This window comes from Conger conger, chromosome 1 (genome assembly GCF_963514075.1).
Source record: "Conger conger chromosome 1, fConCon1.1, whole genome shotgun sequence".
NCBI classification, from domain to species: Eukaryota; Metazoa; Chordata; class Actinopteri; order Anguilliformes; family Congridae; genus Conger; species Conger conger.
Window position 1 is genome coordinate 35414771 of NC_083760.1, and position 144179 is coordinate 35558949.

Genomic DNA, 144179 nt, shown 5'->3' on the forward strand with positions numbered 1-144179 from the left:
GATATCAAGGGTAATCCAAACGAAGTTGTGGTCACAGGTGAAGGGTCAATGACAAGCGGGCAGAACAAACAAAAACAGAATCTAGAGACAGAAGTCGGAGAGACAAAACGAGTCAATATACTGCAGTTCAAAACAAAACAGGAGGATAACGCGGCCTGTAGCGTAGTGGTTAAGCTAAATGACTGGGACATGCAAGGTTGGTGGTTCTAATCCCAGTGCAGTCACAATAAGATCCGCACAGCCGTTGGGCCCTTGAGCAAGGCCCTTAACCCTGTATTGCTCCAGGGGAGGATTGTCTCCTGCTTAGTCTAATCAACTGTACGTCGCTCTGGATAAGAGCATCTGCCAAATGCCAATAATGTAATGTAATGTAATAACGTGAGCGATGGAAGTTGAAAACAAAACCGGTCGTAGCAGGTATCAATCAGAAATAACCGCTCAAGAGAATGGTCAAGACACATAACAATTTTGCAACAAACTTGACAAACAAAGGGGTTTTTATAACACTAGTAAGAAGAGGGAAATGGCAATCAGGTGTGGGGAAACAATCAGGAAGTGAAACACAGGTGAAACAACTGAACTGAACTGACAGACTACGGTGTGCACAGAGGGTAACAAAACACAGAAACCCTAAGCACTTAGACAAAACCTAGACAACAAAAAACAGAACCTGTCAATTGCTGCTGGGGGAATTAGATTCCATTCTAGAGCTCCTAAACTTTTTAATGATCCAAGATATTTTAAATTATTTTAAAAAAGGTTTATTCTTAAACTCACACCAAAGCTTATTCTTAAACTCAAGAATCATATAATTAAGGGAAGTAGGTATTGATGCTCAGATCAAACTTAAATTAGCTAAAATATACTTAATTAAAATAAACTGTGGGTCCCCCTTGAAATTGTAATTTGGGCATACATTCACTTAGGTGATTACTCACTGAGAATGTATGCTTGCTTGCTTTATTTATTTATTTATTTATTTATTTATTTAAGGAGGGTACTTTCCATATGAAGAGATGTTACTAACTTTAAAACATAAGTTGATGAGTAAATAATAGCAGTCAACTCTGGTCTTGAACATTACATCTGCATGTTACCTCTACCATTTCATAGGCATTGGACAGGTCAAAAGCTACTATAGCCAATTAGCTAGCTAGAGCGGTATATGTACATAGTGTTTTGATAAAATATCAGAAATACGATTAAAAACACTAGACCTCATTTATCAATATTTTATAAATATTTTAAATGTATGTGTAAATGTATGTGTCATCAGAAATGAACAAATTCCGCCGGATTTATCAAATGCGTGTCAACACAGTTTTTTTTTTGTATCCAGGTGTGTATTGTAGTGACCCGCTGGTTTCTGGCACAGTTCTGCCACGGCCTTCTGCAGGGTGCCTTGGAAGCGCAATAGGGCGTTTATCACTTCCTCCATGGTCAAGAGGGGCTGAATTTCCTTTCGTGTCGGGTCTCTCTCTCATGGTAGCTCGGATCACAGTGCCCGCATCCTCCACCATATGTAGTGACCCGCTGGTTGAGAGAGAGAGAGAGAGAGAGTGGCCGCTATCACGTGGCCACGTTCGTCCATCTTTAATTCGCCTTTGGGTCGTTCAGTCCCGGCGGTGCCCCGGCCTCTGAAGTTGTCCTTCCTCCCCTAGTTGTCCGTCTGAGGTGATCCTGTCTAGGTTTAGGGAGAGAGACGTTAGTGAGCTTATTGCGGGAATGATCTGCTCACGTGAATCTGGGACTTTGATGGTTCATCCGCGGGGGTTTCCTCTGTGCGCATGGGCTCTCTCGCAGTCCTCTCCAGAATCGCTCCCTGTCTTCCTGGGGTGGATTCGGCTCGTTTGTTGAGTAAACGCGTTCATGTACGCTGGTCTCTCCTCCTCCATCATGAGCCCCGTGCTGTGTTTGTGTTCTCCTTTTGAAGATGCCGCTCTTTTTCCCAAACTCGGTTCAGCTGTGCTTGTTCAATTAAAATGATTATTCACATGCGGAATGCGGCCGCACCCGTCTCGCCCCGGGGTTGCTGGCCTTGGTGCTGATTCTCCTCCCGGTCTCTCTCCAAGGTGCCGTTCTCTTAAATAAGACATAGGAAAATTAAGCTTTCCCAGCTCTTGGCGCCGGCGCAGGGGCCGTTCCACCCCAGTGGTGTACCGATCCCTGGTCAGGCCACCACATTTCCTCCCCCTCAGTTCCAGCCCTCGGTGGGAGCGTTACAATATAGGCCCTCGTTCATCCTAGACAGCGCATCAGCGTTTCCCTGGAGCCTCCCTGCCCTGTGTTCCACCTTAAACTTTGAAGTTCGAGGAACCATCGGGTCACCCTGGCGTTAGTGTCTTTGCACCGATATATCCAGGTCAGGGGGGCATGATCAGTTATTAGGATGAATTCCTGGCCTAGGAGGTAATACTTCAGCTTACCATCCGCCCATCTGATGGCCAGGCACTCCTTCTCCACAGTGCTGTAGTTCTTTTCGTGTTTCAAGAGCGTCCGGCTGATGTACGTTATGGGGTGCTCCGTTGCGTCTTGTATCTGCGACAGGACGGCTCCCAGTCCTGTCTCCGAGGTGTCGGTCTGCAAGACAAATTTCTGGGCAAAGTTAGGGGTGGCTAACACAGGTTCCTGTCTCAGGGCGGCCCTCAGGTCCAGGAAGGCCCGGTCCGCCTCCTCAGACCATTTCACGGTGCGGCCTTGATCTTTTTTGGTCAGTTCGTGTAGTGGGCTGCTCTAGTCGTGAAGTCCGGGATGAATTGCCTATAATATCCTACTAGCCCCAAGAATGTGCGGACTTGGTGGTGGGTCGTTGCCAGTGTGCAATTCCGTCCACCTTCCGGCTCTGGGGTCGGACGCACCCTCGTCCCACAGTGTGGCCTAGGTAATCGGCCTCCTCCAGGCCCAGGCAGCATTTAGCGGGGTTAGCGGTTAGCCCAGCCTCCCGGAGCATCCCCAGCACGGCCTCCAGCCTCCTCAGGTGGCTCTCCCAGTCGGCACTGTGGATTACGATATCATCAAGATAGGCGGCGGCATACTCCCTGTGGGGCCTCAGGATCTTGTCCATCAGGCATTGGAAGGTGGCGGGGGCTCCATGGACTCCAAACGGCAGCACCCAATACTGGAACAGGCCGCTCCCGGACCTGTGCTCCCGGACCATCGGCCAGATACGCGCCATCCGTTGGTCCATGTCGACGACATGCTCCACGAGGGAGCGCTGTCTGGACGGCTGCTGTTCCCAGGCCTCCTTTGCGAGGTCCAGCAGCCCTCGTGGCTGCCTCCCATAGAGTAGCTCAAAGGGGGCGTACCCTGTGGATGCCTGGGGGACCTCACATATGGCAAACATTAAATACGGCAGTAGGTGATCCCAGTCCTTACCGTCGGTGGCTATCATCTTCCTCATCATCGTCTTCAAGGTCTTGTTGAAGCATTCCACCAGCCCGTCTGTCTGGGGGTGGTAGACCGACGTCCTCATCTGTTTAATTTTGAGCAGTCTGCACATCTCCTTCATTACCCCCGACATAAAACAGGACCCCTGGTCAGTCAGCACCTCCTCGGCTATCCCCACCTGGCTAAACAGCAGGAAAAGTTCCGTCGTGACACATTTTCCTGTCGCGGCCCGTAGCGGCACGGCCTCAGGGTATCGGGTGGCGTAGTCTAGGATTATCAAGATGTAGCGGTGGCCCCGGCTAGACTTGGGTAGGGGTCCCACTATGTCCATGGCAATCCTGCAAAATGGCACGTCTATGATGGGGAGGGGTATCAGGGGGTTGCGATATGTTACCTTCGGGCTGTGCAGTTGGCACGTCGCACACTGCCGGCAATAGTCCTCCACGACCCTCTTGACGCCCGGCCAGTAGAAACGGGCTAAAATCCTCTCCTGCGTCTTCTTGCGCCCCAGGTGCGCCCCCAACAGGTGAGTGTGGGGCGAGATACAGGACCTTGGAGGTGTGAGTCTGGGGTATCAGTAGCTGCTCCACTTTCTCATTGCTGATCCTGCAGACACGATACAGGAAGCCATTCTGTACATGGAAATATGGCAAGTCCGGCCTACTCACCCCGTCTTGTGGGACGCCCTCAATATAGGCTGCGGTCTACCAGGCCTGGGCAAGGTTGGGGTCTTGTAGTTCGGCGGCACCGAAATCGGCGGGATGGGGGGTGGCGGCTGGCCTCCCCGGTGTCGGCCTCTCATCCCAGTAGCTCAGGAACAACAGGCAATCTCGCCCCAACAGCACCGCCACCGGCAAGTTTTCAACCACGCCCACCTTCCCCGTGAATTGCCCCCTAGGGGTGGTTATGGTTACCTCGGTGGTGGGCTAGTGTCGCACATCGCCATGAATACAGGTGACTACGATTGTTTTGCTTCGTCTCTTTCCGGCTAGGGCAGGTCTCACCAGTGTAATGGCGCTCCCGGAGTCCAGCAGGGCCTCAGCGTCTTGGCGTCAGATCCTGATGGGTAGTCTTGGGGCGGCCATGCCCTGGTGGGCCCAGCATGTGGTGAGGTAGTGGGAGGGTCTGCCACTCCCTGGAGCGGTGGCCATGGACTCCTCCCTGTCGGGGCAGTCCCGGCTCAGATGGCCCTCCTGGCCGCAGGTGAGGCACCGCCTCATCTCCCTCCTTCGGGCCGCCTCCGTCCGGTCGTCCTCTTTCCACCGGGGTCTGGTCCGAGGCTCAGGTCGGACCGCCGCTGGAGGTCTTCTGGGGCTGTCCGTTCTCGTTTTTCGGATCATCTCCTGTGCCACCTGGTGGTTCTCGAGGAGGTTGACGAGGCCATCAATGGTCCGGGGCCCCTGTTGGACCACGTACTTTTTCATTTCTGGGGCCAGGGCCCGGACACAGTGGTCCAACACCACCCGGTCGAGCAGGGCCATCACCTGGGCCCTCGCCGGGAGGGCGGGGTCATAGGTCCACTGGTGGAACCTCTGTGCCCGGGCTGGCAGGCTGTACCCATACTGGGCGAGTATAGTAGCCTTCAGGGTGGGGTAGTCATGGGCCTCGGCGGGGGGTAGGCCTCGGTAAGCTTTCTGGGCCTCCCTGCTAAGGAATGGTGCCAGGATGGAGCCCCAGGCGTCGTGGAGCCATTTTTCCAGGTGGGCCGTCCGCTCAAAGGTCTCCAGGTACTTTGCTTTAGCAGCACATCCTTTGGAGCTCTGGCGGGTGTCACCGACCCCGTCTTCTGGCACAGTTCGCAGCACATCCTTTGGAGCTCTGGCGGGTGTCACCGACCCCGTCTTCTGGCACAGTTCTGCCACGGCCTTCTGCAGGGCGCCTTGGAAGCGCAATAGGGCGTTTATCACTTCCTCCATGGTCAAGAGGGGCTGAATTTCCTTTCGTGTCGGGTCTCTCTCTCATGGTAGCTCGGATCACAGTGCCCGCATCCTCCACCATATGTAGTGACCCGCTGGTTGAGAGAGAGAGAGAGAGAGAGAGTAAAATTGGTGAAAATAACTTAGTTTTATTTTCCCCACGTGCCTGCAGGGCACTTCAATCGTCCAGCACAGACAAGTGCTTTCTTTTTCGAAAGAAACCCACAAAAGGAAAAACGGAAAAAATATAAGTGGCCAAAAAATTAGGAACTCTGCTATTGGAGACAAACACAAAAAATCCGGCATTCACGTGGCCACGTTCGTTCGTCTTTAATCCGCCTTTGGGTCGTTCAGTCCTGGCGGTGTCCCGGTCTCTGAAGTCGTCCTTCTCGCCTAGTCGTCCATCTGAGGTGATCCCTTCTAGGTTTAGAGAGAGAGACGTTAGTGAGCTTATTGCGGGAATGATCTGCTCACGTGAATCTAGGGCTTTGATGGTTCGTCCGCAGGGGTTTTCCTCCGTGCGCATGGGCTCACAGTCCTCTCCAAAATTGCTCCCTGTCTTCCTGGGGTGGATTCGGCTCGTTTGTTGAGTAAACGCGTTCGTGTACACTGGCTCCGGGTCTCTCCTCCTCCATCATGAGCCCCGTGCTGCGTTTGTGTTCTCCTTTTGAAGACGCCGCTCTCTTTCCCGAACTTGGTTCAGCTGTGCCTGTTCAATTAAAATGGTTATTCACGTGGGGAATGCGGCCACACCCGTCTCACTCCAGGGTTGCTGGCCTTGGGACTGATTCTCCTCCCGGTCTCTCTCCAAGGTGCCGTTCTCTTAAATAAGACATAGGAAAATTAAGCTTCCCCAGCTCTTGGCGCCGGCGCACGGGCCCTTCCACAAAACACATAATTTATTTGGGGGTGGAGGATATGTTGATCCGTGGAGCTAAGACACATGCCCAGGCTCTCGGGCAGTCTATGGCCTCCTTGGTCCAGGCACAGGCCCGATTTGGCTGGCCCAATCTAATCTGGCTGTGCAGGACTGTAATGCAGTCCTTGCGGCTCCAGTGGTCCCAGGGGAGGTCTTTGGGTCCCCATCGGAGGCAGCTTTGGAGCAGTCTCACAGGACCAGGGAGCTGATGTGTTCGGTGCAGCCTATGGCCCGGCTTTCAGGGATGTGTGGCTGGGGCCATGATGGGCCAACATGGAAGTCGGGGGTGACACAGGTCGTAACAGGTATCAATCAGAAAATGCTGGAGTGTATGAGTAAGATACATAACAATCTGGCGCCTAACTAAACAAACAGAGGGGTTTATATAAGACAGATAACAAGAGGGAATGGAAATCAGGTGTGGGAAACAATCAGAAAGTGAAAACGCAGGTGAAACAAAGAACAATGAATGAATGGGGAGACAGACAAACGACGGAAAGCCAAAGGGTAACAATACACGGACGCACTAACTGTCACGTTTCAGGTCTATCTCGCCATGTTTTATGTTGATTTATGTTTATTTATGTTGTCTTAGTCACGTAGTGTCTTATCATGTATTATGTTGTCTAGGTTCGTCATGTTGTTTAGTTATGTTTCGTTACGATTTATTTTCTTGTCATGTTTAGTTATGTCTCGTTACGATTTATTTTCTTGTCATGTCTAGTTATGTTTTCGTACGATTATATTCCTGGTTATGTTTAGTGGTTATCGTCTTAGTTTCGCGTTGTGTCATGTTTTGATTTATGTTTATTGTTACGTTAACTGGTCACGGTTTATGCATACACTTTTACATGTTTTTCCGCAAACCTTGCGTTCCGCCTTTTCTCTCTCTCCTTCTGTCATTCACTTCCTAATTGTTCCTATTTGTCTATTTACTAAAACTACTAACGCTAGATCAGGATTGGGTAGAGACTAACAAACTAATCATGTGTTCATGTTACCTTACGTTTCTCGTGCATGTCATTTACTAATTTACTAATGCTAGGGCAGGATAGGTTTATTACTAACGATTACTAATCTCCTTGTTAAACTTGTCATCCATCGCACCTGTTTTCCATTTCCTTGCTACTCTCTAACTAATTGTCTACACCTGTCTACACCTGCATTAATAGCCCAGTCGCGCAACTGTTCACTGCGAAATTGTCTGCCTCTGTTTACCACGCAACTCTTGAGCATTATTTACTGTTTGATTACACGTTACGATCCACGCCTGTTTACCGACCATTGATTATTGATTTCTGTTTTGTGACCATTGTTTGTTTTTTGACTTCGTCCTTGCCTACCGTTTTTGTACTTTTGCTTCGCTGATTGTTTCATGGTTTCCCTGCACGTCTACCGACTACGAGTTTGCCTCTTCCCTCGGCACCGTGCTTTTTGTTTGTTTACTTTTTGTTTGGCTGGATCTACGTGTATGGACTTTGCTTGTGTTGACTACTCTCCTGGGATTCGTCCCGAATAAAGCCCTGAGGGGTCTTTATATTACTATTGTTTCTGAGTCGTGCATTTTGGGTCCAACCCCCACGCACCCGTCTCAGAACAATTTCGCCACAATGGACCCTGCTGACTCTACTGCCATGTTCCACGCCCTCCAGGAACAAGGAGCCATCGTCCAGCAGCATTCACAAGGAATCTCCGAGCTTCACCTGGAGATTCGTGAACTGTGTGCGGAGATGAAGAAGCTCGCTGTCGCGGTCCTGCTACAACCACGGGAGGAGCCTACCCACCCACCCACATCCCCAGCGTTCAACCCCATGCAAACCTGGCAATTCCGGGAGCCCCAACAACCCCCCCCCTGGAGAGGTTCGGTGGAGAACCTGAGAGGTGCAAGGCTTTCCTACTCCAATGTGACTTCGTATTCAGGCAACAGCCCCAGACCTACAACAGCGACGACCGTCGGATAGGCTATGTGATGGGACTGCTGAAGGGGAAGGCATTGGACTGGGCTACTGCAGTGTGGACCGGGGGTTCATCTCCTCCTCGTTACCCGGCCTTCGTCGAGGAGATTCGGAAGGTTTTCCAACACGCATCCAGCGACCAGGAGCCATCCCAGAGACTGATTGCTCTGCGCCAGGGACGGAAGACCGCGGCAGACCACTCCATCGACTTCCGCACCCTCGCGGCTGCCACTAGTTGGAACGATGCGGCGTTGGCGAATCTCTTCCTGGCCAGCCTGAGTGAGACGCTCCAGGACGAGTTGGCGCGACTGGACCCCATCACCCAGCTCGACCAACTCGTGCGCACCACGATCCGCCTGGACAACCGTGCCAGACTACGCCGGTCGGAGAGACCGATCCTTCCCGGCAACCCGTACCCCAGGCAGGGGCCAAATCCTCGACATGAGGAGCAGCAGTTGGAGGGACCCGAACCCATGGACCTGTCCCGGGCCAGTACCAAGATCTCTACCGAGGAACGAGCACGCCGCAGAACCACCGGCTCGTGCTTCTACTGTGGGAGGCCGGGTCACACCCAGGCTCGGTGCTCCTTCAGGACCAGGCGACCAGTAGAGGTGAGAGCAGTCGACAGGCATGAGGGTTCTGACAGAGACAACCATCGTCCCACGCTCACAACCCTGCTGATTCTTCCCGACGGAACTACCCGGGTTAACGCATTGGTGGATTCTGGAGCGGACGCCAACCTCATCGACGAAGTTCTGGTGTCTGAACTGAACATTCCCACCCTCCCTCTACCCCACCCTGAGAATGCGCGGTCGCTGGATGGAAGGACGTTCTGCCGCATGACGCACATCACTATTCCCGTACAACTGATCATTTCTGGGAACCATCGGGAGATGATCCAGTTCCGCGTCATCTAACCAAGTGCAAGCATGGGATCCTAAGTGCCATCTGTCCTGCTTGCGTTCCGCCCCACCACCAGCAGAGGGAGTGCCAGCTCTACCACAGACTCCCAAACCCTCCCTGGAGAGGGTCCCCTCTCCTTACCATGACCTGGGCACAGTGTTCTCCAAGACACAAGCTCAGTCTTTGCCGCCTCATCGGCCCTACGACTGCGCCATCGAGCTCCTTCCCGGTTCGTCACTCCCCTCTAGTCGCCTATACAACGTCTCCAGACCAGAAAGGGAGGCTATGGAGAAATACATCCGTGACTGCCTGGCTAACGGACTAATTCGCCCATCTTCCTCTCCCGTCGGTGCGGGATTCTTCTTCGTTCAGAAGAAAGATGGCTCCCTACGCCCGTGCATCGACTACAGGGAGTTGAACAACATCACGGTGAGGAACAAGTATCCTCTACCCCTGATGGACTCCGCATTCCACCCACTTCACGAGGCCACCATCTTCACCAAGTTGGATCTCCGCAACGCTTACCACCTGGTCCGTATCCGTGAGGGTGATGAATGGAAGACCGCCTTCAACACCTCTCTCTGATACTTTGAATACCTGGTCATGCCATTCGGCCTCACCAACGCTCCTGCTGTCTTCCAGGCCCTGGTTAATGACGTTCTTCGGGACTTGTTGGGCCGCCATGTGTTCGTCTACCTGGATGACATCTTAATTTACTCTAATAATGCCAAGGATCATGAGAACCACGTCAGGCAAGTGCTACAGAGACTTCTAGAGAACAGATTGTTCATCAAGGCGGAGAAGTGCGTCTTCCACTCTGACACAGTTGAGTTCCTTGGATTCATCCTTGAGAGGGGACGGATCAGGGCGGATCCCAAGAAGATTCTGGCGGTCACCGACTGGCCCACACCCACCTCACGTAAGCAACTCCAGCGCTTCTTGGGATTCGCCAACTTCTACCGAAGGTTCATCCGATCCTATAGCCAAGTGGTCGCCCCTCTAACCAAGCTCACGTCCCCTGCGGTGCCATTCCGGTGGAGCCCCGAAGCTGAGACGGCCTTCACCAAGGTCAAGAGACTGTTCTCTTCCGCTCCCATCCTGGTTCACCCCGGCCCCACCCGCCAGTTTGTGGTTGAGACGGATGCTTCCAACTCGGGGGTGGGAGCTGTGCTCTCTCAGGTGGCGGCCGCGGACAACCTGGCATACCTCCAGACAGCCAAGAGGCTGAACTCCCGACAGGCCAGATGGGCACTGTTCTTCGGGAGGTTCAACTTCTCACTCACCTACCGCCCGGGTTCTAAGAACGTTAAGCCTGATGCCCTTTCTCGCCAATTTAACACCTGAGGTTCCTGAGAACATCCTTCCGGCCTCCTGCACCGTGGGGTCCGTCACCTGGAAGATCGAGTCGGTGATCCAGAGGGCTCTACGGGAGGAACCCGATCCTAGGCCCAACCCCGGTTTACGCCTATACGTTCCCGCAGCCGCTCGGACACAGGTGCTGCAATGGGCCCATTCATCCCTCCTTTCCTGCCACCCTGGCTTTACCCGCACCTTGGCGGTGCTGAAGAGGAGATTCTGGTGGAGTTCCATGATCCCCGACACCAGACGCTTCATCAAGGCATGTACCACCTGTGCCAGAAGTAAGGCCTCCCACCAAGCCCCGGCTGGTCTACTCCAACCTCTGCCTGTGCCCAGCCGACCCTGGAGCCACATCGGCGTGGACTTCATTACCAGACTTCCCCCTTCCGAAGGTAACACCACCATCCTCACTGTGGTGGACCGATTCAGTAAGGCGGCCCACTTCATCCCCCTGCCAGGGTTACCCACTGCCCAAGAGACTGCAGAGGTACTTATCAAGGAAGTGTTCCCCATCCATGGAATCCCCTCAGACATTGTATCCGACCGGGGCCCACAATTCATTTCTCAAGTGTGGAAAGCTTTCTGCCTGGCCCTCGGTGCCACAGCCAGCCTCTCATCCGGCTACCACCCTCAATCCAATGGGCAGACCGAGAGGGCCAACCAGGATTTGGGAGCTGCGCTACGTTGTGTCTCTGCCCAGAATCCGGCCTCATGGAGCAAGATGCTCACCTGGGTTGAGTATGCGCACAACACCCTTCCATGCGCCGCCACCGGAAAGTCTCCGTTCGAGATCTCTCTAGGCTACCAACCTCCGTTGTTTCCCGACCAAGAAGCTGAGATCGCTGTTCCCTCCCTCGCCACCCACATGAAACGATGTCCCAAGATTTGGAGGGACGCCAAGGCCGCGCTCTTACGCACGGCAGATCGTAATCGGCGTTTTGCTGATCGCCACCGCACTCCAGCTCCGGCCTACAAACCAGGTGACTCCGTCTGGCTGTCCACTAAGGACATTCCCCTCCAAGCCACTTCCCACAAATTGCAACCCCGCTTTATTGGTCCCTTTAAGATCCACAGAATCATCAACCCTTCCTCTGTTAAACTGTCACTCCCTGCTTCCCTTAAGATTCACCCCACATTCCATGTCTCCTGTATTAAGCCTGTATCCTCTCACCCCATATGTCCCCCGGATCCCCCACCACCTCCCCCCCGCATTATTGACAACCACCCTGCTTTTACTGTTAACAAACTCTTGAACATTCGTAAGAGGGGCCGTGGGGTTCAATACTTGGTTGACTGGGAGGGCTATGGCCCTGAGGAGCGTTCCTGGGTCGCTCCCAGTCTCATTCTGGACAAATCGCTCATCAGAGACTTCCATCGTGACCACCCTGATAAATTCCAAGGACCGCCAGGAGTCGGTCGTTAAGGGGGGGGTCCTGTCACGTTTCAGGTCTGTCTCGCCATGTTTTATGTTGATTTATGTTTATTTATGTTGTCTTAGTCACGTAGTGTCTTATCATGTATTATGTTGTTTAGGCTCGTCATGTTGTTTAGTTATGTTTCGTTACGATTTATTTTCTTGTCATGTTTAGTTATGTCTCGTTACAATTTATTTTCTTGTCATGTCTAGTTATGTTTTCGTACGATTATATTCCTGGTTATGTTTAGTGGTTATCGTCTTAGTTTCACGTTGTGTCATGTTTTGATTTATGTTTATTGTTACGTTAACTGGTCACGGTTTATGCATACACTTTTACATGTTTTTCCGCAAACCTTGCGTTCCGCCTTTTCTCTCTCTCTCCTTCTGTCATTCACTTCCTAATTGTTCCTATTTGTCTATTTACTAAAACTACTAACGCTAGATCAGGATTGGGTAGAGACTAACAAACTAATCATGTGTTCATGTTACCTTACGTTTCTCGTGCATGTCATTTACTAATTTACTAATGCTAGGGCAGGATAGGTTTATTACTAACGATTACTAATCTCCTTGTTAAACTTGTCATCCATCGCACCTGTTTTCCATTTCCTTGCTACTCTCTAACTAATTGTCTACACCTGTCTACACCTGCATTTATAGCCCAGTCGCGCAACTGTTCACTGCGAAATTGTCTGCCTCTGTTTACCACGCAACTCTTGAGCATTATTTACTGTTTGATTACACGTTACGATCCACGCCTGTTTACCGACCATTGATTATTGATTTCTGTTTGGTGACCATCGTTTGTTTTTTGACTTCGTCCTTGCCTACCGTTTTTGTACTTTTGCTTCGCTGATTGTTTCATGGTTTCGACTCCCGCTTCGTCCATGACTACGCCTCTGCCTGCCGTCCGTCTGTTCATCTGCCCCGCTGACAGCTCTCCTGCTACCGGACCTCCCTGCACGTCTACCGACTACGAGTTTGCCTCTTCCCTCGGCACCGTGCTTTTTGTTTGTTTACTTTTTGTTTGGCTGGATCTACGTGTATGGACTTTGCTTGTGTTGACTACTCTCCTGGGATTCGTCCCGAATAAAGCCCTGAGGGGTCTTTATATTACTATTGTTTCTGAGTCGTGCATTTTGGGTCCAACCCCCACGCACCCGTCTCACTAACAACATAGACAAAACCCAGACAATGAAAAACACAGAACCTGACACATTGCCCTCCACTGACTGCCTATTGCAGCTTGCTTCCACTTCAAGGCACTAGTGTTAGCATTCCAGCTGGTAAGGGGACTGCCCCAATCTACATGCAAACGTTAATTGCTCCCTACACTCCAGCAAGACCACTCCGATCTGCCAGCTCTGGTCATTACGAGCACCAGGTGGTCGAGCTGAATGTTCATGCCTGTTTTCTGTTGTGGTTCCTCAGTAGTGGAATGACCTACTTGTCAGGACAGCAGAATCCCTCCCATGCAAACTAAAAAAAAAACCTTTTCAGACTATACCTTAGTCCTCCTGATTTACCCTCCCCCCTTCCAAAATCCCTCTTGTACACCCAATATTATTGAAAAATCAGTCCTCCCTCCTGATTTAACACCCCCCCCTCCCTTCTGATATTCTTCTTGTGCTCCTTATATTTAAAAAATTCAATAAAAATTGCACTTACGATGACTATTGCTTTTTGGTTAGATCAACTGTTTACGCATGTTTTGCTATTTATGGATGAGAGGGTTTTTTTCAATAAACTTTTCACATTTTTCCCTTTTTTGGTAGCCAATTATACCCTATCTAATCCAATTAGTAATAGCTGGGGATACACTGCCGTAGCCCTTCATTTTAATCACTAAGCAGTGTTGGAGACTTCCCCTGATTTTCCTTAAGTATCAATACAATGATTAATTCACAATACTCAGTATCATCAGATATAGCCATCTCTCTCCAATTAAGCAGTTTAGTAGCATGTGCCTTATGTATTTATTTTTATTTTCATTACAAAATTGTACACATTTTGTTAACATTTGCTGACAATGACTATGAGTTCTTTCTCTGCACTTATACTCAGAGCGCACTCTTATTGCTGATCATTCTGAAAGCGAATGTGGTAGATAATATAGTGGTGTATCTTTTTTGCTAAGTGTAGGCTAGGCTACTTATTGATTAAAACACAGTGAAAGCTTCTGTAACTTTGTTTCAGTAATATTTTTAGTAATTCTGACTCTTTACCTTTCAGAAAAGACCAGGATTATGCCTGTAGTCAAAAGGGTTCAAGAATAGTAACCATTTTATTTTTAAGCTTGTTCCAAGAAAGGGGGTGATACTTAAGGGGTTAAACTAATCATTGAACTAATCACTGACTTTCATTCATTTCTCTTGAAAACAAAAGTGTGCGAACGATAGAACTAATGAATTGTCAAGTAACACACAGCTTCTTCATATTAAATCATGAATTCAATTTATCAATTTATTCAATAAACATACAGTTTTAATCATTAAGTAGTCTATCCTACACTTGTCAAATAAGATACACCACTCTATTATCAACCGCATTCGTTTTCAGAATGACCAGCAATAAGAAAACCTGCCCTTCAACATGTTTTACAATCATTGCAGATCTTTTCCACTTGATTTTTTTCATGCCCTGGAAATCGGTTCACGTATACCGAATCCTGGATAAGCGCCACCCCACGATTACATTTTGAAATTGCAAGGAGAAATATAATAGATATAAAATGGATGTATTTAAACATAATCCGTGCGTGGCCACGGAGGTTAGTGTTAGGGTTAAGAGCTAACATTAATATTGATTGATCATAGAGACACAAAAACGTTTTGTTCGCACACATTCGAGTGCCTTTTGGTTGGGGAATTAGAACGTACTGTTCAACCGCTAGGGGCGGGTCTTCAGATTTCGGAACACAGAGGCCGATTTCAGTGGTCAGAACATTCGGTCACCGGTCGTCGAATTAGTGTGAGACTAGGCTGTTTTCAGTGCAGGAGAAATAAGTCTACATGTCAAATATTTATAAAATGTGCACATTTTTGTAATGCAAAAAATAATAATAATAATAATGCATGAGGCACATGTTACTAAACTGCCTACTTGTGGAGAGCTGGCTATATCTGATGGTACTAAGTGAATTAGTGAATTTAGTGAATTAATCGTCGTAAGGAAAACTGCTTAGTGTTACACGATGTGAAGAAGCCGCCGGTTAATTCCCGATTGATTAGTCCGACCGTCGGCACGCTTTTTAATAAATGAAGATGAAAGAAAACAGGTTGAGATCCATTTTTAGTTTAAATGAAATTGTTGTTCCCACCTATTTTCAGCTCACGAAACGCCACTGTTCTCCATACAGAGATTATAGCTATTGCTAGTTTACAATTCCCCTACCAAGCTTTTTTATGGAACATGAAGTGAAGAGGTACAAGAATAATGCACACGTGTTAAACCGAGAAATACATAAATGTTAAAACCGACACATATTCCAAAATGTTAGGATACATACAAACTATAAATGTATTCAATACATGTTAGGTGCATCGCCTACACATATGACATTAAATAAATTAAATAAAAATAAATTGTTCAGGGTTCATGTTCTTTTGACAGTGTAGTTTCGAAGACAGTGTCTGTGTAAACATATATAGGCCTAACATGGAATGGTGTGGAACTGCATCTATCCAAGGTTGCGCTTGACATTTGGTGCCTGAGGAGTTTTTCAGCACTGCGTTTTCAGGGTTCTTTAGCAACTTGAGTCAGAAGCAGCCTGTAGGGACGTCTGTCAGCATCATGAACAGCCACAGAAGAGTTGTCCGCAGAGGACTGTGGGCTATTTAAAACATTTAGGTTACAGTCATAAGGCGAATCCCATTAGCAATCCACTCTTACTCGGTTTGAATAACGTGGTTGCGTTACCAAAGGTGTACAATTGTACCCACCCATCCCACATAAAGAAACTAAGCCAAGTAAAATATGGATTTTAATAACTAACGAGCAACAAGAGTGGTTGCTTGTGAGGCTTGCCCACTGCCTACTTATCGGAAAAATAGACGTTGTGACAATCTAATGAAAAGCGATATATCTTGAACGCTATAATTTGTGACGCTTTATGTTCTCTCCGTTTATTGGGGACACACTGCAGCTAATGTGACCCGGTTTTCAGGTGTAGTGAGTAACTGAAAAAGAAGGGGGCACTCGCGTACACTTAAAAATTGGTCATTTGTGCGGTTGAAACTCCAGCAGCCGACGACTGAGCGGCTCAGAAGACGAAGAGGCACACGGTATTACAAGGATTCAGGTATGTCCAAATTCTTAGTCTTCTTAGAATCTAGTATATGTGTCGTTTCTATTGTTGTCATTGTTTTTCCATAGGCTATATTGGCGACAGGTTCCTTAAATTGAGAATCAGGAGGTGGAATAGTTATTATATGTTATTCGTTAACGCTATCAATTTGCCTCAATCGGTCCAATTTGTGTATAAAGGAGACTGTTCAATTCGCGGGAAATTTACACTATTTTATTTTATTTTACTACTGCGTACAGTCTGAGAAGTAAAGGTACGAAAAGTGCCTAGACATCCTCGTCGCTGGGGCGGTACCCTATAGCTAGGTGCACAAGATTGTACCCCTAGCCAGCAATATAGGCTATAATTAACTTGTACCTTTTTTATTGAAAAAAGTATGCTACTCATCTGTACCCAAAGAAAACATTACTGTTGCCTACTTTGGGGAAATTAGATCCTTAAAGAACAGAAATCTACCTCCACTGTCACTTTATTTTTGAGAGTGCAGTTTTTTCTTGCAAGTTGATTTTAAGTTTTTAACAGCCATTGATTTTTATGTTTGTCACAGAATACACCTCAGATGTAAATGGCCCAACATTTTTTTGCTAATCTTTCACTACATTGCAGTACGTTTTCCGCGATATTTTATGAATGGGTGGCTAGCAAATTAGGGGTTCGCAGTTAAACCCTTACAAAAAAATTAAACTTTGTGGGAAATGCTTACTACTCTCAATAAATGAACGAATAAATAAATTAATAAATCTGAGCAACGGCGGTATTCCCTTCGGACATAAAAGCTTCTCTCTGCCTTCAAACGAGGGCCTGCCTAAAACGAAGCAGTTTTGGAGCGCTGTCCAGCGTTCTGAATTTAGGTCGGCTGGAATTTATTAGCAAAATAGCAAAAATAATGTTGTTTTCTTGTTTTAGCTCATATAGTATCACATATACATATAGTATCAAAAGATTGGTATCAATATCTATCTACCTGCAACAGTCAGTCGACATTTACAATGAGGAAAGACAGGTACATTTGTCCGAGGTCAGGGTTATTCATTCATGAAGGATACAGTAATTTGTAAGGAGGGGTCCGTTGTGACGCATGTTGTCTTTTACCCAAGAGACTGCTTTGATAACAATAACAATATTTTTAACTGAGTATCTTCAAACTTTCTACCAACTAGTCAATTGATGATGTTTATAAAACTCGATCGGACAAGTGAAAGTTACAGTTTGGCTTTTTTTAAAAAAACGCTTTCCTTGTAAGAATGACCGCTTTCTGGGTCGTTTGTTACAATTGGTGAGGTCATAAATATAAAAGTTTAGGAAACAAATTAATAGCCTACATTTCAAACTGAATTGTATGTATTCAGGTTCCCGTTTCCTCATTATATTGGTAAATATTGGGTTAATACGAAATCCAACCGGTTGTTTTTATTCCATTTACTTTAGTTCAGTTCAAGGAAGCACCTCAGCTTGTCATCCAGTCCAGCTGGATCCCATGTCGTCTCACCTGCGCATCTCCGTCAGCTCTGAGTAAATTAAGACAAATAGGAAATGCTGCAACCCAATGTGCTTTTTCTAACTGGTAATGCACTACCAATATAATTTTAGTTTGTTTGTGTTTTTAGTTGATTACACCTGTATGTCAAGGAAATATAACACGTGTAACACCGTACCCACTGATTTGTAACAATCTACCCGGCCTCATGAGCCATGATTTGCAACGTCATGCTAGCTTGACACAGCAACTTTCCCAGTCAATTATAATATCTACTGATAGCCGACATATTGTGGTTTAAAATTATTTCGGCGATGCTACGATTTGTTCGTTTCATGGGAATTATAAAACAACTAAAAATGGAGGGGGGAGGGTATTTATATTTCTTGTTATAAATTACCCAAGCCACATGAATACAGTAACTGCCTGTGCTAAATGAGCATAAGGCTACTAATCCCATAAATACGAGATCTATAAACACAAAAAATAGGCTACACAAATTAAAGCAAGTGGCTTCTTCCGTTCAAACACGTTATGTTATGTTGCTATAAGTTGACGGTGTAGCCGTTTAGAATAACACCATGAACTATTTCTGCGAAAATATTTTTTCTAATGTAACATATTTGTGCATTGTCTTTACATTTCTTTCCAGATATTTTCTCAAAGTGGATCGATTTAGGGAAAGAGCCATGCAAATGATGGTTCCTGCTTCAAACCCGGATTTATGGAAAAACAACCAAATTCCCAAGTCAGGTGCCGAGCGGATACGACCCCATTGCTGAAACCAAAGCAATATCGTGGGATATGGAACGTTTCCAAATGAATTTTGTTCGTGTTTTATTCTTTCCAGTGATACTATTTAACAAATTTTGCCTCTTGGAAAAACTGTATGAGAGGTCAGTGGTGCCTCAAGCGGCGTCTCGCGCCGTGGCTAGAATGGACGGGGACATTATCATAGGAGCACTTTTCTCTGTTCACCACCAGCCTTCCGCTGAGAAAGTGGCCGAGCGAAAATGCGGAGAGGTCAGGGAACAGTACGGAATTCAGAGGGTGGAGGCGATGTTCCACGCGCTGGACCTGATCAATTCAGACCCTGAACTCTTACCAAACATCACATTGGGTTGCGAAATCCGGGACTCTTGCTGGCACTCTTCAGTCGCTTTGGAGCAAAGCATCGAGTTCATAAGGGACTCTCTCATATCCATTAGGGACGACAGGGACGGATCTAAGTGGTGCATCGACGGGCCGCCTTCGAATCAACCTCCTGCAACGAAGAAACCAATCGCCGGCGTTATTGGACCAGGTTCGAGTTCGGTGGCGATACAAGTTCAAAACCTACTACAACTCTTCAATATACCCCAGATTGCTTACTCTGCCACCAGTATTGACTTGAGTGACAAAACGCTCTTCAAATACTTCCTGAGAGTCGTGCCCTCTGACACGCTTCAAGCCAGGGCCCTTTTGGATATAGTCAAACGCTACAACTGGACGTACGTGTCTGCTGTGCACACAGAGGGTAAGTCGTGGAACAACGCTATACAATTAGATTGTCCATTTCATTCGTTTGACACTGGTGCTGTACACATACATCAGTAGCTTCCTTTCATGCACTTACAGTGGGCTCCATAATTATTGGCACCCTTGATAAATATGCACAAATAGTACTATAAATGAATGAAAAAACAATACAATTATTAGCATATGCTTTATTTTCTAACATTTTTTATTTTGTGGTACTTTGTTGAATTCATTGTGCCATTGATCTTAAATAGACCCGCTGAACCACTGGCAGCAAAACATCTCCAAAACATCAATGACCCACTTCCATATTTGACAGTAGGTATGAGGTACTTCATGATGTATGCATTCCTCTTTTGTCTCTAAACATGTTGATGGTGTGTATGCCCAAAATGTTCAGTCAAAATTCAAATGATGTTTGGCAAACTCCAGATATTTGGTTTTGTTTATTGCGCTCAGTAAGCGCTTTCTTCATCCCACCCATCCAAAGAGTTTGTTGGTATGTAGGTAAATGGTAAATGGTAAATGGCTGGCATTTATATAGCGCCTTTATCCAAAGCACTGTACAATTCATGCTTCTCATTCACCCATTCACAGACACACACACCAATGGTGATTGGCTGCCATGCAAGGCACCAACCAGCTCATCAGGAGCATTTTGGGGTTAGGTGTCTTGCTCAGGGACACTTCAACACAGCCTGGGTGGGGGATCGACCTGGCGGCCCTCTGATTGCCAGACAACTGCTCTTACTGCCTGAGCCAATGTCGCCCCGAGGTGCCATTTTATGGTCCTTTCTGAGATTTGGTGACCCCAAGATGCAACCAATCTCCGCCATTCTTAAACTGTAATGCTTTTGTTTCCTTCCTCAACATCTGCCGCTTGCATCCTCTCCCTGGCAAGTTTGGAACCATTCCATTTGTCTTACATTTTTTATTATTCCCCTTACAGTGCTAGGTGGTATGTTTAACCATTTATGTATTTTTGGACTTGTGATGGTCAATTACCATCTGTCTCTGCTGAATTGACAGTACTTTGGCTTTTCCCATGCTGATGGGTGACAAAGGGATTTTGCATGCTTGTTTCCTCATTTTTATACTTTTATACTTACTGTTTGATTTTATTGATATATTCTGATATATTCTTATAATAATAATTCCTCGGGGTGCCAATCATTTTGACAACTATGGTTTTCAGAAAAAAATAGATTTGCAACATGAGAATAAACACATTTATATATATATATATAGTTTTATCTTTGAACATAAAATACAGGGCTGCGTTTCCCGGAGCCTTCTTAACGCTATGTCATTCGTAAGTTATACCTTAAGCTGTACCTTAACGTTTCAGTGTGTTTCCCAAAACATTCTTAGCTAAACATACCTTCTGTACGTCGTAAGGTTGGTCTGGACCACACTTGATGGCATTTCCTGAAGCCTTCTTAACGCTAGGTCGTTCGTAAATTATACCTTAAGCTCTAATTCAATGTTTCAGCGTGTTTCCAGAAATGTTTTTAGCTAAGTATACTTTCTGTACGTCGTACTTTCATAAGGTTCTTACAACCGCAAGTTGTAGTTGGCTAATAATATTACTAAAATACCACATTAATGGGACTGTTTTCATGAAAATAATAAAATTGTACATTACGAAGGATGCATGTTGCACTTTATTGAACATGTTGCCTAATTGCCTTTTAAATTATATTTATAAATTGATGATTTTCCACTCTCTCTGTGGGCTGGAGCAATGTTTAACAATAGTTATTTTGTTTTGTTGGACATTGTAGTCCTAAAACAGGAAAATAATGTTTCTTTATTCAGCGTCACGTCCTCTAACAATATCTCTATTGCGTTTGTTGTGAAGCTGTGGGACCGCTTCTTTCTTTGTTTTTTTTCGCCATAGCTTATGTTGTTTTCATGCTCGTGCATTTCTCTTGTTGGTGCGCTTTTATTGAAAACGTCAGCTAATCAGAGGAAATAGTGAGACGGGTGCGTGGGGGTTGGACGAACCTAGACTAACATAATACATGATAAGACAATACGTGACTAAGACAAAATGAATAAACATAAAACATGGCAAGACAGACCTGTGGCCGGGCGACCAAAATTACCCCAAGAGCGCAGCGACGACTCATCCAAGAGGTCACAAAAGACCCCACAACAACATCCAAAGAACTGCAGGCCTCACTTGCCTCAGTTAAGGTCAGTGTTCATGACTCCACCATAAGAAAGAGACTGGGCAAAAATGGCCTGCATGGCAGAGTTCCAAGACAAAAACCACTGCTGAGCAAAAAGAACATTAAGGCTCGTCTCAATTTTGCCGGAAAACATCTTGTGATCCCCAAGACTTTTGGGAAAATACTCTGTGGTCTGACGAGACAAAAGTTGAACTTTTTGGAAAGTGTGTGTCCCATTACATCTGGCGTAAAAGTAACACCGCATTTCAGAAAAAGAACATCATACCAACAGTAAAATATGGTGGTGGTAGTGTGATGGTCTGGGGCTGTTTTGCTGCTTCAGGACCTGGAAGACTTGCTGTGATAAATGGAACCATGAATTCTGCTGTCTACCAAAAAATCCTGAAGGAGAATGTCCGGCCATCTGTTCGTGACCTCAAGCTGAAACGAACTTGGGTTCTGCAGCAGGACAATGATCCAAAACACACCAGCAAGTCCACCTCTGAATGGCTGAAGAAAAACAAAATGAAGACTTTGGAGTGGCCTAGTCAAAGTCCTGACCTGAATACTATTGAGATGCTGTGGCATGACCTTAAAAAGGCGGTTCTGCAAAGATGAGTGGGCCAAAATTCCTCCACAGCGCTGTAAGAGACTCATTGTAAGTTATCGCAAATGTTTGATTGCAGTTGGTGCTGCTAAGGGTGGCCCAACCAGTTATTAGGTTTAAGGGGCAATCACTTTTTCACACAGGGCCATGTAGGTTTGGATTTTTTTTCTCCCTTAATAATAAAAACCTTCATTTAAAAACTGTATTTTGTGTTTACTTGTGTTGTGTTGTGTTGTTACTTGTGTTGAATAATATAAAAATTTGTTTGATCTGAAACATTTTTTATTTTATTTTTTTTATCCGATTTTTTTCCTTTTTCTCCCAATTTGGTAGCCAATTGGACCCCGTCTGATTCAATTAGAGCTAGTATTAGATACACCGCCCACACCCCGTCCCTCGGCGGCCAACGGGAGAGTGACACGCCTTCTTCAAGCGTCTCGCCTCCCAAGCTGTAACCGTGATTCCGAGGCGCCCAAGGTGCTTGTTTTTGTGCGGCGATCTACTAACCCTGCCAAGTCCCTCCCTCTGGAGCAGCGAGCCAATTATTGCTGCTCCACGTGAGCCGGCCAAACTTGATGATCTGAAACATTTAAGTGTGGCAAACATGCAAAAAAATAAGAAATCAGGAAGGGGGCAAACACTTTTTCACACCACTGTATATACGGTTGGATAAATTTGTTTGTACGTTTTTTATTCTATTAATAAGTTCCCACCAGTTGAATACAATTTCCAATCAGCGTAACACTGCAGGAATTTTAAGTATTCCTGCAGTGTTATTCATAAAGAACACTACTTTCTCTCAAAGCGCAGTCAAGCATTCGCTGCAGAGTGAATAATCAATCTTAGAGTCATCGATGAGCCTAGTAATGTCGCACGTAGAAGCTATCCCTTAAGCAACCGCCTAGTTTGGGGAACACGCCTCAAAAAGTAAATAACTTTAGTAAGGTATACCTTTCGAGTCTTCGTAAAACACTAAAAGTGTTATCAGGAAATGCGGCCCAGATTATTATCTTTGTTGTTTACTAAATACACCCTCATTCTGGAGCCCCTGTATATCTTACCATTAAGACAACAAGATGTCTGGGAAAGTTAGCCATGTAATCAAAATGGATAGCCTGTATTAATATAAATATAATTGCACACACAGTATGTCAAATGTTGATTAAACTCTAACAAAGTACCTATGAGTCGATTGGTGCTCTGTTAGAGTTGATTTAACACTGAACATTTTACTGTGCACATTAGGCTCTATATGCTTTTATTTGAATAGTAGAACCAAGTTATATTATTATATTTTAGTGACACTGATTGTTTTGTGTCTTGGACAATTTTATGCCCACTGTTAGGTTTGCTCACTAATAGGCTATGTTCATAACAAATCATATCCTTGCGCAGTAGGGTACCTGTAAGTGAACACTATTAAGTTATAGACTACAAACATACAACAAATTATTAATTATTGCATTGGTTGCCACTTCATTGACTCCACATTCAGTCTTAACAAGCCTGAGTTTAGTTCGTTAGTTTTCATTTAATGTGGTTTATGTAGAATCAGCCCTGCAAAAAGATGTAGCTGTATGAATCACCTTGTCGGGTCATATGCTAAACGTGCGTAGCCTATGCTCTATCTATCACATTTAAGTAGGCCTATACACTTTAGATGTTAGTGATATATCTAGGCGGCACGGATGGTGCAGTGGGTAGCACTGCTGCCTCACAGCAAGGAGTTTGCATGTTCTCCCCGTGTTTGCATGGGTTTCCTCCGGGTACTCCGGTTTCCTCCCACAGTCCAAAGACATGCAGGTTACGCTGATTGGACAGCCTAAATTGCAAGTGGGTATGAATGTGCGAGTGAATGGTGTGTGTGCCCTGCGATGGACTGGCAATCTGTCCAGGGTGTATTCCTGCCTTTCGCCCAATGTATGCTGGGATAGGCTCCAGCCCCCCTGCGACCCTGTTTAGGATAAGCGGGTTAGGATAAGGAATGAATGAATGATATATCTATGAATAAAAACTACCACTAAATTTAGATCAAGAATATAGGGCATACACCCACAACTTTAAGTGTCATGTTAGTTTATAACCACATTAAGTGTTGTCTTGGGATCATATACTTTTTGTAATATACAATAGTTTCATATTCAAAGTCATTATGACTAGTTATTAACCATTTGTGTCCAGTAAATACAAAGTGTCATACTGTTTTATTGTTCCAAATAAATACATCCCATAAATGCTGAGAGGGAATAGCCTACATACAAATATAGTCTGTAATCATTTGGAAAGTAGTACAAATTCTGTTAGTTTGGCTGTTTTCCAGCAGATTGGATTTGAAATGAAACAATGAATATGAAAGTGCAGACTGTTAGCTTTAATCTGAGGATATTTACATCCATATTGGAATTACATCCCTTTTCATACAGTCCCCCCATTTTAGGTGACCAAAAGTAATTGGACAGTTGGCTTCTCTGATTAATCAGGTGTATTCAGTTCCTTCCTTAGTGTAGGTCACAGGTCAAACTCCAGTCCTGAAGGGCCGCAATGTCTGCTGGTTTTTGGGTTGGTCTCAGAACCTGTGGTTCATTTAAGTCATTGATTGGATAAAGAATCGACACACCTTGTTCTCAAGGCCTTAATTGACAGCTGATTGAAAGGAAACCAAAAGAACCAGCAGGGCTGCGGCGCCTTGGGAATTCAGTTTGACACCCCTGGTGTAGGTATAGGAAAGTTTTCAATATCTCGTCTTGATTTTTTGGTTTGGAGTCGGTTTTTGTCAACATGAGGGCAAGAGATGTGCCAATGAAAGTCAAGGAAGCCATTGAGGCTGATAAAAAGAAAAAAAGGCCAGATTTGGCTTCATTGCCTTGTTGTGGGATGAGGTTTGGAAGTTTGCTTTGGTTCTGAGACAGTTATTTTTAGCCTCCACACTTTGCTCATGCCATCACTCTAATACAAGTCAATCTTGGTGCTATCTGTCTACAATACTTTTTTTCAGGCTCTTTTAAATAGGTACTACTTAGCAAAGTGTAACCTTGCCTATATTCTTTTACAGCTAACTAGTGGTTTGCATCTTGCAGTGTAGCATCTGTAGATCTGTTTGTGAAGTCTTCTGTAGAGTAGTAACAGGCACATTGATGCCTGAAGAGTATTTCTGATCTGTTGGACAGGGGGGTTATCTTCATTTTGGTGAGAATTCTTTAGTCATTGACTGGAGAGGTCCTCTTTGGCCTACCAGCCCTTTTGCAATTACTGATGGAGTAGATACGTGTGTTAGCTACATCATTTTGCTTGCAGTGCTTGACTTTATCTTTATATTTAGGCTATAGCTTAATACGGCTTTATGCATGTTCAGTAACTTGGATAACTAGCTAGCTATCGTAGCTACCATTTGAATTCATTAGATAAGTGCCTATGCAGTTATATCATAAACACGCTGGTTTATATCAGCAACTGTGCACTGGCTAGATTTAACCGGTTATACATTTTTGTATCAGTTCCCGAATGATAGCTTAAATTTCAGCTTGCTTAAATTTAGATTCTAAATTTAGAACGTCTTTGTGTTAGCTATAGCTAACGTTATTACATGTAGCATTATCTTTGCTTAGAATATAGCCAAGACAATATAAAATGCTTTATTTCCACAATTCGTGAGCATTTCCTGGCAAAAGCCGAACAAGCATAATATTCATCAGCAGGTTCAAAACACCAAACCAGATTCCTTCAATTCAAACTAGTATCAATATACTGTATATTTGGAATGTAGTTATTTAGAATTTCTACTTTGGTTCTTGGTTACCATGATTTTAGTTAACTTGCAGTGGGGGATTGGCTATATTATGGAAACAGGATTACTGAGATAGCTGGATAAATTACCCGAGTTAAACCCGGAACCATTCCAAAACTGGAATTTCTACTGAAAAAAACCCATCTGGTCCTCTGTGAATTTATCCAGCAAAATCGGTAATCCTGCATCATGGTATAGGCTACCTCCCAGGTGTTTTAATCCCTGCTTACACTGGTCTGGGAATGGTGTTAAAACTGTATTTCTCATATTAATAAGGCAAAATTTCTAAATGCAGAATAATTTGGAGAAGCATAAGTCGCTCAGGGTAGGACCATCTGCTAAATGAAGGTAATGATGTTAGCTGTGAAGTAAACAACTGGGTAGGCAGATGTTCCTTTCTTAGCAGTTGACTTTTTTCAGAAAAGTGTATAGCTCACTATGTCAAGTCTACTATTTATCTATTAAAAGCTTAGCTTAACCTTCTTCATATTGGCAATGTCTGGTGTCAAATAATGTTTCGTATTTGCTTGTTCCTAATGTGCCAAGGTTGAGCATTTAAAAGATAAGCTAAGTCTCCTACAAAGATGCCACTTACAATTTAATACACAGCTTATGGTCAGCAATCTGTCAAGATCCTTCGAAAAGTCCTTCTAAAACAACTGTATTTAAGATATCATCTGAAACGAAAGTACTCTTCAAATGGGTCTCACTAGAAAAATGTTTAATGTAAAACTGACACTCTTCTTTTTATTGTTTGATGGATTGATTAGTCAATTATGTGTTTGTGTGGTTAAAAAAACAGCCCTGTAAAGATCTCTTCTGTCTATTTGATGAACACAAAAAACAACCGGAAATTCATATTATGATTCTAATTTAACATACACTCAGTGAGAACTTTATTAGCTATATATTAGTCATAGTTTCCCAGTCTCCGCTACTATCCTCGAAAAGTGTTAATTACTGAAACTTGTACCTTACACCTGGGTTGACCAGATGCATGGCAAAAGGATGAAATGCAGACCTGTCTGCTCACTCTTGACTGACACACCCCAAGCAGCGGCTGTCCTCTCACTTCGGTGTGCCGCGAGTCCTGAAATGACCAGAGGCATCTGAATCGTCCAGAAAATATGGCCCATAATGTTCCTAAAACTCATTTTCAGAATGTTGCACAAACAACATTCGCCTAACACAAAAATTGTTAGACAAACATTCTGATACAATGTTCATAGAACTAAAAACCAGGAATGTTCCTATAACATGTGTAGGGACTACAACTTCCACATTCCCACAGGAAAATTCTGCGACGTCCACCACGAATGACGTCTAACTCGGTTCAGCCAATCCCGTAATGGCGGGAGCAATAAACGGTCCCGTATAAGAGCAAAACACGTTCTTGGGATCTCTTTCTTCTGTCTCTTCTGCCTCTTCTGCTTCTTCTCTTCGACGCACCCTTTTTGGCCATTCGCTTCAGCTCATCTGCTCCGAGACTCGGACAGAGGCTGAATGCTGCGCAGCGCACTACCAGGCCTACGGACACACCCAGTTACCTCGCGGTAACTTTGTGGCCTATAGCGAGTGGAAACTGGTGTATGCGGAACGCTACATCAGTTTACCCCTGCAAAGCTCACCAAAGAACAACAGCAACAAACTTTTCCACCCGGAAAAGGGACCAACGAACATCCTTCCAGCAACCGAGCGAACCAGACAACAATGCGCGACTAAGACGCCCCAGCCTGCGCATCTCTCCAGGACACACATTCACAGCACCATCGCGGCTCCTACAAGGACAGCACGTCTTTTGGATCCAATGCGTATGGACTCAGTAAGAGAACAAACATTCAGGCATAGCCAGTGTTTAGTTTAGTCTTAACTGTTTTTGTGAATCTGTGTTTCCATATTTGCCGTCTTATCATTGGAATGTATTTTGTTAGCTATATATGTATGTGAATTGATTCGCCGTCTTTTGCGCATATATAGAGTAAACTACGCAAGTAGTCTTCTCACAGCTAACAATAACTAACACACCCAGAACTCTAGCTTACCCAAGCTAGCTACTCCCACTTTTACCTTTCCTTTGTTCAAGCGACACACACACGCACACACACATACCCACCTAAATTTCCTTACTAACTTCCCGTTAGTTTATCTGTTCTGTGTTTTACGTTTGTTTAATAAATATATTTTATTAAACCCCGGTGTCCGTTTTGGAATCACATAGACATGAGAGCCGAGTTAAAGCAGTCTTTCGAAGAACTTCCAACCTTCAGGTTATCGGTATGTTTAATCATTAATATTGGTTATTTTAATTATTAATTAAAATACTAAATTTGTGGTTAGATATTTCTGATAATAGTAATTTTATGAGACTGATTACCTTTTGCAGTTATACTGCTACACAACGTTTAACTGGCGCCCCGGTTTCGCAAAGAGTAAAATCCCTGCGTTATTTGGCGGCCCGTGCGAGGACCCTACATAATTTGGAGTCCCGTGCAAGGACCCCTACACATGATAGAGTTAACGTTTTTTAAATCTAAAAATAACACATTCAAGTAACATGAATAGTCTGTTGATTAAGTAAGATGTGTTTTTCCCCCAAAGGCACAATGGACAAGTTTGCTTTCACATAGTAGACTTAGATTCTACATATACCCACCCTATGTTCAATGCAATTGTCAAAACATTTCCCCGATATTTCAGATAGACATGTTAACGGGGACTGGGGAAATAATCTCTAGTAGCCTAAGTAAGTAAAGAAGGTAGTTTTGCACTTGCCTGAAATGATAAATGCAAAATAAGAGCAGGACTTGCTGGACTGAAGGAGAAGCCTAGCCTAGTCTAGAAAACGACAATATGAGGAAGGAGACAGAAGGAGAGACAGAAGGAGAGGATGTTGAAATTGTGGACACAAAAATGACTTATAAACAGCCAAATCAACCTGACCCTGAAGTTATACAAAATCAAGTGCTCGGTGAGCGGATATTAACATTCCAAAAAACTTATATTATAGGCACCCCTGGCTGCATATAAAACAGTGTATTGATGATGCTCTGTGCTTTCACTGCTCCAAGTACTTTAAGACAGAAACCAACACAAGCAAAGGGCCAGAAGGTACCTCTCACAACTGGAGCATACAAAAACAGATCAGGGGACACAGGACTTGTCAAGTGTTGAGCAGGAGGCCCTGTGCATACGCTATGTTGACCTTGATTTGGTGGTGGACGAAGAGTTCATTGGGTTATATGAGACAACATCGACAACAGGTGAAAATTTTGCTTGGATGTACTGTTGAGGCTGAATTTGCCCTTATCAGGCCTTAGAGGTCAGGCCTACGATGGTTCAGTGAATATGGCTGGGAAATAATCGGATGCACAGGCAGTCAGTGAATACACGAGCTTGCCACATTCTTTGCACAGTCTGGTAAATTAAAGAATACCTTCTATTTCTGCAACTGTTCGGGAAGATACACTCCTGTCAATCCGGTTTTTATGTCCCACCAGATTAACTGGATAACGGTCATCTTCCATTCGTGGTGTGCTGACCCAATATGAAATGGTGCTTAAATGCACTGGAGGAGATGTACTGGGCCTCATGCTTGCCCTAGATATTATAAGTGTACTAGAGATACTAAATGTATCTTTCCAGAAAAACAGCCAGACAGTGAAGGGCATGCTTTCTTCAGACTCCCTTGTCCGAGACAGCTTGGGGGCAAAGAGACACTGAACACTTTCAGACGATCTTTAGGGAGGCAGAAGACAGATGTGACAATCTGTCTCTACATCCTATTGTTTAACCACACACTAGTAGAAATTCTGGGTGTGCCACTGCTTACACACCTGGATCGGCCTTGGATTTCTACAGAAAATTGTTCTACCGTGTCTTAGACACAGTGGACATACAAATGAGTGACAGGTTTATGCAACAAGGTATAGAAATTAAAAGGAAAACACACTCCTGACTGACATTACAAATGATGCTGTTCGTAAATATTGCAAACTGAATGGAGAAAACTTGGAAGCTGTCTTTAAAAACAAGTACAAAACAACTGCAGATGCTGTGCAAGCTTTAAAAGAGATGGCCTCTGAAGGTTGTGGCCTATTCGATCAGGTAGAGACACTAGTTACATTAAATTAAATTATTGCCATTTGGTGGACGCTCTTATCCAGAGCAACGTAAAACAAAGTGCAAAGTGCATACCCATCACCAGGAAAAAGTGAGCTAGAGGGAAGTACAATTTCAAGTGCTAAGAGTACAACAAAGAACTAGGGCCTATTTGATTAATCTGAAAATTGATTATATCTAAAACTATTTTGTACTATTTAATTATATACACTTACGTACGAACAATAAACAGCTTACATAGCCAAACGAAACAAAAATATCCTAGCGAACACGTTATTACACAATTAATGACTCATTATTGAGAACTGAAAAACAACAACTACCGTTGTAACTACTGTTGTACCGTCAGTTAAAGATTACAGGGAGGGAGGGTGTCCAGCAGTGTTGGGAACTGGGTCTGAGGTGAAGCAGGAAGCAGGAAACTGGGCCTGGGACAGAGCTGGACACTGTGCCTGGAGCAGTGTTGGGAACTGGGTCTGAGGCAAATCAGGAAACTAGACTTGGGACGGTGCTTGAAGCTGGGACTGGCACAGTGCCGGGAACTGGATCTGAGGTGAAGCAGGTAACTGGGCCTGGGACGGAACTGAATACCGGGCCTGGGACGCTGAGAACTGGGCCAGGATGCTGGCAGTGAGGCGTAGTACTTACTGTCCAAGCCGGTGGAGTCCACTGGTTCCATGACTGGCTACTTAGTTCTGTCTTAGGTGCGGGACAGAGGAACCAAGCACAGATTCAGGTGTAACGAGAAAATGGCAGGTTTAATAAAGCAGGCAAAAGGGGGCAGACAGAAAAAGGGGCAGACAGAGTATAATCCAGAGAACAGGTCAAGATCCAAAACTGGGTCCAAAACAAAGCAAAGGTACAAAAATGTGCAAGCCAAGAAGGGTCGAAAACAGGAAATACAAAAACAAAAAAACAGAATTCTCACTTAAAGCATTATAAGGGGCTTTTTATATGCTTTTAATTGACAAAATTAATTTCATTTGGATAGGTTTTTGGACAGGTATCTAAGAAGCTATACTGATGAAAATATTTCCCACTTGAAAAAGATGGAGAAGTGACTTTCATTGGTGGAAACATGTGATATGTAATAAATTTAAAAAAAGATTATTTTATTTAGCAATGTACAATTTAGGCATTTTGGGTAGATTTGGAGACATGAAGGGACACCAGGGTATGCTGCTTACATTTAAGGGAGATTGTAGCCTATTTAACGATTAATGTGCTGTTTTTACTCTGTGTGGTAGCCTAATGTTTGACTGTAAAGCATACTTTAAAAATACTAAATACTACCATTCATCTGTTTTCATTGTCCATGTTTATTTCACCTTTTCCTCACTGCACAGTGAGTCAAAAACACTCTCTTGAATGGAGGTGTAGAAGTGTCAAAGTTTTCAAAGCCATATGTAGAAGAGTGGTTTATCTGCATACTGTTGATGTTTGGGTGCATATGAAAAATTGCAAACCAAATACTTTTGTGGAGAACCAAATTTGTCATTTGTGCAAGTTAACTAAAATGATGGTAACCAAGAACTAAAGTAGAAATTCTAAATAACTACATTCAAAATATACAGTATATTGATACTAGTTTGAATTGAAGGAATCTGGTTTGGTGTGTTGAACCTGCTGATGAATATTATGCTTGTTTGGCTTTTGCCAGGAAATGCTCACGAGTTGTGGAAATAAAGTATTTTATATTGTCTTGGCTATATTCTAAGCAAAGATAATGCTACATTTGTCATTAATTTGCATTCATTTGCGTAGACTAGGTTGTTCCACAAACATAGAAGAACATGGAGAACCGACAGTAAAAGTGACCGAATTCAGCTAGACTTTATCTTTTTCCATTTTTTACATATTTACACATTGTGATGTGTAATGGATTATAGCTGAATGACAGACACGTATTTCAAGATTCCAGATCTGCACTTATCTCATTATTGACCAAAATCGAATCTAAGTTTTTTCACAATTCTGTAAAGTTGAGAATTGTGCGATAGTATGCCCTTTTTGGCACTGAGACACATATGCAATAACAGAGGAAATCAGGAAATTGTCACAGATCTGAATTTCTATAGTTACAGACCACCAGTCTAAATAATGGATACACAAAATACTTCTGTATAATAAGCCCAACATCTTAATTTTTGGTGCTTTTGACCAGGAAACTATGGGGAGAGTGGGATGGAAGCGTTCAAGGAGCTGGTTGCTCAGGAGGGCCTGTGCATCGCTCACACGGACAAGATCTACAGCAACGCCGGAGAGAAGCACTTCGACCGGCTCCTTCGGAAACTGCGAGAACGGCTGCCCAAGGCCAGGGTGGTGGTGTGCTTCTGTGAGGGGATGACCGTGCGCGGTCTGCTCATGGCCATGCGCCGACTCGGGGTGTCCGGCGAGTTCCTGCTTATCGGCAGGTGAGGGACGCCGTCACGCTTGATCTCACACTCGCCCCCTTTGTAATTTTGGTAAAGAAACCTTGAGACAACGACATGCGTAAGCACACAGACACAGGTCAAAAAGCAAGTCACTTAGCCAGAGCACATTTTTGCATGAAAGTATTTAACAAAATGCGTCGGCAGTTGCCAAATGGGGATGCATAGATTTTACGTCAGACCCTTTTTTGGGTGGGAGAGGGAAAAGTTATGAAAAAAAAAATGTGTTGCATAAATTATCATCAGTATATAATTAATATAATTAATATCAATATATTTTTTATTTGATGTCAAGCATGAATGGAGCCCAATAGGGCAATAGGCTTTTTGAGCAAAAATATTGGTATAATCACTCGGGGGCGACTTCATATCATTGCCAATACTAATTGCTCAAAAGCTGGCCCCTTGCTTTATATGCTTATCTTCCAGTTAACAAATGACTATCCAAAATTCATACCCATGGGATCTTCTTCCAGTAGTCCTAACACAACTACAAATTTACAAACTGTAAATATAAACATGTAATCCCAATACAGGAATAGAATTATAGATAAAGCTGTGTATTATTCGACAACACTACATGTGATGTTTTCCGAAGAATGTGTGGTTAGTTGTTAAGGATGAAACGCCGTGTTGGGTAAGTATTGTCTTTGATTTGTCAGGGAATCAGGGGCCATATGTATAAAGGCACTCAAAATTACTCCAAAGAATGGCAACAAATTTAGGAGTTAAAAAATCCCATCCATCCATCCATTATCTTAACCCGCTTATCCTGAACAGGATTTTTTTGGAGCCTATCCCAGCATACATTCGGCGAAAGGCAGGAATACACCCTGGACAGGTCACCAATCCATCGCAGGGCACACACACCATTCACTCACACACTCATATCCATGGGCAATTTTGACTCTCCAATCAGCCTAACCTGCATGTTTTTGGACTGTGGGAGGAAACTGGAGTACCCAGAGGAAACTCACGCGAACACGGGGAGAACATGCAAACTCCACACTGAGAGGCTCTGGCCGACCGGGATTCGAACCCAGTAAACTAGTAAAGTTATATTTCGTAAAGTTATCCATAAAACGGAATAACGAGAATGCAACACGTTAAACTGTTGCCAACGTTACTAGTTAACTTTAATCTTGCTAACGCTGTCTGTCAAGGTAACTAAATCAACTAATTCGGTGTAAATTAATGGGCTAACATGCTTCAACCCATATTAACCAAAGGGTACAGCGAAATGCGCTGGAATCAAAGATTTCCATAATTGTCACTTGTTGCAATGAGATGTATGATGGCCCTTCAACAATGTTTGTCACATTCATTGACAAGAAGCTCTCCATCAAAGACCAAATCTACTAAATTACCAAAACAAACTTTAAAGAACTTTGTTTTAACAAATGTATTTTTGTTAAATTTATTTTTCTTGTTGGATTTTGTCCCAATAGCAGCACACTTACAGAACATGCGTGTTATTTCAATTTGTTCCCACTGGCACCAGATATGCTATATTAATTAATTTAATAAATAAAATGTATGGCACCGGTTAAACTGAACACTGCGACAAGTCTACTTCTTTGCTTTTTTATTTTTTTGCAGCACAAAATAAAATAAAGTGACTTTCAAATCGTTGCCATGAAGTTAAACAAATACTTTGTATGTGGAGCCGAGTTACTTATTCCTGATTGTTATGTACGGTACTGAAGACCCAAACGAAGACCAGGGGATATTCCAAAACATAGTTTCATTTCAGTCCAAGTCCAAAGCCAAGAGATCATGAGACAACAAAGCCAAAACAAGATGCAAAAGGAAAGTCAAAAAAACAAGCAGGGGTCAAAAATCCAGAAAATGAGAAGGCAGAGGTACATAAGGCAAAATCAACGTCGAAAAAAGGCAGAAGAATCTAAATCAAAAGCAAATAATCAGTAGGGTAAACAAAACAAAGGGACTAGGCAAACTTGGCATCAGGCAAAGGGTTAATGTCTTACGACAAGTAAGGAATCTCAATAAACAGGCGTACTGGTAACCTGGCTCTGAATAAAGATCAACGTTCTGACAAGGAACACTGCAGAGACTGAGGGTTAGGGGAAGGTGACAAACTAGGCGGGGCTCGAGAGTGAGGTGGCCTAAACAAATATACAACAGGTGGAAAACATAATAAGGTAATGATACAATAACGGGGGGGGCATTTGCATAGAATGAGAGATACAGTAAGTGATAGCGAGAAACAGGTGCGAATACTTCACTGAAACTAAGCAAGTACTCAGTGATAGCATATGAAGGCAGAGCTAAAAGAACAGAATAGAAGCTGGAGAGGACGTTAATTAGTTAGTTAGTTACACGCTTAAATCGAAATTACCCAAAATAAATGACTGTTAGTTAATTAGTTAGGCAGGCAGTAAGTGTGTATAATTAGTACTGTATAATGTCTATATTAGTAGTTGTTAGTAAGTATAGTGCTATTCAACATTAACTAGTGAGAGAAGCAGGAAGCAGGAAGTAAGGAATGCAGACTAGGAAGTAATGTTGAAACCCGGAAATCTCCGAAACCACCCAAATAGTGCAGCACGCAGACAGGGGAGTGACTCGGGCTCAGAAAACATTCAGGCACAGACATCACAGGGGATGACGAATGCAATGGACTGTAATAAACTGGCAAACAATAAACCAGCTATGAATGATAATAAATAACAAGAATAACACTAAACAAACAGACAAAACTCAGGAACATTGCACTGATGGCTTTTACTACAATACAATTTTCATAGAAAAACAACCAAAATCTCATCTGCCATGAGATGAGTCCCTGCCTGCCAAATTCTGCCTGCATTTGTTAATGTCAAGCAGTGTATGTAAACCTGGGTGCAACTACTTTTGTATATAACTCCACTTTTGTACATACGCCTATATGCCAGATGCTAGATGAACTGGCCTGAGAGGCAGACCAAGTCAATCCGCAGACAAAAATGTGACGCAGTGTTCTAGGGCTTGGTATGCAGGGACTTTGTCTTTAATGTTAAAAACATTATTTGTTTTCTGAGAAGACTTCTTTTTCTGTTTTTACAGGGTGTCTTCCTACAATTATATTAAGACATAATACAATATCATACACATTCAGTAACACATTTGTAAAACCTGATGTCTTTTATTAGAACAAATGTTGAACACAGTGTGTCTGAACAAGGATCAGTCACATTCAAGCTTTTTTTAGCTTGTGGCCTCTACTGAGGTCTCCATGGACAATGAATGGAACATCGGCGAGGGTGAGCTGTTTTCTGGGTCAAGGAGAAACTGTGTGAGTGGTGGAGGGGGATGGAGTCTTATGAAATTCTCTGGTACTTTGCCCTTCAATTTGAGGAAATTAATTAAGAAGGCTTAACATGTCTTCTTGTATTTATGCAAACAAATTAATGAAATGGATAAAACAAGGCCTACCTGCATGAATTTATAATTCAATGGATATGACAAACACCCAGGGCAGGTGGAATTAATGCAATGTTGAAGAGAGCCAGGTCTGGTCCCTTTGCGGCAGGTGGAAGAGACAATGGGCAGGTCCAGATAAAGTCTGTTTTGACAGCAAAGCTAGGCCTATTTTTATTTTCAGTTTGCTGAATTACCCATAGCAGCTACCCCACTTTCAAGTGATATCAGTTTGTTAGGTTTCTCCAGGTTGGGAATACATCAAAATTAATCCATCTGACTCATTCATGTTCACATACTTTGTGGTTGGACAATAGAAAGACGGATTATATATGGCTGCCTGTTAGTTCCTGTAGAACTGTTTACATTCTAGGTTAGTAATCGACTAGCTAGTCTGTCTAGGCCTATTGCAAGCTATTTGTGGCTATTCCTGGGGGTTAAAAATGCAAATACCACAGGAAATTGAATGCCACAGTACTGTAGAATGTCTTTGTTCTAAATGTGTAGCTGTGGTTCAATTATGGCTTGATAATTTGTAGGGTATGACATTTCTTAGAGTTCACTGAGGACTCAGTGTTTTGTTCCACCATGTTGGCAAGAGCGAACACGTTCACAACTTGGCCTCTCAAACTTGTGCTGCATCTAGAGTCCGGATTTTCCAAACTTTATAATCCGTCATAATAAGGTGTTCATGTGGGACTTTATAGCGGGAAACTCATTTAGACCGTAAATCCAACACCACTTGAAAGCAGAACAACAGTTTTCTTGTAAATTGGATTTTAAAAATTCTCCCAGTTACCAATTACCCTATGTTACCAGTTACCCTATTACCAATACAATAATAGGGTACAATAGTAGTGTGTAACCTGGACATTCAATGATAAGTAGAAACTGAGCAATGAAATACTTTTTCAAGCCGATTGTAACATTTCCATCAGTTAGATAATTTATGTTGGTATGTATTAACTAAAAATATATGTTGGAATTATTATTACTTAACACAAATGCAATTTTATTCTGAATGTTTGTTTTATGTTGATATTACATTTATTATGCCAAAAATACTTAATTAATATTTGATTAGTCATCGACGCATATTACTCTACCATTAATCACAATGCAGGAACTGCCATAAGCAATTAAAAACATTAATAAATACAGGAATTAAAAGAATAAAAAGAAAGGTTTATATCACAGTCAAATTGGACAGCATATGAGCCACAAAACCATTGCATGGATTTTGAAAGGCTATGAATATACACTCAGTGAGCACTTTATTAGGTATTTTTTAGACTTCTACTGCTGTAGCCTATCCACTTAGATGTGTTCAGAGATGTGACACAATTGGCTGATTAGATAATCGTATGACTAAGTAGGTGTAATAAAGTAAAAATAAAGTGCTCAGTGAGTGTACTGCATTGCATGGGAAAACCCCGAAACGAGAATCTTCCTTATGCTATTAACAGCAAAAAAGCTCATCCTGACCTTCTGGAAGAAAAAACAGGTCCCTTCCCTACAGTCATGGCTCAATGAGTTCACAAGCACCTTACACTTTGAAGAAATAAGATTTTCCTTAAGAGACAAAAAGCATCACTTTGATAGGATGAGCTACCTTGAAGTGAACAGTTAGGCCTTAACAGGCAACAGAAGTCCAGAATGATCCTTCCCTCTCTCAGACCCTTCTTTCCTTTTGATATGCAGGCAGACGCTCTCCTATTATTATTTATTTTATTTTATTTTATTTGGGTGGGTGTGATCGGTGGTGGGTGGGCTGGGTGAATTAAGATGTCCTATGTTGATGTCTTTGTTTAATATGCTCTTACTTCTACCTAATTCACTTGTTCTTGTTTTATGTATTACATTGTAAAAACATGGAGAACAATAATGAGATCCTGTCTAATGTAACTCTTGTCAAATTAATCTCCAATAAAAAAATCTGACAAAAAAAACACTAGGAATAGAAAATCACAGCAGTGACAAGAGCAACAGAACAATATTGGGAGCGTAGAACACCAGGATCCAGTAGCGAAGACCAGGAGTCATTTTTAGAGTCTTTATTATAAGTACGGCAGGTTAAACAAGCAGAGGTCAATAGCCAGCAAACAGGAATAACAGGGAATAGGCAGTTCATAATCAATAGTCCAGAAACAGGGCCAAATCTCCAGCAAACAGGTATAACACGCATAATCCAAATTGTAGAATCGGAATCCAGAGGCAGAAGTCGAAAAACGAAAACGGGTCAGTAATCTACGGATCAATACTATACAGGAGGAATGCGCTAAAGACGGAAGTCGAAAAACAAAACAGGTCGTACCGAGAATCAATCAAGAATAAACGCTGGAGAGTATGGTTTTGACACATAACAATCTGGCTAACAAAACAGACAGGCTTATATAGAGGGATAACGAGGGGAAATCAAAATCAGGTGTGCACGATAACAAGGAAGTGAAAACAGGTGAAACGAATGGGAACAAATAGGGAGACAAACAGACTACAGAAAGCACAGAGGGTAAAAATACACAGAAACGCTAACAACAGACAAAACCTAGACAATGAAAAACACAATAGGCAGGCCACAAAACATATGGGCGTACTCTACAATACATACAATGGTCATGTGAGGTATAGTCCTTTGATGAGGTAAAGGCCAATTGAAAGCTAGCTAAATGTGTTAAGCCCTTGAAGGCTTCAGTTGTCTGAGCAGCCTTGAGAAAGTCAGCCTAGTCATGCATTCATTAAAGTGAAACTGTGCTGATGAAAACAGAAGGTCAATTTCAGCCACCTGGGATGAGTGGCATATGGCAGTGACCAACTACTGTAGCCCAAAATGGAACTTGTGCACTGATAATAGGTTTATCATTGCCCAAAGGGGGATTTTAAATATAATGTATTACAATTCCAGCTTGCTAGGATTTAGGCCATGTTATTGAGCTCTCCTTGAACAGCTGAGAGTTGAAAGACATTTGCAAGCCTAAAAGCCATACAGAGGCTTTGGTCATAAAAAAAGTGTTGCAACTAATAGTACTGTAAGAAGGAGTAACGTTGCAATTTCTGTAATGTTGGGAGAGTGAGGATCTAGTAAAATGTGTTTCTCCAGGGGTATATACAAAATATTTATTTGATTTAATTTGGTTATCAAAGATGTCATTATTAATTCAATCTTATATTAAAGCACAAAAAAATATAAAATATTGATCAACGTGGGATCAATTACCTTCATCAAAGAATGTTACACACATGGACGGTCACAAAATAAATGAATGAAAAAAAAACACAGCTTGCTTCACCCAAGAAAACCAATATCAAAGTTAAAAAAAAAGACAGCCAAATCTTCCAAAAAAAAACAGGGATTAAAATGTAAAATGTCAGATCCTGAGCATACCAAACACCAAGAAAAACCAGGCCCAGACACAAAGTTTAGATTCCCCAGATGGCAACAGTAGATATCAACCCCTGAATGTCCGGCACAGCTGATGTTAACTGGCTCATATTATGCACCCAGAAATTCCTGTGTGTTTGTAAAAGTCATACTCCCTCCACTCCCTCTATCTTTTGCATACTTAAAATGATGAGAGGAGCATAGCTCGAAAATGTTTTGTTTCTTTTCAGTCATTCAGATATGGACTTGCCTTTGTTTTGAATAATTGGGCTGCATGCGAGAACCACTCAAATGAAAAGATTAATTGCGAGTGATTTAAGAGAACTCCGCACATTCACAAGTGTTCGTTGAATTTTGTCTTAGGTAGGAACAAAGAGTGGTCCCGACCTGTTGTACGAACCATGTGAACATCACCTTCCCACCACCACCCCCACCTCTTGGAAGGTTTTCCAAAAAATAAATACTGATAAAAAAGTAAAAATACAGCAGATTGGTGATGTTTTTTTTGCATAGTCCTGAGTTTTAGTCTAGGTTTCTTATTTAGGTAAGACGGTCGTTTTGATTTGTATGATTCTTCCAATGATGGAAAGAGGCAGATTGATCCAGCTGTTTAGGTTATTGTATATTGCTGAATGGGAAGGGTTTTTGAGATGCAGCATTCAAACCATCTGCACATATTGGCAGAATTGTTTATTTGTTCCAGTTTATGGAATAGTCGGATATATTGGAATATGAGCTGATGAACAAATACCGTAAGATTATATACCGAGATAAAAGCAACATTTTTACCATGTATAATTGTTTTAATACTGATAACCTGCCGCTTAATTTCCAGTATGATTCCAAAATAGTTAAGGCTGTGCCTTGGCTGTGTCTTAACACTGTCAGAGAACCTTTACTCTTACCCTTAGTTAATGGCTGTCATAGCTGCAACATCTGATGGTCTTGGATGTGATTCCTGAATAAATGTTACGTCCACATGTCTCCTATGTAAGAAATCCATACATATACAGTAGGTCTCTTGTTTGGAGAGCCTAGGCCTCATATGTTCCATAATACTAAAGTGATAGTTGTCATAATACGTCTAAAGAAATAGCATTTCACAGTATCAAGTGACTATATACAGATGAGCCAAAACATTATGACCACTCACAGATGAAGCAAAAAAACATTGATTATCCCATAAGAAAGCCGCATATCAAGGTCTTGGATATATTAGATGGTAAGTGAACTGTTGATTCTTGTAATCGATGTGTTGGGTACGGGAGAAATGGGCAGGCGTAAAAACCTGAGCGACTTTGACAAGGGCCAAATTGTTATGGCCAAACGACTGGGTCAGAGCATCTCTGAAACAGCAAGTCTTGTGGGGTGTTCCCGGTCAGTAGTGATGAGTACCTACCTACAGTGGTCCGTGGAGGGACAAACCAAGAATCAGCGACAGAGTGTTGGGAGCCCAAGGCTCATCGATGTACGAGGGCAATGAAGGCTATCCTGTCTGGTCTGAACCGACAGAAGGGTGACTCTGGCACAATTCATATACATTTTTAATAATGGCTATTGGAGGAATGTGTCGCAACACACAGTGCATCACACCCTGCTGCATCCAGTTAGAGTGCCCATGCAAACCCGTGTCCACCCTCAAAAGCTCCTACAATGGGCACGTATCAGAACTGGACCTCACCTGGTCCAATGAGTCCGGTTTTCATTTACATCATGTGAACAGCCAGATACATATTTTTTACGTATACGTTTACCTGGGAAAGATGGCACCAGGATGCACTGTGTGAAGAAGACAAGCCGGTGGAGTAGTATGATGTACTATGATGTAGTATGAATATTCAGGGTTCAGGCATTCATTTGAACATCAATTTGACACATGCCACCTACCTAAGCATTGTTGCGGTCCAGGTACACCCCTTCATGGCAACGGTATTCCCTGATGGCAGTAACCTCTTTCAGCAGGATAAGGTGCCCTGCCACACTGCACAATTGTTCAGGAATGGTTAGAGGAACATGATGAAGAGTTTAAAGCGTTGCCCAAGCCTAAAAATTCCCCAGATCTCAATCCAATTGAGCATCTCTGGAACAACAAGTCCGATCCATGGCAGCTCCTCCTCGCAACTTACATGACTTAATTATTGGTTAAAATAGCTGGATATTAACCATATTTCACCTTAACTTCTTCACTACATGTTAAGCATTTCTTTCCTGTAGAGAGGTGTATATCTGAACACAATTAAGCTTTTATAAAATATTCTGGAACAATGCCTAAGAAAACCTTTTTCTCTTCCTTCAACAAAATGTGACACACAATTCCAGACATTGTTACTCTATTCCACTCAAGATGGTCCAACACCCCACTAGTCTATATTGGTTTTTGCTATTTTTGGTTCACCTGTATATACTGTACGTAATTACAGGCCCCACACTAATTAGCTTTTTTATAATGGAAATGACACACACACACACACACTTAACTATAACTTGATAAAAATATTTGTAATTATGTTAAAATTATGAGGAACATATTTTTATGTATCAAAATAAAGCATGCATAATTAAAAATATATTAGTTTGATATTGTACTGTTTTCTATGTCTCATTTAGCATATGCTTACAGTAGTATGTACTGTAACAAACACATATGAACAGCAAAATTAAAATGTATTCATTTGAATGATTCTGGAAATGGTTGGTCTATTAGGAAACACCTAGAACATCTTTTGACCTTTATTCCTTTCTTGTACCAGATATCTATTATTGTGGTGACAAAGAACAAATATAATTAAAGGCTCTTAACATTTGTCACTGTTTTTGTGAATCCTCTGGTGTATGGCAGCATATGTGTCACACTCAAGCTAGTTGCACTTCCTGTGAGCTTTTACATGCTCTCCAAATGATACAGACAGCATAGTGGTTCCCCTGGGTTTGTGTACAATTAACGGTGCCCATTGGAATGGTTTGGAGCAGGCCATGGTTGACGTGGTGCCCTTATTGGGGAGGGGGCGGGGGGAGCATGAAGACAGATGGTCTGCCAGTGTGAAGGCAGCACGCAGAGGGACTGTTTGAAGGGTGGAGAAAATTACTTGTTATAACCTCCAGATAAGGAACACGGGCAATGAATATATCCACATGTAATGTCACTGCGCCCCGTCCCTCTCTCTCTGCCGGCATGATGCACAAACCGAGGCAACATTTACAATGACACAAATGCAGTTCAGACAACACCTTGAAAGTATCATTTGCATCATTTTTTATTTTTTTTTACTATACATTCTGTGCATAGTAAACTGCATAGTTTACTAAGCATATTGCATTTTGTATTATCAAGTTACTGAACCTGCTTCATCAGTCTGTAAATCCAATGCATGTTTGAACTGGTTGGTTAATTATTTCATGGCTCATATTTAAATTTATATATATATTGTATATTCATGAGTATCAAACATTTTTAATGTCTGAGGAGAACTAAAAGGTTTTAGCCATGGAAGTATATTAATAATGGCCATCTTAATAAGGGTTTTGAACTATCAAGGGGTGTAAAACAAGGGTGTCCCTTCTCACCATATTTATTCATAATTGCCAAGAAATGTTAGCGATTAAGATCAGAGACAATATTGAAATTAAGATAGGTCTAGATATCTGTGGCCGATGCGCCAAGATATCCATGTACGCAGATGACACAAGCTTCCTTCTCTCTCCGTAAAACTCCATAAAAAGACCTAGATCTCTTTGCCATCTTATTAGTTTTAAAACCAAATTATGATTTATTCAAAAGCAGGCTTATTTATAAGCATACTGAATAATAATAAAATATTTTGAGAATGTATTTACATGCTCACTGATATAATACTCAATGTTTACACATTTTTAGAATAAGAAACTATTATGCATTTGGTCCGCTGGACACTGACTGTATTTCTTGTAGTATGTCGATTTCCAAAATGCAGAGAAGGTGAGGTCCCAACACATTGTTTTACCTCCCACATGTCACAAAATAAGGAACTGTTGTCGCTAAAGCAATGGCATATTACAATAGGTTATACAGATATAAGCACACTTTCAAACAGTATATCCTGGTACCATAGTGAAAAATAAACCCTGAAAAAAATGAATGAATGCAAAAAGAAACCCTTTCAGGGGTTAATGTATGTCAATGTTTGACTATGCTTGTTAAATTCTGTATTAATGTAAAAAGTTGTCCCCCGAAGTGGGGGGGTGGTGGAGGGATAATACATAAATTAAATTAAATAAAAGGGCCAGGGAAGGAGCTGACAAAATTTCTGAAATCACTTGATAAATCAAAAAATATCTAAAATCCGTTCATCCATTATCTTAACCCGCTTATCCTGAACAGGGTCGCAGGGGGGCTGGAGCCTATCCCAGCATACATTGGGCGAAAGGCAGGAATACACCCTGGACAGGTCACCAGTCCATTGCAGGGCACACACACCATTCACTCACATACACAATCCTACCTACAGGCAATTTAGACTCTCCAATCACCCTAACCTGCATGTCTTTGGACTGTGGGAGGAAACAAAAGCAAACACGAGGAGAGCATGCAAATTCCACACTGAGAGGCCCCGGCCGACTGGGATTCGAACCCCAACCTCCTTGCAGTGAGGTGGCAGTGCTACCCACTGCACCATCCATCCATCATATAAAATGTCAAAGTATATAAAATGTGATACGTTTTGCACCAAAAACTACTGCACTATCCAACCAAATAAAGTTGTCATAGAATCACCCCTGGCACCCTTTGAAGAGAATAAAAGGACAGTTATTTGAACCATAGCTGTGAGTGCATTGACATGAGTTAATGAGAACAAAACAAAAACCCTTGTGACCTTAAAACATCGGCCTATATCCTCACCTACAATGAGACCTTGTATCTTGAGCCCTCAGTCTGTTATTTGGTACTTTGCTTTAGCAGTGACAATAATGCAAAAGTACAATTTAAAGGTAATTTTGCACAGAAAATGTTTCAGGGTAGAGGTGAAAAAAATTTACAAAAGGTAAGCCACACTTGAGATATCCCCACATGAATCTTCATCATCTATTTATTAATGCAGTACAAATAAAACACCTCTGCAGGCAAGCTCTCACCCTGCCCCCACCCCTGTAGTTCTGTCCTCCATATGCTACTTCCTGCCCTGTCCATCTAATGGCTAAAATGAATCTCATGGTTTAAGTGTGACTTAAACTGGAAGTGACCTTTGTCCGGTTTGGATAGTCATAACGTTTCGTATGATAATTTCTGAACTGTTTGACAAAGCAATAAATAAAGTGCACTGTGAAGCCAATACTTACACCTTTACAAAGTGTCATATCTGTAGGCCATTCAGGGGCTTTGCTATTCAGCATAAAATTCAGGTGAATTGGGAAGTTTTAAATAGCAAAAAAAGAAAAGAAATGCGGCAAAGTGGAAAGTCAGGCCCAAAGCCCAAAATCCCAGGACATCAGCAGTTTCTGAGATATTCACGCCACCAACAATAGCACCAACAATCATTCTACGATCAAAGTCCTATTTCCTCCCCATTCTGACATGTATTTTACCTAATAAAGTGCTCAGTGAGTGTATATCAGTTTTGTTAGGCTACCGTTTTATCACTGCAGTCAAGCTAAACCCGCGATTTGAAAAAGCTGTCAAACTATGCGCTTATCAAATTCTTGTGTGCCGCAACACATTGTACTCTGGTATTCTGTTAAGAAATGACAGAAAATGCTATTCCTCTTATAGAAAACAAAAAAATCTATTTATGGAGTAATCTTTTCACATGGCATTTCAAAAACTAGATAATGTAGTATGAATGTAAGTTAATATATTACCAGCCTACTCTACTCTTGCAATCTAAAAATGTGATTGCAAGATTAACCAAAAGTCCACATATACACTAACTTTGTATTAAACCAAGCTCAAACTGCACATCCAACTAACTAAGATGTTTTACCGTTGCAAATTGCAGATCTGGGGAAAAAATTGCCAATCAATGCCATCATTATTGTACATGGGATATATGACAGTGTTTGAGAGTGTATTGCATATGACTTGGTTTGGATTATCCTGTGGTCTGCGTCTGGGTTCTCTGCACCGTACATAACACATATAACATTAGCTGATCATTATCTTCTTTACTTTCATCGTTTGGATTCCATGTTCCAAACGATATAGGCTATAGCTAGCCTAAACAGGTAGGTAGGTTACCTTCTAGGTTATGCAGGAGGCACATAGCTACCTAGTTAGAACTGCTGCTAAAACAGTTTGTTTGTGCAGTCAAAAGAACATAAAACCTGTAACGTTCTGCCATAGAACTCAACTAGTAACACGCAAACAAGCGCAACTGAGAAATCACTTGCAGGTACAGAACAGCCTACAGTGTTTTTAGGTAAATTATTTTGTTGTAGCGATACTAAAAATGCTTTGTTGTAAATATTATGTGCATTTTATATGGAATGTTACAGCTGACTGGACACTCAAGATTTTACAATGCGGTGCAGGTCCTGATTTTTTCAAATCACTAGGTAACATGAGACTGCTAAAGAGCATAAAGATTTATTTATTTGTGCACGGTGCATTCTATAGGACAAATCAGCGTGACGTGACAACAGTAAAGTACTTACTTCCAGTTGGATAATGACTCTGACTCTGCTGCCTACTAACATTGAGGAATAGGAATAGGAGGCAGTGTTTTCTGTGTCATTGAACCAAGTCAATGTTGGAATAAAAAAATTATTTGTGAAAACTGTCAGGATTGTGGGCCAGGGGTAACAAGGAAATGGCGGGTTTAATAAAGTAGGCACATAAGGGGCAGACACAGCGTAATCCAATGATCAGGCAATGTTCAAAATCTGGGTAGTCAGTCCAAACAGGCGAAAGTACAAAAACCAAGTCCAAAAATAACAGGCAGAGTTCATTAGCAGAAAATCCAAGAAACTAAAACAGAATATAATATAATATAATATAATATAACATAAAATAAAATAATATAATATAATATAATATAATATAATATAATATAATATAATATAATATAATATAAACAGACAGAAAACAAAGGCTAGAACAGAACAGAGAACAACCTTACACAGGGGAACTGACAAACTAGCCACCAAAGAACAAAACAGGCAGGTTTAAATACAACGAGAAACAGCTGGGACGAGACAGGAAGGAAATGTATATAAGGAATGGGGGGCGGAGACGTAACGGGGACAGAGGTAAGACAAGGACTGAAGTGAAAGCAGAGAACATAGAAAAGGGAGAGAGGAAATAGAGGGCAAAAACGTGGAAGAACCCCCCCTACCGGATGGTCACCCACATTAACACCATGGGGAGGACGAGCAGGGAGGGTGGGCCTTCAGATGGACACGGCCTTCAGGACAGCACAGGCCTTGAGGTGAGCCCGAGGCTTCAGAACATCACAGGCCTTGAAGCGAGCCCAAGGCTTTAAGGACAGCACAGGCCTTGAGGCGAGCCCGAGGCTTTAAGGACAGCACAGGCCTTGAGGCGAGCCCGAGGCTTCAGTACAACACGGGCCTTCAGGCGAGCACAGGGTCTCTCTCTTTCTGGACCTGGAGGGACCTGGAGTCCAAGATGGCGCAAAAGCCAGGACCAGAGCCTGAGAAGGGGCTGGAGCCTGGAGTGTAGGCAGAGTGATGGGTAATCTTTGGGCAGAAGAGGTGCCCAGGAAACGTGTCGTATGTATCAAACTCCAGCGCACGGGCTGGAACCGCATCTAGGTCAGTCATTGCAAGATGCGCTTCTCTCCTTTATGCATATAAGGATGGATCGCCTCTCAAGAGCAGGCATGAACTAAGTCACAACCAAAAGAGACACAGGCTCTGAATCTTGAAATAACTTTGCACTGAAATAATATTAATAATAATATTAATAATAAAAATTACACTATTTCAATATATTATCAGCCATGGTGCCTTCAGCAACGGAATCTCAGACCAGAGCCAGGACAAACTGATTAACTGAACTGCCTGCCTCCCTCAACGCCCTTATTGACCTGGCCATACATGTAGACTGAGGGAACGATGTTCTGCAAGGCATTTCCCAAAAGAAGACCCCGAAAGTTAAAATGAGCTCAGCTAACGTTAACTATTGATAGTGAGCTAGCGTGTTAGCTACTAGTAGCTAGCGATACAACTGTACAAAGCTATAATTAAGCTGGTCAACTTAAATAAATATATATGTGTTCCCCATCTAACCTAACGTTACACTCTTGAATTCCGGAGTTTGTGGACAAGGCAAAGCACATAGCTAGAAATGTTAGCTAGATATGCAACAGGGTAGGACTAATACTGTGGCTAACTATTGACCAGCGAGACAGAATGTATAAGCTTATAGTTATTGTTCTAATACATTTCCCGCAGGTAGGTTAATTACCTTATGTTATGTCCGACCCTGGATCAATGGGTAACATACGTTACACCACAAAAAACAGCATTTCTGGTTAGTCTGTAGCATTCTAACCCTCAAAAGTCTCTATCATTGTGTCTTGTTTGGTAATTTAGGTATTGATAGCTAGCTCGCTCCATGCTTAGCTAGCTAGCCTACATTGGCTCAGTGGTGAAGTGACGTTAACATTACTAACTAATTCCATTAGCTAGCTAGATAGCTATGTAACGTTTCATATAACAATTTAGCTACAATGGCAACTTCTAGCTAGCTAGCTATGTTATTAAGTCCTGTAAAGCATAAGCATATACACTTCTACAAAGAGCTACTGTGGTTGCAAAACAGCTAAACTTCGGAGTATATCTCCAACAGCTGGCTTCCACAGCCTTTATTTTCACAGCTTACTATTCTGCTGACTCTATAGGAAAATTTAATTTAAGAGTGCTGCAGACCCACCACACCGGTCTAGCACTAACTAACTATTGTGAGGTAACGTGTGAATCGTGCAGTGCCCACACACCGGCATCGTTACACCTCATTCTACTGTGTGTGCTAGCGCCCAGTCCCCGGTGCAGCACAACACGATAAAACAAAACATTAATCGACGGCCACGACAGGTGAGTACCGCTTTATGCTGTAGACCCAGGGCACCGGTACAGCATTACAGTGAGCTTGCTGACACCCAGCCCCCGGTGCAGCATAGCGTGAAAACCGACGTCTCTCCACCGACGTGGCTAACCGGGGAATATTGTTTGAGTGTTACAGACCCAGTGCTACAGACCCACTCCACCGGTCTAGCTAGCACCAGCTTGCTAGCGCCCTTTCCCTGGTGCGGCATAACAATAAACCGACACCTAGCTCCGGCGCGGCCACACTGAACTGCCCCATTCCCCGGCGCAGCTTGGCGAATAAATAAAATTGAAAATAACTGAAATTAATTGATTAATTAATTAATAATAATAATATATATATATATATATATATATATATATATATATTTAAAGAAAAATTGTGAGCCCATACCCCGGTACCACATATCGTTGCAACAGTAACCAGAATGGCCTGGTGTGTTCTGTGCAGCGCACCCATGGACTTGGAGGATCCACACGACCGTTGCCCCAGCTGCCTGGGGACTAACCATCTCAGAGAGGCTATGTCCGACCCCTGCGTGCATTGTAGCCAGCTCACCATGCAACAGCGGCAGGCACGCCTAGCGGGGCTTGATGGGAAGGAGGATTGCCTCCTCTCCTCTCCACCCTCTCAGGAGCGTGTGATCAAGCACCCAGCAACAACACAGGCCCCCATTAAAACGAGAAAGCCCAAACGCTCACATGTTCTGATGCGTAGGGTGGACGAACTGACTGATAGTGTCACACAGATAAGGGAGCTACTTCTTAGTATGCACCCACAATACTCGTCACAATCTGGCTCTCAGACAGATGATGAGGCCTCTCTACCTGCCTCACAGCAAAATCCACCTACTTCTCCTTTGCGCAGAGGATACTCTTTCTCTGGCTGCCACTGATTCCGGGGGACAGCGACGATTTTTCCCTTCCTGGGGATCATACTACAGAGAGCGGCAGGGAATCGGAAGATGAAGTGGAGCCATCAATGGTCAACACCACTCTGACAGGTGCCATCCGAATGACTCTGGCGAAGCTTAACTTAGAGCCTCTCCCCCAGAGTATGATACAGACAAACCGTCTTTGCCGCTGAACCACACACAGCAATGACCTGTTTGTTGCCTACTGTGAGGCCTTCATAAAGATGTTTACTGAGGCCTTGAAAGAGGCAAACACCAGCAGGATGGACCGCCCCACAAGGCTGTTGGCATCCTTGGCGGACCCAGGTTCATGCCACCAGTGGAATCTGCAGCGGTGTCACTGGTCATCTCACCGGATGAGGCGTTGCGTGCTGATCCGCGGTGCCCTAGCCCAGAATGTAGACGCACTGACAACGTTGTGTGTAGAGCTTATAACACTCAGGCTACAATGGGATGGGTCCTTAATACCATGGCCTATGTCCTGCTTGCCTTGCAAACCGCACTACAGCCAGCCTCAGATGCAACAGCCTCTGAGTTGGTTGACACTGCACTTCAGGGCGTTGGAGCGCTGGCTAAACAATGTGGGAAATCCATGGGCAGGCAGCCCGCAGGCAGATCTGGGTGGCACAGTCCCCTCTCCCTGATGCAGCAAAGAATGTGTTACGCCAACTGCCCTTAGCCCCTAGCCAGTTGTTTGGACCAGCAACCGCCGCCAACTTGCTTCTGAAACACGCTCTCAACACGTTAAACCGCGTGTTGTTTTCAAACATCTCCAATCACTGCCACCTCCTACTTTTTGCGGTGCCCCTGCCTACTGCCGTCAAACAACAGCAGCCTTCCAACAACCTCAACGGAGGCAGGCAGAGCATGGCTTTTCTCAATGTGGAGCACGTGGAAAACCCTTTCCCTCCTTTTCCAGGGGTGCACGGCCCATTCACAGCCACCCCCCGAAAGCTACACACCGCACACAGACAAGAGACTGATGGTGCGCGGCCGGCGGCACAGCGTTTTACTCCCCAACAGCTGGAGTACTGGGGCTCCACAACATCAAACCAGTGGGTCCTGGACACCCTCTAAAATGGCTATCACCTTCAATTTCGCCGCCGGCCCCCTCTGAACTTTGGACTACGCGCCACACGCGCGCCAAGTCCAGAAATACGTTCTGCGCTAAAGTCGGAAATACAATCCCTTCTAGACAAGGATGCTATCGAAGAGATAGACCCCCTGACACAAAGGGGTGTGTTCTCCACTTATTTTGTCGTACCCAAGAAAGATGGTGGGCGACCGATATTGGACCTTCGCCGTCTAAACACCTACCTCAAACAACTGCCCTTCCGCACATCGGACATGCTCTATTCAGTGGAACCAGGAGACTGGTTCATTACAGTGGACTTGAGGGACGCATACTTTCACGTACCCATCGCCCCTCAGCATCGTCTCTTTCTCCGCTTCCATTTCGAAGGTCACTCGTTCCAGTTCAAAGTGTTGCCTTTCGGGCTATCACTGGCACCCCGGGTATTCACCAGGTGTATGTGGGAAGCCCTGGCTCCTTTACAACGCCAAGGCATCTGTGTTCTACCCTGTTTAGATGACTGGTTGATCTGCGCACCATCTCCAGATCAGGCCAGCCTAAGCGCTCGGACGCTACTCAACCACGTCTCAGCTCTCGGCCTAGCCGTGAACTTCAAGAAGAGCACACTGGAACCTGCCCAGGCTATCGACTTCATAGGTATCTGCCTAAATTCAATCACCCAACGAGCTTGCCTAACTCAGGCAAGAGTCTGCAACATACTGGGGCTAGTCGCACGTGTCAGATCGGGCCAGACGGTCCATTATGGCCTGCTGCGGCCTTTCTCCGGCCTTTCTAATCTTTCCAGCTGGTGGCCATCACCCCCAAGGGCACTGCCTCCTTGGATCAGTGGGCACTGAGGTCCTTTCTTCTCAGGGGAGTCCCGCTGGGACCACCCCCAGCAAGGAGGGAGGGCATCACCACAGATGCCAGCCAATATGGCTAGGGCAGGGTGTGGAATCACCAAGGGATACATGGTGTGTGGCAGGAAAGGTTCCGGTCCTGCCACATAAACTATCTGGAGCTACAGGCTGTCTGGCTGACACTACAGCATTTCACCGGACAGTTGGAACACAAACATGTCCTCATTCGGTCGGACAACACTTCTACAGTGTATCATGTCAACCACCAGGGGGGAACGAGATCTTCCACCCTGAACAACCTCACCCGGCAGATCTGGCTGTGGGCAGATGCACACCTGCTATCTCTGAGGGCAATACATGTGCCAGGAAGGAGGAACAGTGTGGCAGATGCCCTGTCCCGGGGTGGACCCCTTCTGGGGGAGTGGCGTCTGAACGAGGAGGTCGTTCGGATGATTTGGAAAACATATGGGCAAGCGGAAGTGGACCTATTTGCCACCAGGGACACGACCCACTGCCCGAAGTGGTTTTCGCTGCAAACCGAACCAGGGTCCCTAGGGCAGGATGCATTAGCCCATCAGTGGCCAGATCTGAGGCTATATGCATTCCCACTGTTCCCGTTGCTGTGGCAGACACTCCAGGGCATACGCATGACCAACCAGCCAGTGCTTCTGATTGCACCCCACCGCATGCACAGCCCCTGGTTTTACCTTTTGAAGGCACTCTTAACAGGCCCACCCAGTCCTCTACCACTCCGGACAGACCTGTTGACTCAATTGAACGGGTGTCTGTGGCACAGTCATCCTCAGAGACTGAAGCTCTGGGTCTGGCCCTTGGGAGCTCATGCAGCATACTGGACTGTTCGGAGGGGGTCAGGGACACTCTTCTAAATTCTCGTGCCCCTTCGACACGTTTGTTGTATAGTGGTAGATGGAAATATTTTTCATCATGGTGTTCTGAATGTGACATTGACCCGTTAGCATGCCCTCTAGGAAACATCTTAGAGTTCCTGCAATGTCTATTGGAGGCTGGACGCTTGGCGTCCACCCTGAGGGGGTATGTAGCAACAATGTCGGCCTACAGGGACCCGATTGACGGATTCCCTGTGGGAGCGCATAAAATGGTTGTGACCTTCTTGAAAGGTGCAAAACGACTTAACCCACCTCGCAAATGTGTCGTCCCTCAATGGGACCTCTAAAGGAGGCAGACGTTAAGTGGCTTTCGATGAAGACGGCTTTCCTGATTGCAGTTGCTTCTGCAAAAAGGGTAAGTGAGCGGCACGCTCTCTCCGTCAGCCCACAGTGTATGCAGTGGGGGCCGGAGCTCTCACGAGTAACATTGTGGCCAAACCCGACATTTTTACCAAAAGTGTTGGGTCCAGATTACATTAACAGGCCTTTTACAATTCCTGCCTTGAATTCTGCTGATAATGCACTGAACACGGACCTTTGTCCTGTCAGAGCACTTCAGCAATATGTGTCAACTACAGCAGGTTGGCGAACCACTGACCAACTGTTTGTGTGCTTCAGTGACAGATGTAAAGGACCAGCCTTATCAAAGGATAGGTTGGCTCATTGGATTACAGACACTATAACTTTTGCATACTCTTCTACAGGTCGTGATACACCGACATCAGTGAGATGCCACTCCACTCGTTCTGTTTCTACCTCCTGGGCAGCCCTGAGGGGTGTAAGTCTTGGACTTCGCCTTGCACATTTTCCAGGTTCTACAGGATAAATGTTGCTTCAAGTTATTCCTCTTGTGTGCAGGCAGTGTTTAGCACTGCCCCACCTGTTCATTCGGCTTCAGCTGCAGAAAACAGCAATTCTTGTTTATGAGGATGCGTGAGCCTAGCCTCCGCCTGTTTGTTGTTTACAATAAAATAAGCTGGACTGGAATGTTCAATAAAGTTGCATAAGTGAGAATACACTGGTCTTGTGTTAGCACTACCATGCATGTTTGGGCCCTTGTGACAGCTTGGACATAAGTCTTCCACACAGTCTAAAGGGCCATCTGGCGGTCTGGAGACAAGGAAGTAGAACACTGGTTACGTATGTAACCGTGGTTCTACGACTGGTGGACGACCGCCAGATAGACCGGTCACTCGGGTCTCTGGTTCTGGTGAGAAAGATTCCAGGCAAAGTCTGACGTGCGCACTACTGTTTTATCATCTGGGGCACGTCATACGTCACAAGGTGACAACTTGGGCATTAGTTCTCAGCATAGATGCGGCTAGCGCAAGGGGTTTCACACAGTCTAAAGCACCATCTGGCGGTCTTCCACCAGTGGTAGAACCACGGTTACATACGTAACCAGCGTTTTCAGAGGAACGCACGACTTAAAGAGTTCATTAATGTCTAGAAGTCAATTGGGTAAATGTTTGTTGCTATATGTACTTAAAATTATGTGTCTTGTTACTTGTAATAATGCACTGTAAAAGAAACCAAAAGAGGTAATCACTGCCAAATTAAAAAAGTACATCTGAACTAATGGTAGCAGCCATGAAAATCGCCAAGATGTTCAGAAAACTGTATACCAATTATTTTTTAAAGGGCTTACAATTATACAAATGAATGATTGTGTATCACTCATGCTAACCTCCGAATTCAAATGCCATTACTTTCAGGAAAATTTATGCTCTGAAAAAAAGAATTCCCACTGTCACATTCAATGTATGACACTGTAAAGAATAGATAGTCATAGAGGAATATCTACACAGATTTGTTTCAATCAGTATATATCTTCATATCTTAATTTGAAATATACACATGTATTTCTAAATGTTAAACTGTTTAATTTAATCTAGTCTTGAATAACACTTATGTAGGCGTTATTGATTAACGTCATTCCTTTATCATTATGGATACTGAAATTTGGAAAATGGGTACCTATTTCTTGTTTATGAGGCGCTGGCCATGGCCCTGCAGCTCTTCCAGGTCACCGAGACACCTGAGATGCCGAATGGGCAGTGCACCAGAAAGATGATGGTCCTTTAACACATTCTGGTGTCACACTGTTAAATATCACTGTGTGCTCGTATGGCTTACTTATCGAGGTCGCAGTAGCTTGATTGATCTATTTTTTTTTTAAAAAGCCTCTGCATTTTTTTCAATTCCTTTGTAAATCTGTAAATCCTCATTTATCAGAATATGCTAATCTAGACAGTCAAAAGTACAGCAACAACTTGGATAAAATACACACATCAGTTTTTGTTGTTTGCCACATCTCTGTATTTGATGAATGTATCTGTATGTGGGGCAGTGTAGAGTTTGTTAGTAGAACCCATCTAGTACTACACAATATACATGATCAAATGAGCACAACATAGGATATTGCCTGTACTATAATGTGCTTGTAGGCATCTGGGTATTCTTAATTTGTGTATTTTTCCATTGTACACACTTGATTGCATCACTGGGTGCCCAGCTAGGTACTGTATAAGTGGACACTAATAATAAACCTCACCCTCTTTTATGATATAAAAATAGTAAGAAACAAAAATAACACAAAAAACAAAAATACGACTAAAGATAGTCAGTGGCAGCAGGTCCGAGGAGGCAACACGTATTCAACTTAGAGAGAGAAGAGAGAAAAAATAAACCCAGTGTATTCATTGGTATAACCATTATTACCATCTTTTATATTTTAAGACGGTTTAAGAAGGTTTCTGGTGGTTTCTGTAGGTTCTGTAGGTTTCAAGCAGTAGCTGGTTGCTTGGATGTTTCTTTTTTAGAATTAATATATTTTCTAAGGGGCTGTCCATAAATTGCTTCTCTTAATGTAACCTTGGTGTCACGTTTCAGGTCTGTCTTGCCATGTTTTATGTTTATTCATTTTGTCTTAGTCACGTATTGTCTTATCATGTATTATGTTAGTCTAGGTTCGTCATGTTGTTTAGTTTGTTTCTTGTTACGATTTATTTTTTCGTCATGTCTAGTTATGTTTCGTTACGATTATTTTACCTTGTTATGTTGAGTGCTTATCGTCTTAGTTCGTTTAGTGTGATGTTTTGATTTATGTTTATTTTTACGCTGACTGGTCGTTGTTTAAACATACACTTTTACATGTCTTTCTGCAAACATTGCGTTCCGCCTTTTCTCTCTCTCTCTTTCTGTCATTCACGCCCTAATTGTTTCCATTTGTCTATTTACTAAAACTACTAACGTTAGATCAGGATTGGGTAGAACTAACAAACTAATCATGTGTTCATGTTACCTTACGTTTCTCGTGCATGTCATTTACTAATTTACTAATGCTAGGGTGGGATAGGTTTATTACTAACGATTACTAATTACCTTGTTAAACTTGTCATCCATCGCACCTGTTTTTCATTTCCTTGCTGCTCTCTAACTAATTGTCTACACCTGTCTACACCTGCATTTATAGCCCAGTCGCACTACTGTTCTTCTCAAAATTGTCTGCCTCTTGTACGTCAAAGCAACTTTTGAGCATTTACTGTCATTGATTACACGTTACGATCCAAGCCTATTACCGACCATTAATTATTGATTTCTGTTTCGTTGACCACCGTTTGTTTTTGACCACGTCCTCGCCTACCGTCTTTTGTACCTTTGCCTTGCTGTTTGTTTTATGGTTTCGACTTCTGCATCGCCCTCGACTATGACCCTGCCTGCCGTCCGCCTGTATTTCTGCCCCGCTGACGGTTCTCCTGCTACTGTTTTTCTGGCTTGATCTACGTGTATGGACTTTGCTTGTCTTGACTACGCTCCTGGGATTCGTCCCGAATAAAGCCCTGACGGGACTTTATCCGATTACTGTTTCTGAGTCGTGCATTTTGGGTCCAACCCCCAGGCACCGTCTCACTTGTTCCGCTTAGTTATATAAAGGTAAGACATAACTGTATATTCAAACAGAAATCTGGAGTGTGTGATTGGATTCATAACACATTAGACATAACTTTATTGAAATCTTGAAATTTAATTGTATCAGAATAGCAGACAGCTGGGTCATCAGAGGGAAGTTATGAGCCCACAGAGCTTGGCTTTTTCTTGGAAATCTTCTTCATGTACAGTACTTGGGGGATTTATTGTGCCTGACCTGTATAACAAGAATTGACTCAATAGCATATTTTCTTGAAATTCGAAACACTGCGTTCAGCCTATGGACAAGAAGGTATGAAAGACTGAACAGTGAAATAGATTGGGGGTGCCTCTTGGGATGTAATAGTGCCAGACATACTCACATCTTGGGAGCATTGTGGTTGTAGTGAATGCACTCCCCAATATCTATTTTCCACACTAAAGGCCATACGGGAACATAAGAGAGTTCACACCAATTAGTGAAGAGGTGTATCTCTCACTGAGAGAAAACGGTTGCCTTTTGGTGCCTAAAACATTATTTGGACAAATTAACATAGACACAAGGATGCCTGTGGGACATTAGCCGGATGAACTCACTTCGGGCTCCAAGTAATATTCAGCTGATGACACAGACGAGGCACAGATCTGCTCAAAACTGGCTTGAAAATTGTGATCAGTGTGGCTTCAGCAGGCATACATTCTATAGATTAAACATCATATTGGCAAGGATAAACATTTGGGAGAAATTCACATATGCAGCCAGCAATATGAAAGGAATCCTAGGATTTGCTCTAAAATAATTGACAAATAAATACAAATGCAAATAAAAAGTGCAGTTTTTATTCAAATAGAAAATGGACTTTCTTGTCACAGAATACACATGTATTTCCTGAAATATAATCTCTGAATGTAATTTATTCATTACAATCAATATTTTAAATTAGATATTCACAGCATATTGTCCCAGGCCAATAAATGTTTACATTTGGGATATTATCTATTCATATGGTTGGATATTTAGTGAAACAATATATACTGTTTCAGTCTAAATCTCGTTGCTACAGTAAGTTTCCCAGACTGTTGGAATTCTCCTAAAATGTAGCTCTCAATAAAAAAAAGGTCCACAGATGAAATGTATTCCAACAGTATAATTAGATATAATTTTTCACTTTTACTGCAAACATTGTTTCCCCTCTGTCTTTGATCTGACAGGTTTGAATTATATGCTACGATCAGAACAATAAAAGGGACTTATCTGTCAGTTTTGAAGTCCCACCCCATTTGGGGGAGGGTTTCTCTGGTTAATTTGGACATTATCATTAAAGCAGCATGTAAACCAACCAGTTATTGGTCTGGATATTACTGAACTTAAATCTATTTAAGAAGCAGCCAAGGACAGCCCAAATGATATGGACACAATCCTGAAAAATTCTCCTTGTCGTACTACTTCTACTTTGTTCTGACAATATTGCTTATGCCCCTCGGCCACTTTTATGCATATAAGAATATTACTTCAGGTGACATATTGGCCACTATGTCCCCCAGTTACCCAAACGAAAGTTGCTCCACTGACTACTCCATCTCTTCCCATCTCCAGTGATGGCTGGGCGGACAGAGATGAGGTGGTGGAGGGCTATGAGGAGGAGGCTGTGGGTGGCATCACCGTAAAGCTACAATCAGCCGAGGTCACCTCATTCAACGACTACTTCCTGAAGCTGCGTCTTGACACCAACACCAGGAACCCTTGGTTTGCAGAGTTCTGGCAACATCGTTTCCAGTGCAGACTTCCCGGACACCCACAGGAGAACACAAACTTCATAAAAAATTGCTCAGGTAAAAACTAGAAAAACTTGAGGTTCTCTATCCACCATGCAGATTACATGTGCTTTCATCAGTATTACATGAGAAGCTGTCACAGAATATGGAACCAGGGTCTGTAACCGTTCCTGAAGAGGGCTGCTGGTTTCATTTTCATCTCACAGTCAGCAACCAGTTCAAAACCAAGACATAATTTGAGGTGTGTCAACTGTGTAATCAACTGCTTTAATTTATATATTAAGCATTAACAAAACTAGCAGACTCCCGGGCCAAGGCTGGGTACCCATGGTTTGAACTGATCACAGTATTCCGATCCTGGGTATTCCGACCCTGGGTTCAAATCCCGGTTGGCCTCCTTGCTCCTCCTTGCTCCAGCCACCTTGCTCCTCCTGCTCCTCCCACAGCAGGACCTCCTTGTTGTGAGGCGGCAGTGCTACCCACTGCACCATCCGTGCCGCCGCAATTCGACAGTGAGGCTTTATTAATCCCAAAATATGTCCACCTGCTGTACTTGAATCAATCAAAAACCTTTGATACTTGCTGTGATTGATATTAATATTGAGTCTTAATAGGTCAATTAAAGCAGTTGATTACACAGTTGACACGCTGCAAATTATGTATTGGGTTTGAACTGGTTGCTCACTGTGAGATGAAAACAAAACCAGTGGCTAATTTGCTTGACTGAGACTCCAAAAGGTTGGTGGTTCAAACCCCAGTGTAACCACAATAAGATCTATGCAGCTGTGGGCCCTTGAGAAAGCCCCCTAACCCCACATTGCTCTAGGGGGGATTGGCCCCTGCTTAGTCAAATCAACTGTAAGTCGCTTCGGATAAAAGCGTCAGTAATGTCACCCTGTGGCTCTTCAAATAAAGGCGTACAGCTCTGAAGCAGTTTCTCTCATTGGAGCTCTGGGTGTAAAGACAATTGTTTTGGTGCCATTCTGATAATCAAAATAGTTAAAAATGTGTTTTCAGTTGTACTCCTTAATTTGAAAGCAAAAAACCTGATTTTGTCAGAAAGATGCTGTAAAGTATCATAGTTTGGGTTGTTTTAATACGCTAGTATGCACATCTGTTTAACAGCGAAATAACTTTATTTTATTTTATTTTTCTTTTCATGTTTTCTTCATCATTCTCTCTGCTGACAAAAAGGTGATCTAGGTAAACTAAAATCTCCTGACACTCTCACATTTAAAAGCAATGCTCCTTGATCTATAGCAAAAGAGGGCACAAACAAGCACTAGCAAAGAGTACCATCATATTCTCGGCACCTGGCTTTCAGTAATATAATACCTTCCATCTTTTACCATTTACAGCGTCTTATAATGCATATGCCCAAATTTGTTACATGTCACATACATTTACACATACATCACATACATCAAGCTAAATGGGACATTCTTCCCCTGTGAAAAATCCTGTTTTAAAATACAGTAACGTATAACTTCCAAAAAATGTTCAGTAATTTTCAAAATGTGTGGTATGTATTTTAAAATATATGAAACAATGTCACTTACATATATGCCGAATGCAACATATTTTGTATTAACACTTAATGTACAGTATGCATACCGTTACATGCAATAATGAGCCAATATATTTCAAAATATACATTTTGGTGCTTGTCTTCAATGTTTGCTGTGTTGTTTTCTAATTTTTTCGAGGATAAACGTAAATATAAATCTTAGCACATCACTGCTGGTTATTTAATCTTCATTCAAACATACATTTAACATGTATCTACCTGTTTGCATTTAACTCACCTCTTCAGCAACAGCTGTTCCGATTACACTTCGTTTTCACCATCACAATACAAGCAGAATTCGTTTTTTATCATTTCAATTAGAATGCTAATCCTTATGTGAGCTTTATTGGAAATAGTATACACCTTCATCTTCACCTGTCTAGTAATCAGTTGTATTTTTAATGTAGTAAATGTCATGATAAATGCAGTGTTCGAGCAACCTAACATTGGTATAGTCATAGTTTGCTGTTTGTTACTTCTATTGTTTCTTTATACAGAGCTCCAAGATGGTAAGTGTGTGTTTTATGATGTATGTACTGTGTGGTTGTGTGTAGCACTACCCAGTGGCAATGCAACTGGAGGTTGACTGATATAGAATGTTCCAGGCCAAGCACAAGTCAGAGCAACTGTCTGCAGTGACTCCGTAGTAATTGTTAATCACCTAGCTCATGTAATTTCACAAATTAACATATCATTCTCTAATGTTTCCTATTCCATAGGAATAAGCTCTAATGAAAACCTCATCTTCCCAATATTATTGAAGAACCTATTTTTTTCTTCTTTGTGCACATGGCATGGTTTTAAATATCTTTCATACAAGACCTTTAAATTGGCCAATTGTGGAATTGGTCAGCGAGCAGACTGAATTTCAGTTAAGAGTTTGATTTTCCATATTCCGCAGAGAAACACAGGCCTGAGAGGACCATATATCTGTTGACCTCTGATATAGAGAGAGCTACTGACCTGCTTTTAGGCTCCGCAACAACAAAAAAACATGAGGAGGCCTCACCCTCAAGTGCCATTAGGACACGTTCACTTATAGTTGGCCTCTGCAGTGTAAAATGAGACCACAGCAGCATGTATGATGCACAAGGTGTTTGCTCTGCTGCCTCTTTGCATGTTCCCAATGCGCTGGACACTAATGAAGCATCCACACAGTCAAATGGAAAAGTGATATATGTTTATATATGTTAAAATATGTATTCAAAAACATATACTGTATGTATGTGTATATAGGTGTGTGTGTGTGTGTGTGTGTGTGTGTGTGTGTGTTGTGAATACATGGTACATGTACAGAATACACTTACACTTATCACATAAATATGATTCCTACAGTGTCATTTGTTTTTGTTATATATCGAAGTCACATGTATTATAATATGGATTTTATCTTTCAAAATATATCACTTTTTCATAAGGGGAAAGAGCTTGTGGGTTCCTACAACACACACTGAAAATCTCTATGAGGTTGTGTTGCGGTTCAATCACACTTTAGTCATAAGACTTTGGTGTATCTTTACAATTGGAATTTAAATGATATATTATTATTAGTAGTGAGGGATCTTTTCATGACTCTTCATTTGTCTTCATATAAACATCAGTCTAATAATATTAATTAAATGCATATGCCAATTTAAAAACAAATCCATAATGTGTTTATTTCTTATGGCAACTACATCCATTCCCAAGGATTAACAAAACAGTAACATGCTATAGCAAGTGTCTCAGTAGTTATTGCTGTATGGAAAATATGTACATATGTATGTACTATGTACTATATCTAATGTATGTAAATCAGACAACCTTAATATATTCACCTCACGTTGGAGAATGAATAAATATTTAGGTCATCAAGACTTTCTTTGTATGGAAGCTATTCCGTGCCACATTTTCAAGTATCATGACTACGTATAATAATGAAAACCCAACACACAAATGAACAAAAGGCCACATTGTGAGACGGGTGCGTGGGGGTTGGACCCAAAATGCACGACTCAGAAACAATGGTTAGATAAAGTCCCGGCAGGGCTTTACTCAGGACGAATTCCAGGAGCGTCGTCAAAACAAGCAAAGTCCCTACACGTAGATCCAGCCAAACAAACACGAAACAAACAAAAAGCACGGTGCCGAGGGAAGAGGCAAACTCGGAGTCGGTAGACGTGCAGGAAGGTCCGGTAGCAGGAGAGCCGTCAGCAGGGCAGAAGTACAGGCGGACGGCAGGCAGAGTCGTAGTCGAGGGCGATGTGGAAGTCGAAACCATGAAACAATCAGCAAGGCAAAGGTACAAAAACGGTAGGTGAAGACGTGGTCAAAAAACAAACAATGGTCAACGAAACAGAAATCAATAAACGATGGTCAGTAAAACAGGCTTGGCTCTTAACGTGAATCAATCAGTAATCATGCTCAAGAGTTGCGTAGTAAACTAGAGGCAGACAATTTTGCAGTGAACAGTAGCGCGACTGGGATATAAATGTAGGTGTAGACAGGTGTAGACAATAGTTACAGCGCAGAAAGGAAATAGAAAACAGGTGCGATGGATGACAAGTTAAACAAGGTAATTAGTAATCGTTAGTAATAAACCTATCCTGCCCTAGCATTAGTAAATTAGTAAATGACATGTACGAGAAACGTAAGGTAACATGAACACATGATTGGTTTGTTAGTTCTACCCAATCCTGATCTAGCGTTAGTAGTTTTAGTAAATAGACAAATGGAAACAATTAGGGCGTGAATGACAGAAAGAGAGAGAGAGAAAAGGCGGAACGCAATGTTTGCGGAAAGACATGTAAAAGTGTATGTTGAAAACAGTAACCAGTCTCCGTAACAATGAACATAAATCAAAACATGACACAAAACGAAACTAAGACGATAACCACTCAACATAACAAGGTAATATAATCGTAACGAAACTAGACATGACGAAAAAATAAATCATAACAAGAAATAAACTAAACAACATGACGAACCTAGACAAACATAATACATGATAAGACAATACAAGACTAAGACAAAATGAATAAACATAAACAAGGCGAGACAGACCTGAAACGTGACACATTGTATATTATGAAACCTCAACACGTGAATTAACAAACCATCACATCGCACGCAAACTCAAGACATGAATTAACAAAATACTTTATGCAATTTGATTAAAGCAGTGTGTATTTTATTGAAAAAGACCACATTTGTTATTTATTGTTCCATTTATCATTCATCACAACGATAAACAAATGTCAAAAGCCACACCCATTGATAGGGGGCTCAATGTTTTCTTTATAGCTGGAAGAAAATACGGGCAGTTTCGTTCTGTGTGCGATATTGAAATTTGCGATAGGCATACGTTGGCTGAAGGTTGAGGTTGATTTTAAGTCAGCTATTTTGCTGCAGCAGGAAGAAAGCACCTAGGCTGCAGTTTGCTCAAGCAAAGTGATACTGAGACGTGCCAGGATAGGCCTAGCTATTTTCTCAAGTCAGTGGTTCAGTTTTAAATTGTTGACAAATGTATTTTCCTAATCTAGCTGCTAACTGCTAGAGCTATGTAGCTCTGCAAAGAGGCATATAAGCAATGCATTTACAAATATGGACAACCATTATTCAGTACAACCATTATTCAGTAGCCAAGTTCTCTAAACCTCTGTTGTGGAAATGATTTGGCCATGCAGATTTGAGGACATTTTTAATTCTGAAAAACTACAATACCTTATGCTATACGACATGTTTTCTGTTTAAAGGAAATGTTTGCCTCTCATCTTCCTCTTGACAATACCCCATAGATTCTCTCTAGAGTTCAGTTCAGACGAGTTGGCTGGCCAATCAAGCACAGTAATACCATGGTCAGCAAACCAACTACTAGTAGTTTTGGCACTGCTGGAAAAGGAAATCAGCTTCTCCATAAAGCTTGTCAGCAAACGGAAGCATGAAGTACTCTAGAATCTCCTGGTAGATGGCTGTAGATTGACTCTGGATTAATACAACTCAATGGACCAACAGCAGTGGATGACATGGCACCCCAAATCATCACTGACCATGGAAACTTCATACTGGACTTCAAGCAACTTCAAGCAAGATTCTGTGCCTCTCCACTCTTCCTCCAGACTCTGGGACCTTGATTTCCAAATTAAATGCAGAATTTACTTTCATCTGAAAAGAGGACTTTGGACCACTGAGCAATGGTCCAGTTCTTCTTCTCCACTCCTTGTGAAGCGCTCCCAAATTCTTGAATCGGCTTTGCTTGACAATCCTCTCAAGGCTGCGGGCATCCCTGTTGCATGTGTACCTTTTCCTACCACACTTTTCCCTTCCAGTCAACTTTCCATGAATATGCACTCTGCGAACCGTTAGCCCTTTCTGCAATGACCTTATGTGGTTACCCTCCTTGTGGAGGGTGTCACTGAGTGTCTTCTGGACAACTGTCAAGTCAGCAGTCTTCCCCATGATTGCCCGACCAAGTATTGAGTGCATAAATTAACATACTTTTCAGAAGGTTGACATTTCTGTATTATAAATCCTTTTTTTTTGATTGGTCTTATGTAATATAATCATCAAGATTAAAACAAAAAAAAGCCTTGAAATCTTTTACTTTTTGTGTAATGAATCTAGAATATATGAAAGTTTCACTTTTTTAATTAAATTACGGAAGAATTCCACAATATAATTTTTTTGAGATGCACTTGTATATGCAAACATATATCTTTTTTATTTTTATTTTCTGAGTGGCTCATCCTCTGAGCAAATGTAGGCCTATCGCAAATCTCAATATCGTTCTTTGTGAAACTGCAGAACTGTGTTTTCTTGCTGCAAAGGGAAGCAGATCAATAGTCGAAGCAGTTTCCATGGGTGTGGCTTTTGATTGACATTTTGTATGCCGTGGCGATGTATGATAAATTAAACGATAAATGGCAAATGAGGTGGTGTTGAATGATAAAAGTCAGCTCTGTTTTTAAATCAAATCATACAACATTTTGTTAATCCATGTGTTGAGTTTGTATGCAATGTGGTTGCTTATTAATTCACCTGTTGAGTTTTCATTATTAGACATGGTCGTTTGATAATTGTAAGTGTTGCACAGAATAGCTTCCATATCTTTGCAGCACAAGTCTTAAGGACTCATTTTGATTTGGATTTAGTATCAGGATATGTAAAATATAGACATTGGATCATTGTGCTTCCTGCAATATTGAAAATATACATTTCAAACAAAAAGTGTAGCTTATCTCTGTAATTTTAAAAGTGAAGAGTTTAACACATAACAGTTGATGTTTTCACCAATCCATTCATTGAAAAGGCAATTGATCAATATTGATTAATGTACGTGAATAATGCACTCTGGTCATTCAATTGTTAGTTGGGAGCACTGGACTAAGCACCCAAGCTAATAATTTGATCGATGAAACCATACTAAGACCAGATATAATGCTTTATAATGCTTCTAGCTGGCTTGTCATAGATTGAAGGTTAAATGATAGAGTGTCCAGTAAAATATCCTTAAATCCCATTCTGTTTGTTTTAATATATTTACTATACTCTGTATTGAAATATAACTACTTCATACGTAGCTCTAAATAAAAATACCTCCTGTGTGCCTCCCTTAAAATTGTCTGAAATGTGTAATGTGGTACACATTTTTAGTTTCAGATTTTTTAAAAGGTTTATTTTTCTTAATTGGGCTTTCACTTCTCTTTGGAATCATTTTGTTCAGTTATGGAATAACCAATTAAATCACCAGGGTTTTAATAGCTTAATGGATTGAAATGTGGTCGCTGTAATAAAAAAAAATGTGAAGAACTAAGAAATGTGCATTAAAATAGTGACATTTGAAATAATCTTGTTTTTTGAATGGTATCCAAATAAAATTACAAATCATGCACAGTCAATCCCTAGGACCACAGGCTATTTGAAAAACATTGTAATGCATACAGGTGATTCAAGTTTCCAAATGAAGGTACTATAGGCTTTGGACTTATTGTGACGTATCGCACTTTGATTGCTGTAAACTTTTGAATGACATATTCAGAACATAGCTGTTCCTGCCACTGCCTAATTAAAAGTAAAACTGCCGGAAAATATAATGTTTGGTCTGAGACGGGTGCGTGGGGGGTTGGACCCAAAATGCACGACTCAGAAATGGGTGTAATAAAGTCCCATCAGGGCTTTATTCAGGGAATGTCCAGTGAGCGTAGTCAAAAAAACAAACAATGTTCATACACCAGCCAAAACCAAAGTACAGTACCGAGGGAGAAGGCAGTCTCGTAATCGGTACACCATGCAAAAAGTCCAGTAGCCAGGGAAGCTGTCAGCGGGGCAGAAGTACAGGCGGACGGTAGGCAGGCTCAGGGTCGATGACGGCGCAAGAGTCAAGACCGAAGTCTGCTCCGCGGGGCAAAAGCACAAAGACAGCAGGCAAAGTCGTGGTACAGGCAGGCAATGGTCCACAAAACTGAAGTCAATAATCTTTGGTCAATAAACAGGCTTGGATCGTAACGGGTAGACAATGGCTTGACAAAAACGCTCAAAAGTGCACTGACAAACAGGGGGCAACAATTTTGCAAAGACATGGAACTGAGCTTATATGCAGGTGTAGACAGGTGCAGACAATTAGCTTGAGAGCAGCATGAGAATGGAAATCAGATGTGGAGGATTGTCTGTTTTTCTGCTAACTTTCTTAATCTTACTTTCTGTGGTGAAATTTAGAAAAGCACTGTATGTCGCTTGTCTAGCTAAAATGTAAAAATGGGTTGTTTAAAAGGATATGTATGCGCCGATCCTACTGACCCTGCCGAGTCCCTCCCCCCATCCTCTTAGCGGCGAGCCAAATATTCCACTCCCTCGTGACTCGGTTTTGGCAGAACCGGCATGAACCCCGGTCCTTGGTGTGCAACTGCATGAAGGTCTGATGCTTTAGCCGTGCGCCACCGCGGCACATGATTTTACCAAGTTAGTCTAGCCTACCGCCTCTCTGGAACCAATCCAGATTGAAATGATAGTTTTTTTACTTTCCTGCTTGGAAGATGAGGTTTTAAACCTCAATATCATTGGTGATATTTTGAGATGATCAGGCCCCACAGGACAACATAGAAAATTCATCATGATGGCGTTTCCCTGCCATACTACCAGTGCTATGGGTTGTGGGGCTGGCCCCACTGACAGATAATTGCCAGCATAAAGCACCATACGCTACAGTACAGATTGCACAAAGTACAGATTTTAAAAAAAGACTAACATCTAAGACTAACATCTATCAAAGGTTGAGTGATGGAAAACATTTTGAATTACTCAAACTGCAGTTCTTCAGAGATAAGAAGGTCAATGAGAGATAACAAACGCAATGCCTCCAACTAGAAGTGGGGCCGGGCCCCATCGGCCCTTAATGTAGAGACGCCACTGGTCATCAGACACATTTAACAGATAGCTGTTCTGTGTCATTACTGTGATTACCTAATTAATATTATGACCATCCATAATGAATTTCATATTTTGAAAAAAATTACCATAATAATCTTTCACATAGTAATCATTATACTTTTATAACATATTCAGTTATAAAGTAGCATTCAGCATCAAAATAGCAATACGCAGAGAATTACCATGACCACACCTAATTTAATGACTAACCCACCAGGTCCAAGATAGGGCCCTACGTGTCTCATGGTTTGGCAGTAGTGTTCGCAACATGAATGTGGCTGCAGACAATTGCCCATTACTAACTGGGGGTAGGAAAAATGAGATGCTCAGCCCCATGTTGGGCACCAGAGTTATTAACAAAATAAAAATAAATAAGAATGCTACATTTTATAATAAATAATAATAATAAATCTAAGAAAAGACACACAGTAGAATCAAGGACCTCCAGAAATTCTCAGCTGGCACAAATAAAATATTGAAATCAAGTAATCACATGATTTTGTAATATTTCAAGAAATATCCACAGCAAACATGCAAAAGATAAAATGCTTTCAGTATTTTTTTAAGTCGGCTGTTTGTTCTTTAGGCTTTGACTACAGAACTCTGGACACCCTATCATTACCTTGATTATCACACAGATTATATTGTGCTAAAAGAGTAGATAAGGTCAGGTATGGGCCTACCCCCTCTACCTGTTATCGAAGCAGCAGGTTTTGTTTCATGATGAACTCTCCTTGGTTCCAGAACCAATATTTTTAAATTGTTTTAGTTTGATTGTGGTAAATTACACAATGTGGTAGGCAGGTGGGTGCTACACGCTAGTGGAGTGTTCCCCTGAGCTTTTCACTGAAAAGTGCTTTGAGATCATGAAAAGCACTATACAAATCCGCGCTATCCATTGTTATTATTACAGCACAATATAATTTGTGCATTAAACATGATGGTTTTCTTAGTTTCGATATATATAGGGTTGGTGGTTCCACACAACATAAGTTCATCGTATACACTCTCCTGTTTGCAGGGTATGAGAACCTGGTAGAGAACTACGTTCAGGATAGCAAGATGGGCTTTGTCATCAATGCCATCTATGCCATGGCCCACGGTCTGCACGACATGCATCGCGAGTTCTGCCCTGGGCACGAGGGCTTATGTGAAGCCATGGATCCAGTGGATGGCAGTAAACTGCTTGACTTCCTGCTCAAGACCTCCTTCGCTGGCGTGTCTGGAGAGGAGGTGTGGTTTGATGAGAATGGGGACACTCCCGGCAGGTGATTTTTCTATTTGGCTGCTTATGTTTTAAATCAGATCCAACCTGAAATCAGACTACAACTTCTATCGGAGACAGGTTTTCCTGTGGTCACTGTTCCTGTCTTAGAATGCAGTTTGTTTGTGTTTGGCATATGTTGTCATAGGTTTTGACACTTCCCACTGCCACATAAAAAATTGTTTTGTTTGTGTGACTGATGCACATATAATTCAGGCACTAACTGGCTTCTTTGGAAATCTATTAGTTGCCTCATTTTGCATATTATAATACTGATTGTCCATTTTATAGCTGACCTGCAGTAAACTGCTAATTGGCATTCACCTTGGTAATTGTGATTTAGCTACTGAAATCATTTCAGTTATTTTTATACATGTATACAGTTAATACAGTGAACTCCATAATGTTTGTGACAGAGATATTTTTTTTGTCTTCCATTTGGCTCTGTATTCCATAATTTTAGATTCATAATCAAACAATTCACATGTGGTTAATGTGTATATTTTCAGCTTTTATGTGCTTTTTGAATGTGCACTTTAACCGTGTATGTCATACATACATACATCACCAGCTGTTGGGTATTTTCTCTGGTTCTGCTCTGCCGGTAGTGAAGCCATCTTCAGCTCCTGTCTGGGGGTTAGTTGCCTTACATTGTTTGGTAAGTTTTTGTGGAGTACAGAGCCAGAAAGAAAAAAAAAATTGTCCCAAACATTATGGAGCTCACACACACATGCACACAAAAAAATGTATTAAAGTTGAACAGAACCTAGCCTTTCTGACATTGTCTCATAAGCCCATACCAATCCTTGCTCTTTCCCTTTCTGACAGGTATGACATTATGAACCTGCAGTATGTGGATAATGATCAGTATGACTACATAAATGTGGGTTCCTGGCACGAAGGCATACTCACCATTGACGAAAATGCAATCCAGATGAACCACAGTGAGATGGTCCGCTCTGTCTGCAGTGAGCCTTGCTCCAGGGGCCAGATCAAGGTAGGCTACACCTACTTTAATATATTTGTGCTTATATACACCCAGTGAGCACTTGATTAGGTATTTATAGGTCTTCTGCTGCTGTAGACTATCCACTTAGATTTTTGACACGTATCCAGAGATGCTCATCTGCATACCACTGTTGTAATGTGTGGTTATTTGCGTTACTGTCACCTTCCTGTCTGCTTCGACCAGTCTGGCCCTTTTCCTCTGACCTCTCTCATTAACGTGTTTTTGCTTGCAGAACTGCTGCTCTCTGAGTGTTTTTTGCACCATTCCATGCAAACTATAGAGACTGTTGTGCATGAAAATCCCAGGAGATCAGCACTTTCTGAGATACTCAAACCACCCTGTCTGGCACCAACATTAAGTCCCTGAGATTTGCTGCCACATGATTGGATAATTAGATATTTGCATTAACAAGCTGGTGTACAGGTCTACCTAATAAAGTAGTCACTGAGTGTATATGCTCAGGGCGGCCTGTAGCGTAAATGACTGGGACACGCAAGGTCGGTGGTTCTAATCCCGGTGTAGCCACTATAAGATCTGCACAGCCATTGGGCCCTTGAGCAAGGCCCTTAACCCTGCATTGCTCCAGGGGAGGATTGTCTCCTGCTTAGTCTAATCAACTGTATGTGACTCTGGATAAGAGTGTCTGCCAAATGCCAATAATGTAAAAATGCTCACTGGCAGAAAAAAAACACTGTGAACTGTTGTGTGTGTGTGTCACTTGCAGGTGATCAGAAAAGGGGAAGTGAGCTGCTGTTGGATCTGCACTGCTTGCAAGGACAATGAGATTGTGCAGGACGAGTTCACCTGCAAGGCCTGTGACGTTGGCTGGTGGCCTGACATGGAGCTGGAAGGTACTGGAGCTCTCTACTCTCCTGCTTTCTCTGTTGTCTACTGACATTCCCTCTGTATGCTCTCTCCCCCATTCCTCTGTCTTTCCCTTTCTCCATCCCACCCTATCCCCTTCTCTCTCTGTCACCAGCAGTTTTTAGCTGAAGGTATTTTGGGAGAAGGAAAGAGACACACTCCAAAGAAACCAAGGTTAAATAAAAGTGAATGAAGGATTAGAAGAAATATGAGGTCAGATTATCCTGTAGTAAGGGTGTCCAGCAATGTGGAAGGCCTGCTCTAAAGGTGTCCAGTAATGTAATGTAAATTAATTAAGGAATGAATGGCACCCAATAATGGTCAGCTCACTGCGACTGGATGACATTGCTTCAGGAAGCTTAAAAATATATTGTAACCATCAACAGCAGTGTCCAACCTAACCAGTGCAGGGCCTGAAATGAGAATGGCCAGGAATAAAACTTGCAAATCAAAAGGGAACGATTGAAGCCACAACAAAGACTTATAAGAAAATTATGGCTTGTAGTTTAAAGATGGTTTAACTTGTGGGTCGGGTGGGTTTATTTTCACCAATCCTTTATTTGCAGTGAAATTTTTGGTCAATATTGGTCATTATTACTGATTTACATTTTTTGTTATTCCTTTATCAGTATGATTTTTTAAAATCTTGTTTATTGTGTTCGTGTTTTCTGTTTTATCCTGTTTTTAGAAGGTTTTGTGTTTTTTAGTGTTTTATCGCAAAGCACTTTGTAACTGTTGGTTTAGAAAGGTGCTATGTAAATAAAAGTATTATTATAACTATTATTATTATTATGGTCAGAGGACAGTGGCGTAGTCAGACCCTTGGGGATGCCTCAGCCCCCCTGTAGAGTATATGAGAAATAGTAGCCTAAGTCATTTTTCTTTTCACATTTTTATTTATTTTTTGGCTTGCAAACTCATTGGCATCACATGTTTATGTCCCTATATTGAAGCAGAGCTGGGATGCACAGCGCACTGCCCCTTCTCCCCATCTACAGAAAACTAGTCACTTTCACTTCCTGACTTTCACAACCAAATGCAAACAAGAAAACATTTCAAATTAAGAATTCCATATCCAAGTCTTTATTGATAAGTAGCATGTAGTCTACTATATACCATTCATTTATTGCTAGCTAAGAATATTGCAACTAGGGGCCATGGTTGCGCAACAGGCTAGGATGCAGCGGACTTGCAGTTGCAGTTTGCTGCAGTTGCACACCGGGGACCGGGGTTCGATTCCCGGTCCTGCCAAAAGCCAAGTTTGGCCGGCTCACATGGAGCAGCATAATTGGCTCGCTGCTCCAGAGGGAGGGACTTGGCAGGGTTAGTAGATCACTGCACAATAAATTTAAAAAAGCACCTCGGGCGCCTTGGAATGACGGTTACGAGCATGAGATGAGACGGCTTGAAGAAGGCGTGTTGCTCTCCTTCAGGCCACTGAGGGACGAGGTGTGGGCGGTGTATCTAATACTAGCTCTAATTGAATCAGATGGGGTACAACTGGGAGAAAAATTGAAAAATTTGTAATAAATTAATAAAAAGAATATTGCAACTATGAATGATATTGGCCGCGTTTCCCGATAGCGAACGTTCTTAAGGAGTTAAGAACGCTCTTAAGAAGGGTTCGGCTAAGAAGGATCCTTAAGTTACGAGTGTTTCCCGAACACCTTCTTAGTGGCGTTCTAAGACTGCGCTTAAGAAGGGTTGAAAGAACGTTCTTAATGGGAGCTGACCACCCCCTCAGTGCTGGATTCAAAACAATCGAAGCCAGGCTAATTGATTGTTCCACATAATTACATGCTCCCAGATGAAGTTCTGATGTAACAAGTGGCGTCCTACAATAAAACAACACTGAGAATAACGCGCGGGGAAATGAGGCGCCAGAACGCGATTATAATACTAATTGCGGGCTGAATCCACACTTTTCTTTTTGCGTAGGCTATGTAACAGGGTAGGAATTTCCTCATTTTCGGGGCAAAAAGGCCTTTGAGTGAAATAAGAGGATGTGGAGAATAAATTACTTGACTTTAAAGTTTTGATTTTAGTATGAATCAGGGGTGATAGTCGATTGAAATTCTTCCCGGTACTACTACCCCAACCTTGGGGCACTTTGGCAAAGACAGACCCTATGAGACAGACAGCAGAAAATTGGCTTGAAACCGGCTACGGTTTGCAAGCCTACGGCCTGGTCGCAAGAGTGCAAGAACCGGGAGAACAGCTGACATCCCGCAGGAGCCGCGAGTGAGGCCGAGGGAGGGAGGCGGAGCCCGGAACGGGACTCTTAGCTCGCTGGATTTGACATGGACTCTTTTAACACTTAGACATTTTAATCTGTTCTTAACTTGTGTTTTAGTAAGTATAATAAATCTTGTTATACCGTCTGCATGTTGTTTTGGGTCAACAACTCCCCAGTAGAAATCATTGGAGTTAAACTCCACACCCGTAACATTTCTAAATTCTTACGTTTATTTTGTGTGCGAATCATGGCCAATTACACAAATATAACAATAATAATAAATGTTTAAACCGGAAATAAGGTATTAAATAACTGTGGAAAGGGTGGAGGTCTGATTTGAACCTCAGGCTTCCACACGAAAAACGGTAACATTACCCACTACACCATCTACTGCCTGCCGACTCACGGAGGATTTACGCCATAAATACACTAATCATTTGGGTGTGCCAGCTACAATTTTTGGTGGCACCGGCACACCCGGGCAGTGCTGGCTTGGCTTGTGTGCACACATCTGTTCCCATCATCCTTCCCCAGGATTCAGGTGACATGTCCATATGTATCTCCACAATTGACAATTATCTCGTTCCATTTCACTAATTAACCTCCCTCCATTGCAGGTGACGCGGATCCACCATTGGTTTATGGAGAAATATAGGGCCTCCTGGACTCCTGGATGTTTAGTTTAGGATTAGGTTTACACCTTATTTTTTAGAGGCTAGTTGCCTACAGCCATAGCCTACTTTGGCCATTATAATTTAGCATGGCTGTGATTATTGTTTCCTAATAGGTTATATACATATTTTCCTAATTACGAACGTTAAGAACGTAACGTTACTGCGCACGAGTATCTAACTTTAGCCCTCACAATAAATAAAATACGTTTGCTTGATAACGGATCTCACAGTTTTGTTTATTTACTTTTATTTGCACTGCAGATGCTGGTTGAGAAACGGTGTCTCATTCTCTTGTATGCAAATGCACAGTGATAAAGGAATCTTTACTCTTTAATCTTTAATCTGCCGTGCTCAATTTCATGTGTCAGTTGCCTGATGCGGCTGGATCTGCAAGCGTTTGGTCGCTACGAAGCCTGTTAAGTTGGCCGGGTTTCCCGATAAAGAACGTTCTTAAGAGATAAGAAGGCTCTTAAGAACGCTCCGGACCCTTCTTACAAAACCTTCTTACGAAAGATCATCTTAGGCTAAGAAGGTGTTTCGGGAAACGCGTTTGCTTCTTTACATTCTTAACGCGTTCGGGAAACGCAGCCATTATCTGTGATCCTCTTTTCTGATATGCTGGGAAACCTGCCTGTGTAGGCTATCTTGTAGTCCAATGTTGGCTAAGTGTCTTTTTTGTAATGTGATGATGCAGAAGGATGTAATTTGGCTATGCAGTTTTAGCTGTGAAATTTGAACAGCTAGTTAGGGAGGACGATAGATGCTGTAAAAATCTCTCAAGAAAAGAGACCAGCAGAAATGGTAGGCAAATTGCGTGGCTTTATTATTCTGTGTGCATTAAGCAACAATGCCCTTGAAATGAGTGAGTGCTTTTCATGGGGATTGGTGTGGCCGCTGTGCCAGCTTATCAGCTGTAGCTTTCCAATGTCTGAAAACAGTGAACATCAAGACGGTAACAGGTGGATTTTACTTAAGCTATATGGAACAAGAACCCGTGGTATATCATGGATATTGGCACAGCTAGCGGGGTGGTTAGGTTACCACGATATACCACAGGTTCGATTTCCATAACGCTTTTATACAACGGTTACCACTTTTACCCTTAAAAATTTCACAAAAGAAAGACAGGACAAACTTTAACTGAATGTATTTTTAATGGAACTATGTTTTATAGTAAATGTATTCTTCCACAGAACAGTAGTTTATTACTTGCTAAGCAACGGTACTGTGAATGTTAGCTAGCAATAATGTATCCCCCACTCCACTAATGTATCTGCACGAACCTTAGCTAAGCAACGCTATTGCACTAATGTATCCCCACGGCATTAACGTTAGCTAGCTCGCTAGTTTACATTACTCCAGACGACACTGACACACACAAGTCATTTGTTTTTGTTGTAGACATTTATTGGGACACTGCCAGATAACGTGTAGTTATTGAAATAACTCAATAGTGTCATTATGGCTCATCATTTGCTTTGCCGGGGTTTGGTGGTCTTGCTGGTATTTCAATCTGAGGATGTTGCCTAAGCTGTATTTTTTTCGTTCCTACTCCTTCAAAGGACACTTTAAACTCACTCATTTAATTTTACTTTGGTAGGCTACGAGATGTGAGATGATGATAATATTAAATTATGTTCATTTCAATTACAAAGTAGATAACGGTGATCTACAAATGCGGAGTAATGTGTGAACATTCCATTTAGCCGTGCGTATATTGTGGATATTGGCACGGCTGGAGCGCAAACTGACCAATAGAGACAATGGACCAGACCTAGCCGTTTGTAAGGCCCTGGAGCCAGGGGCAGTTCTAGGATTTTTTTTACTGGGGCGGCCAAGGGTTGTCTGGGGGTGGCCACCATATCCCCTGGCTTCACGCACAAGAAACATTTGTGGGGGTTATTTATGTTTTTTTATTGTTTCAGTGTGAAAAAAACAAAATGGTAAATGGTTGGCATTCATATAGTGCCTTTATCCAAAGCGCTGTACAATTGATGCTTCTCATTCACCCATTCATACACACACCAATGGCGATTGGCTGCCATGCAAGGCGCTGACCAGCTCATCAGGAGGATTTGGGGGTTAGGTGTCTTGCTCAGGGACACTTCGACACAGCCCGGGCGGGGGATCGAACAAGCAACCCTCCGACTGCCAGACGACTGCTCTTATTGCCTGAGCCATGTCGCCCCTTACTAGTCTACTGAGACATAAATTAATAGGCTATAGGCTACTGATACGCTAATGTACAGGATGACATTAGCAATGACAAATAATAAGGCTTTTGTCATCAAGACCCTTCCCTGAGCTCACTCACAAAAGTCAAGGCTATTCAGTAGACAAATGCTCTAAGCAAACAAACAAAAATGCATTATGCAAACCCTGGGTATCTTTCTCTGAATTAACACAAAGGGCACAATTTTGAGGCTCTTTCTTTGGTGCGCTGTGTGCAAAAACAGGCAGTGTGGCAAAAATGTGGCATGAAATAAGGAATAGAATGCTCTGGGACTCGGGGGACTGCCTGAGGACAGTGCAGTGAAGAACAATAGAATGGACTGTGGTCTGCAGAACAAACTACAGGGTGCAGAGCAATCCTTGCCATGATACACCAACATAATACCATTTTACAGGTTTGTTTCAATTGGAGAAGAAGAATAACATGAAGTGACTGGATAAGTAATACATGCATCAGAGCTGGTGAGAATGTGATTTTGAACAAAGCAAGAATGTGTATTATCATCTTTTATTATTTATTACAATAAATAATGCTCTGGGGTGCGTTTCCCGAAGGTTAACGCTACGTCATTCGTAAGTTGTACCTGAAGCTCAACCTTAACTTTTCAGCGTGTTTCCCAAAATGTTCTTAGCTAAGTATACCTTCTGTACGTCGTACTTTCGTACGGTTGGTCTGGACCACTCTTAGCTATAGCATAGCGATGGTGTCAGCTCACTCCGCTAGTGGCCACCACTGTTATGACCACAATCAGCTGGTGCTCCACACAGAGAGGCCCCGGCCGATGGGGATTCAAACCCAGGACCTCCTTGCTGTGAGGCGGCAGTGCTACCCACTGCACCATCTGTGCTGCCTAAAATAGAAATGTTAATAGTTTATTTTTTATCAATTAACAAAATGCAGAGTGAGAACAGAAATCAAAATCAAATCAATATTTGGTGTGACCACCCTTTGCCTTCAAACCAGCATCAATTCTTCTAGGTACACTTGCACAGTCAGGGATTTTGTAGGTGTCAGGTGTGTGCTTAACCAATTATACCAAACAGGAGCTACTGATCATCAATTTAATATGTAGGTTGAAACAGTAAATGATTCAATAAAAATAATTTACTGAAACAGAAATAGCTGTGTAGGAGGGTTAAAACTGGGTGAGGAACAGCCAAACTCTGCTTCCAAGGTGAGGTTGCTGAAGACAGTTTAATGTCAGAAGTCATGCACCATGGCAAGACTGAGCACAGCAACAAGACACAAGGTAGTTATACTGCATCAGCAAGGTCTCTCCTAGGCAGAAATTTCAAGGCAGACAGGGGTTTCCAGATGTGCTGTCCAAGCTCTGTTGAAGAAGCACAAAGAAACGGGCAACATTGAGGACCATACACGCAGTGGTTGGCCAAGGAAACAAGACACATCATGCTGACTTCCCTTCGCAAATAGAAGATGTCCAGCAGTGCCATCAGCTCAGAATTGGCAGAAACCAGTGGGACCCAGGTACACCCATCTACTGTGCGGAGAAGTCTGATCAGAAGTGGTCTTCATGGAAGAATTGTGGCCAAAAAGCCATACCTCTGACATGGAAACAAGGCCAAGCGACTCAACTATGCACGAAAACACAGGAACTGGGGTGCAGAAAAATGGCAACAGGTTCTCTGGACTGTTGAGTCAAAATATTTGGCTGTAGCAGAAGGCAGTTTGTTCGCCAAAGGGCTGGAGAGCAGTACAAGAATGAGTGTCTGCAGGCAACAGTGAAGCATGGTGGAGGCTCCTTGCAAGTTTGGGGCTGCATTTCTGCAAATGGAGTTGGGGATTTGGTCAGAATGAATGGTCTTCTCAATGCTGAGAAGTACAGACAGATACTTATCCATCATGCAATACCATCAGAGAGGCATCTGATTGGCCCCAAATTTACAGCCAATAAGAACTATCTTCAGCATAAAGAGGAACAAGGAGTCCTGGAGGTGATGGTATGGCCCCCACAGAGCCATGATCTCAACATCATTGAGTCTGCCTGGGATTACATGAAGAGACAGAAGCATCTGATGCCTCAAATCCACAGAAGAACTGTGGCTAGTTTGGTTAGCTAGTACTGTGGATGTTTGCTACCTGCTGAGTTCCTTCAAAAACTGTGTGAAGAATTGGTGAAGAATACCTAGAAGAATTGGTGCTGTTCTGAAGGCAATGGGTGGTCACCACATATTGATTTGATTCAGATTTTTCTTCTGTTCATTCACTTCTTCTGTTCATGCATTTTGTTAATTGATAAAAATTAACATTTCTATTTTTGAAAGCATTCTTATTTTACAGCATTTTTTCACACCTGCACAGTACTGTATATCTCGATGGCCCCTAAGTCACTTACAATTGAAATAATTGTGACTACTTCCTGTTCCAGGGTTGATGGGTACTGTTGTTTTCCCCCAAACATGCCATCTCTTTGTCTTCATCTTGTCTTTGAACTGTCCCTCAGTACAGGGTACTTATTTTTAGTTGAACTGAAAACCTACTTTTCAGCTTGCCACTTCTTTTTTAAACTGGGTCTTATAGCTTTGAATTCAGTTAGCTGGTTTGGGAATCCATGCGCATCTAGAGAAGGAACACAGTTTTATATTTCCAGTTATTGCTTCAACTTCCATTTCAGACCATAGCTGATTTGCATTACGCTACATTAATTTTTTCCGTTGTGTGTATATTTTCATTTTATTTGAAATACAGACATTTTGTTGATGCATTTTTTTGGAAAGGAGCTAAACCAAAATATATCTGGCTACAGCAACACCAAGACAAAAAAAGAAAGAAATAGAAACTAAGGGGAAAGGGGATCCATCCATCCATCCATTATCTGAACCCGCTTATCCTGAACAGGGTCGCAGGGGGCTGGAGCCTATCCCAGCATACATTGGGCGAAAGGCAGGAATACACCCTGGACAGGTCGCCAGTCCATCGCAGGGCACACACACCATTCACTCACACACTCATACCTACGGGCAATTTAGACTCTCCAATCAGCCTAACCTGCATGTCTTTGGACTGTGGGAGGAAACCAGAGTACCCGGAGGAAACCCACGCAGACACGGGGAGAACATGCAAACTCCGCACAGAGAGGCCCCGGCCGACGGGGATTCGAACCCAGGACCTCCTTGCTGTGAGGCAGCAGTGCTACCCACTGCACCATCCGTGCCGCCAGGAAAGGGGATGAGGATATGAATTGGTATGCCACAGGAGAAAGAGGAAAAAGATAAATATAGAAAGACATAATTGAAAATGGAATGAAATGCAGCGGATGCAGTGGTTTTATAAGTTGGTTTTTTGTTTTTTATATTTTCCTTTCTATCAGTAGCAAGTTTAAGCAATTAATCACTTCAGGTCTGGACTACAGTTCACAATCTGTATATTTTTAAGAATAAGTATGTCATATATTTTTGAGACACACAGAATATTGGGGTGGCTGTAATGAGAAGAGTTGATGATGAAGTAAAATGAGAAGTAGAATTCGATTAAACAAACTAGCAATACATTTTTTCAAGTTTTGGAAAAACATGATTTCTGATTGATCTTCATGTCAATGGTAAATGGATTGCATTGTCGGGTTAATAAGAATTTGTCCAGCCAATTTTACTTATTAAGCAGCAGTTGAAGGATATACATTCAATTATTACTTAAGTTAGAAGAAAACAGACTGTTAGGGGGTCACTTTTAGTTAACACATTTGTGGTCCAGCACTCTAAACCCAGGATAACTGGAGATTACCCCATTTACCCATTTATTATGAATTCTTCCTCCACATTTTTTAATTCAGATGCCTCTAATTAACTTTGTTGGTGGATCATTCCATCAGCATGAGAGAGGAACCACAATTAAACATGTATGCAAAAATATTACCTTTAATAAGAAATTATGCAGAAATTAACCAATTTAGTTGTAGACTACTGGTTAAGGATACTGACACAGAATGCAATGTAATTCTATCCATACAGTTAAGCCTAATTATTCATAGCCATGCCAAATCTGGAGTTATAGTCCATTTTTACTTGAAAAATAGGTTTCTTCTAGCTCAAAATTACATAAGACACCCCCAAAGCATTACATTCCCACTACCATTCTGAACGTGTATGGTGTTCTTGGGTTTGAATGCTTCTCCTTTCTTTCACCAAACAAAAGGCACGTCCCTGTGTCCAAACAACTGCATTTTCGTCTCGTCCGACCATAGAATTGGTGACCAAAAGTTTTCTTTCCGGGTGAACTTTTGTGAAGGCTAGGCAAGCTTTTGTGTGCCTGTCTTGGAGAAGTCGAGTCCTCCATGATCGGCGTCCATGGAGGCTAACCTTGTGCAGTGTCCTCTGGAATGTCTGCCTTGAGATGTTGGTACCAGAATTGTTCAGATTCTTCAGGATGACCTTGGTGGTGATCCTTGGATTCTTCTTGGCCTCTTGCACTGCCATTCTCAGGGGTCACTTTTAGCTTCCTACCATACCCTTAGATAGATTTTTCACAGTGTGGAACTCCTTGTACTTTTTGATGATGCTTTTCACTGTGGGCGTTGGTGCTTGAAAACATTTGGATATGGCTTTGTAGCCTTTCCCCTTCTTGTGCGCAACCGGAGGTCCTCACGAAGCTCTTTGGTTTTAGCCATGACTTACAATTGACTAGAAACTGACTAGAGAAAAACTGCATCAGCTGCTCATTTTGGACTTAACTGTACGAGGTTACATGCAGTGGTCAACAAGACGTGGCAATAACAGTATTATTATTCATATACTGGTTACACTCAACTGATGACACGGAAGTTTAGGGATCATACAGACCAGCTTGTCTCACAGGCATGCTCAGGTGAACTTACGAGTCGAGTGTAAATAAGTGGAGGAAAAGGAAGAGAAAAGAAGGGAGGATCTCTGAGGCCCAGTTAGTGTAGGATGCACAAGGTTCAAAATGCAAAAAACAACTTTAGGTTGATGACACTGGAATTCTTCAAGTTAGCACAAACACTGTAGCATCGCAGGCACAGGTGACTGTTTCTGAACGGAACGAAAACTCGGAGGTCCAGCAGCGTGGCAATCCAATCAACCAATCAATAGGTGAAGACTTGAGGCCAGGGATTCACGCAAACCAGTTTGCCAAAGTTTAGATGGAGAGAAGTAAAAAGCAGAAGAGCGAGCCCCTGTGGTCATCTACCTAAAATACCTGGCCAAGTGGGTAGGAGGTCTTGGCTGTTATTGGTTACTCGGGGTACACGCCTTCATATCATTACCGTTGTTTTCCATCAGGGGCGGGTCACAATACTTTTAGGAAGATACTCAACAAACTTAATCAGCTTAGATAAATATCTAGGTCTAAGAGTTAGCTGACATGCTTTGTCTCTTGATGTTTGTTATGATTCTGAAGAGCTAACCATATCAAACACGACCACTTTAAGCTCAGCTTAAGGTGAGATAATGACAATAATTACTAGCATTGTGGGCTAGCAAACCCAGGAATACGGTGCTACAAGATACCCACAGGCACTGGACTTTCCGTTGTTCCTGTCCACTGATTATCAGAAACTGTTGTCATTAGTTATTCTAAATATGACCAGAACATGCCGAATATGACAGGTGTTACATACTAAAAGCCATATTATACAGTGTTTTATTTTAGGTCCCGGTATTCATATGAAGACGTTTGTGTGGCTTTAAGTACCAAAAACAATCTCTATCCAGTTTTACATGTCTATTCCCCAGCGCCTCTTATGAGCTTTACCAGTAACAGGCTGTTTTAGTGACTGTGTCTTTAAGGCTCATTGATATCAATGAACCTCAGTTCTGATTGGCTGACTAGCTCCAATTTGTTCTGGCTACATACCAAACAAGCAATTCATAGTGATGTCATAATTTCATGGAGTCCGAATGGCTTGTTTAAATGCATGTTTTCTTCATATAGATTGTGGGGATTTATTTGGGGACTGTGTGTTTTGATACTTTCACAGTGTTTTTATAACATCTTCAAGTCCTTTATAATCCACATAGCAAGAGAAATGTCATTTTCGTGGCTCCTTCAGTTAAGTGCATGGAGGAGCCCCCAGCTCGGATCGAATCAGAGCCAGTGCCAACTATGACAATTGGCATTAGCGTCATCCAGGGTACAGAACATTCAGTTAGCCCAAAAAAAACCCTGACTCTCTCGGGCTGGCCACTTACTACTGTACTATACATCCATCCATCCATCCATTATCTGAACCCGCTTATCCTGATCAGGGTCGCAGGGGGGCTGGAGCCTATCCCAGCATACATTGGGCGAAAGGCAGGAATACACCCTGGACAGGTCGCCAGTCTATCGCAGGGCACACACACCATTCACTCACACACTCATACCTATGGGCAATTTAGACTCTCCAATCAGCCTAACGTGCATGTCTTTGGACTGTGGGAGGAAACCGGAGTACCCGGAGGAAACCCACGCAGACACGGGGAGAACATGCAAACTCCGCACAGAGAGGCCCCGGCCGACGGGGATTCGAACCCAGGACCTCCTTGCTGTGAGGCGGCAGTGCTACCCACTGCACCATCCGTGCCGCCCCCTGTACTATACAGCAGACTGTAAATTGAATTCTCTCCCCAAGAAAAAGCCTGGCACAGGAATGTGTGGAATGAACATTTGTACACCCTGTAAATACTCAGCAGGTCTCATCTGTTTTTCCTTTAGGCTGTGAACCTATTCCCTTGAAGTACCTGCAGTGGAGTGACCCAGAGTCCATTGCGGCTGTGGTTTTCTCCTGCCTGGGCATTCTGGTGACCATGTTTGTCACTTTCATCTTCGTGCTGTACCGCGACACCCCTGTGGTCAAGTCCTCCAGCCGTGAGCTCTGCTATATCATCCTGGTGGGCATCTTTCTGGGCTACCTCTGCCCCTTCACTCTCATAGCCCGGCCCACCGTGGTCTCCTGCTACCTGCAGCGCATCCTGGTGGGCCTCTCAGCTGCCATGTGCTACTCTGCCCTGGTGACCAAGACCAACCGCATCGCCCGGATCCTTGCAGGCAGCAAGAAGAAGATCTGCACCAGGAAGCCACGCTTCATGAGCGCCTGGGCCCAAGTGGTCATTGCCTCCATCCTGATCAGCCTACAGCTCTCCCTGGAGATCACGCTCATCGTCCTGGAGCCGCCCGAACCTATCAGGGCCTACCCAAGCATCAGAGAAGTCTTCCTCATATGTAATACCAGCAACATGGGGATGGTGGCGCCCCTGGGCTATAACGGCCTACTCATTCTTAGCTGCACCTATTATGCCTTCAAGACCAGGAACGTCCCGGCTAACTTCAACGAGGCCAAGTACATCGCCTTCACCATGTACACCACCTGCATCATCTGGCTAGCATTCGTGCCCATCTACTTTGGCAGCAACTACAAGATCATTACCACCTCCTTCTCAGTCAGCCTCAGCGTGACAGTTGCGCTGGGCTGCATGTTCACTCCCAAGATGTACATCATCATCGCCAAGCCGGAAAGGAATGTGCGCAGCGCCTTCACCACCTCTGATGTAGTGCGCATGCATGTTGGTGATGGAAAGATCACGTGCCGGACCAACGGCTTGCTCAACATGTTCCGCAGGAAGAAGAATGCCCCGGGAAATGGCAGGTAAGATCAGGCAATGCAGCAGGACTGCCCTTGAGGAAAAGTAATACATGTAAAAAAAATTATAGAAAATGCTATTGGTTCATTCCAAGATCTCCTTTTGAAATTTAATTTTAAAGGTATAATAGGTAAGATTTTTGTGTTAAAACCTTGTTAGAAGACCATTGTAAATCCCTTCCTATCATTGAAAAAGGCTGACATGTTGACTCACCCTCTGCCTGTGTTTATAGTCCTTAAATTCTGGTTTCAAAATACACAGTTGACGGCCCGACACTCTGTACCAAAACATTGTATAACTGTACAATAATTCAAGCTCATTGGTTTAAAATTGGTTCTAATTTCCACAGCCAAGACGGCATTTCAACGTCAGCACATTTACAGAGAAGGGGGAGGGATAAACAGTGTTGTGGTTTGAAGGTGTTTATTGCTGCTATTGCTCTCTTGACCATTAGTCCAAAATTACCTATTGTACCTTTAAGGTTGTTATGATTTGAATTACTAGTAACCCAAACACACATCTAGCTTAAATATACTGACTGTTCATATGTAACTTATTCAACTGGAAATGCTAAGATAGAAGTTGGCTATGGTAGGTTTACTTTTTAATCTGTGTTGATGCAGTGTTCAAACGGGTTAGCACATAAATTAGTTTGTTAACCAGCAAGCTAAATATCCAATACCTAATTTCTTAAAACCCACTCTTTGTACAATTATGCTGATACAGTATGGAACATATTTATTGGATAAATGCCTTTAAGTCATCAAGGGTTCAAGGTATTAAATAAGCCTCAAACCACCGTGCTGCTGGCAGATAGGCAGTAGATACAAAAATAATTGTTTCTCTTGAATATTTTTTCCATTGGGTTCAACACAAAAATTTGTCAGGAGAAACAATTAATCTATTTTTATGCCGTTTTCTAGGTCTAGCCTATCATGGTGCAGAGGAAAATCTTTAAATCATTAAGAAAATAAGGATGATTTCTCAAAGGTAGATAATGGTTTTATATAGGCTAGTATTGACTTTGGATATTCCGGGGGGGTGGTTCTTTTTCTGTGTGCTCCTTCAAAATAATTGGTGCATGATGCCCCTGATTACCAGTGCTTGGAATGTACCGGTACGCCGTAGTCTAGTAGCACTATGTTTTGCTCAGAGTGCTGACACTTCAAGCATTGCAACATAAAACCTCGCTTGAAATGACATTATAGAAATGTTTAAGATGAGTCTATAATAAATGTCTGTAAACTGCATAACTGCATAACACATGCACAGTTATCATTTCCTGAAGCAATTATATACAGTGCCTGAAAAAGTAATTGCCCCCTTCATGATTTCCACTGTCATTACATAGACTACCCAATAGAGATGCTGTGGCACGACCTGAAACAAGCAAATTCTCCCACAGTAAAGACTTATATCAAATGAGAGAAGGCATTTGCAATTATTTGCTAACTGTAGGTATATGATTGTAAATCATGCCATGCTGTTCAAACTGAATTAATACATCTACATGGCTTGAGATCACTGTGCCTAGCCAGTTTTACAAGGGATTTATTAATGAGCTGGAAATGGAAATTGCTTTGGCAATAAAAACAAAAAATATATTTGAAGCTTTAAAAAAATCTGTGACATGTTTAAATAGACTGGAAATGCTACTGTGTGCATTTGTCTGTGTGTTTCCCCTCTCTGGACTCCTGTGGAGTAACGGCGGTCTTTATCTTGTCCATAGTTCTAATGGAAAGTCTGTGTCCTGGTCTGAAGCAGGTGGGAAACAGCCTCCTCAGGGGGAACAAATGTGGAACAGGCTCTCTGTGCATGTGAGGAGGCCAGAGATGGGCTCAAATCAGACGGCAGTCATCAAGCCCCTCACTGAAACACAGCACAACACGGCCCTGCACTATTCTGACCTCACTGAGACCCAGCCTTGCACAGGACAGCCCTATTCAGTCTTCCCTGACAGCCAGTGCAGCGGGGACCTGCACTATTCAGACCTGCCTGACACCCAGCATGAAGCAGGCCTGCTCTTTTCGGACTTTGATGACACCCAGCCCGACATTAGCCTACAGTATTCAGACCTCAGCCCCAAAACAGTATACAGTGTGCCCGAGGAGGACAAGGGCGAGGGCCCTGGGTACAGTCAGCCCGCCAGCCCCCCCCTCCTGGTCCCCCACCTCCGCCCCACCAGTGCCTCAGTGAAAGAGGGGGGGAGGGAGCTACTGATGTTTTCGCCTGACCTTTTCCAGAACAGCATGTTCCCACAGCGTGTTGTCATGGACCACCTCCAGGGGGTGGTGGACACCTTCGGCTCTGCAATCCCGGACCTCCAGGATGTGATCCCTCTTCAGCACCTGGCAGGCAGGGCCAACCCTGTCCACCCGCCCCACCTCCTCCTGCCCTTGGGCCTCCCCCTACAGGCAGCCCCCATTTGCGATGAGCCAATCACCCCCTCTGAGGAACTGGTGGGAGGAGGGTTCGGCCTGGATCATGGGTACGTGTTTGACAGTTCCCAGATCCATCAGGTGGAGGAGGAGGAGGAGTGGGCAGGGGGTGTCAGGCTCACCCTTGAGGACTCCCCTACCTTAATGCCCCCTACCCCATTCAAAGACTCACTGGGCTCTGGCACATTTGCCCCCAGCTCCCCTGTGTCTGAATCGGTGCTATGCACACCCCCAAGCATGACCTATGCTGCCGTAATCCTTAGAGACTACAAGCAAAGTTCCTCCACGCTGTAAAGGCCCAAGATGAGTTTACAGTTTGCTTACGCAGTCATTTAGGTTCGCTTTTAAGGCCCGTCAGCAATGGCAAAAAAGAACAAAGAATTCCTCAAAAGGAATTTCCAAGGGCTGCTGTCTGCCACCCTACCTTTGATAAACTATGAAACATAAAATTAAAAATGTGCTTGTTTTAACTCTGACAGTAGGTTGAAATTGAAATGGGCTCTTTTGCGGATCCACATGCTAGTCCCAATCCCAAGCCTAGTAGACCATGAGATGATCAGACTATGTGGTGGATGTAAACACAAAAGCACTGCCTCTCACTGTGGAATTATCTACAGTGCCATGAAAAAGTATTTGCACCCTTCCTGATTTCCTCTATTATTGCATATCTGAATGGTTTCAGATTTTTAGACAAAATGTAATATTCGACATTAAGGGAACCTGAGTAAACACCATGATTCAAAAGTCCACATCTGATTGACTGAAAATAATCAAAACTAAAATTTGGTGGTGTAGTCAATGTCCTGACTTGAATCCAACAGAGATGCTATGGCAGGACCTGAAAAGAACAGTACCTAACCATCTGTACTAAAGCAGAAGAGTGGGATAAAATTCCTCAACAGCGATGAGAAAGACTGATTTCAAATTACTGGAAGTTTGGTTGCAGTTATTGTTGCTAAAGGTGATGAAACCAGTTATTATGTTTACGGGGGTAATTACTTTTTCACTGGGGTGATATGGGTGTTTCAAAACTTTTTTATCATATTCAAAAACAGTGTTTTGTGTTTACTCAGGTTCCCTTTGGCAAATATCACATCCCTTACACTACAGTGTAATGTTTAGTCTTGCAAGAGGCACTATATTAATGGCTGTCTCTGCTGTCATCAATTAAGTACAAGCAGTTCGATGCTGCATTATCAGTGAAACTAAAATGTAATATGTTTAAAGGGCACTCAGGGGTCTTCTCGAGGAAAATATTACCTCCACTACAGTATATGCTTACCAATAACCTACACATAGGATGAGAACTCAAAAGACAACAAAATATTTTGTGACAAGTATGCATGAAAAGAACAACTTGAGTGAGCATCCTTCTCTTTTCCTGTATCAGTGCTGAAAATGGGCCTTGAATAAACCAACCAGAGAAAGGTGAGTACATTATACTTCTGTGAAGTTGCCACCCTATGTTATCAGACATGAATAAAAATATTGTTATTCGTTTGTGCTGCATTTGTGCCAATTTGTGCTGTAAAAATCATAATTTGTGCCGATATGGTTTTTCATATGTTGAACAAACGACCAAGACTACTTTGGAGTTACTTAGGGTGGAAAGTGACATCACAACTAAAATAAAAATAAAATAAAATATAATATGAAATATACCAAAAACCATACTGGCACAAATTATGATTACGGCACAAACAAACAAAAATATTTCATGTTCTGATCACATGGGGTGGCTACTTCACGGAGGTGTACATTATAGTTTCACAACCAAATAATTTCTTGAAAGGCAACTAGCTCAACAATAGTTAAATTGAGATGATAGCTAAAGTCTTTATCCCTTAAAAAAAGCAGGAATATACACTCAGTGAGCACTTTATTTGGATGTATTTAGTTTTTCACACCATTTTCTGTAAACTGAGACTGTTGTGCGTGAAGATCCCAGGAGATCAGCCGTTTCTGAGATACTCAAACCACCATGTCTGGCACCAACAATCATTCCATGGTCAAAGTCACATTTCTTCCCTATTCTGACATTTGGTCTGAAAAACAGCTGAACCTCTTGACCACGTCTGCTTGCTTTTATGCATTTAGTTGCTGCCTCATGATTGGCTGATTAAATATTTGCATTAACAAGCTGGAGTACAGGTCTACCTAATAAAGTGATCACTGAGTGTAGCTATGTTCATTTGTAGTACATTTTGTTACTTCACAAGTCTAAAAGGTTTACAATAATTGCAGTTGGCGGCTCTAGCTATTTTGTGTTGCTCCGTGTTACTGGTGCAATATCCATGTTATTGTGCAAAAATAATAAAATTGATTGAATTCATAAAACTGCATTGTGAAAACAATAACTTTAAGATTGGGAAACAAGCTTATTCAATCTGTAAAAACATATTAAATATATAGTAACTGTCATTTCTTATAAAAGGGCAGATATGGAAAATACTGCTCAAGGAGGCTTTGGAGAATTCTCTTTAAAGCTTTTAGGTACTATATGGAGCCAAGAGAATCAGCCTAAATTATCTCCTTATTTCTCTGCTCATGTCCCACAGTGATTGCCGAATGAAAAAAAAAGCTTTTTACTGGGGTGGTAAATATTTCTATTTACTCTAAATTCAATCTCCAATTTATATATTAGCTCACTTGTATCATCAACTAAGAAGACTATTCAAGATATACAGTGAGCTCCAGAATTATTGGCACCCTTAATAAAAAAGGAGGAAATAGAGGCTGCATAAAATAATCAACATGGATAATGATCTATATTTTATGAAAAAAAATATGGGAAATCGATTTACTTTTATTTCAACACATTTGTATTTCAATGTTTTTATCTAATAATCTTTTTTGGCAATTTTACTCTCCTTTAGTTAATTTCAGACTAAAGGAACTATATTGTGTCACTCCATCACTTCCTGTTTCACTACAGTATAGAAATGAGTTAACAAGCATGCAAAATCCCTTTGTCAACCATCAGCATGGGAAAAGCCAAATAACTAAATTCAGAAGGCACAGATGGTGATTGACCGTCAAAGTCAGGTAATGGGTACAAAAAAAAAACATAAATGGTTCAGCAGACCACTTAGCTCTGTAATGGAGCAATAGTCCCTCCAAATGTGTTCTCTAACGTAATCATAAATTTTATGAAAAGAGTTAGGGCTGTCATCCTTGCCAAGGGCGTTTGCACAAAGTATTGAACCAGGGCTTCCAATAATTGTTGAACCAGTTTTTGGGGAATTATTTTTCGCAAGACTAAATGGATGATTCCATTGAATCATTACTAAAGCAGTAGTCATTTTGGAAAATAAAACTTATGTCAATAACTATAATTTTAGTTTTCAGCACTTTTTGTGCATATTTATCAAGGGTGCCAATAATTCTGGAGCCCACTGTACAACTAGTACACAACCCAATAATTATTGGCACCCTTGATATAAAACAAAAATACTGTAACCTAAACTTTATGTTCTTTTTTAATTATTCAATTGATGATAATGATTCAACCAAAGTCCATTTTTCAGTTTATTTCCCAAAAAACTGGTTTCACAATAATCAGCACCCCTGGTTTAATAGAAATGGTAAATGCATTTATATTGTGCTTTATCCAAAAGCGTTTTACAATCGATGCCTCATTCAGCCACACACACTTACACACAAACAGTGACTGGCTGCCATGCAAGGCACCAACCAGCTTGTCAGGAGCAATTTGGGGTTAGATGTCTTTCTCAGGGACACATCAACACACCGGGGGACAAGGGATCAACCCGACAACATTCCGACTATCACACGACTGCTCTTATCTCCTGAACTAATGTCATCCCATAATACATTGTTCTACCACCCCTGGCAAAGGCAAATTTTTAGTCTTAATTTAAGTTACATTTAAGTCTGGATGGCCATTGCAGAATGACAGTTCCTGAACACATGTAGCTACGGTTCAGAAGGAATTACATTTAATTTATCTATTTCTGTGGATTTTCATGTATGTTTAAGGTCATTGTCCTGCTGTAAAAGTCTCAGCTTCCTAGCAGAGTCAACCAGATTTGTCCAAAATGTCCTAGCACTTTGTTGAATGTGTTATATGCTATTGATCTTAAATAGTGCCCCCGGACCACTGGTAGCAAAATATCCCCAAAACCCACCCAAAAAAGACCCACTTCCATATTTAACAGAAGGTACTTCAGAGGTGCTTCCTTCTCCTTGTATGCATTCCTCTTTTCTGCCAAACACTTAGTTGGTGTGTATGGCCAAAATCTTCCATCGTGGGCTCATCTGACCATAGCACTCTCTCCCATGCATAATTCCATTGATGTTTGGCAAACTCCAGATGCTTGGATTTATTTATCATGCTCAGTGAGGGCTTTCTTCATATTACCCTTCCAAAGATTTTTTTGGTATGAAGGTGGCCTTTTATGATTGTTTTTGAGACTTGGTGACCTCAAGATGCAACCAAGTCCTAAACTGTGATCCTTATGTTCTTTATGGCCTCCTTAACCATCTTCCTCACTGTCCATGGGGACAGTTATTTGGGTTTTCCGATGTAAATGCTGACAGATGACAAAGTGACAAAGTCAGTATGCTTGCTGCATTTTTTGTCATTTGGCAGACGCTTTTAATCCAAAGCGACTTACAAGTGCATAGGTTCTACCACAAGTCAAAGCATCACATCCAGAACTTTTTTTTTTCTGATATCCCTTTAGACAAGGATAGGGATATCAGAAAGGAGGGGCTGGGGAAATCAGGAGGGAGGACTAAGGTAAGGTTTGAAAAGGTGGGTTTTGAGTCTGCGTCGAAATAGGGGGAGGGATTCTGCTGTCCTGACAGCGGTAGGCAAGTCATTCCACCACTGAGGAACCAGAACAGAAAACAGGCGTGAACATGCAGCTCGACCGCCAGGTGCACGTAGAGAGGGAACCATAAGGCGACCAGAGCTGGCAGACTGGAGTGGTCTAGCTGGGGAGTAGGGAGTGATCAAGGATTGTATGTAAGGTGGGGCAGTCCCCTTAGCAGCCTGAAATGCCAACACTAGGGCCTTGAAACGGATGCGTGCGGCAATATGAAGCCAGTGGAGGCCAATGAGAAGCGGGGTGACATGAGCCGACTGGGCTGACTGGTGATCAGGCAGGCTGCAGCGTTCTGGACCAGCTGGAGGGGCTTGATGGCACACGCTGGGAGACCAGCTAGGAGGGAGTTGCAGTAATCCAGGCGGGAAATGACGAGCGCCTGGACTAGGAGCTGGGTGGCTTTCTCCGTCAGGAGATGACGGATACCGCGTATATTAAACAGAAAGAACCTGGAGGTTCTGGTAGTGGAGGATACTTGTGGAGCCAGGGTGAGGCAGTTATCAGGAGTCACCCCAAGATTCTTTGCCGTACAGGAGGAGGAGGAAACTACAAAGTCCTCAACAGTGAGTGAGAGGTCGATTGACGGAGAGGACTTAGCAGGGATGTAGAGAAGCTCAGTTTTGGCAAGGTTGAGCTTCAGGTGGTGGGAAGTCATCCACATAGAGATATCAGCCAAGCAGGCAGAGATCTGTGTGGTGACTTTGGTGTCGGGAGGGAAGGAAATAAAGAGTTGGGTGTGATCAGCGTAAGAATGATAAGAAAAGCCATGGGAAGAGATAACAGAACCAAGAGACATGGTGTATAGCGAGAAGAGGAGAGGCCCAAGAACTGAGCCCTGTGGGACTCCAGTTTGTAGGGGGTGAGGGTCAGAGACTGAGCCCCTCCAAGTCACCTGGTAGGAGCGACCAGAGAGGTAGGAGGAAAACAAAGCGAGTGCAGACCCTGTGACACCCATCCCAGACAGCGATGAGAGCAGAATCTCATAGTTGACTGTACTGGAGTGAAACATGGTGGAATGACACAATGTACCTTTAGACTGAGATTAAGTAAATTATGTAAAAGTTTATTGCCAACTTTACTCAATGGTTTTCAGAAAATATGAGATTACTTAATAATAAACGTTGAAACAAGAAAGTATTGTATTGTATTTATAACATAAATGTATTTAAGGAAAACTATAGTTTTATTATAACTATGTATGTTTGAACATAAAATATAGAGTTATTGTATGCTGCCTTTTTTCTTAATTTTTATCAATAGTGCCAACAATTCGGGAGTTCACTATATATCCTAAAAATATCTAAATGATTTTTGACTCATGGAGTGCAATCAATGGAGTGCATTGCAGTCAATGTTTGCTTGTACAGCAGGCAGTTAGTTGCCTGTTGCATAACTGCACAGAACACATTATGTTAGACACAACCATATCCCCTGAATCAAATTTTCTCCTAGAACTATCCTATGTGCCCTTTAATACGTAACCGAGAACCAAAAGTGTGACATCCTTGCCAAGTAAAATCATAATTCCATAGTGTAGAATATTAGGCTAGGTCCAGTGCTCCCAATATTGCCTGTCAAATGCATTGATTTCTACCAATACATTTGATATAGTTTTATCTCCTGAAAAACAGCCCTGAAGAGTGTTCTTTGAAAAGACATTGATTACAATGATGATGTAAACTTTACTTGAACTATACTCAATAAATATTACACAACAATGTCATAAGCTTGACATAACACATCATAACTATTAACCCTTTCCACTTTGCCCCCTACTAGAGGGTAATTTCCACCTTTTTTGTACTAGTCCTATAAAAGTGTAATTATCTCAAAAAATATTTACTGCACACACATGATTAAAGACCTAAATTAAAGGCTTGTACCATTCAGAACAAATTCATGTCAGAGCATATACAGACAGTGTACACAAAAGTTACACTAAAATATGAAAACATTTGTGTTTTATAGTTTAGCACTCAATTTTTAAGTCAAGAACCAACCCATAACTACTTCATATTTGTGCACAAAGTTGATATCAGCTTGTGTACAAATACAAAATATGGTAAAGATATCGACAAGCATTCAAATTCCAAGTTTTCCCATATCTTTTTGTCAGAAAAGCTCATTTTTCTTTTGAGTGACTCTTTTGAGTGTAAATATTTCCAGTGGCCACACAGCGTCAGTTTTCTTTTGTGTGCAGTGCCTGTTCTCAAATTCTACTGTTACATCACACTAAAAGTTGCCCTCGATATGAGTGCTGACATTTATTGTGAATATAGTAATACTATACTGTAGTCCTACTAATGTTATAATAAGGCTAATAACAGTTGTAACCTACTTACCTATTAGTGGGGATGCCAAACTGCCCCCACGTCAGTGGATACCCAGCCACCTTCATTCAGGTTTATATTTTTTAAAAGCCTAATTTTATCTTTGATTTCCCCAGCATTGGATATCTGACTGTTTCACTCAGTTCAATATAGCTAAATATACAAGAACACTAATAGCTAAGCTGTGTGTGGCAGGCATGAGGGGATCAACTGCATGATAACTAGCTGCAAAGTCAGCTAATGCAGTTTGTGTGATGAAAACTTCTTTATTTGTGATATTATTGACATGTACATGTTACAATTTACGTATGCCGATTCTAGCATACATTGTAACAGATACTCACAATGTTTGTAAAGTACTTTATTAAGGCTGTAAGTTACTGATCACAATGTGCTAAAACTGTGGCTAAAACACTGACGCAACTACAAAGATAATAACGTGACTAAGATAACACGTTATCTTCTGGCCAATCTTCCCAGAAGACTTGATGGGGATGAGATTGTGTTGGGAGCAAATGAAGCATCTCTCTAATGTTCTACTAATTCAACTAATCTTTCGTTTAATCTTTAGTTGAATGTGGACAAACAAGATGGCAGTACCCATTGAACTGTTAAGTGCAGTAAAAGCAATAGCTACCATAGGTAAATTTTCAACTTTGTAGAGTCTTTCGATAATTATTTTGATCACTGGTGGGTTTACCGTGATGTGAGATATTGGAACTTGTAATCACCATTGTATAATTTACGTTCTGCTTTCTGTCACAGTGTAGTTAGCTCATTTCGACAGCCAGCAATCTAAACTTTTATTTTATTATATATTTTTTCCTGTTAAGCAAGTGTGAACGGCCACATAAACAAATTAATGCTTACATCAGAGACATGTAAGAGCATTTATTTGTCGTAAACATTATTCAGTGTTTTTTGGAAAAATGTCAAACGCCAAATTCGCAAACATGTATGCTACCTGGACTCTTGATGCTGCAAATGTGTAGCCACATTTGTGAATGTATGTAAGAGAGATCGTCAGTAGTGTTTATATAATTGTGTAACCTAGTGATGCATATAGTGCAAAAGAAAATAGATGTAGAGAGATGGTATCAAGAATTGGTAGAATATGTATTTTATTGTCTGAGTCTGTGACGAGAAGGCTTAGAAGAATCTGAACTGCTGTTTTCACTAGTGAAGTGTCTTTCTTACAATCTGGCATCATTTTTTGTATTCTATAAATATGAACAAACAATAATTTGAGACATCAACAACTCAACCACATGGGGGCAGGGTGGATGGGGTTAAAGCTTACTCTTTTTAAAGCAGCTATTTTGAATCTGTTTTTGTAAAATGTGTTCTCTGCATTATGTGAGTGTTATATACTTCCATTACTGGTTATGTCAGGGTTCATAACTCACAACTCAACAAGTCATACACTGCTGAACAATCTCAATCTATATCTGGTGTGATATTTGTTTTAGGCTTAGTTTTATGACAAAGTTTCTTATTTATGCTGCTGGAGTTGGCAACCTTCTGGTATAATATAAGGGGGTAAAATATACACTTGTAAACAAGGTTAAATATACCATTTGTGATACAGGTACAGTATACGTGTAGGTTGGTTACATATTTTCTTTTTCTTTTGTTTCAGTATGATTATCTACACATTTTAAATGTATGTATGTAGCCAGAATGAAGACGCTATGTTTTTTAAACTGTTCTTAAACCTGTACAGTATAATGAAAATATAATGTTTCTTTAATGTTTGTTAAATATATGTTTATTTAAAACTTAAATTGTCTAAAGCACAGGTGTCAAACTCCAGTCCTGGAGGGCCATAGTGTCTGCTGGTTTTTGGGGTGTTCTGGGTTCATTCAAGTCATTGATTGGCTAAAGTATCCTCACGCCTTGTTCTCAAGGCCTTAATTGGCTTTAATTGGCAGCTGATTGAAAGGAAACCACAAAAACCCGCAGACACTGCGGCCCCCTGGGGATTCACTTTGACACCCCTGGTCTAAAGGATATATTGTGGCAGTAAATGTTTGAAATGAATTTGGGATAACTTTTGAGATAGTATAAACTTTTTTTCCCAGCTTTAGTTTTAAAATTGATAATCAGTCAGCTTGTCACTTCTAAGGTGGTGCATTTAATATTGCTTAGAATGATGTTGAATGATTAATTTACAACTGCAAGAAATTACTTGAATATAAGTTGGAACTTTAGCTGTTAGAAAGTATAAATGCATAACTATAACGGATAATAGTACTGTTATTAGAAAATTATGAATTTAGTCTTTGTAGTTCGTATATGCAGATTTAGTACAAAAATGTCCATGAAACATTGGATGATAATAGACTTACTAGTTTGCCATAGGTAAGGTTAAAATGGAAGAAAAATGGTTGTGTCGTGAGGAATGATATTGTGAAATAAAGACTTATTCATGTAAAAGACTGTGACCCTTATTTATTTGCACTTGTATCACATTAATTAAAAAAACTGGATGTTTTAAAAGAAAACCCTTAACCAGGACCAAGCAGACTTGAACGCAGATTGTATTTTTGTGATGATATTTATGCACTGCATGGTTTATATTCTTTACATGAAACATACACCTGGAATAATTATGTACAGTGCAGTCCTTTGGACATGACACATTTTTTGTAGTCTCATGATGTGACTTTCTCTAGGTGTTCTGTGAAGATAGTTGTAGTGTATGAGTTGATGGTAAGGATTTTTAGATATGGAAGATTGCTCCAAATGCTATGCCAGGGAATTGATCCATTTCTCCTACCCAGCATGTAGGTATCGGAATCGTAACCCGGTTATGTATAGGAACTGGTTCTAAATTGAGCAAGAATCGATAGGTTCGGACACTATTATCCTATGCATTTAATTTCTACTATTGTTTCACAAAAGTGGTTGATACAATTACGAGCAGTTACTGTGATAATTGTTGCTGTCAACATAGAATATTTGTTCCATAGAACATACGATCTTTGTTGTTGCTTTGTACAGTGGGGTGCAAAAATTTGGGCACCCGTGGTTTAAATGTCTATTACAATGAATTTGTCTTTGAGCGAAAGCAAACCTGAACTCTAAATGGTACAGAGTTAAACATGAGACCTTTCTTCAAATTTTAAAGCAAGTTGTTTTTTTATTTACATTTTTTACTGTTTATAAATGATTATTTTTGTAAAAGAACAGGGCCCTATGCAACAGTTTGGGAACCCTTTTGGATTATTCTTTGTTACTTTTTATAAAGATTTTAAGGCCCAGACCCAGTTGATTTACTTGTTAGGGCTTCAATGAGTCCAGGGCTGAACTTTTTATTTTTCAATAACTGCATGCCTTCTAAGTATTGAACTACAGTAGCTGTTCTGTCTGGTGCTAACAACCATTGGGACCAGGGGTGCCAACATTTATGAAATAATATCATTTTGGCACACTGGCCCTGCCCCAATCGTGATGTCATCATACCCTTTTCAGTGAACGGTGATGTCATATATAGATGTCAATCAGATATGCAGTTGAAAATTTTTTGAAGCCCACAAATTTGTCTGTTTCATTTAACAGCTCGTTTTCAAAGTGGATCAATATGAAACTAATATGAATACTGCAAGTGTCCCCAAATTTCCCCAAATGCAAAACATCTGCATGTTTTTGTCCAGACACACGCATGATCAGAAAGGCTTATTTTTATTATTATTTGTATACAAAATGTAAAGAAAATTAACCTTCACGTGTGTTTTATTCACATATATGAGAGTATGTTTTTATAAAGCATGCCCAAAGTGTCCAAAAATCCCTCCAAAAAGGATTATTCACCCTAATGCTTTCTAACCAACCAGCATCACATTTAAAAAGAAACCTGTGAGCCCCATTAGCCAGTACAATTACAGGTTTATTAAACTGTCCATGTTTTCCATTAGTTCAGTACTGAAATGACCAAGCAATACATTTATGCAACAATGAGAAGTAGTTCATGTTGCTATGGTTACATTTTAGTTACATTCTGCTAAACACAGAGAAGCTAAACTAGATGGCTAAGCCCAATTTTGATTATTGAATGATCGTATGAATTCCTGGAACAGATTCAGTGCTATGTTCTTCAACTCTATCACCACCCTGCGGTCTGCATCAATGTGAAATGGTTCTTTCATCTTCTGAAGTAACTGTTATGAAAATAAATCAATTATTATTGTAATAAGGGTCTGCCCTTAACCCCCTTTTTTTCTTACTGGCTCAAACAAAAAACACAATTACAGTTGGCCAGTCAAATATAAATATTGTTTATTCCTACATGAATGCCAGATAATTTGTTTATTTACGTCAATAAAAGATTAGTTGATACTATTTGCTTAAAAATATCTAACTGCCACAACATGGTGCATCACATTGACTAATGTGTAGCAATAAGACCATAACAACCCATGAAACACTGCTGAAAGGAATAATGTGAACAGGAATTATCTGGGCCTGCATGGTGGAGGAGTCATAGTGCCCTTTCTTCTGCTGAAAGCCATTGGTCAGCTATGGGATATTAAACAATTAGAATGCACTTACATTCGGTATGAAACATTATAAGTTGTCCTTTAGCTGATGAATAGAATCTGGTGTGATATAGGCCTACAACCTGTACGAGATGCCCATACTGTGTATTGTCAAACAAATGCCACAGGTGCCACACAGACTGAACAGTAGCAGTTGAAGATGACTTTAAAACAGATGACAAGAAATGAGCCAGAGACTTGATTGTGGGAAAGAGTCTTTCAGACATACTATCTCTGTTAGTAGATCAATTTAAAGGTACAATGGGTAAGATTTTTGTGTTAAAACATTCTTACAAGACCATTGTAAATCCCTTCCTATTATTTAAAAAAGCTCACTGACGTGTTGACTCACAGGCAGAGGGTGTTTATAGTCCTTAAATTAGGGTTTCAAAATATACAGTTTACGGCCCGACACTCTGTAACGAAACATTGTATAACTGTACAATAAATCAAGCTCATTGGCTGAAAATTGGTTGTAATTGCCAGAGCCAATGGCATTTAAACGTCACGTTTACAGAGACGGGGGAGGGATAAACAGTGTTGTGCTTTGAAGGTGATTGTTGCTGCTATCCCTCTCTTGACTGTTAGAAGTCCGAAATTACCTATTGTACCTTTAAATATGGGGCGGCACGGATGGTGCAGTGGGTAGCACTGCAAGGAGGTCCTGGGTTCAAATCCCTAACCCTAACCCTAACCCACAGTCCAAAGACATGCAGGTTAGGCTGATTGGAGAGTCTAAATTGCCCGTAGGTATGAGTGTGTGAGTGAATGGTGTGTGTGCCCTGCGATGGACTGGCAACCTGTCCAGGGTGTATTCCTGCCTTTCGCCCAATGTATGCTGGGATAGGCTCCAGCCCCCTGCGACCCTGTCCAGGATAAGCAGGTTAAGATAATGGATGGATGGATGGACCTTTAATTATCTACAAAGATGTTGAACACCTACTCAATACCAAATTTTAAACCTCAGTAATCTGGAGTAGTGAAGTTGCATTCAGAAGTACCATTGTAATTGTCTGAATTATTCTGAATTGGTCCCTATTCTGATGCAATGCTAAGTGATTATTTTTGTATAATTGTTCAACATTTGGCAGATTGTTCACATTCTAATCACCGTTCTAAATTCATATGCTGGCTGAAATTTGCTGCAGCTTAAGGAGAGACTCAAAGCCATCAGTGTGATACGAGTTAAAAGGTGAGATTTTTTTATTTATTAACCACGACTTTCTCATGCCAATAAAATGACTTGCATTTAAACATTTTGTTTACACAATTACATTGATATTAATAGCCGTAAGTGCTCTAATGTTTTGCTAGTTTGCTAGCTAACATTACTATGTGACGTTCTGAAATGGTTGTTAGTAAACTCTCAATTATCTATAATCTTTTCCTTTTGTGACTAGCTAACAAAAGCACAAAACAGAAAAGCTGGTTATGTTGGCTAAATTGTGATATAGTTGTGTTATGTGTAGCCCAAGATGATTTCAGTGTTTCAGTGGAAATTGCACATAGGCTACAATACAAAATCGGTGTAAAGAATTAAAGGTGGACCGGGAATTACGAATATGAAGTGCCGAATAAAAAACAATTTAAGCCTTGTTTAAAACCTTTATTTTTAATCCTGGTTAAATTTATCAAAACCGGACTAAACCATCTGCCCAGCTTCTCCGCTTTGCCTTGGGTGGTTCTTCACCCCTGCATCATGCAAATGAAACTGAAATGTTATCATACTTTACATTGAAGCCGTTACATTGCTTTTTATTATCAATCAAAGCAATACAAGTCTTGTATTTTGATGTCACTTTCAGTTATCCAAACCACCCATGGTCCTGAGGGATTCAAATTTCTGAGGGTCTACTGTATTAGATAAAGTTTAAAAACCCATACAAACAAAATTACAATGCTTTGATGGAAATTGAAAAATAGAAAAAATGTACATTAACGGTAACTGATTAAGAAGTGTTATGAAGGTGTTATTTTCATCACAGTAGCAGTTGAGGGCATGGTTGTCTGCTTCATCACCTGGTTTAAAAATGCATTACACATTCAGCCTCTTTCAGAATCTTTCTGAAGCAATAAGAGAACAGTACACGACAAATGAATATGGAAGATGGTGCAGTGTACCACATAAGAGCTGAGCATGCCAGTGGTCCACTCCTCATGACAAGAACAAGGCCATTGTATGCATAATGATTACTGCTGTAGGCAGAATGATAGTAATTTGGCCATGATAGTAAAACCAGTGCCGCCAACACTCTGGCCTGAATTAGAATCGCATTGTTAGGCCTGTCTGAGAGAGACGTATTGATTACAGCTCCCACTTAGCCCAGGACCCTTCTGCAGAGGATTCAGATGTTTGCAGGTCCTGGATTTTTTAATTGTCTTGTACCATGCTGTGAGGTATAAATGCTGCTTCACAAGGTGCAAGAGAGAAAAAAACATTACTTAGAGATGGCCAAATGTGAAGTTTAATCCCTATTGAAACATACTATTTCAAACCAACATAGGCAGATCTTGAGACCATTTTGAGATTTTAAATTAACCAGGCAAACACCATCTTTAAATAAAGTGATGAATCCATACTGCAGTATGAAGAATTCAGGTTGATCTGGTGGTAAAAGCAAAAAACAAAACCAAAGGGGCAAGGAAAACTCTGAAAACTTGGAAAACTCGAAAATCAGGCGAAGGGGTGTCCCGGGAATCAACCAGGCTTACAAATCAGCACTGAATATGTAGATCAACGTTCTGAAAAAGAATACAACTAAGACTAGGGTTTAAATACACAGAGGGATGAGGTGGGGCAGGGGAGTGAGGATGATCTAACAAATAAACATCAGGTGAGAAACATGAATGAATGGATTCACAAAGACACACATGTAATACAAACGGCTCTGGACAATTGCACAGAGTTAAGGAGCATAGTGATAGGGGAGAGCAGGTGCAAACACTTCGCTGAATCAAGGCAAGCAATTAGAGATAGAACAGAGAGGCGGAGTTATAGAGAAGTATTGAAGTAGAGGTAGAGCTAGTCTGTTAGTTACGTGATTCAATTATAATTACCTAAAACTAGTGACTGTTAGTTAGACAATTAGTGTGTTACTATAATTTAGTACTGTACAAAATATATGTTAGTAGTTATTAGTAGATTAGTGCTATATACAAATAAATGGAGGAAAGCAGAAAGCAGAAAGTAAGTGAAAAAGAAGACTAGGAAGGAATCGTGGGAAACCGGAAAATTCCGAAACCACCCTAATAGTGAAGACAGGGAAGTTACTCGGGCTCAGAACAGTCTACATTAAGACATCACAGGGGAAAACGGTGCAATGAACTATGAATAAATAAACAGAGAACCAGACATGAATAATAATTAAACTGACAGACAGAAATCATGGAACATTACAAAGACTTTGATTTACTTGCTTTCTAATAATGACAGCACAATGAAACATTCAATTCTATAATTTATCATGGCTTCCCATGCACTGGGAAGATGTTTCAGTGCAGTGGCATTATCGAAAAGTCAAAGTATTCATGACGTTACATTAATGGCATTTGGCAGACGCTCTTATCCAGAGCGATGTACAACAAAGTGCATACCCATAACCAGGGATAAGTCTGAATAAAATTGTAAATTCATAACCAATAACTAATACAGCTTACTGGACAAGTGGTAACCTCGCGGGAAATTTGGAAAAACTATGGCAACCTTTGTTAGTGATTATGCACTGTACGCTGCATGGATGTATGAAACGGGTGGACAGATGTTGGAGTTTACCAAGAGCATTTAACAATGTGCCTGTTCGACAGCGAAATACCGTAATAGCAGGGTTTGCTTTGTTTTGCAGTTCGTTTTGCAGTTTTATTCATTTCTGGAGGCAAATGCTTCCCTCCATGTCTGTGTGTCTTTTCAATTCACCAGTCCATTGGAAAATGAATCAATACACAAACAAACACAAAAAGGTTTTTTTTTAGCTATGGTGGTATATTCTGTACCATTGCGGTGGTAACTTTTAAGAATAGTATTTTTAGCGGCCGTTACAGATAGCATCGGTTAGCTAGCAGTGGTGTGACACTTACCTCAATATCTTTCAGTCGTTCAGCCTTCCCTTGAAAAGTTTGTGTTGATGTACACTGTGCAGTGTACCAGGGTCGGCTTGGCTTTAACTGGTTTCAAACATGAAGTATATTTTGGAGTAGCCTATATTTTCACTTACACTAGCGGTCGATTTACCTGTGGGTTTTTCCATTGCCATGAATGAACTGTGTGCGGATCGTGTTTTTCGAATCCTACACTTAACATGATCTGATTGGTCTTTGATGAGGATTGATGAATGGAGAGCCATCAAAATGTACCAAAAAGCCTACTGGAGCCTGCATGTAACTGACGGAGTGCAAGAATTTGTAGCCTACAGTCGGCAACTTGAATTTCAATTCAGGGAGGGAATAAATAGCTAAACGGTGCAACGTCATTGCGGGAGATTCTCACTCCGGGAGAAAGTAGGGGAGACCGGGGCATGTTGTCACACTTTTTACACTCTTTTATATATCTTGGGATCAATACATCATATTGTTAAAAATGTCATACCAAATGAAAGAACAAAGTCTCAGGCATATATTTTGTATTCATTTCATTTTCATATCTTGTTTCAGTACAGACTTATAGGCATTTAAATAGTGAGCGTGAACATGTGACATGTTGCCCCATGAGCGGGTAAGTTGTCCCAAACTGCCATGTTTGCTAATGTTAGCAATATCTTAAAATTAGCTTAAAGCAGGACACTAGCTAAAGTATAACAAGACACACTATTCTCTCCTCTAACAAGTGCAAATGTATAATTGTTAAGATTTTTAACTAGAAGAAGATTATTACAAAACATATCAAGTTGATACTTTTTACTTTTCAATGTGAAAAATGGGAAATATGTGCTCACTTTACAGTGTGCTCTGGTTTTCCCAGACGGGATATGACATCAGACCATATAGAGGCACAAAACTAGTATTCCACTTTTAAGTAGCGCCCTCTGGTTGTGAAAATATTAACAGGGTGACAACTTACCCATGTGACAACAAGCCCCGGTCTCCCCTACTTTCCTGGAGAAATGTTCGGTGTGAAAGAATTCAACACAACATCTGAACAGCTGTTTTACTCCAATCCATCTTCCAGTTTTGCAATGGTTCCGGATTTTGCTTGGTGAATTTATCGAATTATCGTAAAATTGGCCAAATTTAGCAATGCAGTTAGATGTATAATTTGATCCGAAGCCCAAAACTGAGTAGGCTATGAATTTATTTTGTTCATAGTTATCTAAGCTATCTGGCTAGCTAGCTATGAACAAAATAAATAAAAGCTTTGAGCTTCTAATTGAATTTGCGGAGTTAACATTACTTCCAGCATTTGCAGACCTAGCCAGCCGGTCACATCAGCTAACAAACTGCCATGGTAAGACACACATATATTAAAATAGCAAGCCAGACATGGATGCTGTTAAGATTAGCTCAGCAGTAGAAACATTAACTTAACATTAAAGTAAACAAATGTTTGTTTGCTAAAGTTAGCTGTCCCTGGTGTAAAATCCAGCTATGACCAGCTTGAGATACCCATCTGTTTCAAAACATAGCTTGAGCTGGTCAAACCATGGTGAGTATGGAGCTGGAGGAATGTATTTCGAACTCCCATAATGTAGCCTATGTTGTCTAGAGGTGATCCGAGTACTTGTTTTTAGCTCAGGCGGGAAGAGCAGTCGGAGGGTTGCCAGTTCGATCCTGCCCTGGGTGTATAGACATGCCCCAAACCTTTCAAAGCATGAATGGCAGCACTTTGTATGGAGTAAGCTTTCTACCTGGGTCAGCCTTACTGCATCCTCCGGTCGGAAGTACAGTATTTGTAAGTACAGTATTCTATTTAATGATTATGTCAATGAATACATTTTTAGCTCTTCAAAATTTTAGCTTCCACTTCCTGCTTACCCGTGTCCTGGTACCTGTTCTGTGTTCCTGTGTCATGTTACCTGCTGCTTTCCCAGTTCCTTATCCTGTCCTGTCTCCAGCCCTTCATCTCCTCTCCTACTCCCAGCTCCTTCCCCGTTTGTACCCCAATTGGACTGACTTCCTGGTTTGTTCTGCCTGCTCTACCTGTGTTATTTGTGTTTGCTGGCTCTTGAACTTGGACTGTATAACTCTACTGTTAATAAACCTACCTGTTCTGCATTCTCTCATTCCGTGCTTGGTTTCTTTTGTCTGTCCCATGACAGAACAATCTGGCCAGACATGGAAACAGTGGACTCACGGAGGTTACAGCCTGACCTGGAGGCTCTTCACCATCAGGGCATTTGTCTGGGACAACACAAGATGTATATCCACTTGTTAGACTGTCCATCATCTTTCCGGACAGATGTCTTCCATGACGGTACAAGTCCTAGCCATTCCCAGGGATTCCTGGAACCATGTCTGCCTGCTATTCTGGAGAGCCGGGATCCTGCTGGGCTTTTCTGGTCCGTTTGAGTAGAGTAGGTACTTTATTGTCCCCGTGGGGAAATTGGTTTTCGGTAGAAAATCATTGTTGGCGACGTTACATAAAAACAGGCACAGCACATAGAGACAGACATATAACATCAACAGATCAGATCTGAAGTTTGCTTTATGGGAAGGCACAGCTGTGAGGAACTGGGACTCAGGACACCCAGCTACTTTCACATTTTCTACATTGAGATGAGGAGGGTCTTTGACTGTACTGCCATGGGACATGCATCAGCCCGCCAAATTTTTCCAGTGAGTTTCGGACATTGGTGGTCTCTTCTGGCTGGAATTCAAAAATTCAGGAGCACCTAACCATGTGTGATCTGCCCCTGGATTTGGATGGGCTAGTGGACCTAGCTATCCGCATCGACACCAGCCTACATGAACGTCAGGTGGAACGACGCCCTCCACGTGGCCCATGTCCCCTACTCATGTGCTCTGTTGACCCAGTGCACCCTGTGTCCACACTAGAGGAGGAGGTCCTGACATGCGCTTCCTTGACCCCAGCCTCTTCCATTTATTGCTCCACATTACACGTCCTGCTCACTTAGAGAGATGTCCAGTTCCCTGTCCAAGCCCTGGTGGATTCCAGGGCTGACGGCAAATTCATCTGTCCGTCCCTGGCTCAATGGATGGAGGTTCCTACCTCCCAACTGGCTACAGCCTTGAAGGCCAATGTGCTCACTGGCTGAGATACGAAGCCACATCCCCCATTAAAGTCCTGGTATCTGGCAACCACCGGGAGAAGCAGGTTGATTGGGTCAAGAGGATCATTCTGGAGAGGAGCCCAACTGCCACTCTACCTATCTGAAATCAGCTATCGGCCCTGAAGGTTTCCTGCCTCCCCGTGATGATAAGCCTATTGACCTTTCTAAGGTCCCTCCAGAGTATCTGGACCTGCAACAGGCTTTCAGCCATTCCTGTGCCTGTTCTCTTCCCACTCATCGATCCTACGATCGATGTGCGATCAACCTGCTCCCTGGCACCATGCCCCTCACCTCGGGCATCATTCATCCCTCCTTGTCACCTGTGGGAGCTGGATTCTTCTTTGTTAAAATAAATATGGTGCCCTCCAGCCATGCATTGACTACCAGGGATTGAACAACTACCTCTCATCTCCTCTGCCTTCGCCGCACTACAAAGAAGTAAAATGTTCACTAAATTGGGTTTTCACAGCGCTTATCAGCTGGTCCGGGGATGAGTGGAAAACAGCGCTTAACACATGGGACACTACGAGCCAGCTGTATTTCAGGCCATGATTAATGATATGCATCAGAACTTCATTAGTCAGTCTGCCTTCGTCTACCTGGACAACATTCTGGTCTTCTCCCAGTCCCTCGAGAAGTATCGCCATCAAGTCTATCAGGTTCTATAATGTCAGCTAGAGATTAAGCTGTTTGTGAAGGCTGAAAAAGTTCCATAAGTCCTCCGTACAGTTCATGGGTTTCGTGATCTCTGAAGGAAAACTCTAAATGGACCCCCAGAAGGTTGAAACAATTTGAGAGTGGCCCGAACCTATGTGTCGTAAACAGCTGCAACGGTTCCTGGGATTCGCCAACTTCTACTGTAGATTCATCAGGAATCAAACCGCTGTTGCTGCCCCTCTCACTGTACTATCAATGAATAATAATGTGAATAATAATGAATAAAACTCCATCCATTCTCTTGAGCACACTGTTCGGCAATTTTATAAGAAACTGGTAGGTTGTGCCAAACGTATTGGAGAACTTGCCACAGTTCTTCTGCAGACTTTTGCTGTCTCACTTGCTTCTGGCTATCCAGGTAATCCCAGACAGCCTCGATCAAGTTGTTATCTGGCAAGTGATCTATTACTTTATTTAATAGAATACAAAATTCGTACTGGAACATCTACTGACACACTAATGAAGAAAACAATATACACTCACTGACCGCTTTAGTATGTACAGTCAGGTCCATAAATATTGGGACATCGACACAATTCTCATCTTTTTGGCTCTATACACCACCGCAATGAAACGAACAAGATGTGCTTTAACTGCAGACTTTCAGCTTTAATTTGAGGGTATTTACATCCAAATCAGGTGAACGGTGTAGGAATTACAACAGTTTGTATATGTGCCTCCCACTCTTTAAGGGACCAAAATTAATGGGACAAACTAACAATCATAAATCAAACTTTCACTTTTTAATACTTGGTTGCAAATCCTTTGCAGTCAATTACAGCCTGAAGTCTGGAACGCATAGACATCACCAGACGCTGGGTTTCATCCCTGGTGATGCTCTGCCAGGCCTCTACTGCAACTGTCTTCAGTTCCTGCTTATTCTTGGGGCATTTTCCCTTCAGTTTTGTCTTCAGCAAGTGAAATGCATGTTCAATCGGATTCAGGTCAGGTGATTGACTTGGCCATTGCATAACATTCCACTTCTTTGCCTTAAAAAACTCTTTGGTTGCTTTCGCAGTATGCTTCGGGTCATTGTCCATCTGCACTGTGAAGCGCCGTCCAATGAGTTCTGAAGCATTTGGCTGAATATGAGCAGATAATATTGCCCGAAACACTTCAGAATTCATCCTGCTGCTTTTGTCAGCAGACACATCATCAATAAATACAAGGGAACCAGTTCCATTGGCAGCCATACATGCCCACGCCATTACACTACCACCACCATGCTTCACTGATGAGGTGGTATGTTTTGGATCATGACCAGTTCCTTTCCTTCTCCATACTCTTCTCTTCCCATCATTCTGGTACAAGTTGAGCTTTGTCTCATCTGTCCATAGGATGTTGTTCCAGAACTGTAAAGGCAAACTCTAATCTGGTCTTCCTGTTTTTGAGGCTTACCAATGGTTTACATCTTGTGGTGAACCCTCTGTATTCACTCTGGTGAAGTCTTCTCTTGATTGTTGACTTTGACACACATGCACCTACCTCCTGGAGAGTGTTATTTATCTGGCCAACTGTTGTGAAGGGGTTTTTCTTCACCTGGGAAATAATTCTTCTGTCATCCACCACAGTTGTTTTCCGTGGTCTTCCGGGTCTTTTGGTGTTGCTGAGAAAGCGTTCTTTCTTTTTAAGAATGTTCCAAACAGTTGATTTGGCCACGTCTAATGTTTTTGCTATCTCTCTGATGGGTTTGTTTTGATTTTTCAGCCTAATGATGGCTTGCTTCACTGGTAGTGACAGCTCTTTGGATCTCACATTGAGAGTTGACAGCAACAGATTCCAAATGTAAGTAGCACACTTGAAATGAACTCTAGACCTTGCTCCTTGTAAATGAGATAATAACACACACCTGGCCATGGAACAGCTGAGCAGCCAATTGTCCCATTACTTTTGGTCCCTTAAAAAGTGGGAGGCACATATTGAAACTGTTGTAATTCCTACACCGTTCACCTGATTTGGATGTAAATACCCTCAAATTAAAGCTGAAAGTCTGCAGTTAAAGCATATCTCCTTCGTTTCATTTCAAATCCATTGTGGTGGTGTATAGAGCCAAAAAGAGGAGAATTGTGTTGATGTCCCAATATTTATGGACCCGACTGTATTTGTTCTAATGATTTATTTTTACTTCTACTGCTGTAGCCTGTCCTCGTATTCTGTCCATTCTCCTCTGACGTCTCTCATTAACAATGCATTTCCTTCTGCAGAACTGCTGCTCACTGTATTTATTTTTTTCACTATTCTTTGCAAACTCTAGAGACTAGTGTGCATGAAAATCCCAGGAGATTTGCAGTTTCTGAGACACTCAAACCATCCTGTCTACCACCAAAAATCATTCCATGGTCAAAGTCAATTAGATCAAATTTTTTCCACATTCTAATGGTTGATGTCAACATAAACTGAAGCTCCTGACCCATATCTATATGATTGTATGTGTTGCACTGCTGCCACATAATTGGCTGATTAGATAATCGCATGAATAAGTAGGTATAATAAAGTAACTGGTTGAAGTGAGTCCTCATGCTGCCATCTCCCTGTGGTAGTGTTCCCTGTTGTAGGCTCCCGAAGGGCTTTGTTTAGACAGTGTAGACAGTCTGGACGAATATTTCCTTTAAAAGGCTAGGCTTGAACAGAAATAACAGGCTTACATACATAATTACAGTTCATTCAAAACCCCTTTACTGTCTTATCATGGTGCACACACCATCTCTGAAGAAGGAGAACACTAGACTCTGATTTGCTTATAAGAGCACACAGGAATTTGCTGTTTGCAAAATGAAAAGTCATGCCAGCGTGTGCTTTGGATCAACCAGCTATGCCAGTGGTACATTTTCCAATAGGTACATTGCTGTGAAATGATGCTCCAAACAGTTGACTTTGTTTGTTAGGCCTATTGTTTGGCCTAAGTCTCTGCCTGTTTATTTCTTATTTCTCAGCCTCCTTGACTGTCATTGGCACAACACAGATACAATGGTCCTCCTGTTGATAAACACCAATAACAGACAGTGCAGGCAATCAAAAGCATAGAATCACGAGTTGATACTTAAAGCTTTCCTATAGGGGTACATGCACTAAGGAAGTGATTGAATATACTTGACAAACAGAAAGAGCTGAGAAAGGATGTAATTCCTACAAAAATTACCTGATATAGATGTAAAATGTAATATTCATTATTATTATTATTATTATTATTATTATTATTATTATTATTCTTATTCTTATATTAAACTGCTGGAATACAAAGCCAAAAGAACAGAAATTGTACCACTGTCCAAAAACATACAGACCGCACTGTAACTGCAATATTTAACCCTTTACCCCAGACCTGTTTTCAAAACTGTTAAATAAAGCTGCTTCACTGTGTGGCAACGCGTAGCAGAGACATGATGATGGCTGAATTTGAAGGGCATGTGTACCATCAAGACTGAAGTATAAAATGCATAAGAAATACATGAGAAAGTAGGTTTGGTACACACATAATCTTCATAAAAAGCAGAAAGATCATACATTCACATGTTATAATATTTCTTGCACCAAATCTAAATCTGCCAGGGACAAAAGTACAGTTCATCCCCAACATGTTGTCCACCACTTGTAAAATGTAAAATCTAACATCAATCAAAAGGAACATCGATCAAACATGAAAAAGATTAAAGCACTCACTCAGGAAATGAAGGAATTAATGACAAATGACGAATATGCAAACTAGGTGGAATTCAAACTGGAAAAAATGATTGAACTGTATGAATATGTAAAATCATTGCATGAGTCAGTTATTGTACTGCTTCCCAAAGAGGAACAGGGAATCCACAGTGACTGGTTCAAACGCTTCATAATATTCAATGCACATTTCAACACACATGCCATGTGACTGCAGACTTTCCTATTACTGCAAACATACAGTTCCCTCCAAAACAATTGAGTTTGAGGTCAAAAGATGTACATGAGATGTTAGATCTGAATTCCAGCTTTTATTTCCTGGTATCTGCATTTGTTAAACAACTTTGAACATATCACCTTTTCACCATGTCAGGGGCGACATGGCTCAGGCAGTAAGAGCAGTTGTCTGGCAGTCAGAGGGTTGCCGGTTCGATCCCCTGCCCGGGCTGTGTCGAAGTGTCCCTGAGCAAGACACCTAACCCCCAAATGCTCCTGACGAGCTGGTCGGGGCCTTGCATGGCAGCCAATCGCCGTCGGTGTATGAGTGTGTGTATGAATGGGTGAATGGAGAAGCATCAATTGTACAGTGCTTTGGATAAAGGCGCTATATAAATGCCTGCCATTTACCATTTAGATGTAAAATAACTCGGATGACGTCATACTAGCCCATTAGCCGCAAAGGGGACATGTATCAACCACCCAAGGAACGTTTACCAACCATGGTCTTTTTCTCCATTTTGCTAAAAGTGGAGCCATACAATGTGGTGTGCTTCCAACGCTATGATATTTTAGCTTTCAAATAATACTTAACTGATCCCATCTACTTGCCAATTTATTTTGTAACAACAACATTGTTGTTACAACACCTGCACCTTGTGGAAACACCTGAATCTGACTAGCTAGCCTACGTGACAAAATGTATTTACAACACCCAGCCAAATGTTTCTTCTCATCTACCTTCATTATATATATTGAATAACTAAATGACATATAAAAGACATTGATCATAATCTTTACAAGGGCTAATGTGTCTTTAACTTTACTTCTTGATCATGTTGAAGTGCCTTTCCACAAAACAAAATAGTGACATGCCTAGACTCAAAAAATGAACACATATAATGCATATCTTCCATTGACGTTAACTGATTTTGTCTACTTTAGCATTTTAAGGACAATAAACAAAACGGCTGTTAGGAAAGTTAGGTTGCTAAGCAAGAAGCCTTATCGTCGCGCTATATTAATCAATCGTGATTACGGAATTGCAGGCATGTTGTATGTGTAATGTTAATATTGTAAAAAAGACAAAATGTATTTGTATGAAGTTAAAAAAAAAAAAAAGTTTATTCGTAGATAGTTTATTATGTGTATTTCTACAGGACTTACATTTTAATGGGTAATGGCATTCACTTCTCTCAAATAAATAGAAACATAAGCATCTGAGGTGGTCAGTACGCGTCCCCTCCCAGGTGGTCGATAATAGGTGCTCAAACACTAACTAAATTGTTAGCTAGCCCAATGACATTGTTAAACTGACTGCTCACTTGCAAAGAATTTAATTACAAATATTGCCTATGCTCAATTTGTATTAATAGAAATGCAAATGTTGGTTTGGGGGCGGCACGGATGGTGCAGTGGGTAGCACTGCCGCCTCACAGCAAGGAGGTCCTGGGTTTGAATCCCCGTCGGTCGGGGCCTCTCTGTGCGGAGTTTGCATGTTCTCCCCGTGTCTGCGTGGGTTTCCTCCCACAGTCCAAAGACATGCAGGTTAGGCTGATTGGAGAGTCTAAATTGCCCGTAGGTATGAGTGTATGAGTGTATGAGTGTATGAGTGTATGAGTGAATGGTGCGTGTGCCCTGCGATGGACTGGCGACCTGTCCAGGGTGTATTCCTGCCTTTCGCCCAATGTATGCTGGGATAGGCTCCAGCCCCCTGCGACCCTGTTCAGGATAAGCAGGTTCAGATAATGGATGGATGGATGGATGGATGGATGTTGGTTTGGTTACGCTATGCACTGCGCTCGTTCTTGTCTGTTCTTCAACGTGACTTCATGTTGAAACAGAGAAGTGCGCAAATGAACAGTCACGCAGATATTTCCCCAGCCACCTGAGTTGGGTGTTTCCAATTCATTTCGATGCTGGGATCCACAGCAAAGAATGTCTAGAAGAAAACTGAAAAAAATGTTTCGCATATTTTGCGAGCACAGAACACTTTGGTGCACAAAAGAGAAGTTGTTTTGTGGATGTAGAAAATAGGTCTTTTGCACTACCACATGGTTTGCAGATGTAAAAGATTAATGCAACTTCTGGGAATGCCACGACGCGATGGATTACGTTGTGTTTTTCTCCTAGCCAAATTAATTGTTATTAATTTAATTTCTAAAAGCTATGCAGACTTCAACCAAATACAAAATTAAGGTTAACTTTGCATTAGGATTTGCAAGAATCGCCGCTGGCGGTACGGATGGTGCAGTGGGTAGCACTGCCGCCTCACAGCAAGGAGGTCCTGGGTTCGAATCCCCATCGGACAGGGCCTCTCTGTGCGGAGTTTGCATGTTCTCCCCGTGTCTGCGTGGGTTTCCTCCCACAGTCCAAAGACATGCAGGTTAGGCTGATTGGAGAGTCTAAATTGCCCATAGGTATGAGTGTATGAGTAAATGGTGTGTGTGCCCTGCGATGGACTGGCGACCTGTCCAGGGTGTATTCCTGCCTTTCGCCCAATGTATGCTGGGATAGGCTCCAGCCCCCCTGTGACCCTGTTCAGGATAAGCGGGTTAGGCTAATGGATGGATGGAAGAATCGCCGCTGCCAACGGTGTTGGTTCGTAAGAACATATTACATATTTTAGAATCATGTCAAATTTATCTACAGGTTTGTAATACCACGCGCACCCCTATCACATAAAAACTGAATTAGTAGAAGGTTATAATGGGATTAGTTACTACATAGCTATGCTTGCACAACAAATGAGAAACATTTTAAATACTCTCTTGTCTAACTTAATGGGTCCAGATAAATTCATACCCATGGCCATAGCTAATGTGTAGGCTACCATGATCAATTTTCTTGTCATCTTAATCCATGTGTACAGTATTCATTTAGGTATTTTGTTAATACATAATTCAAATAATGGTTTGTTTAGACTTTGGTCTCTTATTTTATAAATTCTACTGTTGTATGTTGTTTCCTATCTTGTGTCTTGTATTTTGATCCTACTTTGTAAAGTGACCATATTTATATTTGCTATATAAATACAATATACTGTATTATTAGAGGGCCAAGCAAGGAAGGTGGTGCATGGCACCCTTTTGTAATTGATTACATGCAATTGATTGTGATTGGCTGGATTTTTAATTATATTCCTTTTATGCTATCAGCCTCCATTGGGTCCCATTAACTTTAAGATATTCTACACTTTTTAGCATTTTAAAACAAGTGATATTCCAGTTCGTAATGCTGTTTTTGGAATGACGGATCCGTAAAAATGATCATTGACCAATTATAACTCAGTGTGAGAGCATGTAGTAGCCAAGTAAACACGGCAGACATGGTTGAGAAATTGATTGTGTGTGTTTCACTCAACGCCAATTGTATGATAAAAGCCATTACCTCAATCCTTTTTGTCTGGAACCAAGATGTTGCTCGCTTACTCGTGTGTTTGGGGTTGTTGTTTTGTTGAAACACCCATTTCAGGGGCATTTCCTCTTCGGCATATGGCAACATAATCTCTTCAAGTATTTTGATGTATTCAAACTGATCCATGATCCCTGGATACGACAAATAGGCCCAACATCGCAGTATGAACAACATCCCCATACCATGATTTTTGCACCACCATGCTTCACTGTCTTCACAGTAACTGTGGCTTGAATTCAGTACCCGTGGGTCGTCTGATGTACTGTCGACAACCATTAGACCTGAAAATAACAATTTTACTCTCATCAGTCCACAGAATGTTACGCCATTTCTCTTTGGGCCAATTGATGTGGTCCTTGGCAAATTCTAACTGATTCTGCACATGTTTTGGGTTTTTGTTGCCATTTTAAAGCATTCAAGATAATTTTAGCTGAGTATCCTGTAATTTGCTGCACTTCTTTATAAGTTTTCCCCTCTCCAATCAACCTTTTAATCAAATGACGTTGTTCCTCCGAACGTTTGGAACGGCACATTTTACTTAGCAATTTTAGAACGATGTGTGAAACATTTTCCTTAATAAAGGACAATTAATTACACCTTTTTTCACAGCATGCATGTCATGACAGTTGGGTCTGTTGTTTTTCTATTACACTACTACATCTGCAAGTAAATTATTTGCCATGCAATAATATCACTACTACTAATAACAGTGGTTCATCAGGTCACTGATGTTGTACTGCTATTTTCTTGAACAGAACTGTATGTAAATGAATGAATGTTTGAATGACACAATGGTAGCTAGCCTATTGGCGATGCCTAATTAGGTTATGCCTAATTAGCAATGAATAATAACAGGCTTGTGTAAATAACATCGTTAGTAGGATAATCATGGGCGTCATGCTTTCTTTTTTTTGTTTGGCTCAACATTATAAAGATAGTATCGTCATCTTCACTTGAACTTGACGTGTCAGCCATTTTACAGTATGCGTTTTTACACATCAAGTTTGCATAAAACCATAAAATCTATTTTCCGGATAGCAAATTGAAATTGACTTAATGGAAGCCGTGTGCATCGACCATAAACCTGCTCCCGAACACACTGCTGTTGCCTTAGTGACTTAACTGGCAAAGTTAAGCTTTTAAAACATTGAATGGGAATACTGGCTCTGTTCAGTTCACATCCTTGCCCACATCATACATATCAAAAAATACAATGTACATGAGTGCAGGTAACTGGACTGTAGTACCTAATATAGGACTAGGTTTTGGTGAAACCTACTGTTGTTGAACCAATCTACTTTGTGTGTGTGTGTGTGTCTGTGTGCACACGATTACTGTTGTTGAACCTATATACTTTGTGTGTGTGCATGTGTATGTATTTCAAAAACACATGCCCCACAATTGCTCTCCCATTTTTTGAGAGCACTTGAAAGAAAGGGCCTCAACAGACGTCACCAGAGTCTGTCTGTCTCTCCACCTTTCTCTGTGTTTTTATACTGTCAGGCTTCAGAACACAGGAACCAGTAGCAAACTCAAAGTGCTTCCAATAAAAGTATTTATTGGCAAACTGGCAGTAAAACAGGCAAAGATCAGGCATTGGCAAACAGGAATGTAGAAGGTTACACAGTTCGTAGTCAGTAGTCCATATAAACTGGAAGTCCAAACAAAGTCCAAGCACAGCGGGTCAAACACGAACAGAAGGATAATGCAAAAGGCGGTGGCACTGAACTAACGAAACAGACAGATTTAAATAGACAAATAATGAGGGGAATTATAATCAGGTGTGCAATCAGGTTGTTCCTGTATCTACTGTTAGAGCACTTCTCTACAACAAGAACAACATGTTCCTTTTGTTGCATTACATAAAGGTTACAAAGACCATGTATAATGTAATTTAACCAGTTTATAATACAACATGTCTGTTCTTAACAGCATGTTCCTTTTACCATTTCACTTAAAGCTTACAAAGGCTACTTATTATGTCATATAACCAGCTCATAACATGCCGATCTTCTTATACAGGGTTTTCCCATAGACAGGGAGCATATAAAGTACATATTTGGTGAGGGAGGGGCCCCTCACTGGTGTTTGCTACACCAGTGATGCTGATACTGTATCTGACAAAAAAGAAAAAAGTTTACAACAGTAACAGTAATAACAATAAACGGCATCCAAAATATGTGGAAGTTGATTGTAAAGAAACTGTTTTTTCAGTTTCAGGTTTTTTGATTGACAATCTTTGGTAGATTTCTCAATGACAATCTGCCCAAACGTTTTCCAAAATCGTTCCAAAATGTCTGGAATTGGCTGTCCAAACAGTTAATAAATGCAATAAAATTGGTGTGTATCAGTTTAAAACATTGCTATGATTAGCAGTAAGAATATGTAAGCTTTTTCTCACAGGTTTTCTAAACTGGATGAATCAATTAATTCTTGTACATATTTCCAGCTTTACTTTCCTCATAATGATATTTAGTGAATAAACATGTAGGATACATATGTAATTTGCTCATTTTTAGCAAAAATGTCCAAAAAAATGTTAAAAAGAAGTGATACAATAATTGTGTTAAGTACATGGCTGAGGTTTGGCCCAAATAACAACAAAACAGCTTTGAGGTGAACAGAAGCTGTTGGCAGGTGGAACTGAGAGATGGGAGCCTGGAGTTTGTTCTCTCACAGCATGTTTTCCCCTGGCAAGCGGATGAGCAGACACTTTAATGAGGGCTATGCAACTGTGAACAATCAGTCACATTCCAACCTAAAGACATTGCAATGGTGGGGTCCCAGCATGTAGTAAGCTTTGCATTATCTGATACCAGAGATTCTCCTGACTCTTCTTGGTGCTTTTAGGTAGTGTAGGGTTCCTCGCACGGGACTCCAAATTATGTAGGGTCCTCGCACGGGCCGCCAAATAACGCAGGGATTTTACTCTCTACAAAACCGGGGCGCCAGTTAAACGTTGTGTAGCAGTATAACTGCAAAAAGTAATCAGTCTCATAAAATTACTATTATCAGAAATATCTAACCACAAATTTAGTATTTTAATTAATAATTAAAATAACCAATTTTAATGATTAAACATACCGATAACCTGAAGGTTTGAAGTTCTTCGAAAGACTGCTTTAACTCGGCTCTCATGTCTATGCGATTCCAAAACGGACACCGGGGTTTAATAAAATATATTTATTAAACAAACATAAAAACACATAACAGATAAACTAACGGGAAGTTAGTAAGGAAATTTAGTTTGGTATGTGTGTGTGTGTGTGTGTGGCGCGCGCAAGCGCGCGTGTCGCTAGAGTTCTGGGTGTGGTAATGAGTTAGAGTTAGCTGTGAGAAGGGACTACTTGCGTAGTTTTACTCTATATATGCGCAAAAGACAGCGAATCAATTCACGTACATATATATGTAGCTAACCAAACACATTACAATGGTTGGATGGTAAATATTGAAACACAGATTCACAAAAACAGTTAAGACTAAACTAAACACTGGCTATGCCTGAATGTTTGTTTTCTTACTGAGTCCATACGCATTGCTGGATCCAAAAGACATGCTGTCCTTGTAGAAGCGGCGATGGTGCTGTGAATGGTGTCTGGGAGAGATGCGCAGGCTGGGGTGTTCCCGTCTTAGCGTCTTAGCAGCGTTGTCGTCTGATCCGCTGGTCCTTTTCCAGGTGTAAAAGTTTGTTGCTGTTTCGTTGTTGTGAGCTTTGCTGGGGTAAACTGATGTAGCGTTCCGCGTACAACAATTTCCACTCACTATAGGCCACGTAGTTACCGCGAGGTAACTGGGTGTGTCCGTAGGCCTGGTAGTGCGCTGTGCAGCATTCAGCCTCTGTCCGAGTCTCGGAGCAGATGAGCTGAAGCGACTGGCCAAAAGGGGTGCGTCGAAGAGAAGAAGCAGAAGAACAGAAGAAGCAGAAGAGAGATCCCAAGAACGTGTGTTGCTCTTATACGGGACCGTTTATTGCTCCCGCCATTACGGGATTGGCTGAACCAAGTTAGACGTCATTCGTGGTGGACGTCGCAGAATTCTCCTGTGGGAATGTGGAAGTTGTAGTCCCTACAGTAGAATGGTATAAATCCCTTGTAAGTTGATCAAAGCCTTAAAAATTATTTTTATGAACGTATAATATGAATGATGTTTTGTTTTTTTGCCTTGTCTGCCATGAAGAATAAAGTATAAGTATTTATATGTGATAACGTAAACATTACATTATGCTATTGGATAGATCTGATGAATAAGAATTTACACTTGACTGACATCCAGACCAGGTGTGTCTTCCACCCGGAGAAGACCCGTCTCCGGCCCACATGCCACTTCCGCTTGGAGAAGACCCATCACCGCCCCCGGCTCTCCACGTCCAGAACGAGGGACTCCCATGCTCACCTGAGACCCTGTGCATTCCTGAAGGATTGGGCTGTCCTGAAGCCCCAGTGACTGTACTTTCTCTCTTTCCCTCACTACTCCTGTTGCCCTGATTGTCCCTGTACCTCTGTGCTTTGCTTTCCCTTGTTTCCACCCACCCTCCTTGCTCCTCCGCCTGTGGTATTACTGTGGGTCACTGGTGTCCGGTCATGGGGGGACACCAGTGCCCCTTTTTCCTATTCCCCTGTTTTCCTTCTCTGCTTTCACTCCAGTCCTTGTTTTACCTCTCTCCCCATTCTAAAAACTGCTCAGATGTCAGAAGGTGAGGCAGAAGAACCAGTAGTACCAGGAAGTGTGCTGAATAGAGACTTTTATTCAGACATGGACAGTTCAAACAGAAATTCAGTTGCCAGCAGACAGATGTAATAAGAGTAACCCAAGACAGTGTCGATGTCAGAAGCAAAAGTTAGTTTACCAGTAGGCAGTTCGACCAGGCAATGGTACACAAAGGAATCCAGAAATCGAAATCACAGAATACAGGCCAAAGTCAAAAACAGTAAATCAAAACACAGACAAAATCAGCAAACAGAAAACAAAAGTTGGGGTACACAAAACAAGTCAATACACTGGTAAAGCAATCAAGAAGGCACTGGAGAGTCAGAGGTGACCACATAACAATGTGGATTGACTATAGCAGCAGAAGACTTACTATGTCAAAAAAATAAGTGTAATAAATACCTGGCAGTAAACCAAGACGCTGGAGACACAGTTTTCCCTTTGTCCGCAGCTTTATTGGTTAGAAAAGAGTGAAACTGAGACAAAACTATGCTTGATGTAAATACTTTGTAAATATACTTTTCATTTTAATGAAATTTCCTCTTTTATTCTGACACATTTACATATTTATTGCATATTTATTCATCGTATATTATCAAATGAATCATTGCTTGAATCATTGAATTACATTAACTGAGAATAAGTTGGTAGCCGTCTTACATCAAACAACATTTGGATACCACATAATGAGCTTGATGTGACATATTGGAATATATTCATGTGACACTCTCCCGGGAGGATTGCAGCCTACCAGTACAGGCCAGGAGTTGGTATAGGAAAGCTGTTGCTGACTGCAGTTGTCGCTGATTGGATGTGATATGGCCATCTCATGTCTTGGGATGCCTAGGTCCTTTCCTAGGGAGTCCACATCAACTTGGCGTCATAAGCAGGAGGCTGCTGCAGGCGTGCCACTAAGATGCCCTCAGTATGTTGTTTTGTGTTACCACCCTCATTAGTTAGTTTTCTCTATAGGACTGTATCTTAGTGCATGTTCTGTTTATTTTTTACCAGCATCAAAAGAACTGTGTTCAGATTCTAGGAATAGGCATAACATGTTCCAATAGTGACAGGCTCAGGGAGCCAGCAGCCATAGAAATCTCCAGGCTGGGAGCCTGCAGGGTATTTACGACAGCTCTACTCTAGGACCTTCTGACGATGGCATCCTGGGATCCTGTTCAGGGTCCAGTACAGGGTGCAGAGGCACCTAGGGCTATCTGACGAGGTCAGTAGTCTGCAGGAATGGCCTCTTGTGGGTTTAGTACAAATGGAAGTGTGGGTAGTTCTATGGATCAAATTTGACTCAAATAAGATTCATCTTTGGGTCTAGACACCCCACCCCCTCCCCTTCCTCCCCAGGAATAATAATTTTCTGGCAGTATGTACTTGTACTCCCAATCAGGAACTACATTTTTCTTGCAGAATATGGACACTGACTCACACACACACACACACACACTCACACACTGAAAAGGAACTCACACATACACTATCTTTATTTCTCTCTCTATCTCCCCCACACACACTCAAAAAGAATATCCCTTGTTCTGTCATCACAACTGCTCTCCTTCATAATATTATGCCCACAACATAATTTTCTGCATTACAAATGGTTACTTATGGTGGTACCTACACTCACTGAACTTGTTATTAGGCATGTATTAGACTTATTTCTTTGCCTTACTGGTCTTCTGCTGCTGTAGCCTATCCACTTAGAGGTTTGACGTGTTGTGTATTCAGAAATGCTCTTCTGCATAACACTGTTGTAATACGTGGTTATTATAAGACTGTTGATGGTGGATAAAACACCTCATTGAGTAAAGGTTTGCCCCTCATCAGTGAATTTGTAGAGGAAACTACCATGGACACCAGAGTTATTGGCACCCTTGATAAATATGCACAGAAAATGCTGTAATCTACACATTCTGAAGGATTTTTGAACATTCCTCCATGCAGGGTGAATTTTTCAGAATCACCCCCCTCTTCAGTTCAGACCACAGGTTTTTCATGGAATTTAAGTGTGGTTACTGAGATGGTTGTTGTTTTTACTTAACCATTTCTGTGTGGATTTTGATTTATGTTTGTAGCCATTATCCTGAAGGACAATCTAGATATAACCAAAGTCTCAGCTTCCTGGCAGACAACCTGACTTTCTGCCAAGATACTATCTTGAATTCATTGTGCCAATGAGCATCGCGCATGAAATGAGCAATGCGCATGGAATGTGCAGAGCTAATACAGTCAGGGAACTCTACCGCAGCTTAGGCAATCACATTCACACACATTCCATAATCACAGGAACACAACTCATTTCATCCAATCACATGCTTTCTTAAATCAACAGTCAGACCTTCCCTATGCTGCTCATTGCCTGCACTGCCTCTGCATGCTCACTTCCTTTGCACAATTGCGCTCACCTACCACCACCCCAGCTACCACCTGCTGTTTGGATCTGCTTCTAGGTACTGGGGGGTTTTGGTAGGCCCCTATTTAGTAGGGGCGATTTATTGTGGTCCCTGAAGATAGGGTAATGCATGCTGGTGCGTGCACAGTAGTACCTGAAGCACATCCATTCAGCGCCAAACCTAATATAATTTACTTTATTGCTTCATTTTTATTATTCATATTTATTAATATGTTCATCTAAATATGTAAGTTGTCCTGACTGAATTGATGTTAAATAGTTCCCCTGGACCACTGGCAGCAAAACATCTTCAAAACATTAGTGACCCACTGCCATATTTCACAGTAAGTGTGAGATGCTTCTCCTTGTATGCATTCCATTTTGCAACGATACATGTCAATAGTGTGTATGGCAAACATTCAATTTGGTCTCATCTTCCAGTCATAATTCCAATGAGGTTTTTTAAGCTCATGTTGTTTGGTTTTGTTCATTGTGCTCAGTCTTTGTGACCTTCCAATGAGTTATAGAGGTGCCATTTTATGATTCCTTTTGAGACGTGACCCCTCACCATCTTCCTCACTGTCAGTGAGATAATATGCACTTGTGTCCTCTTCCTGTGAAGTTTTATGCCTTTTATTATTGCCCTTACAGTGCTAAGTGGTATGTTTAACCATTTATGGAATTTCTTTGTAACCATTACCTGACTTGTGATGGTCAAATACAATCTGTGTCTTCTGAAGTGACAATTCTTTCGATTTTCCCATGCTGATGGTTGAAACATACTTTATACTCTTATGAAACAGGAAGCGATGGAATCACACAATATAGTTTAGAATGAGAATTAACTAAATTAAGTAAAATTGTATTGCCAATTTCACTTTATTAGATTTTATTTACAATAATTGTTAGGGGTGCCATGGTTTTCAGAAAAATTTGACTAGAATTAAATGAAAAACATTGAAACATGAGAGTAAATTTATTTAAATAAAAGTATCGTTTTCCCATATGTTTGAACATAAAATGTAGGGCGGCCTGTCGCATAGTGGTGAAGGTACATGACCGATACCTGCGAGGTCGGTGGTTCGAATCCCGGTGTAGCCACAATAAGATCCATACAATTGTTGGGCCCTTGAGCAAAGCCCTTAACCCTGCATTGCTCCAGGGGAGGATTGTCTAATCAACTGTATGTCGCTCTGGATAAGAGCATCTGCCAAATGCCATTAATATAATGTAATTCCGTAGCCCACTGTATTTGTCGTGAGGTCCCAATTTAGCCCAAGAATGCGTTGAATATTTTTCGTCCCAATCTCTTACTAAAAAGCAGTAGAACAGTTGTTCAATGTCTGTTGTAAAGGTGATGGTTTCCTTTCTAAAGTGCACCAGAACACCGTGCAGTGTGTGGTTCAATAGGGCCCAGTTACAGAGAGAGGAGGGAGAAGAAAGCAGGGTGGCAGATGTGGAGTCAGTGGGGAGGTTGGAGAAGGATTCGAAAGAGGGGAGAGAAGCGAAGACAGTGGGAAGAGAAGAGGCTGAGAGGGAGAGGAGGTTACGGCAGACTGAAATTGGGGGGGTGGGTGGAGGGGAGGGATGGGGAGCAAGATGGAGGGAGAAGGAAATTAAGTGGTGATCACATATACAGTCAGGTCCATAAATATTGGGACATCGACACAATTCTCCTCTTTTTGGCTCTATACACCACCACAATGGATTTGAAATGAACAAGATATGCTTTAACTGCAGACTTTCAGCTTTAATTTGAGGGTATTTACATCCAGATCAGGTGAACGGTGTAGGAATTACAACAGTTTCTATATGTGCCTCCCACTTTTTAAGGGACCAAAAGTAATGGGACAATTGGCTGCTCAGCTGTTCCATGGCCAGGTGTGTGTTATTCCCTCATTATCTCATTTACAAGGAGCAGATAAAAGGTCTAGAGTTCATTTCATTTATTTATTTTATTTAGAAGTTTATTTCAGGGACAACGTCCAAAAAAACATTAATCTCCGAAGAGAAAAGATGCATTGCACTAGATTATAGCTTTTGCTATTTTACATCTTCAAGTGTGCTATATGCATTTGGAATCTGTTGCTGTCACCTCTCGATATGAGATCCAAAGAGCTGTCACTGTCAGTGAAGCAAGCCATCATTAGGCTGAAAAAGAGATCATCAGAGAGATAGCAAAAACATTAGGTGTGGCCAAATCAACTGTTTGGAACATTCTTAAAAAGAAAGAACGCTTTCTTTTTGGTGAGCTCAGCAACACCAAAAGACCCGGAAGACCACAGAAAACAACTGTGGTGGATGACAGAAGAATTATTTCCCTGGTGAAGAAAAACCCCTTCACAACAGTTGGCCAGATCAAGAACACTCTCCAGGAGGTAGGTGTATGTGTTTCAAAGTCAACAATCAAGAGAAGACTTCACCAGAGTGAATACAGAGGCTTCACCACAAGATGTAAACCATTGGTGAGCCTCAAAAACAGGAAGACCAGATTAGAGTTTGCCAAACAACATCTAAAAAAGCCTTTACAGTTCTGGAACAACATCCTATGGACAGATGAGACAAAGATCAACTTGTACCAGAATGATGGGAAGAGAAGACTATGGAGAAGGAAAGGAACTGCTCATGATCCAAAACATACCACCTCATCAGTGAAGCATGGTAGTGTCATGGCGTGGGCATGTATGGCTGCCAATGGAACTGGTTCCCTTGTATTTATTGATGATGTGACTGCTGACAAAAGCAGCAGGATGAATTCTGAAGTGTTTTGGGCAATATTATCTGCTCATATTCAGCCAAATGCTTCAGAACTCATTGGACGGCGCTTCACAGTGCAGATGGACAATGACCCGAAGCATACTGCAAAAGCAATCAAATCGTTTTTTAAGGCAAAGAAGTGGAATGTTATGCAATGGCCAAGTCAATCACCTGACCTGAATCTGATTGAACATGCATTTCACTTGCTGAAGACAGAACTGAAGGGAAAATGCCCCAAGAACAAGCAGGAACTAAAGACAGTTGCAGTAGAGGCCTGGCAGAGCATCACCAGGGATGAAACCCAGCGTCTGGTGATGTCTATGCGTTCCAGATTTCAGGCTGTAATTGACTGCAAAGGATTTGCAACCAAGTATTAAAAAGTGAAAGTTTGATTTATGATTGTTAGTTTGTCCCATTACTTTTGGTCCCTTAAAAAGTGGGAGGCACATATAGAAACTGTTGTAATTCCTACACCGTTCACCTGATTTGGATGTAAATACCCTCAAATTAAAGCTAAAGTCTGCAGTTGAAGCACATCTTGTTCGTTTCATTTCAAATCCATTGTGGTGGTGTATAGAGCCAAAAAGATGAGAATTGTGTTGATGTCCCAATATTTATGGACCTGACTGTATGTAATGTAATATATGCAGAGGGCTAACTGTGAAATAAGAGCAGGAGAAGTTCCTCATTAAGATCAGGTCTAGAAGGTTGCCAGCCTTGCGGGTTGGGGGAGAGTGTTGCCGGGAGAGGTTGAAGGAGTGGAGTAGTGGTTGGAAGGCAGAAGCCTGGGAGGCATCGAGGTGGATGTTGAAGTCTCAGAGGTGGATCAACAGGGTGCTGTCCTCAGAGAAGGTGCTGAGAAGGGTGTCCAGGATTTTACATTTTAGGCGGGCCAATTGGCAATCAAATTTAAGTAATGTAGACTAGGAGCAAGTTCTTGATTGCAGGACTGTGAATGAAAAGTGGAGCAGGTTCAAAGGGTTATACTTGACGCACAGTGTAAATTCATTCCTAAGGTGCAGAAATGTAAATTGTGAAAACAATGTCCGCAGTGGATGAATACAGCTATACATAAGAGTTTGTGAAAAAAAAACACTGTATCAGATATATAAAAAGGACATGTTAAAACAGAACTAAGGTTAGACAAAAGGCAATTTATAAGCAAAATCACAGATGATGCTAAATGCAATCCCAAACGCTTCTTTCAATACTGCAGCAGGAAAAGGAGAATTAGAGGACAAGTGCATTAAGAATAACAAAGGAGAACTGCTGCATAAGAATAAAGATATGGCTGAGGCCTTAAATGGATACTTTGTTGAGAGTTTTACTAGGGAGGAGGTTACTAGTAGACCGGAAGGCATACTAAATACTAGCAATGTCTTAGCCAATACTGAGATAGGGGATAAAGAAATATTGGATAAATTACATAAACTAAAGACAAATAAGGCAGCAGGCCCAGATGGCATATTCCCAAGGGTACTCAAAGAGTTAAGTGAGATAATTTTTTAATCACTATCAAATATTTTTAGACAGTAGAAACTGGAGAAATACCTGGACTGGAAACAAGGAAATATAATACCAATATATAAGAAAGGAGGTCGTACCAATCTAGGAAACTACAGTCCTGTCAGTCTAACTTGTATCACATGTAAAATATTGGAATCTATAATTAGGAACAAACTGGAATTATTTATTTAAATAATAACATTTTAAGGGATAGCCAGCATGGTTTTCGAAAGGGTAGGTATGCCTGACAAACCTTTTGGCATTCTTTGAGGAAGCTACCAAGTGTGTTGATGATAGCAGGCTTATGATATTGTATACCTAGATTTCAAAAAAGAATTTGATAAGGTGCCACATGACAAACTCATTATCAAAATGAGGACAGTAGGAATTGTAGGAGCCATTTCGAAGTGGGACATGATGGATAGTTATGCTGGGTGTTAGAATTCAGCTCTGTTGTTTGGAATCTCATTTCATTCAATGAGACTAGGTAATGAGATGCTGACAATTCCATAGATTCCTTTATAACCACTAGTACCAAGTAGCAACCATCTCCTTTTCTGCAGCACATGTTTTTAAGGAGTGCTTGTACTTTGGTCATTGAATAATTTTGAAGAATTGTGATCAAGGTAGTGATCTGCTTCCTTGCTCATCTAGAATTGGATATAGTTTCACTGTTTTCTCTTTGTGGCCTGTTACATTTACAAGGCAAATATGCATATTTATTGCATATTTAATCATATCTAATTAATCAATAAGCAAGTGACACATAACATCTTTCAATATATTGTTAACTACTATGTCTATTTATTTTACTATTAATTCCCAATTATTGTGGAATTTAATAATCTTGTTCTGTATTAGATAGAGATGGGATGTTTGATACAAGAGAGATCAAGAGTGTGGGGTCATTTCAATAAACTATCCCCCAGCAAGTTGAATAGTATACTAAGCTGTGTCATAAACAGCTTATTATAATATTCATTCAATCTCTGCTTAATTGTGTTCAGGGTCGATTATATATATATATATATATATATATATATATATATATATAAATAATCCCCTCCAAAATATTGGAACAGCAAGGCTATTTCCTTTGTTTTTGCAATACACTGAATACATTAGGGGTTGTGCTAAAAAGATAAACACGAGACAAGAGTTCAGAATTTCAGCTTTTATTTCCTGGTATTTAAACCTAGATGTGTTAAACTACATAGCACCTTTGCTATCAGACCACCCAATTTTTAGGTGAGCAACTTACACTTACTATGTGGTAGCATATCCCTTGCTTCCAATAACTGCATCAAGCCTATGACCCATTGACATCACCAAACTGTTGGATTTTTCTTTTCGCTGCTTTTCTGCATCTCCTCTTCCGGAGGTGAAATGCATGCTCAACTGGGCTAAGATCTGGTGATTGACTTGGCCAGTCGAAAACCACTTCCACTTTTTCGCCCTAATGAAGTCCTTAGTTGTGTTGGCAGTGGGTTTTGGGTCATTGTCTTGCTGCATGATGAAGTTCCTCCCAATTAGTTTGGACGCATTTCTCAGTAAGTTGGCAGACAGAATGTTTTTGTAGACTTTTGAATTCATCCTGCTGCTACCATCATACCATACCTTCATTGGAAATGAACATGTGAATAGTCTTCCAAGAATCCAGGAAATATTATCCCCTAAGTATTTTGCTTTCCTCTTGTAGGCCATTGCTTTAATGTGATCATATTTTGGGCTGTTAATTAGATCACTGTATCTGGAATTAGGTTCTCTGGAGACTTCTCATGTTACCTTAATTTGCCCCTGAAGGACTGCCAATACAGCACCACAGGCCAGCAGGGGGAGCCCAATGTCAGACCAGAAAGATTCAAGAATAGAAATATGAATAGAAGAAAATACTGGCATGTGCAGGCCATAGAAGTTTCTCTGTTCAACCCATTTGACCTCATTCACATATAATGTAGAACAGAGCTATAGTCATTCCACTGAATTTTATTAATTGGGTCTCATCACAGATTCTAAAAAACTCTTTCTCAAAGAACTGGAGAGGACACCAGCCTGTTCATACGTGCACATTCGAACCCTCTGCTACACCAGAAGGATGGCATGGCACAGCAGAGCCAACAGGATTCCTGTAAAACTCATTCTTGTTACCAACAATTATCATTGTTCTATGCAGTAGTAAAATTACACAGGGTTGTGCTGTAGTTAATGTGCCATTATTTAAAACTTATTTGTAGGTATTGAAGAGGTGCTCAGAGCAGAGCCACTCTCCAGAACCCCCTGACCTCCACAGTTACACAGGCCGAGGGCCTTCTCCATGGTCACATCCTAAAGGGACAGTGTGTCAGAGCACACCCACCCCACATCTGAGGAGAGGAGATGAATGTGCTCACAACCAGACATCCTCAAACAGAAATGCACTCACATCCACTCCCACACTCTTACACACAGGCACAATGGTAACTAACAGGTCTGTTAGTGTGTGCCGAGGCACCAGTGACTTCATGCCCTCGGCCTTGATGTTCCAGCACCTACCTGTACATTTTATTACTGATAAGCGAAACAGGGAGATCCTGACCTCATCGACCAGTGATTTTAGATTGAGTAAAATTGACTGAAAAGGGCCTGACACCACTGGCCAGATGGACAGAGACTCCAAAGTGAACATATACAGGTGCATCTCACAAAATTGTAATATCGTGGAAAAGTTAATTTTTTTCGTAATTTAATTCAAAAAGTGAAACTTTAGCACATTCTAGATTCATTACACATAAGTTAAATATTTCAACCCTTTTTTTGTTTTAATCTTGATGATTATGGCTTACAGCTCAAGAAAATCAAAATTCCAGTATCTCTAAATATTAGAATATTACATAAGACCAAACAAAAAAAGGATTTATAATACAGAAATGTCAACCTTCTGAAAAGTATGTTAATTTATGCACTCAATACTTAGTCGGGCAATCATGGGGAAGAGGCTGACTTGACAGTTGTCCAGAAGACATTCATTGACACCCTCCACAAGGAGGGTAAGCCACAGAAGGTCATTGCTGAAAGGGCTGGCTTTTCGTAGAGTGCTGTATCAAGGCATATTAATGGAAAGTTTTCTGGAATGGAAAAGTGTGGTAGGAGAGGACATAATCCAAGTTACTTGAAGTCCAATGTGAAGTTTCCAGTCAGTGATGATTTGGGTCGGCATGTCATCTGCTGGTGTTGGTCCACTGTGTTTTATCAAGTCCAGAGTCAACGCAGCCGTCTACCAGGAGATTTTAGAGCACTTCATGCTTCTGTCTGCTGACAAGCTTTATGGTGGTGCTTATTTCCGTTTTCCAGCAGGACTTGGCACCTGCCCACAGTGCCAACTACTAGTGACTGGTTTGCTGACCATGGTATTACTTGATTGGCCAGCCAACTCGCCCGAACTGGACCCCCAGAGAATCTATGTGGTATTGTCAAGAGGAAGATGAGACACCAGACCCAACAATACAGACAAGCTGAAGGCCACTATCAAAGCAACCTGGGCTTCCATAACACCTCAGCAGTGCCACAGGCTGATTGCCTCCATGCCACACCACATTGATGCAGTAATTTGTGCAAAAGCAGCCCCAACCAATTATTGAGTGCATAAATGAACATACTTTTCAGAAGGTCGATATTTGTGTATTATAAATCCTTTTTTGATTGGTCTTATGTAATATTCTAATATTTTGAGATACTGGATTTTTTAAATATTTAACTTCATGTGTAATGAATCTAGACTATATGAAAGTTTTACTTTTTGAATTACATTACGGAAAATGTTTTTCCACGATATTCAAATTTTTTGAAATGCACCTGTATGTGCACCTGTTTTACCACTCTTGGAATCCGTGTCCAGTCTATTCCCCAGGGCCTAGACCCACTACTGCGCTGCAGCTTTCCCACACAACCCCCCCGCGGCCTGTACTGGTAGGCCACAATGCTCCCATAGTGAAGGTGTGAGTCCCAATATTCCACATCAATAACAAACATGAGCCCCAGTGATTTTATGCACCTGTTCCTGTTCGGCTGCAGAACTGACATGAAAGAGAATACATTAAATGTATTAAATGTACTCCATCTATTAAAATTTTAGTGTATGAATTGTTTTTCACGAACGCAAAGCCTATTGTTTATATTATATTTGTTAATTTAAATACATGGGGCCTGACCCACAAAGCAGGATTACCCAGACATCCAGAGCAAAGATAGCATTAAAGGGATACTATGCAGGACTTCTTTCCTTGCTTCCCTCTTGTGTTAACACACAAAAAAATATCTATAACACACAAAAAAATATCTATGCCCCATTCTCCTAAAATGGGGGGCCTGCGTAAAAAAAGGGATGTAATTACCAGACTGATCACCCGATATGTTAGGCGGCCTGTAGCGTAGTGGTTAAAGCACATGACCGGGACCCGCAAGGTCCGAGGTTCGATCCCCAGTCCAGTGAATCAGGGAATCAACAGTATGTCGCTCTGGATAAGAGCGTCTGCCAAATACCATTAATGTAAATGTAAAGGTGCCAGTTAGCACTTTCACCTCATATTCATTTTCTTTACAAATGCGATGTGCTGGAGTAGAGTCAAAAGAACAGAAATTGTACCACTGTCCAAATACTCTATGTCATCATAAGTCAAAACCCTGGCCATAACAACAACAACAACAATAATAATAGTTTACTCATTTAATAGTTTATTTATTTATCAGCAAGATTTTCACCCTTACCCCAAGTGTGACCAAAGAGGTGAATGAAAGACAACAAATGTGATCGATACCATGATGAGGTTTAATTTAAATTTGTGACCTGAGCAGTAACAGGAGACTCTGCATAACCACTACTAAAAAACAGAGTGCAAGTTTTTATAGTAGTACATTTGAAAGGCTACAGTGGGCTGGTAAGATACACTGACTTGATTCACTCATTAGATCAGTTTGCTTTCATTAAGGTTTAAAAACCACATTTTCACATTTTGAGTTGATGATCATCACATTCAAAACATCCATATTGTCATTTCTTTTGTAAATATTTGAATGAAAGTAATTTTAAGGCCAATGAGTTTGCGTTCAATTTTATTGATTAATCATGGTTATGTGATCTGAAAATAAGACCCTAGAGTGGACAATGATTTTGAACTGAACTAAAGACATGCTGAGGTGATATAATAATGAATATGACGCATTGCACATTTATCTCCTGTCTAAGTGAAACAGACATAGTCAAATCTCTATCTTGTACCATCCTGTCACGCGTGTATACAGGCCCGAAGCTTAGGAAATAGACGGAGGGCATTTTGCATGGTCACCTCAACTACCCTCTCCAGTGGGACACCTTTGACCTTGGCGATGAACTCAGCACTGACGGCAATATTCCGTGGCTCATTCCTCACCTGCAACAAAGACAAGGGCCACCAGCTTTACCACGCTGCAGCAGAACTCTCCCCTGCACGTTCAAACTGATAAGGCTCCACATCATTTTTGCAACATGCTACTGAAATTGCAGATTTTCTTAATGCAGCACAGTGTAACAGTCATATGAATGGACAGTTCACCATCTTTCAACTCTTTTTTTAGAACATAACTAACTGCATACATCCCGCCCTTCTAAAAATTATATCTGGGAGACCAACCGGAGGGGGCTCTCCGCCTGCACATTACATAGATAATGTTGTTAGTAAAACAAAGTTACCAGGAACCAGTAAGATGACCGTTGTCACAGGAAGAAGCAGATCCGATGTTCGTCATTAGAAAACAGGAAAGTTTATTACAATCAGGAAAATGTTCCAAAGAGCAATGGTGTTTGGGATGTTTTAAAGGATTACATTTGCATATATTCAAATATGTCTACAAATCCAAGTGTAACCTCTGATTGGTGGTAAGGAATTGCGCCTATCCCGAGCACCTCGGATTGGGCCATTCAAATCCTTAATGGTTGCGAGGCCTTGCCCCGCTCCCCCCTGGAGTCCAATGGAAAATCCCCAGAGGGGGAACCTTGAAACTGATAGCGGTCATTACCATGTATATGTGAAGTGGTCCAATACACAAATTTGTCTGTCTCCCAACAATGTCAAGTTCTAAAGTTCCCTTACACCGGTGATGTAGATATACTCGCGGGTATCACAGGGTAGGTAATAAATTCTAGAAGACTCTCGGACCATCTGGGAGAGGTGGGATGCATGACTAACTGTCATCTAGTCCTCACCAAGTCATAACCGTAGATAAATCTAACCTGTTGTTAGAAAGATTCCATGTATGTGCCGTACATTCGTTCGTAATTTTAGGTTTAATTGGTTAGAGATTGTTGGCTCCACCCTCCAGTGAGCAGAGAATTTTTGGGCCAGCTCTGCTAAGGATTAGATGATGTAAAACCATAGGACATGAAGCCTTACACAAGCCTAGGCATTGATCTGCCGAACTAGAATAATCATCTAGCCTGGATGCAAAAAGTTCCTCATTAATTGTGTTAATTTATCATGACAAGTAGCATTGGAGAGTTTATACAATGGTCAGAATTGTGGAATTAATAAGAAACAAGTAAAAGGTTTACCTGCTTTTCAGGTCCGAGGGCTGGTGAATCTGTCTCCAGACATATGCTTTCCAAAGGCAACTGTTTCACTAGCTTCTGCTTCTTGGAGAAATTATATTACAAAAACATTAGTTCCTATACCCCTCTGGAAACTTCCAGCAACCCATGAAATGAAATGAGTGCATAAAATTAAAATAATTTCTACACTAATTAGGGGGCACAATGAAGGATGGTGTTAAAAAAAACATTAAAGCTTGAACTGAATCTTGCATATCAAGGTAAAGATGACCTAGAAATGGTCAAACACTATTTTGCTGATAAGAAATGTGGGGAATGACAAACCATTCATATTTCTAGCCCATTTTGATGGGAAAAGACACCTAATTCAATTCTCTAGCCCATTTGGTTCAAACGATACAGCACATCCAATTTACAAAATGGCCAACAGCAGTCATCTTGGATTTTGTATTCTAGTAGGGGTTGCTGGACGTTTCCAGAGGGGTGTATGAGAATTATTTAATTTGTTTCTGAAAAGGTCCAAGTAAAAGAATTGACAATAAAAACATAAAAAGTCGCCATGGAATCCACAGAAATGACTGTGTGACTGTGACTGTGTTTGCATTGGTGGGTTCTTTAGCTGGTCATTACAAATCTCAACTATAAAGAGTCTGAAAAATGCGATCAAGTGCAAGCACACATGACACCATTTCACATTTGAAAACTGTGTGCTTCCTCCAAATCAGGCATGCCAGACACAATATTGTCATAATGTCAGCATATTAAGAGTGCAATGGCTCCAGTGGTATATATGCATAAATACTGTTTACAAAACATTTGACTGAGAAGTATATTGTAAGGCTGTACTTAATCATTGGGAATAAACACAGCGGTTTAAGCAGGATCTAGTACAAATTCCAGGACACGTGTGACATTACCTGTTCACTTCTTATTATGGAAGGGGGGATGGAGAAGAAATACCCTGCCTTCACACCTTCCATTGCCACTGAGGGCTTCCCATCAAAAGCATGCAGAAGTGCCTTTTGCACACCTAGAGGAGAGAAAGTCCATCAAAATCTATATACTCCTGTTCATCATGGCTTACAACGCTGTGCAGGTTGCAGCAGTATTCCAAGCCAGAACTGGACCTTGTTCCTTCAAGAGATGAATTGTGGGCCTTCCAGCAGATCTTGAGTGAACATTCCTAAGAAACCAAGAGATGAGTACAGCTTAGGTACATCTTATCCCCAGTCAAGCCACAATAAGATCCGCACAGCCGTTGGGCCCTTGAGCAAGGCCCTTACCCCTGTATTGCTCCAGGGGAGGATTGTCTCCTAGTCTAATAAACTGTACGTCGCTCTGAATAAGAGCGTCTGCCAAATGCCATTAATGTAATGTAATGTGATACAGAAAATGAGCATGGATAGTAATGGGGCTGGATCTCTAGTAGGAAGGCAGCTTTGAACATTGAAAGTGCACAGTGCAAGTTGAGCGAGCTCTAATAAATTAGCAACATGAATGACAACTATGAAGGTTAGCATTGTGACCTGCAGCCCACAGTAAATGGGCCCACAGTTTGGCACGTGTGATCAGAGCAGGCCTTACAGTGGTAAATCCAGCTGTTTGGCTATTTCAGCCTGCCGAATCAACACTTCCCTCTGCTCATCCTTCCCTCTGTCATTGCTGACGAATCGAGGAGTGAAATCCAGTCCAACCTGCAAATAGCAAATAATCACAATGACAAGCACTGGTACCACAATCTAGAGATCATATACATAATATCATATAATAAAATAACTCAACAACCTATCCATCCCAATATTTCTATGATAGCTAGGTGCATACAGAAAATATTATTGTTGTTCCTATTATTATTATCATTACCTCTCCAATAGCTAAAAGACAGTCTTGATATTTTTCAATCAGAGGCAGAGCAGCATCTAAATCCTATGCAGACAGAAACAACATATTTCAGTCACATTCCTTTGTTGGGGAAGCAAGAGTTAAATATGTTTAAAACAGCAATTTATGAATGCAGTAGTTTTAACTGTCAACACCCTTGTTTACTGTCCGGCACTCTGAAAACTGAAAACAAGTTTATCAACAGTTCAATTAACCTAAATGTCACAGTCAATGACAGCTGACACAGAGACGCCCGACATACGTTTCAAAGTGTCAGAAACGTGGGGAATAAACAAAAAAAGTTGTTGACAGCTAACTTACATTGGCTAGCTAGACCACATCATATAAATCATATATATAAAACAATTTAATTAAGTTTTCACAATTTATTTTTATATTCCAACACTGACTTGGTTAAATGACACAGAAAACACTGCCTGCTATTCATATTCCTCAACGTCAGTAGGCAGCAAACCAGAGCCGTTATACACTCAGAATGAGGTTATTTGCTGTTTTGACGTCACGCTGATTTGTCCTATAGAATGCCAGACCAAGGCGCAGGGCTTAGATGCTAACTTCCAAACCAAAAAGAAAAAGCAAGGTCTGTTGCAAGTTTAGGATCTTAAAGTAAGATGTTAGCATGACATCCCCATTGAGACATACACACATGCGCACAAACACATTTACACCTCAAAAGGCTGACCCCCCCCCCGCTGTATCTCTGTTTCTTATCTCTAGACCATTTTGGCCTTGTCTTGGAACTTCCCTATGACCCAATGGTGAATTAGGAATTAGTTCCCTGACACCTTTGTATTTGCATAGTGAATCACAACGTGAATCATACGGTATATAACACAGGAAAGCTAAAACAACCTTTAAAATGTCCTTTTCCATCAATAAATTTGGTCATAGGTTCACATGTCAGGCTCATATCTACCAGAGATATTTTATTTCTTTGGACAACTATCTATTCTTTGTATTCAAAACAGTAATTTGACTCAGCAGTACCTCAGTAGTGGCTCCTCTCAGAGGAGCTGGGGGCACTCCCTGGACAGGGTGAACCCCAAGACAGGGCCACACAAAGCCAGGGAACCTAGGAAAAAGCACTCACAAACATTTATCATTACTTATGTGCTTAGGATTCAATGATCAATTATCAAATCAAATACTTTCAGACCTCATACTTCCGGATTTGATCTTATTGAACTTATTTATACATGTTGAATTATGAGAGTGAGTGTTACAACATGGCTTCATTAAACAGAATTGCCAACCATTCAAATTTGACCCATATTGGACCCCCAACCCTACCTGAAGAAACAGACATCTGTTATTATCATAAAGCTTACAAACAAAAATATCCACAATCACAAAACATTTGGTCCAAAATAAATATGCAAAATTAGATGATGTTTTGCCCTTAAACCTTAACCACTTAAGTGTTGCCCCTTTTCTTGGCACAATTAATTTTGCCCTCTATAATATATTGCTTGTAACGTTACGTCCCAGTCTGGCTTTAGAAGTGAACATCAACAGCTAATGTCGGCTAGCTATTTGTTTACGGAACATTAAGTTAATGTTTATACTGACAAGCTAATGTTAACAACATCCATGTTTCTATTACACTACAAGTTCCAAGCTCATCATGCAGCAAGACAATGACCCAAAACACACTGCCAACACAAGGACTTTGGAGAAAAAGTGGAAGGTTTTAGACTGGCAAAGTCAATCACCAGACCTTAATCCAATTGAGCATGCATTTCACCTCCTGAAGAGATTGAAGGGATAAACCCCCCGAAACAAAACAACTGAAAGAGGCTGCAATATAAGCCTGGAAAAGCATCACAAAAGAAGAATCCAACAGTTTGGTGATGTCAATGGGTTGCAGGCTTGTGCAGTTATTGCAAGCAAGACATATGCTACCAAATATGAAGTGTTAATTATTTTGATTAACTTAAATATTCTCTCTTCCAATACTTTTGCTCACATAAAAATTGTGTGGTCTAATACCAACGGTGCTATGTTCTAAGTAGTTTAACACAACTAAGTGTAAATACCAGGAATTAAAAACTGAAAGTGAACTCTTGTCTTGTGTACATCTTTTTATCTCAACCCCAAATGTATTCAGTGTATTGCAATAACAACGGAATTGGCCTTGCTGTTCCAATATTTTTTGAGGGGACTGTATTCCACATCAACAGCGGGGATATTGTACAATTAATGTGGAGTCTGTATTTGGTCCTATTTAGCGGGTGTTGCAAATTAGCTCTAGTTGCCAGACATTTTATTATTCCCCAAATACCATCACATGGTAATTTGCCATGAGCAGAAAGAAGTTCCACACTGCTTCCACACCAAAGTCTTCTAAGTGGATGCATAGGTTCTGGAAGGCTACTGTGCTGCAGTAGTAAATGTTAGAAGTAGAACACCTTCACTAGGAGTTTTCCTGGCTTTCTTTCAAGGAACTATATGAGATGCCTTTGAAAGGGATGGACTGCAGTAAAATTGCGGCATATGAAATATGAATATGCAGATGTGCAGCAGCAAGAACGTAGCTTGATGTGGAAGCAATTTAGATTTATAAATATCCCAAAAATTTACAAATTAATCTTGTTTTGATATATAAATTAATCTAATGCCTCTTCAAACTCTTTAATATAAACATGTGTGCCATTATTACAGTAACTACCCACAAAAGAAATGAATGCCTCTTCATGTTTCTTAATATTTGAATGCCTCTTCTTTATCTGAATTAACTAGTCAATATTCTTTTTTTTAATTGTTGTTTTGATCTTTGAGCTAATCTTTGTTTTGATCATACAAAAAAGGGAGCACTCTTCGATAGTAACTCAAGAAGTGATTATCATGCTTTGCAAGCAGCCCACTCTCGTGGATTTTATAGAGGAGGAACCACCTCATCCTATCACCTCACCTGTCCAGTTTAATGGGGAACAGGAGCATCAATAATGAATTTCAATATTAAGGATGCATGTATTAGACTGACCTACCAACCAAATAATCAGAAGCCTGTTGTGGCTCAACTGTTAGTGGGCACAACATGAAAACTTCAGGAGACATACAGAAGTGTCTAGCCTATCACATCAAAAAATGACCAAAGTAATGACCAACTTTAGTCATTAATATGTCACCTAATTTTCATATTGGTTCATTTTGGACCAAAAGTATTGACAGTGTGGATAAACAGGGCAGCCTGTAGCGTAGTGGTTAAGGTAAATGACTGGGAAACGCAAGGTCGGTGGTTCCAATCCCGGTGTAGCCACAATAAGATCCGCACAGCCGTTGGGCCCTTGAGCCCTTGAGCAAGGCCCTTAACCCTGCATTGCTCCAGGGGAGGATTGTCTCCGGCTTAGTCTAATCAACTGTACGTCACTCTGGATAAGAGCATCTGCCAAATGCCAACAATGTAATAACCTTGCTTTCCAATAATAAAATAGCCATTCTGTTTGAACAAAATGTTCATTTTTGAAGATAGTATTTTGGTAGGGTCCGAATATTGATTAAATTTGAGGGCCCATCTCCTGAATGGTTGGTCATTCTGGTTAACCATACTATATTCTAAAGCTCCCTCATACAGTTTAACATGTATAAAAATATTGTTAAAATCTAAAAGGGTGATTGATATCTAACAGAATTCCCCCTCTTCCTTTCTCTAGGACATACTGCAACATTTTATTTATACAACTGGCATTTTACTCAAGCATTGAGCAAACTGAACACAGTTCAAGAAATATACAACAACGCCCTTCCCAGGATTCAAACTTGAAATATCATATACAACATAGTTTTCTGAAATAAAGTGTAGTATTTTGAGAGCGGTACAATTTCTGTTCTTTTGGCTCTGTTCTCCAGCACAGTGGATTGTAAATTAAACAATAAATATGAGGTTAAAGAGCAGAATGTCACATTAATATGAGGGTTTTTGCATTTTAGGGGATCGAAAGTAATTGGACAGTTAGCTTTCTAATTAGTCAGGTGTTCAATCGCTTCCATAGTGCAGGTATAATAAAGTCTTCAGTATCTAGTCTTGATTCAAGCCTTTGGAGTCCTCTATTGGCTTCTGTCAACATGAGGACCAGAGTTGTGCCAATGAAAGGACCACAAAAAAAAAAAAAAAAAAAACCCCGGTCAAAACTAGGTATTGAAAGCTTTCTTATATTATACTTTTACTGAAAAAATTACTGAATACACTTGACTAATCAGAAACAGCTCAGAGGTCCAATTACTTTTGGTCCCCAAAAATGGGGGGACTATGTATAAAAATGGATGTAATTCCTACACGCATCACCCAATATAGACCTAAATACCCTCAAATTAAATTAAAGGTGAGTCTGCACTTTGACCTCATATTCAAAAAGAACAAACAAAAATTTTATCGCTGTACAATTACCTACGGACTGCACGGTTTCTGATGTGACATCGCAAGCATTTGTTAAATTCACTTCTATTTTCAAGATTATGCTAATTCCTATCTAATAGATTTAATGAAAATAATATACCTTTCCGAAAGCTGAATGATTTTCTCAAACTCTCCTGCATGCTCAGCCACTGCCACAAGGGCTAAAATTCCTGCCTAAAAAAAGCACATAATACAATAATTACATCTGGCAATTACATTAAATAATACTGCTTAAAACGAGGGTGCACAGCTCTGCATGCTGGTTGTTTTACCGTTCAGTTTTCTGACTGCACTTAAATGTTTTAATGTTTAGGACACACTAGCACTAGTCTGTGAGTGGTGCTGACACAAACTGACAACAAAATGTCACAAACTCCTGGATGGATCAATTTTTGTTTTATGCCCCTGGCTTGGGGGTGTCAAGTATACAGTTATGAACACAGCAGGGTTGCCTGATATTTCCCTAGATATATATAGATATATATCCAGTATATCTCCTGTGTAGTGTATATATATATATATATATATATATAAAATATATATAAAATACACAGGAAGTTTGTAGAAAAAAACATATTAAAGTCCATTGGGGAGAAAATTATTACAAACTGGAGCAGTCATGAGAATCAGGCAATTAGGCTACGACAGCAATTTCGGGAAAGGAATGGAAGAATTCATACCAGCTAGAAGCTGTTTCAAAGCATAGCTTGAGCTCGTCAAATCATGTCCAACTAGTCAACCAGCTACCATCTGTTTCAAACCCGTGTTGTTATTTGTCACACCAAACTTGTATTACAGCAAAGATCTGACTAACAGGAGCTGATGTGCTGCTTACTTGTTTGGAGTTCTCTATAACATCTTCAATATCCTGGAAGAAAAGGCGTTGATCAATATACTCTAATGTACAGCCACATGTCTTACGCGGTCTATCTTAGCTATGTAACACCTTAAATAATGATGGCGAGCTATAACTTAACTGTCAGAACCCATTAACTCGGTAGCCACTTAGCCAAAACGTTCGTGGTAAAAACAGCAGAGCGAGCTATATATTTAATTACTATCTAAGTGGAATTGTAGTTGTAGCTCATGCACCGAGCTATCAACGTAACTTCAAGTGAATGTGGCACTTACATTGTCAAAATCTTTTGCAGAGATGTGGCAGTGGCAGTCGATAAAACCTGTCATGAGGTCTGAGAAAATTCTGAATTTGGTTGACGTGGGCGTCAGCGCACAGACAGAAACGCGAAATATTCCCAAAATATTCCTGCAGCTCCGTGAAACAAGCAAGACCACATGATATTTTATATGAAAATAAAATCTGGGACAGTTATCTTCTTCGTTTTCCGTTTCATGGAGGGTGTAACCCAGCGTTATGGTGCATTACCGCCACCTACTTTGTAGGAGTGTGCACCACTCTTTTGTGAAAAATAAATAAATAAATGTCATAACAACAATAATAATAATAATAATAATAATAATAATAATAATAATAATAATAATAATAATAATAATAATAATAAAATACCAAAGAAAATTACTGAACACTAAATTACTTTGATCAGCCCAGTTTCTTTCAAATAATGGAATAGACTCACTAACCCAATTACATTTTAAAAACAATTTTTAAATTGAATTTTACCTTTTAAAATTGTAAATTTTGCATGCTTAGTAATTAAAAATGTTTACGTAGAACGAATAGGTTAATTCGTTTATGCTTAAAACCCTGCAGCTAAGGCAAGAAGCAGGTCATATGGCCTGGCGAGGTCATGTGATTCACCAAAAAGCAGCTAGATCCAGTAGTGGGAAGCTAGCAACAGTTGCCCAACAGTTGAACAATTTCAGAGAGTCAAAATAAAAGTGCTATATTAAAACGCCTAAAATTATGTACAAGTGAGTATTTACAAAGGATTTCGAGAAGGATTTCTTCAAAACTGATAAATGTTATGTTTTATAGGTGACGTAAATACCTAGTATTTTCGTATTTATGAAACGATATACATACTCCAGAACAGGGGGGTCAAACTCATTTCCTAGGGGGCCACAGTGTTTGCAGGTTTTTGTGGTTGCTTTCAATCAGCTATCAATTAAGGCGTTGAGAACAAGGTCTGTGTATTCTTTAGCCAATCAAAGACTTAAATGAACCACAGGTGCTGGGAACAACCCAAAAAACCAGCAGACACTGTGCCCCCCCAGGAGTCACGATTGGCTGATTAGATAATTGCATGAATAAAGTGCTCAGTGAGTGTGTGTACATACATAAATATGTACTCACTGAGCACTTTATTAGGAAGACCTGTACACCAATTTATTCATGCAATATAGCATATATATATATATATATATATATATATATATATATACACACACACACACTGATTAACGCAATTAGGTCACATCGGTTTAGGTTTTTAAGTATGAACAAATTTGCCTATTTGTAATTACTAAGCATACAAAATACAATACAATGTCAATAATTGTAGCTTGCTAAATATTCTTTGAAGCAGAGTGTAAAAGTATATGTTCGCCATAAATGTCTGTTTAATGTTAAAACCAGCAGTTATCCTCCTTGATAGACGAACCCACAACCGTCCCAGCTTTTATTTTGATATAACGTGATTTGCACAGTAAAGTGCTGACTTCACTGAGCTACAGGTCCAGTAGTTGAACCAGTTCAATTGGTAGAATGAGCTTGGCATTTCGATCATATGATCTGAAGCTTTGTACCTGGTTAACTAAGTGATTCGTACTTTGGAGTGAACAATCTCCATCAAAAAGCACATTTATGGACAAAGCTCTCGCCTCGGTCGTTTTAGGCATTCTATTCGCCAACTGTAAATGCTCATACAAGCCTACGTGGGAATCGATTGATTCTCGACCTTTACCTGCCTGGTTTGATCAAGCCAAATTTGGCATCTTCGTGCACTGGGGGATATTCTCTGTTCCCAGCTACGGAAGTGAATGGTTTTGGTAAGTAAATCCCCATAAGTCTACAGCCGATATGTGTTCTTTAGAAAACGTGTAGCTAATTACATGGAATAAGTTACCCTCATTCAATTTTTTAAACTCGTGATCTGGCATGGAACGAGACTTTTGTTAGAAAGAAAACCGATCAGACTACTAGGGAATTAATTGAAGGTTCATATCAATCATACAGACTTAATGAGACCAAAATATTATTTACATAATTTATTTACATGAACATACATTGTTTCTTTCGTGCGCATCCTTTTGCAATGTAGGCTACATGCCTGCTACAATGTTTGCCCAAGTTAACCGCTATTATGTTGCTTGACCAACGCAATTATTTTGCGTTGCTTCAAAACGTTGTTTACCCAATTACCCGGAAGTAGGTTGCGTGACCAACTGAATTATTTTGCATTGTAAGAATAATAATGGTCAGATAATCGTAATACTTGTTATTATGATTATTAATATAATATAATGGATGTCAACTAGTTAAGCGCCAGTGCTTTGTACATTATAGTACATTGCATTAGGCTATAGTAAAACGACTATGAGAAATGCTTCATTGAAAGAGGATGTAATGTGAACACAGCACAACAGTACTGTAATTGAAGTGCAGTGCTGTTACCGGCCACCTAATGGCTGAAGAAGTCCGGATGAAATCATCATATCAAGCGGGAAGTGCTTGTACTCGCCAAAATCATGCAATCAAATGTAATGTGATATGATACGAAGTTAATAGGATCAGTGGCAGCTCCTGAGCTCAAAATCGAGGAGGCAGAAAATATACCCTTAAAGAAGTAACATAATGGTTGGTCACACTAGGTTTTTATATGCAATTTCCACACGAGGGCATTGAAGAAACACGTCTTTAGTTTTGGAGAAGTAAGTGTTTTACATTTTCCTATTTTCAACCAGTTGAGAATGTTCTCCTCGTAGTTTGTCACATGAGGAACCACTCCTCTTATCCCTATATATATTACTCATGACCCATAGTCCCAACAGAGTCTGGCGGCAGACTGAGACACCTCCAACTCCACCTCCTCCCACTTTCAATCGCCATCCCTTAAATGTACAATAGGTCATTTCGGATTCTGAACGGTCAACAGAGTAATTGCAGCAACAAACACTTCCTGCTTGATATGATGATTTTATTGACACATTACCAACAGAGTCTAGTGGCAGACTGAGGAAACCTCCAACTCCTCCCACTGCCGTGACGTGAATCAGTAATGTTAACTATTGTTGCTATCAGCATATGCTAGCTGTAATTAAGCTCTTTGCTACGAGTGTCTAATACACGCATTACAGTTCAATTACATTACATTATTTTACAAGGCATTTAGCAGATGCTCTTATCCATACAACAAAGTGCAGATCAAACACAAGTACAAGTGTGAAGAGGACCTGAGAGGACGGTACGGTTCCGAGTCCTAGTGTGGCCATATAGATACAATCGGAACCCTTGAAGAATACATCCACTTCCAAACTAGCATACCACAGTTGGCAGCTAGAATACCCTGAGTACAACAATATAATAGCTAATACAAAACACAACAATATCTATATAGCTATATAAGTGCCATTATTGTCTATGGCAGGGGTCGGCAACCCTGGTCCTGGAGAGCCGCAGGGTGTGCTGGCTTTTGTCGTTACTCAGCACTTAATTGATCGATTAAAGCAGTGGATTACACAGTTAACTCGCCTCACCTGGTTTCTTGGGTATGAATCAGTTGCTGGTATTAAGGCGAAAACAAAAACCAGCACACCCTGCGGCTCTCCAGGACCAGGGTTGCCAACCCCTGGTCTATGGCATACATTAGGCTAATCATGGTGGTGAGTTAGGGAGGGAAAGGTGTAGCTTGAAGAGATGAGTCTTCAGTCTGCGCTTGAAAGAGGTCAGAGACCCTGCCATTCTGACATCCACTGGGAGGTCATTCCTCCACCGTGGGGCCAGGACAGACAGCACTTGTGAGCGAGAAGTGCAGGTGTGGCGAGGGGGAAGAACGGAGGGGTCTTGCTGGTGTATAGGTCTTGATAAGTGAATTGCTTAAGAGATGACGATTGAAAGTGGGAGGTGGTGATGGGAGGAATTGCTAATGCGTGTACTAGACACTCCTAACAAAGTGCTTTGAGAGAGCAAGGTTCCAGCTAAATAAATGGGAGGGGATGTCATCAAAATTGCACTGATGACATCGCTGACATTAAATGACAGAAGTAATTGCAGCAATCACCTTCATTATTTGACCGTTTCACTGTTTAAGTTGCTTCTGTTGAGACAGTTTGGATGAACTTTTATAGTAGGCTTAGAAAAAAAAGTTTTAAAATACATTTATATGACTGAATAATCAAAAGATTATGTGCATTTGTTTTATTGTTGCCTAAAGACAACTGGCAAGTGTCACATTCAACCACTAGGCTAGGTTACTCCTTTAAACTAATTATTGGTCTTGACCTGTTTTCAGTCATTTTGCTTGATTAACAAGTTTGTTAAGGATGGGTATAATCAATTGACAGGTAAACGCATAGCTTCTTCCTGCCGTATTATAGAGATTAATCGATTCAATTTCAGACGCTTCGTCGCTACAGTCTGAACAATTCAATTCAATTCATACGCAAGATGTATTTACAGCATACACGAAAATAAACGTGCGCAAATAAAGAATTTCTGTTTCACCTAATTGAGTAAAATGGTTGCAACTGATAGTACCAACACTTTGTGACTTAATTACATTAAGAATTAGTTTAAGGGGATATTTTTGAGCTGAGGAGCTGCCATTGAATAGGATGTGTTCACATTGAAATGATAAAACTACTAACAACATAGTACAGGCATGTCAGTGATGGCATGACAACCCACACTTGTTTTTATTGTGTTTTTGGGAAGTGTTCACTGAAAGAAGTCCGTGTTCTACATCTTTGTGTCCATAGGTGGTACTGGCAGGGGCGGAAATTGAAGCCATATGTTGATTTTATGGAGCGGAACTATCCCCCTGGCTTTCAGTACCAAGACTTTGCACCCCAGTTCACAGCAGAGTTCTTCGATGCAAAACAGTGGGTAGATATCTTTGCAGCATCTGGGGCAAAATATATAGTGCTCACAACAAAGCACCATGAAGGTTTGTAAAAAAAAATATATATATATATATATTTTGTCCTGAGATATGTGTTTTTAGCAACAATGTGAATAATTAATATTGTTTGTCGAGCCATAGTCTAGGCCGTATTTCAAAAAAAGGTTGTTTAAAAATCAACCAGAGGTGTGGGAGTTGACCACTCCAATTTTGCTCAAACTTTGTGTAAATGTTCAATATATTTATTCAAGACAAAAACTACATTTAAAGTGAAAGATAATGTCATAATGGTGAGCAAAAGCCGAAAAAGACAGGAAATTCAACTCAAAAACTATGTTTTAAAGAAGAGATAATGATTGGCAAAAGCCGAAAAAGACAGGAACCAAGCACCAAGAACATTATCTTGACCTATGCACTGACAAGGTTTCCAACACACAATGCATGAATACCTGCTATGGGTACTGTAACTATGGTGGTCTACTTCAAACAACATCTACCACTGGGCAGGCTGCTGAGGATTCAATCAAATATTCTCTTTGAATCAACAACCAAATAGATTATTTTCAGAGGAACGTAGGAGTTGATTAATTTCTAGAAATCAATTAGGTTGAATTTCCAGACTTTTTTACCGGAAGGTAATGTAATCATATCTATATAAACAGTTGCCATGACCAATGATATCTTGTGTTATCAGAAAGTAAACCATTTCAAAATCTGCGTTTTACAATTCACGTTTTGCATTCTGAATAAACTCCGCTAATTTTGCCATAATAAATTGAACTATTAATGACTAATATAATTAGAATTTTTGACCATTTAAAAAGAACAGAGAACTGTGGGTAGTTTAAGACTGTTACCTATCAAATACATAATGGCCCTTACACGTAAATGTCACAGCAGCAAGAGCTTTGGTGAAGTAGCCAACAAGCCTTGGACCCCTTGAACCACATTCTTTTCCGCCTTTTCCAGAGTCAAAAATGAAATAGTTGAACTTACGGTAATTGTCCGGAAACATTGCGATCGCTGATTTTGCTAAACTTTCAGCTACTGTTTGGCTTGTGCTATTGCAAATGGAAGTTTGTTTTAAACCAGCTACTTAGCTCGGTCACTAAGCAAGCGCAAAAAGAGATCACGTCAACACATGCTAGATGCCTAAAGCTAATTGGCTAAGAAACACATTCAGATATTTCCACAGGATCAGTCAATGTGTATGTGTGTGTGTGTGGCAGCCATTATTTCCACAGGGTCTGTCGCAGTTGCTGTAGCTTCTCAAATCAGCACCTTTAATTATGACAGTTATCCTCAAAATATCTGCTTGTTTGGAATGCAAGATAAAGTGACCACTATTATAAAGTAAATATAGTGTGCTACATACACCAATCAGCCGCAACATTAAGCGCACCTGCTTAAACCAGTTTTTTCATGATTAAAAATGCTTTAAACTGTATAAACTTGTCAATAAATAATTAATATTAAATAGTTAACAGTTAATATTTCATTATATGATATGTGTACTTATATAAGCAGATAATCATAAGTGAATTGCATTCAAAAGTAAAGCTTTTACATGAAAATGGAAATCTTGTAAGCTAATTGGGCCATGAGGTGCATTGTTTTGCTATTTAAATATGTTGGTACGTAGTGGTGTTCATGATCGTCTTAACCGGTGCTCCAGGACATGTAGAATCTTAAAAAAATAAAGACCACCCGCCATATTTAAAATTGCATTTATCTAATCCTACATTTGCCCTTCTTCCCTCCATTGGAATTACATGGCACTGCATGTGGTGAAACCTATGTAGGGTTGCGTGAGCATATTAAGTTTTTTCGGCATGCCATTAAAAAAAAACAAGGATAAAAACAAGAAAGTTAGACTTTTTTCATTGTGATCGAGGGTCTGTTTTTTTTTTTCATTTACTAGGCTAACAGTTATGGTTAGGATCTGGGGAGCTCCATCACAAGATCATTTCAATAGCTGGCTACACAGGTTAGCTTGTTAATTTTATATGTTTGTTAGCTAGCCACGTGACCAACCAGCCATATGCTAACTCTACTGTTCAAACTAGCAAACGTTCCAGTGTGATCGAAGACAGTTACTAACTAGCTCTGCCTATATTGCTAGCTATGATAGCTATCC

At 41.4% G+C, this 144179-nt stretch overlaps 3 protein-coding genes across 5 annotated transcripts in view; 2 read left to right on the plus strand and 1 right to left on the minus strand.

Annotated features, from left to right (window-relative positions):
* Window positions 1-18458: 18458 nt before the first annotated feature.
* On the plus strand, window positions 18459-85125 carry LOC133124170 (metabotropic glutamate receptor 1-like). The gene is made up of 11 exons (XM_061235164.1): window positions 18459-19155; window positions 32006-32255; window positions 57369-57604; window positions 58742-58750; window positions 59612-59623; window positions 67540-67786; window positions 68611-68779; window positions 69516-69642; window positions 81468-82398; window positions 84123-84287; window positions 84453-85125. Exons 1-11 carry the CDS (start codon window positions 18459-18461, stop codon window positions 85123-85125), a joined length of 3516 nt encoding a protein of 1171 aa, XP_061091148.1.
* Window positions 85126-127933: 42808 nt separating this feature from the next.
* LOC133126081 (putative deoxyribonuclease TATDN3) lies at window positions 127934-137360 on the minus strand. Of its 3 annotated transcripts, none has more exons than XM_061237915.1 (10): window positions 137136-137360; window positions 136840-136872; window positions 136105-136178; window positions 132596-132680; window positions 131570-131632; window positions 131291-131400; window positions 130834-130889; window positions 130624-130736; window positions 129710-129787; window positions 127934-128552 (listed from the first exon to the last, which is right to left on the minus strand). In XM_061237915.1, the coding sequence occupies exons 1-10, from the start codon at window positions 137187-137189 to the stop codon at window positions 128409-128411; spliced, it is 810 nt and encodes a 269-aa protein (XP_061093899.1). In that variant the 5' UTR covers window positions 137190-137360; the 3' UTR covers window positions 127934-128408. The 3 variants fall into 3 exon arrangements, with proteins under 3 accessions (XP_061093899.1, XP_061093890.1, XP_061093907.1); XM_061237906.1 differs by having other exon boundaries at window positions 129710-129790; XM_061237923.1 differs by lacking the exon at window positions 136840-136872 and having other exon boundaries at window positions 129710-129790.
* Window positions 137361-138634: 1274 nt separating this feature from the next.
* fuca2 (alpha-L-fucosidase 2) overlaps window positions 138635-144179 on the plus strand; it is a 25260-nt gene continuing 19715 nt past the window's right edge. The window contains exons 1-2 of the mRNA XM_061237894.1: window positions 138635-138971; window positions 141900-142087. Coding sequence (XP_061093878.1) covers window positions 138787-138971; window positions 141900-142087 — 373 coding nt within the window. The 5' untranslated portion in view covers window positions 138635-138786. The remainder of the gene's footprint in view (window positions 138972-141899; window positions 142088-144179) is intronic.

What these genes read in the sequence shown, in the direction of transcription:
- LOC133124170 (XM_061235164.1), top strand. Translation starts at nt 18,459, where the DNA reads ATGAATTTTGTTCGTGTTTTATTCTTTCCAGTGATACTATTTAACAAA. An exon ending in GCTCCAGGGGCCAGATCAAG is followed by an intron (nt 68,780 to 69,515) that starts GTAGGCTACACC and finishes TGTCACTTGCAG; the next exon opens with GTGATCAGAAAAGGGGAAGT. An exon ending in ACACAGCACAACACGGCCCT is followed by an intron (nt 84,288 to 84,452) that starts GCACTATTCTGA and finishes GCCCGACATTAG; the next exon opens with CCTACAGTATTCAGACCTCA.
- LOC133126081 (XM_061237906.1), bottom strand. Translation starts at nt 137,189, where the DNA reads ATGACAGGTTTTATCGACTGCCACTGCCACATCTCTGCAAAAGATTTT. An exon ending in CTGCAAAAGATTTTGACAAT is followed by an intron (nt 136,873 to 137,135) that starts GTAAGTGCCACA and finishes CTTTTCTTCCAG; the next exon opens with GATATTGAAGATGTTATAGA. An exon ending in TTATAGAGAACTCCAAACAA is followed by an intron (nt 136,179 to 136,839) that starts GTAAGCAGCACA and finishes TGCTTTTTTTAG; the next exon opens with GCAGGAATTTTAGCCCTTGT.